The 144,179-nt window shown below is 36.9% G+C and overlaps 3 protein-coding genes and 1 long non-coding RNA gene across 6 annotated transcripts; 2 read left to right on the forward strand and 2 right to left on the reverse strand.

Moving 5' to 3' along the window:
- Positions 1–18,641: 18,641 nt before the first annotated feature.
- LOC140791265 (thioredoxin reductase NTRC-like) lies at positions 18,642–66,402 on the forward strand. 2 transcript variants are annotated; one of them, XM_073141738.1, is made up of 10 exons: positions 18,642–18,984; positions 21,879–22,092; positions 22,185–22,290; positions 26,093–26,358; positions 34,979–35,258; positions 40,438–40,545; positions 40,963–41,049; positions 41,160–41,264; positions 64,484–64,614; positions 65,981–66,402. In XM_073141738.1, exons 1-10 carry the CDS (start codon positions 18,762–18,764, stop codon positions 66,039–66,041), a joined length of 1,581 nt encoding a protein of 526 aa, XP_072997839.1. In that variant the 5' UTR covers positions 18,642–18,761; the 3' UTR covers positions 66,042–66,402. The 2 variants fall into 2 exon arrangements, with proteins under 2 accessions (XP_072997839.1, XP_072997840.1); XM_073141739.1 differs by having other exon boundaries at positions 18,642–18,978.
- A 4,992-nt stretch (positions 66,403–71,394) lies between these two features.
- On the reverse strand, positions 71,395–112,049 carry LOC140790843 (villin-2-like). 2 transcript variants are annotated; one of them, XM_073141133.1, is made up of 23 exons: positions 111,857–112,049; positions 111,106–111,244; positions 110,847–110,946; positions 110,692–110,760; positions 110,378–110,614; positions 110,109–110,286; positions 109,886–110,015; positions 104,901–105,060; positions 104,672–104,828; positions 104,492–104,592; positions 104,218–104,376; positions 99,479–99,547; positions 99,331–99,399; positions 99,039–99,176; positions 88,119–88,247; positions 81,140–81,287; positions 80,994–81,004; positions 80,757–80,897; positions 80,559–80,684; positions 75,347–75,412; positions 72,380–72,623; positions 72,060–72,259; positions 71,395–71,919 (listed from the first exon to the last, which is right to left on the reverse strand). In XM_073141133.1, exons 2-23 carry the CDS (start codon positions 111,159–111,161, stop codon positions 71,806–71,808), a joined length of 2,802 nt encoding a protein of 933 aa, XP_072997234.1. In that variant the 5' UTR covers positions 111,162–111,244; positions 111,857–112,049; the 3' UTR covers positions 71,395–71,805. The 2 variants fall into 2 exon arrangements, with proteins under 2 accessions (XP_072997234.1, XP_072997235.1); XM_073141134.1 differs by having other exon boundaries at positions 111,106–111,250; positions 111,857–111,938.
- Positions 112,050–133,411: 21,362 nt separating this feature from the next.
- LOC140790824 (uncharacterized) lies at positions 133,412–134,086 on the reverse strand. The gene is made up of 2 exons (XR_012109451.1): positions 133,908–134,086; positions 133,412–133,766 (listed from the first exon to the last, which is right to left on the reverse strand). It is a non-coding gene; the product is annotated as an uncharacterized lncRNA (long non-coding RNA).
- LOC140790823 (uncharacterized) lies at positions 133,947–136,915 on the forward strand. Its single transcript, XM_073141107.1, has 5 exons — positions 133,947–134,003; positions 134,080–134,414; positions 134,641–135,552; positions 135,684–135,917; positions 136,023–136,915. Exons 2-5 carry the CDS (start codon positions 134,121–134,123, stop codon positions 136,200–136,202), a joined length of 1,620 nt encoding a protein of 539 aa, XP_072997208.1. The 5' UTR covers positions 133,947–134,003; positions 134,080–134,120; the 3' UTR covers positions 136,203–136,915.
- Positions 136,916–144,179: the final 7,264 nt, after the last annotated feature.

Raw genomic sequence — 144,179 nt, forward strand, 5'->3', positions numbered from 1 at the left:
TAATATTTAATCTTGCAAAATTTCATGTCTCAAAAATAATATTTTATTTTTGATCATATTCTAAAAATAAAGATCTCTTATATTTTATTTATAGAAAATAAAATATATTACCATAAAGATCTGCTCTATTATTTTCTGAAAATAAAATACACTAATAATATTTTTTTACAAATCTGAAATTCCTTTAAATTGAAGTAATCCTAATTTATATCTTATTTTCTACAATAGAAATAGATATTAATTATTTTCAGAAATTCGAAATCCATATAAATTGAAATATTCCTAATTTATTTCTTATTTTCTACAATAAAAATAAATACTTTGAAATCTAAAAAATAATAAACAATAAAATCCCCTTTTTTCCAAGAATGATAAATATGAATTTTCTAAAATACAAAATCTTAACATTTCTAATTCTTTATTGAAAATCCTTAAAACAACGAATTTCTTAACTTCTGTAAAGTTTCTTATCTTATAAAATTAAATAAGATAAGAATAAACATAAAGATATTTATAATTCATCAATTGTATTTTTATATAATAAAAATTTAAGAAAATATGAGTGGGAACATGCTTTGATCGCTCAATCCAAAATAATTTGATTTTCGCATCCTAATTGTAATTTGCACGAATTCCAAAGCGCTCCAAAATTGCCTTCTCTTTCCTTTTCTTCTCTTTGGTATGATAAAATATTTTTCCCTTTATTTTCTATTTTTTTTCTCTATTCTCCCTCAAGAATAATCTTTTTTTTCATTCTTTTTTTTCTCGGTACTATAATAATGCTACAGTACCGCCTAATTTCTCTCCTAAAAAAATCTTTCTAGGGTTTTTTTCTAAGCCCCCATTTTATAATTGAAAAAAATAATAATAAGAGTCCTATTAGAATAAGGATTCTAATATCTTAAAGATATATCTAAAAATTTAATTTGGTTGAATGAGACCTTGCTCCAACATTTCGGCTACCATATTTGAGATAACTTCTTTTTGCACATGTGGATACCGATATGGCCTCATGTTTGCCGGTGCAGCCCCGGGTACAATCTCTATGCGACGGTCTACCACTCTTCTCGGTGGCAACTCCTGTGACTACTTAAACAGTCCAAAAAAGTTATCTAATAAATTAGACAATTCAATGGTAGTACTTGAACTCATTTGAGGCTCATCTCTACTGGTCCTAACTGAAGTAGATAGGCCAAATCATACGCACAAGGCAGCCCCATCATAAGCTGCATCGCAAGAATCGGCGAAGACCGAACACCATCTAACCGCACATCTTTGTTTCCTTATTTAAATTTCATCCACATGCTCCAGAAATCAAATGTGAAGGGTCCCAAACTCTGTAACCACTGAGCACCAAGGATAATGTCCACTCCTCACAACGCCGATGGATACAAGGTCCATAATGATATTGTGTCTTTGCACCCATATACGGACCTGACGACACAAGCACTGCGCCTTAAGCTTCGTGCCATCTCCAATAGCAATGTCAAATCCCGTGGTCGGCTCAACATCCAAACCCAATCTCCTCACTAACCTCTCGTCTGAAAAGTTGCGTGTACTCCCCGAATCGACGAGGATGTGTACACAATGCTTTCTAACGAGTCCGTCTACTTGTAACGTCCTCGGTGCAGAAATACCCGAATATGCATGCATCAATATTTCAGCTTGGATATTTTCCTCCATGCCCTACTCAATGGTCTCCTCATGGACCTCCTTTAGACACTCTCCATCATCAACAACCTCATCATCCTCCTCAAGACCGTCGCTAAGTATCACACTCCCGATCGGTTTAAAACATCGATGACCGGGGGTGAAACGCTCATCACATCGAAAGCAAAGGCCCTTCGCTCTTCGCTCTTCGCTCCTCCACATGGGCAGGTGTGAGAGTTTGAACGGGGGGATCTTGTGCCTCCTCTAACATTGGAAGAAGGTCTCAAAGGTGGTCGTGGTCTAGTATTCATTGCCGTTGTTTTTGAAATCGCAAAATTTTTAGCCGGCGTTCTAGGTGCAAACTGCCCATCTCGGTTGCCCCAATTGATTTTCGCTGCTATCTTTAGAGCCCTATTCTTTTGTTCCATCCTCACGGCCTTCCCAAAGGCCTCCTCAAGAGTAGTAGGACATGGAGCATGAATATCTGCTTATATCTCATCCCGCAGCCCTGAAATAAATTTACTCATCAATGTCCGTTCGGGCCACGGTGGCTCACAAGAACTACTCTTTCAAACTCAGCTTGGTACTCCAATGTGGTTATCCTCTGAACCATCTTGCTTAATGTGGCAGCAAAATCTTCATATGTCGCTGTCCCAAATCAGTGTGTAATCCTCCTACAAAAATCAGCCATCCGGTAAATCCATCACCACGAATAACCGATCTATACCAAGCAATGCACGTTCCTTGGAGGTAAAAGCTTGCCATCTGAACTTTTGCATCTTGCACTGTATCTTAACAATCAAAATATTATTCAACTTGAAACACCCAATCCGTTGGATCACCGCCTTGGAATTTTAGAAAGTCCAAGTGTGCAGTTCTCCCTCGAATAGCATTATCGGGTTCGCGAATGATCCTTGCTTCAGGTCTAAATCTTTATGCAAGTTGATCACCCTCTCTAAATCCTCGAGCACGTCCATCGGTATCTCCAAGGGATCAACCTCATCCTCATAGTGCAAATCCTCCTCATCGACGAAGCGCACCGGTGCCGCATGCCTCTCAGGTTCCACCACCGCCAGTCTTAGGTTTTGCAACGGAGGTGGGGAATGATGTGTGCACATAGGTAAGAGGGGATCATTGACACTCGCATGATGCACCTAGACTTGTGGGGTATCAGTTCGATGAGGTGCCACCGCTGGTCCTTCCTGGAACTGAGCTCAGCCCTATCGAACGTGGGAGGAGATTGCAGATGCTATTTGCGTCTGGTTTAGACCCTCAAGTTATGAACATTTTCAAGCTGCTCCCACCAAGCTAACCCAAAAGACTATAGTGAGAGCATATGTTAAGGTTTGATACCAATTGATAGGCTCTTCTACCACTTGATAAGCTTTGATACCACTTGATAAGATATGGAACCAAAGATAGGCTACGCAATGATTCCTTCAAGATCTGGATGTATTATAGGAATCAGTCCGCATAACCGTGATAAAATATTTATCAAATATTTTCCATTAGTCTGAAAATTACGAAACTAATTGCATTAGATCCGTAACTTATTGATCTACAACTTTTTTTATGCCCTACGCAGATTCAAACTATAGTAGGGACGAAAATATGGAATAACGTGGGTGATTGTGCTGGTGATGGGTAGAGTGGATGTTAGGGTTATGGATGGGTATGGAGATAAGGGTGGATTGTAATAACCCAAGTAGGGATTTAAAAAAAAAGGGTAGTGGCCACATGCCAGCTTGCATGGTGAGGTGCCATATGCCACCGCCACGGCCGCAGCCAACCGGCTGCGACTAGCTGGCCATGGCAGGCCCCGGCACTGCCACCCTTTTTTTCCCTCCACTGCCATTCTCTCTCTCTCTCTTCTCTCTCTCTCCCTCTCTCTCTACCTGTCTCTCTCTCTCTCCCTCTCTCTCTCTCTCGGCCACCCTCTCACTCTACTCTCTCTCTATTTTCTCTCGCACTCCTTTCTCTCCATTGCCGACACCTTCCCTAGAGCCGCCGCCACCGGTGAGACCTCTCACTCCCTCTCTATCTCCTTTCCTCTCTCTCTCTCTCTCTCTCTCTCTCTCTCTCTCTCTCTCTCTCTCTCTCTCTTTCTTGCCCCGAGCTCGGGCTCGTCGGAGCCGAGCCAACGGCGAGAGGTCGGCCGTTGGCTGGCTAGCAGCAGCCGGTGCCCTCGCCGCCGACCCGGGTCCGCACCTCCCTTCTCTTCCTTCTCTTCTTCTCTTCTCTTCTTCTTCTTCCTTTTTCTTCCTTCTTCCTTTCTTCTTCTTCTTCTTCCTCAACTACTTCTCTTCTTATTTTTCTACAACAGTGCTAGGCTCGGCCTAGAACTATAGCAGGCCAGTGCTGGGCCAAGCCCAGCACTAGTACTAGTGATCCATTATTCTTTTTAATTTTATTATTTATTTATTTAGTATTTTCTGTCTTAATTAATACAAATAGATTTAGACATTATTTATTTTAATAATAATACATATTCATCATTATGATTATTGTTAATTAAAATTTATTGATGATTAATTAGGTTATAAACTATTGCACATAAATATAGGTAATACTTATATTTATTTATTTATTTATTTACTTATATGTATATTAGATTAATAGATAGATTTGTAAATTATAATTATTAGATTTATATTCTAATATTCTTATGATATACATTTTAAGTAATTCTACTAATTTATTATATATTGTTATTTTTGTAACAAATAAAATACTAGGCTTATGTATTTATTTATTATTTTATAAAGTAATCTCTAATTAATCAAGATATAATTATAGTTAGGTTTTCATCTATATTTTTATTTTTATTTTTATCTGTAATTAAAAATCTAGCTAGTTATAAAGATAAGTAGAAATTCTAAAACCTTCTAAATCCTCATATATTATGTGAATGGATTTTAATCAGATAAACGGCTAACATCATACTACTTAAATAATTTCAGATTCCGACCCCCCTGTTCAAGACTCCGTGGACTTAGCTATCGAGGCTTGATCATTGTCGTAGCAACGTGAACGAGTGATTGTTTGGTATTTGCAGTGGTGGTGAGTAGTCTTATCCCCTAGATGTCTTTCTCAAATTAGGTTATATTATATATTATGTACATGCATGTTTTGGCCTCCAGCATGATTATATGACTTTATCTATAGATGATTATAGTCGAGCATATTTTATCATGCATCTGATTAGGCTGATCTTGAATATGAGTTTGGTGATGATAAATAGATATGATTAGAGATGATTATACTATTATGACTTTGTGTCGGAGTGATTTCTAGTATGAGTGTGCATGTGATAGACTAGAAGGAGTATGCATGTGTTAGATACATGGTTGGAGTCTATATTGCATTATTTTTCTCTTGATTCCCGTTCCACCTAAATTCTTGTTATACATTGACTTATTATCGTACTGGATATATGCATGTGATCTATCATTTAGAAGAAAATCATGAAATGTGATTGATAGGAAAGTTGATAGAAAGCATGAGGATACCCGAGTGGGCGCGAGAGTTAGGACGCGCTTGTTGGATGATTGATCGCTCGACATAGTTGCGATCCTATTAGCCTTACTTCCGAGGTCGTTAGTATGAGTGCGCAGCAGATATTTAGACACATGTCGTTCACCATGGCATATGTGGCGAGTTATCCTCACAAGATTTCTATCAGCTAGAAGGGTGCCCGGTCTGGATGGATGCTGATACTTTTAGCGGATAGCAGAGTATGGTTATATTTGAGATACTCATTGCGGATGGCAGAGTATGCTCGGAGCCTTTGGGCATGATGTTGAGACCGGGTACCGGGTGTTAATTATGCATAGTAGTCTAGTATGATGATGACATATAGAGCTGACATTGATGATTGAGATGTTGAGAACTGCATATGATTTTATTCTCATCTTAATACCTGATTATCAAGTGGTCAATTTACATCATATATGTTGCATTTGATATGATAGCATGGTCAAAGATGGCATGCATCATGTGTCATATTTGAGAGAGTCATAATGATACTATGACATGGAGTTTTGTTTACTTATTATCGATGATTATATGATTTTATCAATTATAACATGTTATCTACATTTCAATTATATATTATTGAGGTTACATTCATACTCTCATTCATAACATGATGCTCTTTTTGATTTATATTATCCAGCACACACAAATCCTTTGGCTACTCGTCGTCTTCCTACCTGCCTTTGCAAGCCAATCAGCAGCTCTATTGCCTCCCCTATACATACGTGCAAACTTTACATTTGTGAATGACACCAAAATTGAGAGGCAACTATTAATCGTGCCCCTAAGATGCCATGGCACATTGCTCTCGCCTTGGAACATTTTGATCAAAGCTTCGTCATCCGTCTCCACTACGATCTTTTCCCAGTTCCCTTGAGCCTCTATGAGAGCTATCTGAATAGCTTTGGCTTCACAAGATTCAGCTGAGATCTTACTTGTAGGTTCTATACTTGCTAGTATCAGCTCACCCTTCTCATTCCTCATAATAAATCTTGCACCACCATGATAATCACTCTCCACATAGGATCCATCTGTGTTTATTTTGACCCATCCGCTTAGCGGTGGGTTCCACTTCACTATATCTTTTGCATTGCCTAGACAGCAGCCCTCTTTCGGTTGTTGCCTATACTCTGTGCCAATTGTATTGCTCTAATCACGACTACTCTTGGAGTTGTCTTCATAGACCGAAAGATCCTATTGTTGCGTTCCTTCCAGATCCCCCACATCGTAGCTGTAATGACTATCTTGACCTAACTATCACTAATTGGATCTTGCTCCCAAGATTTGCTAATCTAGTCCTAATCCACCTAGTCCCCAATTACACCTTCCAAGTTTGCCAGCTTAGCTAACATGTCCTAAGTTTCCAATGCAAATCGACAATGATAGAACAAATGGGTTGTGGTCTTGATAAGATCAATCGGATTGGATCCATTCGTGGCACATTGGGTTCATCGGGATGAGCCTATTTATTTTAGTTTGATCTCTTACATTTCTTTTTGGCAGCTCCCCTATTAGTTGAGCCAAAAACTCAAGTACTTGCTAAGTACAGACTCAACTTGTTAATTGGCTAATTGAATCTAGTGAAGTCGATTAATTATTTTAGTCGAGTCATGAGATGTATTGTGAACTCGAGTTCGACTCAGGTTAGTCAAGTGGTATTGGTTGATCGAGTCCTTATCTAGGTCGGTATAAGGTTAACTAGGGGTGAAAATGGATCGGATAGTGCTCAACCCATATCTGAATCCATATTTTTAGTTCGGATACGGATATTGGACGGATAGCAAAATTTAAAATCATATCCTAACTAAACGGATACAGATAATTTTCGGATAGAGGATCGGATCTTAAATGGATATTGATTGAATTTAAAATAATTATAATATTTTATTTATATATAATTAACACAAAATTATTAAGAGTTTTACGATAAATAATTTTTTTGTATGTCAAATTTATAAAATTAGAGAAATTAATCTCTATAAATAATATATAATGTATTATTAGTAATAATATTAATATTTACTATTTAAATAAGCAAATTAAAAACTGTAAATCATTTTAAAAAATATGCGGATAAACGGATATCCGATATTCGTATCCGAATCTGAAAAATATATTCGACCCGTATCCGAATCCGTATCCAATTTTTTTTCAAAAATTCTATCCGTATCCGAATCGGGTCGGATAGCGGGTCGGGTCGGAGTTAATCCGACCCGTTTTCACCCCTAGGGTTAACCTCTATAAATATATGGAGGAATCCGTAATTTGAGGATGATCTGATTATTGGAGCTTTATCGCCCCCTATCTCTCTCTCTAGCCGTCGGCTCTCCTTCCTCCTCCCACCTTGCCCACAGCGCCATCACTCTATTAGTTCGATCTCTCCTAGCTTCTAGTCTCCTTCTTCTGTATCCTTTATTTATTCAATCTTTCTACCATCGCCCTAACTTCTACACCATGATGGGTTCTTGTACCAAAAGATAGGTTACGAAACAATTCCTTTAAGATCTGAATTTATTGCAAAAATCAGTCCACGCAACCGTAGAAAAATATTCGTCATATATTCTTGTGTAGTCAGAAAATTACGAAACTAATTGGATTATATTCATAACTTCCTGATCTACAAATTTAGTATTTATACCCTTTGTAGATTCGAACTTCAACAGGGACGAAAACACCGAATAACATGGGTGATGGTGGTGGTGACGGATGGAGTCGATGTTAGGGTTATGGATGGGTATAGAGATGAAGGTGGATGGTGGATGTGATTAAGGGATATAGACAAGGGGAACGAAGTGGTCAAGGTGGATTAGAAGAGGGGGGAATCAACAGACGAGGGAGATTAGAAGTTAGGAGAGACCTTACAACGATAGAGGTGGAAGGATGGTGAAGAGGGAGGAGGGAGACTAGGGTAGAAAGATGATAAAAAAAAATGAGAAAATCAATATTCCAATAGCATAATTAATTTGTCTGCCATCCACATATATTTAGAGGCTAGCCAGCAAATCCTAAAATAATAAGTAACCATAATTCTAGAGGATTCCAGCCAATCGCGTTCGAATGCGCCCGATCGTGTTTGAACGCACAAAAGGTGTTCTCTGTATATGCGAACATGATGTAGGCGTTCAAATGCGCATTACGCGTTCTCTATATTTGCGAACCTAATGCAGGCGTTCGTAAGGGCGTTCAAACGCGACACCTCCTATGTTCGAACGCGACCTACAGAAATTTTATTTTAATAAAAATAAATAACTAATGCAATAAGAAAATATCCTAACTAAATGTATCACACCATCCCTAACATTCTACCACCAGTATCCTTATCGGTGCCACCCCATCACTACTGGCCTACCACCACCATACCTCACATTGGAGTCTGTGCCTCCACCCCACGGATCTCAAATCCCATGCAGACCTAATCTTGTAGGTCTGACCCTCCGACCTTTGTCTACCTTTTCAAAGATATCTTCTATCTCACATCTGATGTATGTGAAACTAGATTAGTTGGAAAGTTCTCTCATAGGGCTATATTGCATCAAAATTTCACGTTGATCTAACGACTAGATCCTTTGGAATATCTTTCGAAAGTTCTATGCAAATTTTGTCCAGAACTAGTGCGCTACAAACAAACCTTTCGAGGGGAGATCGTAACAATTTGGTATCAGAGCTGTTCAAAACTCAGATTGCCTTGAAGCTTCATTAATGGTGAACACAAGGTCTTGACAGACTATGGATGATCAAGTACGCATGGAAGATGCTACGATCGCCGCAAACCAATCTCAACACGGAGGAAGAACGAAAAATATTCTAATCAGCCCAAGCCAAACTAAATCATTCACGATTGGTTTGGACCGACCAGAGGATAGACCAGTCCCCACGGACATGATACTCCTCTATTTGATCAATGAGATGCGGGCCGATCGTGAAGAGAAGCGGGCCGAATAAGAAGCGGTGAGAGCGACGCAAGATCGCATGAGATGTATTGTGAACTCGAGTTCGACTCGGGTTAGTCGAGTGGTATTGGTTGATCGAGTCCTTATCTAGGTCGGTATAGGGTTAGCCTCTATAAATATCTGGAGGAAACTCGAATTTGAGGATGATCTAATTATTGGAGCAATATCGTCTCTATCTCTCTATAGCCGTTGACTCTCCTTCCTCCTCCCTCCTTGCCCACCGCGTCATTACTCCATTGGTTCGGTCTCTCCTAGCTTCTAGTCTCCCTCTTTTGTATCCTCTACTTCTAATCTCTCTACCATCGCCCTAACCTCTACACTATCCCTAACATTCCACCACTAGTATCTCTATCGGTGCCACCCCATCACTGCTGGCCTACCACCACCATACCTCACTTTGGAGTCCGTGCCTCCGCCCACGGATCCCAAATCCCATGTAGACCTGATCTCATAGGTCTGAACCTTCGACCTTTGTCTACCTTTTCAAAGATATCTTCTAATCTACACATTTGATTTATGTGAAACTAGATTTTTTGAAAATTTCTCTCATTGGGTACCTCGTATCAAAAGTTCATGTTGATCTAATAGCTAGATCCTTTCTGTGCGAATTCTATCTAGAACCAGTTGTAAGACGATCAAACCTTCCAAGAGGAGATCGTAACAGGTCTCCTGGTGCAACCCACACAGCTTGCAACTTCCTTTTGGCCCATGACATATCTCGTAAAGGAAGGCCCTTGTAGGCACCCTATTTCACCATCTAGAGAAATGTTTTTGACACGGGGGACAATTTGAAGTCGCCACACTTGCGTCCAACCTCACCTTCGATCTATGGGCCCTTTCAAGTAGGCATAGACCGACTTGGACCTAGCTTCCTCGCTCGAGTCCAAAGTCCACACCCAATGGTCTTCACTCTCACCTCCACCTGTCATCATCATCCCAACCACCTTGCTGCATGAGTCCACTACACATGAGTTTTCATCAAAGTTTTCCATGTTGATAAAGCATGGCCACCTTCCTAACGGTATCTCAGCAAGCCATGCATCGTCCATGAGGGAGGTCTTCTCGTCGTTGCCAATGCTCACCTTGAGCCCCGTTTTCATCACCTTTGCCACCTGATAGACTGCCCTCCAAAGCCACAAATAGCCTAGTTTCGGCCTAGTCGACCAGGGCCAAAGTTGGTCGTACTTGCGCCTTACAATGGCAACCCACGGCGCATGTCGATCTCGGAGTACGTTGAGGACGTGTTTGTCGAAGCGCACTTGGCACTTCTCAAGCATCTAACCCCCAACTCGCCTTCATCCTTCCGCCTGAGAATAGTCTCCTAGCTTACGAGATGGAGTTTGCGCCACTCTACGCTTTTTTTCCCAAATAAAGGACCTGGCGATCCTCGAGATCTCATCAAGAACATAATTCAGCATCCAAGTCGAGCCCATCCAATAATACAAAATGGTCGACAAAGTTGACTGCACCAAGATTATTTTTCCAGCCAAAGAGAGGGTGTTCCTCTTCCATCCAGATAGCTTCCGTTGAACCCGTTCCACCAAGTCTCGATGGCCAAGCACAGGGATGCGTTTTGGCCAGAAATCTTGATTCCAAGATAGGTGAACGACATTTTTGCATTCTTAAGCTGCATTGGGCCATATAACTCGTCCTTAACATCTTCATCCAGCCAAGGAGGGAGAAATAGCTCAGACTTGTCCCTATTCACTTTTTGGTTAGTAAGCCAGGACTATTGTTCTAGTGCACAAGCCATCACCTTTGCATTTCTTCGATCTGCCTTAGTTACTAAGCAAATCATCTACGTAAAGCAGATGCACCACCTTCCCCTCCCCAAAGTTGTACCCGTCTACCAGACCTGCTTCCACCTTTATCGTAAAGGATGGTCGTTAGCAGCAGTGAACACATGATGAACAAATACAGAGATAGTGGATCACCTTGGCGAAGGCTATAGTGCGGAGTGATCTAGGCCCCCGGCGAGTCGTTGATTAAGAGCCCAAAGCTCGAGGATTCGATACAAGCCCATATCCATCTCGCCACTTAGTCAGGAACCGCATAAGCTCCATTGTTCGCTTGACCGCACCCCACAAAAGCTGATCATAGGCCTCCCCATATCCATCTTGGCCAACATTATCGGTGGAGATTTTCGATCATTAACCAACGAGTGAGCAATTTCCTACACTATCAAAGTGTTGTCATGTATTGATCTACCCGAAACGAATGCAGCCTGTTTAGGACCAATCAGCCTGTGTAGTAGCGGCTTCATCCGATCGACGAGGATTTTGGCGATCACCTTGTATGCCACGTTGCACAAGGCTATTGGCTTAAAGTCTTTAACCATCGTCGAGTTTTCCTTCTTTAGGATTAGGATGACATAGGTACGTTCCCACTGCTTCAGTATCCTCCCCTTGGTGAAGAATTCCGCCACTGCCTTGCAAAGATGGTTATCAATCTCCAGGTAGTATCCCATGTATACCTCTACCTGTAGCCCGTTTGGTCTCGGCGCCTTGTCCTCTGGCATGCGAAAGATTACCACTCTAATCTCCTTCAGACTGACCAGTGCAACTAGCCCCTGAGCTTCCCCCTCATTTAGAGAAGGAATGATAGGGAGCGCTCTCCAATCTTTATCTACAGAGCTTACCTCTCTCGACGGCCCCCACAACTCCATGTAATGGGCTTGGAACATAGATTTGATTTCCTCTTGATCCATGGTCTAGACCCATGCTCATTTGCCAAGTAGTTATGCAATTTCTCCGACTTCTAATACTAGTAGTGAGGTGGAAGAAGGATGTATTCTTATCTCCGTCCTGTACCCAACGAAGTCGGGACCTCTGTAGCCATTTCATATTATTCTACCTACTCAGCGCACACTTCAACTTGTATAAGCTTCTGAGGTGACCCACTTTGTCCTAAACCCCGTCACTGCATCCACTCCTTCCATCTCCTCAATGGTGCACTGCACCCTTTTGAGCCTAGTCTCCACATCTTCAATGCAGTCTCGACTCCACGCCTTGAAAGCCTTCTAAGTAGTAAACACCTTATGCATGAAAGTTTGCATGAAACTCCCATGGCCACTCCCTTTCTAGACCTGATCCATGATAGCTTTACTATCTTCATAGTCCATCCATAGATGTTCAAACCGAAAAGGCTTGACCCTTGACGGGCAATAACACCAAAGGACACTGGTAGAGGCGTGTGGTCAGACGCAACTCTATTGAGGTGAGTAATCTTACAACTGCGAAACTGCTCGAACTAGATGGAGTTAGATAGCACACTACCTAGTCGGACCCAGAATTGCGCTACCCCGGGTTGGTTATTACACCAATTGAATGGAACACCTTCATAGCCCAAGTCGCAAAGCCCAACCATCTCAACAAACTCCATGAAGGTCTTATCTTTTGATTAAAACGTTGTCTCCTCCCTTAATTTTTTATCATCCGGTGACGAGATAGCATTGATATCCCCCATCACTACCCACGGTAAATCATTTGTGGCAATGCTAGCCAATTCACTCAATAGCACTTGCTGTTCACAGTGAAGGTTACTAACGTAAACAAACGAAATCATGCACGTGTTTCCTTCTGGCGAGGAGATAACCGCATGCATAGTGAACCTTGAGATTGCCACCACGTCTTCCATAGCAGGACAATGTCGCCATACGTGCCCACAGCCGGGACGCAAAAATGCGACCAAACACGGCCAAGAGCCCTAGTCATATTGTAGCTCTTCTTCCAACTAACATGTGACTCTACTAGGCACACCATTTCCAGCTTGTGCTATCTAATAAGGTCTCTACATCGATCGAGGGCCTCCTTTTTTTAAGGCACCTCGACAGTTCCACACCAAGGTTTTAATCATTAAAACAAAGACAAAAGCTGTAATAACCCAGATAAAAAATATATAAAATAAAATAAATAAAATAATAATAATAATAATATATAAATTAAATATAAAAAAAGAGAAAAGAAAGAAATAAAATAAAATAAAATAAAAAATTAAATTAAAAAAAATTGTTGCATGGCACGAGCTCGTGCCATGCAAATTGTGGGCTCACATTGAGGGCGCCACGTGCGCCCACAACTGCCGGCCCTGCCAACCAGGCCGAGTCAGCTGGCTGCGGCGGCCCCCCGCCACCACAGCTACCGCTCTTCCCCTCCTTTACCGCCTCTCTCTTTCTCCCTCTAAATCTCTCTCTCTCTCTTTCGGTCTCTCTCTCTCTTGAGCTCTCTTCTTCCCTTGCCGACGTCGGCCTATCGCCACCGTCGCTGCCGTCGCCGCCACAACCCCCCCTACCGTCCCTCTCTATAGCCCTCTCTCTAACTCGCTCATTCCCTCTCTCACTCTCTCTCTTACCCTCCTCTCTTTCTCTCTCTCTATCACCTCTCTCTTTCTCTCCTCGCCGACGGCTTCTCGCCGTCGCCGTCATCACCGCCGCACCCCGCACCACCTTCTCTCTCTCTAACTCCCTCGTTCTCTCTCTTACCCTCCTCTCTTTCTCTCTCTCTATCACCTCTCTCTTTCTCTCCTCGCCGACGGCTTCTCGTTGTCGCCGTCGCACCCCTCACCACCTTCTCTTTATTTAGTGCTCTCTCTCTAACTCTCTCGTTCTCTTTCTCTTTCCCCCCCCTCTCTCTCTCTCAATTACCTCTCTCTCTCGAGCTCTCTCCCTTCTCTTATCAACGCCGGCCTACCGCTGTCGCTGTCGCTGTGGTCGTCGCCGCCGCCACCGCCGCAGCCTAGGTGAGCCTCCCTCCCTTCCCTCCTTGTTCTTCTTCTTCTTCTTCTTCTTCTTCTTCTTCTTCTTTTCCTTTACTCCTTTTTCCTCTCTTCGTTTTACCTTCTCTAGCAATAAAACACATATCTAAATTAATTATGTTATTTAGTTAATCTAAATTAGATTTTTAGTTTAGTTTTTCAAGAATAGATATATTTAGTAACGTGGTTATTAGATAAGTGTAATTAGTGTAATTTCAGTTAATTACATAACTATATTTTTAACTTTATATATTTTTATTAGATTACTACATGTCTTTATAATTAGGTATATATATGTACAACTTATTATACATTATTATGCATGTAATATAATAGTAGGCTTACTTAATGTTTATATTAAATAAAGATTATTTTATATGCAATCTTAATTTGCTTAGTAAGGCTAGTAGTGACAAAATAATTATAGTATAATTATATAATATTATATAATATAGGTGCTTGTATTTTAAATTATATTATTGTGCACGTAGCTCTTTTATGTTTTTTTTCATTAAAAGAGATTGACTATTATATACTTAATATATAATTAACAAACTATGGTTTTATAAATAAATCTACAATTAGAATAATAACATACTAATATTATTATAATTAGATCTATCATATAGATCAAATTATTTAATAAAAATAAAATAAGAAATTTTAAACCTAATAAACCATTATATGTTACACAAACGTATCTCAATTGGATAAATAACTAATTTTATATTATCTAAATATTTTTAGATTTCAACCCTCTTATTTGAGACCCTGTGGACATTGCTAGTGATGTGTGACGGTTGATTGATGGATGTGACGGATACATGTGTTGGGTTTTCTAATCGGATGTTAGTAGTCTTATCCCCTAGACGCGTTTCTCTAATTAGGTTATATTATATATTATATACATGTATGTTTTGGCCTCCAGCATGATTATATGACTTTATCTAGAGATGATTACAGTCGAGCATATTTTATCATGCATCTGATTAGGTTGATCTGGGATATGAGCACATTGGTGATATATAGAGATCATAAGAGATTATTACACTATTATAATGTTATGTCTAGTTGATCTATAGCATGAGTATGCATGTAATAGATTAGCATGAGTATACATGTGTTGACTACATGATCAGAGACTATATTGCATTATTTTTCTCTTGATTCCTACTCCACCTAAATTCATGTTATGCATTGACTTGTTGTTGTATTAGATATATACATATGATTTGTCATTTAGAAGGAAAGTATGAAATGTGATTGATATGATAGTTAATAGAAAGCGTGAGGATACCCGAGTGGGCGTGAGGATACCCGAGTGGGCGCGAGGGTTAGGACGCGCTTGGTGGATGATTAATCGCTCGACATAGTCGTGATCCTATTGGCTTTACGTCCGAGGTCATTAGTCTGTGTGCATAGCAGATATTTGAACATATGCCATTCGCTATGGCATATGCGGCGAGTTATCCTCACTAGATTTCTATCAGCTAGAAGGGTGCCCGGTCTGGATGGATGTTGATACCCTTAGCGGATGATAGGGTATGGTTATATTTGAGATACTCCTTGCGGATGACAGAGTATGCTCGGAGCCTTCGGGCATGATGTTGAGACTGGGTACCAGGTGTTGATTGTGCTTAGTGGTCTAGTATGATAATGACATATAGAGATAACATTGATGACTGAGATGTTGAGAAATGCATATTATTTCATTATCATCTGATTGCTTGATTATCGAGTGGTCAATATACATCATATATGATTGCATTTGATATCATAGCATTGTCATGATCGGCATGAGTCATATGTCATATTTGAGAGAAGGTTATGATGATAGTATGACATGGAGATTTGTTTACTCATTGTTGAGGATTATATACTTTTATCAGTTATGACATATTATCTATATTTCATTTCTGTATTATTAAGAACACATTCATTTACTCATTCATAATATGATACTCTTTCTGATTCATATTTCCATCCTTATTAGTTATGACATATTATCCAGTACTTGATTTATTCTCCGAACCTTTTGCTCATGACTCGCTTTATTTCTTTTTTAACCCTCAAAGATATTATGTTACGTGATACCGATTTGAGATATCCTGATGAGATATTTTAGAGCAAAGATGAGATGAGCTATAGATGGAATCGGTATAGATGATAGTTTATATAAAAATTGAGTTGTACCAGTATTTGATATTTGTACTCTTTTATATTAGACGATGATTTGTATAATACCGAATCATGGCGTACTCTTGTATTAGTTGTTTTAGTTGTATCTTGACGGTTTGTTGTGGCTGTGTGGATCCCTGTCAAATTATGTAGTGGTCTAGTGTATATTATTATGGACTTGGATATTCATATGTTAACAGGTTTATTTTGTTAATAGTATGATTTATTTGGTGACGAATTATGTGATTATGGATAGGTTAGCAGGTTTTATTTGATGATGTCATGATTATATGTGCATAGGAAAGTATCTGTGCGTGATAGGCCCCACCTGACCTATCGCATGCGCGCGTGTCGTGTGGGCGCGTGGACGTGCATGTGCCTATGCCGGGCACCCCCCCTTTGACGGTGGGGCTACCCCATATATCAGCACCACCTCCATGTGACCTTCTAGTCCATCCTCCACCATGGTCGTGGATGCACCAAGTGCATCACACAAAGCCAAGGCAGTGTAGCCATGTTGGTCTTGCTATATTTCCTCCACCTCCATAGACTCCTTGCTAGGTGAATATTTTGCTTGAGCAGAGTTACTGTGTGCACGTGACGTGCTCGGCCGGAGGTACTTGTCGATCATGTATTGCCGGACCCGGGTGAAGAGAAGCTAGGCCTTCACTAATCACTTCTTTTGGAAACGCTCTCTCTAATGAGAATGCTTTTATTTTGGGATTCGACTTCTCTTCACTCGGGTTTACCACGTCCATCACCCATATGCATGTTAAAGCCTCCAATTAATGTAGTCCTCGTTCTATGGCATGAAGGTTCGCCTAAAGGGACATCTGTCCCCACTAAAACCTTATGTTGGCCCTTGAGATCCTCCATCTTTCCATCCTTATCGTTTTGCATCGCATCATAGCCTGTAGCATTTAATGCACCACCTCTAGAGTTTGATATTTGGTCACCCCCCATAGTAATCTCTACTACCCATCTATAGTTGTGCCTCCACATTGTCCTTGCCACCTTGCTTCAAAGGAGCTTGCTTGTGTCCAATGCTCTTATGCCCAAAGGTAATCCTTGGCACGATGCCCAAGGATCACCTTGGGCATCGTGCCACATCCCACTTGGCTCTCCGGCACATTCCGTCGCCAATTCTCCTCGGACCGAGTTCCACGAGGTGCATTGGGCTGACTCAGTGCAACTCGCCCATAGCTCCCTTTCTGCAAGTTTGTTGTTTTTTTCGCCCTTCTCCCTCCACCGGCTGGCCTCGCTCTTCTAACCACTTTCTTCCAAATCCCAAACAAGTCCGATCCGAATAGCATTGGTGGTGGGCTCACACTCTTTTGCTCCAAGTTGGTTTGCTCTATTCTTTGTACCTTCCTCTTTTGTGTCCTGTTCATCACAGCTATCGTCCTCCTTAAGCTCTAGACATGAGACCTTCTCATGCCCTAACCTTCTACAGTTAAAGCACATCTTCGGTATGCCCTCGTAAATCACCTTTTGCTCAACATTGTTAGACTTGGGGCCGAGCCAAACCAATTGCTTCAAAGGCTTGCTTAGGTCTATCTTAACGCATACTCGAGCATAACAACTTCGGTTATGGTCAAGCGTAGTCTCATCAACTCTTAGAGGCTTGCCAAAGAACGCCGCCACCGGTATTAAGGCCTTGAGCTCCTAGTATTCCTTTAGTAAGTCTAGAAGTTGTATCCAAACTAGGGTAGTAGTGAAGATAGCTAGTGTTGGTCTAAAATCATTCCGCCATCGAATGAGATTCAATACCTTACCCCCTAGCGTCCATGGCCCGTTTGATATCCTCCTCTTTGACAAATCAAAATGCATAGAAGCCCTCTGCCATGTTTGAGACCTCAAATCCTACGATGCCGTTCCATAGTCTAGCCAGCATGCCCTTCAACTTGTGCAACAGAATGGAAGAGCCAAGAAACCTTCCAAAAGGGTCAATCTCCACTGCTCAAAACATTTGGCCGAGGTAGCCATATCAATTATAACATAGTCCTCCGTCTGCTCTTTGAACTTATTGAGTATCTCCTCTGGAAACTTACTATATTCGCTATGACCAGTTATCTTATCTGCTACCACTGAAGCCCACGACCTTCCACCTTCAACTTTGGGCATGCCCCGCTCTCTCTGGTTCCGCCACTTTAGAGGAAGAGGCCCGTGCTGTTGAACGTCCTCCCCTTCGCCAGGAGCTGGCGGGTTCTTCCCTCCATTGTTTGTCATCGCCTTTCGCCGCACGTGGCCTATTTCTACAAATTAAAAAACTGAAGGGTGCCCTAGAAAAAGCCTATAATATTGGGGCTATTTTCCAAATTTCTTTAGAACATATTTGAATAGTGCATGTTGGACGACTTAGTGTTACTTTTTTTTTTTTTTAATCTTTAGTGTGATTTAGCTAATATTTTCTGATAAGAAAATCAAAGACTCGAAAGAGACAAAAGAGCGGAGATAGAGGCCGATGAGGTGGTCTGCTATATCCTGTTTGGATGGTACCAGCATCGTTCTCCGCCAATAAAAACTTTGACAGACCCCCCCTTCCCCCCCCCCCCCTCTCTCTCTCTCTCTCTCTCTCTCTCTCTCTCTCTCTCTCTCTCTCCACCATTTCCGCGTACACACTCCCTCTTTTCTTATCTCCGCTAACAATATCATCGAACTAGGAGAGGGGGTAAAGGACAGTTCTCTTCATCATCAATGGCTGTAATCCGGATGGGGATGGCGGCCGTCGTCGCCGTGGCGCCGCCCTCCTCCGCCGTCTGCGACCGCCTATCTTTCCTCCTCCGCCACCAGCCTTGTGCCGCCACCGCTTGCCGGCCTCCCTCCTCCTCCTCCTCCGCCCGACGCCGTTCAGTGCTTCAAGTCTCTGCTTCGACGCCGGCCTCCTCTGCCGAGGAAAATCCCGCATCTTCAGGTGCAGGTTTGCCGACTCTCCTACTTCTTGTTGCACCAAAATTGGCGCTTAATCTCTGGTCTCGTGAATGCTGTGTTTTGTATAGGAATTCAAAGAGTAAGAGTAGTTTATTTGACCTTTATGCATAATCATTATTTCGTCAAATTCATGCGATTTAAGTTTCTATCTAACCGTATTCTTAGAAAGTTTAAGCCGTTGGAGAAAAAGTCAAGTATGTTCAAATTGTCATCTTGAGATGGAAGCTCTTATTAAGCCTTAGATCAGTGGAATCTTCAAAATTTGGTGGTAGATAGGTGTGGCTTGGTCTTAAACTCAAGACCTCTTGCCCCGGTTCCATGCTAAACAACAATAGTCTACAAAGGCCTTGTTCTCCATTTCTTATTACGCTATTTCATGACATGATCGATCATTAGTCCGTGATCAGTATCAAATTATTGCCTTGAAGGGAAGACACACAACGTTTATGCTTCCATGACTACTAGTTTGATGACACCAACTTTGGAAGGAATCCTTTTTAACCCTGATTTACAAGCAATATGGTTATTGCCGAATGATTTTCTCTCTGTATTCTTCTGTTTCATCCTAGCTTCCAATTTTGAAGCACACATGTAAGTTGCATGCCACTATAAGGCTACCTGTTTCAATGAAAGCAGCTTCAGATTCAATCCTCCATATCCTCATTAATAAGAGATATAGCTGATAGTTGATTACTGGATATGTTTCTCTGTTCCTCCTATGCTCTGCCTCATCTCCATAAAGCTTTTGGATATTGAATATTCAATAGTTATATGTTTATATTCTCTTTATAAATTATCATTCAGTTGCTGCCCTTCAATGGAGTAGCAAGGATCCACCAGGCATATTTTAATGCTATTGTTGAAGATCTTACATACTTTAAGCTTGAGAGTTTTTGAGTCTCATCCTTACTGGCTAGTAGGATTTTAAATGGTTCTTCGAATTTTTTTTTTTAATTCCTAACAACTAACTCAAGGGATAAGAGGCTAAAAGGATAGTTTCTGTTATGGTGATGAATCTATTATTTGTATATATATGTATGATGTTGTTACCTTAAACTCATTTATGTTAAAATTAAAGAAAGATGTAAGACTGTTTAAAACATTTTTGAGAAAAAAAGAGTGATTCAGTAGACTGATAATGTTTCACCCTCATGACATTTGTTATGACACTTTTAGTAAACTTATTAGGTTCTACAAGATCAGCATGTATAATTAATTCATAAGGATACATGAGAATATCAAAATTTTGAATAAAAGATCATGATAATTTGGTGAAATTTGAACTGAAAGATAGGCTTTTATTTATCCTGATACTAAAATTCTTTTGTATCATGCAATTTCTTACAATATCGTCCTTTATCCTTCCTCAAAAGGACTACCATTTGGATGGCAAAAGTGGAGTAATGTGAAGTACACGATCTTGCACTTGCTATTCCTGTGGTTATTGAGGACATAAGGACAAGTTACATTACTCAGAATCACCAATTTCATTCCCTAATAGGTAGTGACATGGCCAGTCATTAATCCTAATATCCAAGTTGATGATCACAACATATACTTAGAATTCTTCTTAACTTGATATTAACAAGTCCAATATCACAGCCCTTTGTATATAGAGCGGTCAATCCTTTTGTTTTTTTTTTATCTTGAGTTTGATGGTGGACATTGCTAGAGTTATGTATATGCGAGAAAATAGGAACTTCTATCTAATCTAGAGCAGAAGCATCACTTTTGCCAGTACCAGAAACACAACCAAATTCATAAGCAACTTATATAAGTAGGCATATGCATAATTTCAAGCTCAAGAAGCATCTTTGTTGTTGAATGCATTTCTGGCAGTAGTAGTCTTTGGTGTGCAAAATGCATGGAGATTGCCAGATATCTATGGGAAGCATTTCTTTTGGTTACATGCTATGTCTTTTAGTTTTTTATTGTTGTATTTTGATGATAGATGCTCTTTCTTCTTTATTTCCACTATGATTTTATTTTTTGCTAACAATTAGATTATTTTCTTAATTTTGAAAGCAAGGTTCAAAAATTCAAGAATAGGATTGGGATCGGCCTTATGAAAAAATGATACGTATAGGCTAGATCGGCCGTATTGGTCGCCTAGATTGGATCAGACTTTTTAATTATGTAAAATTCTAAATATTGTATAGAAATATAGGAAAACTTATAAAAATTCAGAAAAATTTAGAAAACAAAGAATATAAAGAAAGAAAAACTATGGTGTAGTGAAAACTGAAAAAAAAAAAAATTAGAAAGAGAGCGAGTGGAAAAAAAATCAAACAAAAGAAAGAAAAACCATGATGTAGTGAAGAAGAAGAAGAAAAGAGAAGAAAAAGGAAAAGAGCGGAAGAAATGAAAAAAATTGAGAGAAAAAATAAAGAAATAAAATAAAAAAAATTATATATCGAAGTTTATCGGAGTTCGTTGAAGTTTATCGGAATTCGTTGGAGTTTACTGGAGTTCGTCGGAACTAAATCTCTCCGTAAGAGAAACAATGGCTATATAATAATGAGAGAAAAAGAGAAAAAAGAGAAAAAGAGAGAAAGAGAGAGTGAGAAGAAAGAGCGAAAGAGAGAGAGAGAGAGAGAGAGAGAGTTCGGATTGGGCTTGGATTGGGATCGGGTTTGGTCGATCCTGATCCGGTGAACCACGCTTGAAAGCCTGTTGCTTATGCAATTTTCCTTTCAATCTACCATCAAACGATGCTAACTTAAAACAACATTCCGTTACTGATATGTGATGATTACTTCATCCATGAAGTTATAACTTACAAGAAATTGGTTTTAGCACATTTACATTTTTGTAACTAGTATGCTATCTTAGATATTAAATGCCATTGAGAATTTTGATCAAATTACTAGATCTTTCTTGCAGTTTCTTATAAGGGAGTTGAGAATTTGGTTATCATTGGTTCTGGTCCAGCTGGTTATACCGCAGCCATTTATGCGGCTCGTGCAAATTTAAAGCCCCTCGTTTTTGAAGGTTACCAAGTGGGTGGTGTTCCAGGAGGGCAGTTAATGACAACAACTGAAGTTGAAAACTTTCCTGGTTTTCCAGATGGAATAACTGGTCCTGATTTAATGGACAGGTTTCTTGATTAATCTAACAAGCATTAAATTGATTTATTATTCTATTACTTGCTCGATCTTGTTTCTGACTGTGGTGATTTTTGTTGACTAGAATGCGACAGCAAGCTGACCGCTGGGGTGCAGAGCTTTTCCAAGAAGATGTTGAATTTATTGATGTGAGAAGTAGTCCTTTTACCATCCGCAGCACTGAACGTGAGGTGAACTATTGAGCCATCATATGATGTTATGATCTTCTTCTTGTAAGACTTCCTTTGTATATATAGTTTCCAGACTATCCAGCTATTGAAATAGAATTAAATTGACCTATGATTTTCTTCCTGTTAAGGTTATTCTTGATAATTGATACTAGTATAATGCCAAAGTTCTATGAAGGACAACAAAGAAGAGATGCAGAGATCATGAGAGAACATAAAAAGAACAAAAAAAAGGAAAAGAACAAGAAATGAGAAGAAATTGATAAACCTACATGGTTCAGCCCTCGGACTGTCTTCATTTCTTTATTATCTAAGTAGAACAACATAAGTCATGTAGGGCCTTATAGTAGTGGATACTGTTATAGGCCATTAGCCCTATGTACAAATTAAGGGCAACAAAACTGGTGAGAAAGTGAAAGTGATGCTACAAGTTTAAATTGATCAATGATTGCTCAAACATATTCAATGTTTCCTATACACTGAATGACAACCCTGAAATGTTTGTGTCTGTGCGTGTCCCTGCATGTGCGTGTGTGTGTGCCCAAAATTTCTTGAAGTCCGTATGTACTGTGCCCAAATTATTATACCACAAAATGTTACAAAATTCAGAATACCCAGCTACACCAAAAGTAATACCCCTATCCCAACTTGCAAAGCAGTTCAGCTAATCTACATCTATGCATATTTAAATATTCTTGAAGAGTGTTGACTATATGTGTATATTTGTGATTGCAGCTGTTGTCTTCATTTCTGTCTTGCTGCCCCCAAATGTAAAATTATGAACCAAGGTTATGACTCAATTCAGATCTGCTGCTTGCTTTGTACTACTTATGGAGTCATGGCTAACATTCAATCTAAGAAGCCTAAACTTTGGCGGGTAATCTTCCCTAAGCAAGTACTCACTAGACCGTCTTAGCATGAGGAACAAGAGGAAGTTTCCATATAAAAGAACAGTCCTAATATTTCCTATCCAGAAAAATAGTGTGCATAAGTGAGAGATCTGTATGATGACTGTCCACAGTCTTTCATTATTATAAGAATTCTTAGGAGTAAGGGATGTTTATTTCCTGAATCATTTTGCCCTGTATGTTGCCAAACCATATAAATAGCATCCTCCATTTGTTAATTGGACATCCCTATCTGTTTCCTATTTTTGTTCTTGCTTTCTCTTTTATTCTCTTTCTCTCTTACTAAAATTTAACTTGATTACTCCTTACCAGTACTGATTCAGAGTGATTAAAACTTATAGTTGTTGATTCATATTATTTGTGCATTTCTTTTCATTTTTATATATTTTATAGAGCAATAAATGAGCATACTATCAATTTATGCATTAAATTTAGATTAGTTGATGAGTAATGTTTCTCGGCATTAAAAGAATATATTGGAGACCTTTACCATATCTTTTGGTTCTTGTTTTTCATTCCTATATCATTTTTACTTTATTCTCTATTAAAGTATGCTATCGTCTTTCTTTCTCTAGTCAAAGCATTTAATTAAGACTACAAAAACTATGTTGGGTACATTCTTGCCCAGATTATAATTGGCATCAGTTCTTTTTGTTGTCTATTGGAATTCGAAATTGGACAATCCAAGACAAGAAAATGTTCAAATCATAGATGGTTATGCCAGTCGGCATGCTCCGTGCTGACCGACACTTGCCGTGCCCTGCTGACCGGCATGCAAGCTATGCCAGATTGGCACGACTGTGTGCCGTCCAGCATGGTTGTGTGCTGTCCGGCACGGTCCTGTGCTGGTCATTGTGCTATGTGGAGCCATTTAAATTTTTTTTTCTATTTTCAACAATCATTATCAAATCAATTAATTAATTGATTATTTAGAAGGTTTAGATAAAATTGATGATAATGAGACTAGAGATGATAATGATGAAAGGTGCACCCACAAGATGATATGAGTTCATCATAATTATCATCATGTCAATCACACCCATTAGAGCCATAACACAATTATTATATTCTATATCCACAATCTGCATATGCTTGTGGTGTGTATGTGCCTATGCCGGTGCCATTCATTCCTGTGTATGTTTAATATTCATATCATATCATAGGAGAATTACAAAATTTATATTTGTATATGAAGACTATATAAGACGTTACAATGAGTAATATTATCAGTAAATGAGTTTTGAAGAATATCGGTAGTTTCAATGCAACAATCTCGGATTATTCTTATGCCGACAAATAAAGTATTTGATTCTCCTCGTCATTTTACGTTCAACTAGATATTAATTTTAATTATTAAACTATTACCGATTAATTTTATGTATTCAATTATATTATGGAGTGTTCAATCATTAATATTAGTTTTAATGAATGTATTTAATCATAGTATGTGTTGAATAATATTTATATTTAACTGCTACTTTATCTTTAATAAAGCTTGTCATTTACAAAAATAATCTAAAGATTAAATATTATAATGTAGGTTTTAAACTTTTAATATATATATTTAAACCAAAAATCAAAGGTTGACATCGAAGATCGAAAAACATCTTTAAATATCTTAAAAAGTTTATTAAAAATATTAAAATATTATAAATACGTGTCAGTGGCACGTTGGGGCATGCCAGTGGCACGTTGGGGCGTGCCAGTGGCACACAGTGGTGTGCCATTGGCACGGCCATCGTTGGTTCAAATGCCAATTATTATTATTTTGCAATTTACAATTCTTTCTCTTAGATAAGGCTTCTTATATCATCTTCCATATATTTCTTTTAGCCTCAAAAGGATAACAAGGCATTTCTTTCTTTTGGACATAAAAAGAGAAAGATAAGGCTTCTTATATCATCTTCCATATATCTTTCAGTGTCAAAAAGGATAACAAGGCATTTCTTTCTTTTGGACATATAAAATGAATTTTGATGTTTCTGAAATCAGACTAAAAAGAAGTTCAATGCCAACATTCTCCTCCAAGTTCTGCAGTTAAAGGACTTGTGTCAGGCTATTACTCCAGTTTCTGGAAATCGTCCTTTATCAGTTTCAAATTTTACACATTTCAACTGCAGAATAGGAATGTTGGAAAATAAGAAAGAGTTTCACATTTGTTATATTCTTTCAGAGAATCAATAACAATGGTATTAAATAACCTGCTCTTATGTAACTTCTATGATACCTAGGGTCACAATGCGACTCAAAGTTCAATCCATGCTTTTATGTCATAGACAATCTAAGGGGGTTTTAACTTTTGCAAATAACGTTAAATGAAAAATGAGAATAAAATATCCTATTACATGTCTTCTTTTGGGAATCTAAATTTTGCAAAGAAAGACAACTTTGCAAGACAAACATGAATGTACATGAAAAATTTCACGTTTCTCCTGCACTGTTTTCTCTATATTCTTCATATAGCAAAGTTGGCGAATTATTCTGAATTGTGGAAATGATTATTGAAAGAATTCCTGTTATAACTAAGATTTATACTGTCTTGCTTCTGGCCTAAAGAAGAATGATTCTTCATGACCATTTTGCTTGCATTCTATGGTACAGTCCTGTCTTTTAGATGTAGTTTCGTGTCTCCTTGTGAAAAAAGGCAATAAGAGAGGTGACAAGTTTACCTACTCAAGTTTAACTGTTTATGCATTTGGATTTTCTGAAGATACTGAAGACTGCTTTGTGCTGAGTGATATTTCTTGTCAACAATTTTACCCACTAGTGCTACTAGTGTTTGAGTATTTGACTGCTTGAATGTTATGTTTTTGACAAAATTCTACTTGATGTGAAGATGATACTTCTTTTTGCATAATCTTTGGTTATATCTTGATTTTCTTATTTCGATTCTCTAGGTGAAGTGCCATAGTCTTATCATAGCAACAGGTGCTACTGCTAAGAGGCTTCGATTGCCTCATGAAGATGAATTTTGGAGTAGAGGTATAAGTGCTTGTGCGATATGTGATGGAGCATCACCTTTATTCAAGGGACAAGTTCTTGCAGTTGTTGGAGGAGGTGATACAGCTACAGAGGAAGCATTATATTTGACAAAATATGCTCGTCATGTACATTTACTTGTTCGTAGAGACCAACTACGAGCATCTAAAGCTATGCAAGACCGGTATGCTAATCATTAACTTAATCTAAGATACACTTCTAGGATATTCTCAATGAAGAAATTATGTTTCCTTTTAGGACTCATATAACTATCTTATAAGAGATTTTTGTTTGCAATCATCTATTGGAAGTTTGAACTAACAAAATGACTTTTGTTCTATATTGGGGCTTTATAATTCAGTCAATTATCCAGTGACTTCTACTGATTTCCTTATATGATGTATGCTTACCTTAATTAGAAGAATAAGTACTTATTTTTTGGGTTAATTGTACTTTATTCATCGGTGGTTTGGCTTAATTTTATGAAATCTCTTGTACTTTCAACTTAAACACTGAACCCCACTGTGGTCTGAACTAAAGTGCAATTGTTACATTTTTCATCATATTTGACCAAATTATAGGTCGAATTTGAAAATTCTCATTAGAGGCAAATTTTTATAGAATTTAATAAGCTTTCCAACATATCTAAAATAATATCAATCCGATTTTAAATGATAAAAATAGATATTTGTTTAATATATTTGTTTCGATCGGTATTATTTTAGATGCATTGAAAAACTTATCCAATTCTCTATAATTTTGTCTCCAATGAGGATCATCAAATTCAATATCTAATTTGGTCAAATATGATGGAGAGAGTAACGGTTGCACTTTAATTTAATCCATAGAAGAATTAAGTGTCTAAGTTGAAAATACCTAAGGATTTTATAGAATTAAGCCAAACCATATGGGGTAGAGTGTAATTTTCCCTTTTTCTTTTTTCATTAGGACGAAGTTAGAAACTTAATATTGTTGAATAAGCTTAGTTCTTGATTTGTTTTTTCCTTTTGCTTTGATGTAATTTACTAATCTTTCATATGACTATGAATTAGTTTTCATGTAAAGTTTGCATTATGTTCATAACTTCATATAGTATCTACCTAAGTAGTGTACTAAAACCAATCAGTTTGGATCGGGACAATAGGTATGATATAATATACTACATATAAAGTAATATGACTATGAATTAGTTTAATGTAAAGTATGCATATGTGCTCATAACTTCATACAATATTAGATTAAGAGGGTACCTAAGCACTGGACTATAACCAGTCAGTTTGGTACGGAACAATAGGTATGATATAAATATATGAATTACATTACATGAATATATAAATATATGAATTACATTACATGAATTGCTTTTCATGTAAAGTTTGCTTTTACGATCATGTTCATATTAAACTAATATAAGAGGCTCCCTAATTAGTGGCCTAGTGCATTCAGATTGGCACACGATAATAGGTAGGGCCATAGGCCTGTTTGCATGCAAATTTGTCAGAACACTAGATAGCAGACAAATATTAATCAAATGGCACACAATTATAGGTATGTGTTTGCATGCAAATTTGGCATCAGATAATTGCTTACACATGTTAGTAGTCTTGGTCATGTTATGTCTATATAAACAATGAAAATCCTTATATATGTTACTCAGAAAAGCTCTCTAATATTCCCATTAGATAGGCTGCCAATGTAAAGGACATCTAAGGGAAGATTTTGAGGTGAATGGTTGATTACATTCAGGTTCTAAAAATCGGGATCAATTGCCCAAAAAAATGATACAAATCAGAAGCATCGGCCGTACGTATTAGCCATTCAGTATGGGACTAATTTTTAATTACATTAAAAAAATAAAAAAATGCAAGAAAAATAAAAATAAAATAACTTAGAAAAAATATGATAATAAAATTACTCTATGTGAAGTCAATGGGGTTTCCCGCCTTTCGCAATATTAGAAAGAACCCATCTTTCTTAAATAAAAAAGTCTAAATACTGAAAAAGGAAAATAACTTTCCTCTTTCTCTTTAGAGTTCTACAGCTCTCTAGTCTATTCTACCTCTTTCCACTCTCTTTCCCCTCTCTCTCTCATTCTCTTGAGTCTCTTTTTGACTCTCTTCTCTTATCGCAAACTCTCTTTCTCTCTATAGAAAAAAATTGCCGCAAAATTCTCTCCCTCTCTCTACTCTCTTTGTACCTTTCTATTTAACAACTCCACGCTCTCTCTCTCTTGCAACGGCAAAAAGTTGCCACAAAACAGAGAGGGAGAGAACTCCCTCTCTCTACTCTAGCTACTCCCTCTCTCTCCAACAACCCCCCCTCCCTTGTTATTGCAGCAAAAAAATTGCTTTTTAATAGAAAGGTTTGCTACACTACCAGAGAGGGAGAGAAGGAGAGAGGGAGAGAGGGAGAGAGGGAGCTTGTTGGATAGAGAAAAGAAGGGAGAAAAAACCAAAGAGAAAAATGGCATACTCGATCTTTAGGAAGGTCGATAGAGGCCAAATCTGCGTTGGAGTTTGTAAGATTGATCTGCGTCAGGAGAAGCAACATCTTGCTTGGGGGAGAGAGAGAGAGAGAGAGAGAGAGAGGTAACGGATGAGAAGGGAGGCCTCAGGGATATCTTTAACTTAAAATTCTTTGTTTCAGTCAATTTTGACCAAAATGAGATCGATCCCGATCGAGTATCGGTCGATCTTGTTGATACCCCATCGAAACCAATCAATAAACTAGTATCGAGATGGGATTGGAATCAGCTACTGATGGATTGGAATTGACCAAAACTAGGAACCTTGGTTTAACTTATTGTGTCATTATGACATTATGTAAGAAAGATCGGTAAAGTCTAAACTATCTCCTCTTTGTTACAATTTGCACCTCTCAATAATAGGTTACTCGGTCTATATACACGTATGGGATAATTAGGAAGTACTAGTTAGTTATGGCACTTTTAAAACATATATCCTTTAACAGTTTGTGCAACACTAAATAGATTTTTAGTTATTGCATAGTGATGAAGCACTTATTGGATCTTACATCATCCCGTCTCCAACGTCTTTGTCGAGACCACTCAAAAGAACTAGAATAGTTTTGGACTTCTTGATGCGGACATCAGTAGCATATTACACAAGCATGGTTAGTGGAGTTCCTTCAGGGAATTAATCTTAAGTCAAGTATTTTCATGATACATTTGATATTTATTATGTTTAGGGTTATATTTGATTTTTTTGCGATTGTTTACGGTGTTATTTGCTTATTGTCATTAGTAAGGTCTATATATATGCTAGGTTTTTGCTTAGTCGGGGTTAATGAAGAAATAATTTTTTTTGAGATTTATCTCCAATGTGACTTTTTAGTATAAAACCCTAAGTGAGAATGGAGATAAAGATGGAAGGTAGTGGAACACGGTAGAGAGAGAGAAGATGGGCGGCGATAGTGGTAATAAAAGGAGATTAATTTACTTCTACTCCTAAATTACGATTAATTTACTTATATTCCTAGATTATGATTAATTTACTTCTATTTATAGATTACAATTAGTTTACTTCTACTCTTAGATTACTCTTACTCCTAAGCTAGTCTAAGACTACAACTATAAATTCTCAATGTGTGGATGATTAAATAAAGGAGATCGACCCCTCCTATATATAGAAATTGGGTACGAGTTCTATTAAGATTAATAATAAAAACTTACACACCTTGATCTAGGATTTGCCTTAAAAGCTTTCATGACTTATCTATGACTTGCCTTAAAGATGTACATGACTTAACTAGGACTTGTTTTAAAGGCTTAGTTAAGAGATAAATATGAATAAGAATGATACATCTTGTTAGAGTCTTTTCTTATTACATTAGTTATTTATTTTCATTAAAATAAAATTCTTGTAGGTCGCGTTCGAACGCCCTTGCGAACGCTTGCATCGGGTTCGCAAAAACAGAGAACGCGAAATGCGGTCGGGCGCGTTTGAACGCCTGCATCGCGTTCGCATCGATAGAGAACGTTTTTTGTGTGTTCGAACGCGATCGGCGGGATTCCACTAGAATTATGGTTAATTATTGTTATTAGGACTTGTTGGCTAACCTTTATAAAGGTGTGGATGGTAGCCAAAATCATTATGCTATTGGAATATTGGTTTTTTGCCTCTCTATCTTCTCTCTATCCTAATCTTCCTCTCCCTCTTCACCAACCTACCACCTCTACCGTTGGCAAAGTCTCTTCTAACTTCTAATCTCCCTTGTCTATCGAGTCCTCCCTCTTCTTTGGAATTTTAACCACTTCTTCTACTTCGTCTTTATCCCTTAAACAACATCACCTATCCACCCTCATCTCTATTATCATCCATAACCCTAACCTCCACTCCACCCGTCACCTCCTTCATCTGCATTATATCATATTTTTCGTCCCAGTTGCAATTCGAATCTGTGAAGGGCGTAAATACGAAGAATGTAGATCAGGGAGTTACAGATATATTCCAATTGGTTTCGTAATTTTCTGACTACGGAAAAATATTTGCGCGGACTGTTTCCTGTAATAAATTCAGATCTTGAAGGAATTGTTCCGTGATCTATCAAAAGGTAGCATGCATGACCGCTTGGCCGATACCTACTACTACCACAAGAGTGCAAGGATTCTTGGGGCTGACTGGGTATTATCGCCGCTTCATCGCCAGGTATGGCAAGATCGCTGCTGCTCTCACTTCTTTGTTGAAGAAGGATTCTTTTAGATGGACGGATGAAGCCACTACAACTTTTGAAAAATTGAAAATAGCAATGACAATGACGCCCATTCTAGCTCCACTGAACTTCACCAAAGAGTTCGTTGTGGAATGTGAAGCATCAGGAGTTAGCATATGAGCTGTACTAATGCAAGGAGGACGTCCCATAGTCTTTCTTAGCAAGGCCTTATCACAAAAATTCCAGCAATTATTGATCTACGAGAGGCAGATGTTGGCAATTCTGCATGCGGTGACAAAGTGGAGGCCTTATTTGATCGGTAGGTGATTCATCATCCGAATCGATCAAATGAGCCTTTTATATTTTATGGGACAGCGTATTCACACTCTGGCACAGCAGAGATGGGTCACAAAATTGCTGGAGTATGATTATGAAATTCAATACAAGAAAGGAACGGAAAATAGAGCGGCGGATGCACTATCGCACCAACCCGATACCGTCGAGCTCGTAGCCTATTCTTCTCTTACCTTTCCTTTCCTTGACGAGCTGAGGTATGTATGTACATCTGACCCAGATATTTTGAGATTGTTACAGGAGGTGTTTGATGATCTGGAGCGCCATCCAGAGTGAGAATTGAGGCGATTTGTTACTGGACCGCAGATGCATTCGGGTGTCGGCAAATGATGGATTGCGGTAGAAATTGTTGGAGCACTTTCACCAAACTCCAGAGGCTGATCATAAGGGTGTTTTGAGGACTTATAAGAGGATATCTCAGAGTTAGGATTGAGGTGTGATGTGAGGAGTTTTGTTCGTAGCCAGGATTGAAACCTTCCGGATTACTACAGCCTCTACCAATACTGGACCGTGTTTGAGAAGACATTCTATGGATTTCATAGAAGGTCTTTCGCTGATATGTGGTTATTTTGTTATTTTTGTGGTGGTTGACAGATTGAGCAAGTATGCGCACTTTTCGACATTGTCACATCCATTTTCAGCTAAGTCAGTGGCTGAAATTTTTGTGAGAGATGTTGCTCGGTTACATGGCATGTCACGCACAATTGTCTCGGATCGTGATCGTGTATTTATGAGCAACTTTTGGACGGAGTTTTTCAGATTACAGGGGACTCAATAGAACTTCAGTTCGGCCTATCATCCACAGACAGACGGCCAAATCGAGGTAGTCAGTCGAGGCATTGAGCAGTACTTGAGGTGCTTTATTGGAGAGATGCCGAGATAATGGTTGGAGTTCTTATCATGGGCAGAGTGGTCTTACAATACCGTCTACTATAGTAGTATTGGCATGACTCCATTCGAGGTGGTATATGGGCGCACGGTTCCAACATTACGCGCTTATAATCCAGTGGCATCTGCAGATCAGACGGAGGTGGACTTAGCTTTGATGGATAGAGACGCCACATTGAGGAGGTTGCGTGCCCATCTTAAACTTGCTCAAAACCGCATGAAGTAATTTTATGATCGTAGCCATTTGGAGCAGGAGTTTGACATCGGCAGTTGGGTGTTTGTAAGGGTACAACCGTATCGATAGGTGACCTTGCGTCCGATGTGAAACCAAAAGTTAGCACATCGCTACTTTGGTTCGTTTTGAGTGTTAGAGCGTATCAGTTCAGTTGCATATCATTTGGAGCTGCCGGTGGGGTCGAGAGTGCATCCTGTCTTCCATGTTTCATTGTTGAGGGAGCGCATCGGAGATCATGAGGTCGTTGGATTAGCTCTACCGGAGCCATTGGAGGAGACAGAGATCACAGAGACAGTTCGAGTACTTGTTAGGCGCCGACGACGTCATGATACCATATTAGAAATGGAGATTCTAGTTGAGTGGCTTGGCAAGCCATCCGATGAGGCTACATGTCAGTTTGAGATGAATATCTTGTAGTGTTTCCCCGATTTTACACCTTGAGGGCAAGGTGGGGGAAGCGCGGTGGGCTGATACACATTGTTAGAGTCTTTTCTTATTGCATTAGTTATTTATTTTTATTAAAAGAAAATTTCTGTAGGTCGCGTTCGAACGTGAAAGGGGTCGCGTTCGAACGCCTGCATTAGATTCGCAAAAACAGAGAGCGCGAAATGCGTGTTCGTATGCGGTCGGGCGCGTTCGAATGCCTGCATCGCGTTTGCGTCGACAGAGAACGCTTTTTGTGCGTTCGAACGCGATCAGCGGGATTCTACTAGGATTAGGGATAATTATTGTTATTAGGGCTTGTTGGCTAGCCTCTATATAGGTGTGGATGGTAGCCAAAATCATTATACTATTGGAATATTGGTTTCTTGCCTATCTATCTTCTCTCTACCCTAATCTCCCCCCTCTCTCTTCACCAACCTACCACCTCTATCGTTGGCAAGGTCTCTCCTAACTTCTAATCTCCCTCATCTGTCGAGTCCTCCCTCTTCTTTGGGATCTCAACCACTTCTTCTACTTCGTCTTTATCCCTTAAACAACATCACCCATCCACCCTTATCTCCATTATCATCTATAACCCTAACTTCTACTCCATCCATCACCACCACCTTCATCTGCATTATATCGTATTTTCGTCCCAGTTGCAGTTCGAATCTGCGAAGGGTGTAAATACGAAGAATGTAGATTAGGGAGTTACAGATCGATTCCAATTGGTTTCGTAATTTTTTTACTATAGAAAAATATTTGGTGAATATTTTTCCTCGGTTGCGCGGACTGCTTTCTGCAATAAATTTAGATCTTGAAAGAATTGTTCCGTGATTTATCAAAGGATAAATATGACTAAGAGATGAACATGAATTAGTTAAAAGATAAATAGACTCGATCCTTTGAGCCCAACGTCCCCGTGAGGCGATTCGATCAAACTCGGATTATATCAACTTGAGTGCAAATTGAGGGTGGATAGGTGTACCACTTTATGGGCTTTCGATAGTGCTTTTTTCCCCCTCTTCTTTTCCCGTTTTCTATCATATCTTTAGCGAGAGGGTGTGATGAGTGATTAATTCACTCTTGATGTTCACACCCGCTGCCTCCTGGCTTTAGTCTTGCTTCTTGTTGATCATTGGCTACCTTTTAGTGAATAACTATTGACTCTATCTTGATATGAACCTGACTTTGACCTAAAAGCCTGGCTGTAGTCTTTCTTTTGAATCTGAAAGAAGAAATTTTGCCTGTCTTGGCACTTCGAGAGTATGTCTTTTGTATATGATTATTACCTAGACATTAGCTTCCTAAAGTCCAGACATGATATCACTGTACTCAGTATTTCTCTTAACTCTCATATTTATTATATGCTAAAAGAACATGTTTGATTTGACATAATTCTCTTATTTCACTTTTCACATTTCAAATTTTTGTGCTACAATAACATTTTGACATTATTTTCATACTACACACACACACACACACACTTGCATACACAGTGAGTTACATCATTTTTCCACAGGTGTATCAACTCATTATTCTAGCAAGTAGCAATATTGATAGATCATGCTGGATACACACATGATGATTCCTTGTTAACTTGATCGAAGCTAGTTTAAATCTTAGAATCATTTCATTAAGAATTGCTGTGAGGTTTTGATTAATATTAAAAATTATCTTTGCCTTAAGTTGTCACCATATTTGAATGATAGTTTGATCTTCAGTGTAAGTTTCTACTGGCCAATTACTACAATCTCATATTTAAACTTAGCAACAATATAAAGTGCAACATTTGAAAAAGAATTTTATTTTAGTTTTACCTATAGGTGCTTGTTTACACTTTACAAATCTATACAGTTGATGTTGGCCTTTAAATAGTTCGCTGCCCAGGCATGTCAAGTTGAATTGACATCCTTGCTATGATAAAAAGAAAGAGTTGTTAATTAGGTTTGGGATTACATTTTGAAATTAGAATAATAGAATTCTTGGATTAATTAAAGCCAGGGGAAAGCAGATTAATTCAGTTAGATATTGTTGCTAACGAGAGAATATCTATTGATGCTTGATCTTTCCTAGAGATACATGTTTGTTACATCTAGATTCTAGATGAGCTCGGTTTTGTTCTTATGAGGGCATGCGCAGCTGCTGCTTAGTTGAAACAAGTATTAATGAGGTAAACTTTCAACTCCCTGGATGTTTGTTTAACAGGTTGATTGTGGCGAATGTTTCACAGAGTACTCAACAATCCGAATATTACAGTGCACTTCAATACGGAAGCAGTGGATGTCGTTAGCAATACCAAAGGCCAGATGTCTGGTGTGCTACTAAAAAGATTTGATACAGGGGAGGAATTGGTTTTAGAGGCAAAAGGTCTATTTTATGGTATAGGACATACTCCAAACAGCCAGCTGTTAGAAGGTCAAATTGAACTTGATAGTTCAGGCTACATATTAGTCAAAGACGGCACAGCAAAAACTTCAGTTGAAGGTGTCTTTGCCGCAGGTGATGTACAGGTAATAATCAGCATCTGCCTTCCCCAACTCCCTCCCTTACTTTCTGCCTCATAAGTCTTACAAGCATTTCTCTGTTGACTGCTCTTTTCACTTTGTTTTTTTTTGACCATGTCTTATTCTTTTGGATCAAATAATTTGCAGATAACTATATCTAAATAAATGTGACATGTACTTCTCCATAGATGTGATCATAATCATTGTGCTACTTTTAAAATTTTAATAGTGGTTGTGCTGGAGAGCATGACATTAAGTTATGAAGGTTTGATAATTCTACTTTTTAGAACTGAATTTCTTAGGAAATCTAATTATCCATTGATATCTTAAGCATCTTGTAACTTCATCAATAATTTTCTAAGTAGCTGAGCTATTGCCAGAAATTTTCTTTTCCTGACAGATGTTCAGTTGTCAATAATTTTGAAACAGTAAACTGTTTCACTAGCTTCATTTGTATAGATAATCATTCTTGAATAGACCTTTCCATTATATGATGTTCCTTGACAATAGGATCGGTGTAACAAGTCAAAATTGTAATATGACAATTATTTGGTATTCTTTAACATAGGAAAAAGAAAGAAAATTGTTCTAAACCTCAAATTAATTGGAGCTGGTGATGTCAGAGTTTTGGCTGAAAAGATGCAGAAAATTTGAAGGACAAGAATGGAAAAGTGTATATCTATTGCAAGCATCATTCTCTCCACTTTGTTCTTCTTTTTTGTATAATTTCATGAACTCCTGAATTCTTCAGAAAAGGATTATTGATTAGAAGCATCGATGTGAATATGATGTGGATACATACGGAAAATCTTGACGAAATAAGGATACAATATGTTTAGGATACGTAGCTCATATATGTATACATTTATGTCTCCACATATATACTAGTGAACTTGTATACTTCCAATTTCTTAATTGAATAGCATTTTACTAACTAAGATGTAAGAATTAAGACGAACAAACTAATTCAACCTATAAATCAAACGAAATTGACTATTGTAATATGATTTCTTAATATAGATCATAAAATAAACAGGTGAACTTCACATTTCACAAAAAGAAACCTTCTAGATATGATAAGAAATAAAAGGTAATATTTTCCTTCAATTTGACTTATATTGAACTATCGATAGAAACCTCAGAAATATCCAAGAAATGTTTAAGAAACCTCAGAAATATCCAAGAAGTATTTAAGAGGTATCTGAGAAGTATTCACTTTATTAATTATATTCTTAAAAAGTTGAATACCTTAAGGAAGTATCTGATATGTATCCGGAAGTATCTGATGAATATCATATTTGATACGATATTAAATATGGACATGGCAAGAGTATGGAAGTATCCATTTTTCTTAGATTACTTAGTGATTAATGTATATATATATATATATATATATCTATTACAGGTGGATCATTGGACCAGCTGGATTCTTTGATAGGAGCACGATCTAAGTGGATCGGTAATTGTAGAGCTTTGCACCTACTTGGCCACCAGCAAGGAAAAATTAAGTGGACCTATTCAGGCCTGATTTAGGAGGATTAAGAGAAGATAGACTGTTATGGACCAATTTGGTCTCATTGATACGACTCGAGTAGGTTTTAGAAGCAAGATCTGCGACATCCAAATGCAAAACCAAGCTTGAACCTTTGCAGATCATAACTTTCTTATATGATCTATTTATTTTAGACGATTCATGAGGTACATGACAACCCTAGAATGGCCTGATAACCTTAGTGGGAAAGTCCAAAAAGGAGATTTGAGATCGTTTAGTCCTTCAAATTGCTAAATTGAACTTACTATTTTGGAAAAAAAAAAGACTGAGTTGCTACATCTGTTTCAGATGTACAAGGCTATGAATATGTAGAAGTATATCAAACAGCACGTCATCAGCAACAAATTGCAGCATAAAGTTCAAGTTTGGAAGGAAAAACTACAAAAACAGAATGTTAGTGTCATAAACAAAAAACCCACATCTGAAGTGCATATTACTGTAGCTAATTGACAATTAAGTTTGGAATTGTCTTATTTTTTAGTCTTTGTTTTCATTCTTAGGAGAGGAATCTACTTAGTAAGGGAGTTTATGACTACATAGGCCTCTAGTCTGCTTTATCGAACAAATGAAAAATAGGGACTGTGTATTGGCAGAATTTGTATTCTCTCTGTGCCACCTTGTCCCCTCTGTTCAGATATAGTTAGTACTAAGAGTGTAAGATCCTCTTATTTGTGACATCCCTAGTTTAGAATGCAAACCACAAGCAATGCTAGAAAACAGGCAAAGAACTCTTTGTGCTTGCTTCCCATAGAAAGAAATATAGCGAGTAACAGTGGATCTAGAGAATTATGAAGAATCAACTCTCAAAATAAGATTAGTAGACCTCCAACCTCCCAAACATGCTAGCTCAACTTCTACCTTCAAGTTCGTGTATAGTAGAGAACAGTTGTGTCCTTGAGCGAAGCTATTTGAGTTGGGTAATGATGATGGCACAACAAGTGTCAAAGCGGAAGACAAGTATGTGTCAAAGAAAGTATCAACTTGAGGTTAATCGAAGTCATTGTCCTTCTAAAACAGCAGACGGGAAGCTGTTTCTCATTACAACAAGTAGGACAGCAGTAGCAGATTCAGAATTAGGTGTAGAACCCTTTCTCTTGAAAATTTAAATAGTGCAGAGTATCAAGATGGCTACCATGGATCCCGGCAGCTAGAAAAATCTCATTTCAGAGAATTTGGTATGGAAGCTAAGATTGTAGACAACTCCATGTTCATGTCGAGAGATGAGAAGATTGAGCTTATCTACCCTCATGATTGATTTAGTAGAAGCATAACTCCCTAAGAAGGGAAACCATGTTCTAAGTGGATTAGTGGACTAACTGGAACCAGCAAGAACCTCAATCTATGTGGACCAATAAATGCAAAAGCTGTGTGGATTTGTTTAACAACACCAAGAAGGTATATGTTAAAGGCATGATCTATATTGTTGGCCTATTACCTATCAATTTAAGCTTTTGTGTATCAACCAATTATGTAACATAGTATCCGAGATTGTTCTTTCTAGAGATTATGGGTTTCAACCTCAATAGCTTGCTTTTATTCCTCAATTCTTATTACTGCAATATAGTGGGCTGCACATCCTATTATCTATCATCTCTCTACATGCAGTATTAGGGGCATACATTAGGGGTCATATTAAAGGCATCATGTACATTGTTGGCCCATTATTTAAGGCTTCGTTAGGAATGTGGTTAGCACCACAATGTTGTTAGCCACACCCATATTTAACCTCGTTTTTGGTACCTTAAACAGGTTGAGGGGAATTGGATGTTTGATGTAACATAAAAGGTGGTGGATTTAGGAGATATTTTATGTCAAATAATCAAAATACCCTTTGATGCAGTTGGTAACGTGAGGGGATGACTAGAGATTAAAATAACTCTAAAGAAGAATTACTCAGAAATCCTTACGAAACTATCAAAGGCAGAATTTCTTTTATAGAAATATTAAATGAATAATAACACAAGAGTTCAATCCCTATTTATAGAGATCAAATATAATTCCTAGATAAACTTCAAATCAAATATAATTCCTAGATAAAGTCAAAACAAACCAAAATTAACCAAACTTGTAAAGTTTTAAATCGGCTAAAATTTGTTTTGATAGGATTTTAACCATATCTATTCGGATGTCCCGTCCCTGCTTCTATCCCTTCCACTTGAACGCAACTCGTTTGTAAGTTAAATACTTGGATACAACTACTCTTCAGGGCCGTGATACTTATGAATAACAGCAACATTAAATGTCTTTGAAATCCCCATGTCCTTTCGTAGATCAATTACATATGCATTGTTGTTGATCTTCTTTAGAATCTTATATGGACCATATTTCCTTGGGCTTCCACTTATTGTATGCCCCTATCAAAAACCTTTCCTTGTGAAGAAAAATATCACTATGTCCTCGTCTCGGAACTCCGTGTCTCCGATGCTTATCTACCTTTGTGTTTTACTTTGCGTTTGGTTCCTTCAATTGTCATTTCACTTCCAAAGCATGCTTTGATGCCTTCGAATAGACAATGGAGATAAGCAACTTGAACATTGTTGTAAGTAAACTTGGCCTAAGCTAAGGCATGATCCCATTGCTTTGGTTTTTGATGTACTTTAAAGCTTGGTGGTTACTATATAAACAAACTCCTGTCAAATAATGCTCCTAATGCTTCACAGCATGGATGATTGCATAAAATTCCAATTCATAAGTCGTCCTCCTTTGCCGTGCTTTACTTAACTTCTCGCTGAAATACTCTACTGGTTGTCCTTCTTGGGTTAAAACAACCCCTATGCCAACTATTGAAGCATCAGACTCAACTTCAAATAATTTCTCGAAACTTGGTAATGCTAGTACTGGAGCAGTGAAGGCAAGAGTGAGGTTCCTAGATTTTTGCTGCGACAAATAGAAGATTTCCTGCTTTTTTGACATATATACAGACAGAGAATTTATGTTAATTGTAATTATCAGGCTTTCTTTCACAATATTAAGCAAAAGAAGTATAAGTTTAAGTACAGACAGAGAATGTATATTAGACAGTCAGAGAGAGATCTTATACCATGATATTCTACAAGAGTATAAGTTTCAGAAACGTTAGGTAAATCTGTTTAAGAAATTAGTTTGTTAAAGAATAGATGGTTCAGGATAGTAGGACATGGTGATTTGTTTAGACGATGATTGTTTATGGGCAAGAATCGTGTGACCTGTTAATGCTCCATGATATTACTCTTTAACCTGTGAAGTTCGAAGTGTGAACTCGAAAAGCTTACTTTGAATACAAGTATCATTCTTTGTTAGTTTCTTGGACTTTCTTCGAACATACTTGTCGCTTGCTAGCTTATATATGTGCCACCGTCCTCTTTGTACACCATCCCTACAATCAGTGATCTATAATATTGAATTTGATCTGGAATATGCTAGATTTAGCTTTAGCCCTATCTTATAAACCACGTAGAAAGAGTGATGTCCTAACTCTATATTCCAAATCTCTACTTTTTCTTCTGTTATTGGATCTTGCTATAAATCAGTATTATTGAACACAGTAGACCCATTACATGGTTTTGTTCTGTTTTCGTGCTATTTCATGATGGAATCTCTTGGTTACAAGAGGGCAACAATTTGGATCCTTATGCTTGTGGATTACACTAATAGGACCATGAATGGAGGCAAGCCATAACTGCAGCTGGATCTGGATGCATAGCTGCTTTGTCTGTTGAGAGATATTTAGTTTCCAATGATCTTCTTGTCGAATTCCACCAGGTATATATGTTCAGTTATAACTTTTTAATTGCCATATTGGTTCTACTGGTGATGCCAGTATTGACGAATGTCAAGTTAGTTGTATCATGTTAAGTATTTATTCAATGGCTTGATCTTATTCCGTTGGACAGACTTTTATCTCTAATTGGCATGCCTGTTTTATGATACTAAAATTCTAACTATTTGCAATAGGTTTTACTGGATGCCATTCCTTTCCATTATGATGCTACATGGGCAATTCTGTTTTTGTCGCCAATTAGAAATGATATGGAAGCAAACAAACTTTCAAGTACATCGAGTCTCTAGTACTAGTGCTAGTCTAATATGGCTTAACCTGTTCCTTTGTCATATTGTCATGATATAAAGCATATTCTTTTGCATCTAACACTTTCACCGGATATTTGTTTCAATATATAGCCTATTGCTGAAGAGGTGAAGAAGGAACCCTCAGACAGAGATGTCTCAATGGGCTTTGACATTACTCTGACAAAGCACAAGGGACAGGTATATATTATAAAGTAGTTCTTATTGAGGATATTCTTGGTTTGAAATATTTTTTATATTTTCATGTGTGACCTTTGTTTTGTAGTTCACTTTGAGTTTGTCTTTTGCAGTATGCACTTCGGAAATTGTATCATGAAAGCCCAAGGCTTTTATGTGTTTTATATACTTCACCAACATGTGGTCCATGTAGAACTTTGAAACCAATATTAAGCAAGGTATGTTGTAGAATATCTATAATTGAATGTATAGCACCGTGTTATCTAATATGTGCTACAGTAGCTAGATTCCTTACTTTCGTATATACCTTGTGTTTGGGCTACAACTTTTTCTTCTTTCTTTTTCTCCTTTTAGCATTTGATACCTCCATCTTCTAAATGCATCTCCTCATTAGTAATTACAGTATCTGTATAAGGAACTGAATATTAATGCTCTTACCATTTTCCCCTTGGAATAACATGATCTTTAAATGGTGAGTGACTTGCTGTCCAGGAGTTTGCTTTGGGCAAATTTGAATTTGCTAAATGTGGTTCAGTATATGTGAACATGCATGGCTATAGTTTTCTTCTAAATTTAAAGTGCTTATTGGTTTCTCTCTGTACTAAGCTTTTTTTACATCTAATATTTCATCCTGTAATTCACAAAGTTTTTGTGTTGTAGTATTCAAATACCATTTATAATACTTTGTATCACGACCCAAATTTGGAATCATAATCGGTCATGTACCTGAATAAAGCTTGGGATATATGATGTAAGAACTAGAAAAAAAAAATAAGGGGGTTGAGAGAGGAGGTTGCACGTGCAGAAACCCCCCCCTCTTCCTCTCTTCGGCACGCGACAAGACGCAGGAAGAAATCACGCCTAATTCGGATCAGATTAGATCTGGATTTTTCTTTTAATCTATAAATTTAAACCCTAATCCTCTCTCTATCTGCTTAACCCTCAACCCCTTTCTCTCTCTTCTTCCTCCCTTCTTTCGCTCTTTTCTTTCTCACCATCGGAGTCACGCCGTGGAATCGGCCTGTCGGAGCGCTGCTGGAGCCAACGGACACCACCATGTGACTCCTTGGTAAGCCCTCTCCCACCCATAAATTTTAATTAAAGTTTAATAGGGTAAAACGAAAATACCTAATTTGGGTTCCTCGGCTTCATCGGCAAATCAGGCCGGCCGACGGCTTCGGGTCGCTGCCGCTCCATCTAGAAGCGTCTTGCCGTTGGCCTCGCGCCGTAGGCGTTCATCTTTGGAGCCCTCGTGGTTCCAGTCGCCGTCGGCTATGAAATCGATTGTCGTTCGCGGGTTCTCCATCTCGCGAGGACGGCAGCACCGTGTGGGTGTTGGGAGCTAAGGGCGCGGTCGACGAACCGTCGCCGCGGTGGCCACCCGCGTCTCCCTCTCTCTCTCTCTCTCTCTCTCTCTCTCTCTCTCTCTCTCTCTCTCTTTCTTGCCCCGAGCTCGGGCTCGTCGGAGCCGAGCCAACGGCGAGAGGTCGGCCGTTGGCTAGCCAGCAGCGGCCGATGCCATTAGTTAATTGGATTGGGCCTTGGGCCTTGGGCCTAATCCATTTAAGTATTAGTTGGGTGGGCTGTGGGCCAACTATAGCCCAACCCAACTGATTTGGGCTTATTTTGGCCCAAATTATTAATTTTTGAGTTAAATAGTAGAAAACAAAATTTAATTATTTTTTAATTTTATTATTATTATTTAAAAATGTTATTGTTATTTATTATTAAGGGTGGTGATTCTTAGCACGTGAGCTAGGGATTTGAGATTTAGTTGTCTTGCCTAGACTCAGGTGTGTGGGTTCACTCACATATTTATTTTATTATATTTCGTACCTTTCTCAGACCATGTAAATTTTCTGTGTGCAAATTTATTTATTTCATCCGTACGTGCAAAAGTTACATTTTCTGTGTGCATTTAATCATTATGTACTTTGTGCAAATATTGAATTTAGTGAAAAGAAAAACGAGACTAGTATTGGTACGACTTAGAGAACAGTCCCGGTATAAATTGCTTACGATTTTCCGTAGTGACTTAATTCTATTTGGAAGTCCAGGGGAAAGTCCTAAATCAGATCACTATAGTGATGCTTTTAGGTGACTCTGGCGGGGTTAGAGAATAGTCCTAGGATGAATGAGAAATTCCTAGGTCACTCTAACTTCTCTCAACGGTTAGTGAAAAAAATAGAGTGTGTTGATCACATAGTGATACCATTTGATGATCCTAACCGGATCAGCTATGAAGAAAAGTCCCGAGCGTCATCTCGAGGTGACTTCTAATTAATGTGGATCCACAGGGTTTTGACTCATTGAGACATATGACAGTATAAATATTGAAAAGATGTTAATACGTTGAAACTGTGCAAAGTTACAAGTTGTGACTCTTTATTATTACCATTGTCATTATTTAAAGAGCATGTATAATGCAAATTGTTTTGTATACTGTTGATTTTAGTTTTTTTGAAATTACTTGGTTTTCGAGTGGATTCCACTCACTAAGCTATAGTTGTTGGCTCATGAATTTTTTTTAATTTATTTATCTATCTCAGGTAATAGTCAACGGGGTGACTGAACGAGATGTACCCGGACTCCACATCCACTTAGGATCCACCTATTTACTTTTTCGCTCTTTTGGATTTTATGTTTTAGATTAGAAGATAAATTTTTTTCGTTTAGAGACTCAAAAACAATAACATTGTTTTATATTTATTGCAATTAGTTTTAAATTTAATAAAGCAAATCTTCTTTGTTTATTTATTATCACGACCCGAAATAGGAATCATGACCGGCCATGCATCTCAATATGTTTGAGATACACGAAGCCTTATTAATACTTTCTACGTGTACGATGGCAAAATAAATAAATAAAATGAAGATCTGCTTTATTAAATTTAAAACTAATTGCAATAAACATAAAACAATGTTATTGTTTTTGAGTCTCTAAACGAAATAAATAAATCTTCTAATCTAAAGCATAACATTCAAAAGAGCGGAAAAATAAATAGGTGAATCCTAAGTGGAGGTGGAGTCCGGGTACATTTCGCTCAGTCGCCCCACTGACTATTACTTGAGATAGATAAATAAATACGAAAAAGAGTCCATGAGCCAACAACTATAGCTCAGTGAGTGGAATCCACTCGAAAACCAAGTAATTTAAAAAAAACTAAAATCAACAGTATACAAAACAATTTGCATTATACATGCTCTTTAAATAATGACAATGGTAATAATAAAGAGTCACAACTTGTAACTTTGCACAGTTTCAACGTATTAACATCTTTTCAATATTTATACTGTCATATGTCTTAATGGGTCTAAATCCTATGGATCCACATCAATTAGAAGTCACCTCGAGATGATGCTCGAGACTTTTCTTCAGAGTTGATCCGGTTAGGGTCATCATATGGTATCACTATGTGATCAACACATTTTGTCTTTTCCACTAACCGCAGAGCATGTGTACCCTTCTCTCTCAACCCCTAATTTTTTTTTTCTTCCTGTTCTTACATTTATTCTTGTTATCGTACACTTAGGAAGTATTAGTAAGGTTTCGTGTATCTCAAGTATATTGAGGTGCATGGCCGGTCATGATTCTTATCTCGGGTCATGACAATGTTGGTATCAGAGCCTTAAATTTTGTCATCCTAAATCATCTTTAGAGTTCTGTGGAGGTCCGGTGGCATAAGCTTAAGTTCGTTATGAAATTTTTATTATATTTAATAAAATTATTCTTATCTCATTTATAAATCTTGAAGGGGCAATATTTATATGCGTCGTCGTCGACGAGGCGTTGCGGCCCAGACTTTATCTCCTGACAGGTGTAGGGAGCAAGAGCCGGCTCCTGCTCAAGCACCAGCTCTTGCACTAACTGCTATTCCTGGTTTGGGATCGAAAACTGCTCCTACCCAAGGTTTTTGAAGGCATCTCCACCTGCTTTTAGAGGGACTACTAATCCGATTGAAGCAGAGGCATGGCTGCTGCGAGGCTGCTGCGAATCGAGAAGATATTGTGAGTATTGGATTGTTTAGAGGATCAAAGGGTATCCTTGATGACCTATATGTTTAAGGATCGGGCAGAGCATTGGTGGCAGATGATTGAGCGCCAGTACATTGGACGAGAGAAGAAGCTGACTTGGAGAATTAAGAGGATTTTCTTCGAGAAGTACTATCCTCGGGCCTTAAAAGAAAAAGAAACATGATGAGTTCTTTGAGCTGAGTAGAGAGGCATCTCTGTGGTGGACTTTGACTTTGAGGCGAGGTTCACAGAGCTGTTGCAATTTGTTCCACATATAGCAGCGAGCGAGGAAGAGAAAGTTAGCTTCTTCAAGGGAAAGTTGCGGCTAGCCATCAGAGATAGGATATCACTATTCCAGTGTTAGACACTTCCAGAAATGGTGTCTAAGGCACTCCTCGCCGAGAGAAACATTGAGGAGCTTCACTAAGAACGAGAACAACAGCATCCACAGAAGAAGCAGAGGAGGTACTAGGAGCAAAACAGAGGAGATGGTCAGTCGTCTGGACATCCCTTGAGGGTCGGGAGTGGACCAAACCCTTCTGGGGGAGGTCCTAAACAGAGTCAGCTTAAAAATTGTACGAGGTGTGGATGCTCCTATTCGTCTAGTGTTGGGTGCAATGGAGTACCATGAAGCTGCTACAACTGTGGAAGACCCGGCACTTGGCGAGAGATTATAAAGCACCACGTGGGGGATGGCGTCAAACTTCTCAGCAGGATCAATAGCATCGACTGTCCCAGTCTGGCACAGCGAACTATAGGCCTCCAGCAAGTAACGAAAATCTAGGAGCGAGGCCAAAGAATAACGGAAGAATTTATACTTTGACGTAGGAAGAGGCTGAGCACTCACCATCCGTGGTGCAAGGTACATTATCTATTTCTTCCTTACTAGCTAAAGTCCTTATAGACTCTGGAGCCTCACACTCTTTTGGTTCACCTGATTTTCTTTCCTTACTACCTACTGCACCTGAGATTATGGAATGATATTTAGCAGTGACCACCCATAGGGAGGACCATACTTTTAAATCTTATTTGTAGATCTTGTTTAGTAGAGATAGATGATCAGAAACTTCCTATAGATCTTATTTGTCTAGACATGCATGATTTTGACGTTATACTGGGTATGGATTGGCTATCTGCACATCATACTATAGTAGATTGTAGAATGAAAAGGGTTACAATTTCTATCCCAGAGAAGCTAGAATTTTTCTTCCAGGGTGAGTGAAAGATTCCTACGACCAATATTATCTTAGCACTTCAAGCAAATCGATTAATGAAGAAAGGATGCTCAGGCTTTTTGGCATCGGTAGTGGGCGTGGAGCGTGTAGTGCAGGAGATTCATGAACTTCAAGTGGTAAATGAATTTCCAGATGTTTTTCCTAAAGATCTACCTAGTCTTCCACCTGATAGAGAGATAGACTTCACCATAGACCTGCTCCCTGACACTGAACCAATATCAAAGGCACCCCTACAGGATGGCACCAGCAAAACTTAGAGAGTTGCAGACCCAACTTCAAGAGTTGCTAGATTTGGGTTTTATTCGTCCGAGTGTATCACCTTGGAGAGCACCAGTTTTATTTGTAAAGAAGAAAGATGGTGCGTCTTTGCATTGATTATCGGGAGTTAAGTAAAGTCACTGTGAAGAACAAGTATCCACTACCCCGGATCGATGATCTTTTTGATCAACTGCAAGGCTCTCAGGTCTTCTCAAAAATCGATTTGAGATCTGGTTATCACCAATTGAAGATCAAGAATGAAGATATTGCAAAGATAGCATTTATGACTCGCTATGACCATTATGAGTTCTTAGTGATGTCTTTCGGTCTTACAAATGTGCCTACAGCTTTTATGGACTTAATGAACCGGGTCTTCAAAACCTTCTTGGACCAGTTTGTTGTGATATTCATTGACGATATATTGATCTATTCCAAGAGTAGAGAAAAGCATGAGGAACAATTGAGGACAATACTTCAAACTCTTCGTGAGGAAAAGCTTTATGCAAAGTTTAAGAAGTGCGAGTTTTGGTTGGATGAGGTGGCTTTCTTAGGACATATAATCAGCAAGGATGGAGTCAAGGTGGATCAAAAGACGATCGAGGTTGTTAGCAAATGGCCGAGGCCTACTTCAGTATCTGAAATACATAGTTTCCTTGGATTGGCAGGCTACTATAGAAGGTTTATGGAGGGATTTTCACGGATTGCCTTGCTACTTACCTCACCAAAAGAGGGATGAGATTTGAGTGGTCAAATGATTGTGAAAATAGTTTCGAAGAGCTCAAGCAGAGATTAATTTCAGCTCCTATCCTTTTACTTCCGATAGAGGGCGGCAACTTTGTAATTTACAGTGATGCATCCCGACAGGGTCTCGGTTGTGTTTTGATGTAGCATGGAAATGTGATAGCTTATGCATCTAGACAACTTAAGATTCATGAGAAGAACTATCCTACTCATGACCTTGAGTTGACTGTGGTGGTTTTTGCACTAAAGATTTGGCGTCACTACCTTTATGGAGAATCTTGTGAAATTTTCACTGATCACAAGAGCCTCAAGTATATTTTCACTCAGAAAGAACTTAATTTGAGGCAGCGTAGGTGGCTAGAATTAATCAAGGATTATGATGTTAGTATCAATTACCATCCTGGGAAGGCAAATGTGGTAGCCGATGCTTTGAGCAGGAAATCATCAGAGGGGCACTTATCAGCACTTACTTGTCAGCAATGTATTATTGAAGAATTCAGACGCTTGAAAATTGAAATAACACCAAATCCAGAGAGAGCAGCTATTTGCAGCCGGCTAGTAGTCAAACCTACACTTTTAGATCGTATCTAGACTGCTCAATTAGAGGACGCCAACCTCAAGAAGATCTTGGAAGGATTAGAAAAAAGAGAAGCTCCTGGCTATTCGAGATCGGATGAAAGACTAGTCAAGTACCAGAATTGAGTCTGTGTCCCAGCTAGTGAAGAGTTAAAGAATGAAATTATGTCAGAGGCACATAGTTTAGGATTCAATATCCACCCAGGCAGCACAAAAATGTATAGAGATTTGCGAGAAAATTTCTAGTGGAATGGCATGAAGGACATAGCTAACTTTGTGGCTAGATGTCTTATTTGTCAGCAAATCAAAGTTGAGCACCAAAACTCGCAGGGATGTTACAGCCTTTGCCTTTATTAGAGTGGAAGTGGCAGGACGTGACTATGGGCTTTGTCTCAGGACTTCCCCGCACTAGATCAAATTATGATGCAATTTGGGTGATCGTGGACAACTAAAGTCTGCTCACTTTTTGGCCATTCGTATGACTTACTCCCTAGATTGTCTTGCACAACTTTATATTAGGGAGATTATTAGACTCCATGGCGCACCTTTGTCTATCGTGTCTGATCGAGATCCTCGTTTTGTTTCTAAATTCTGGCGGAGTCTTCATTCAGCTATGGGGACACGATTGAGATTCAATTCAGCTTATCACCCGCAAACTGATGGACAATCCGAACCCTTAAGGATATGTTGCGAGCATGTTCTTTAGAGTGGAAAGGAAATTGGGATGATTATCTTCTACTCATGGAGTTCTCATACAATAATAGCTACCATTTGAGTTTAGGGCTAGCACCTTACGAGGCGTTGTATGGTAGAAAATGCAGATTTCCACTTTGTTGGTTTGAGGTTGGTGAAAGAAAGTTATTAGGACCAGATATAGTACAAGATGCCACACAGAAAATCATTAAAATCAAGGAAAAGCTTCTTACGGCTCAAAGCCGTCAAAAGAGCTACGCTGATAACCGGAGAAGGAACCTTGAGTTTTAAGTGGGCGACATGGTTTTCCTAAAGGTGTCATCTTAGAAAGGATTGATCAGGTTTGGTAAGAAAGGCAAGTTGAGTCCTCGTTTTATTGGGCCTTTTGAGGTGTCAGAGTGCATTGGAGAGGTAGCATACCAAATAGCATTGCCACCTAGGTTATCTAAGGTACATAATGTCTTCCATGTATCTATGTTGAGAAAGTATGTGCCTAGTGCAGACCATGTGATCCACTTCGAGCCTTTGGAGATCCGAGAAAATCTATCTTATGAGGAGCAACCTGTCGAAATTCTAGAGACTCAGCAAAGAACTCTTTGCAATAGGATAATCTCTTTCGTGAAGATTTTATAGCAAAACCACAAGCTGAAAGAGGCAACTTGGGAGTGTGAAGATGAAATGAGGGAAAAGCATCCGGAGCTATTTCCTCAATCTTTATAGCAACTATTACGGTATTACCTTATCCTTTCATTACACTAATTTTAATTTCGAGGACGAGATTTCTTTTTGTTGGGAATAGTTGTAAGAGCCAGAAATCACGCCTAATCCGGATCAGATTAGATCTGGATTTTTCTTTTAATCTATAAATTTAAACCCTAATCCTCTCTCTCTGTGCATAACCCTCAGCCCCCTTCTCTCTCTTCTTCCTCCCCTATTTCTCTCTCTTCTTTCTTACCGTCAGAGTCACGCCGTGGAATCGGCCTGCCAGAGCGTCGCTGGAGCCAACAGAGACCACCACGTGACTCCTTGGTAAACCCTCTCCCACCCATAAATTTTAATTAAAGTTTAATAGGGTAAAACGAAAATACCTAATTTGGGTTTCTCGGCTTCACCGGCGAATCAGGCCGGCCGGCGGCTTCGGGTCGCTGCCGCTCCATCTGGAAGCGTCTTGCTGTTGGCCTCTTGTCTGTTCTCTAAGTCGTACCAATACTAGTTTAATTTTTCTTTTCACTAAAATTTAATATTTGCACAAGGTATGGTGATGCACTGAGTATAATGATTAAATGTACATAGAAAATATAACAATTAAATTTGCACGTATGGATGAAATAAATAAATTTGCACATAGTAAATTACATGGTCTGACAAAAGTACAAAGTATAATAAAAATAAATATGTGAGTGAACCCACTTACCTAAGTCTAGGCAAGATAATTGAATCTCAAATCTCTAGTTCACGTGCTAAAATTCACCACCTTTAATAATAAATAACAATAATATTTTAAAATTAAATAATATTAAAATTTTCTATAATTTAGCTCAAAAATTAATAATTTGGGCCAAAACAAGCCCAATCGGTTGGGCTGGCTGCAGTTAGTCCGCAGCCCACCCAACCAAATACTTAAATGGATTGGGCCAAAATGGAACCGAGTTGGGTCCCTTGGATTCGGATCTAACCCGACCCGAATCTGAAACTTAAAAGGGAGAAGGCTAGACTCGGGTTGCCCGAGTCTGCCTTCTCCAATTCGAAGGTGAACCGAAGGGCAAGAGAGAGAGGGAGAGAGAGAGAGACCGGCGGTCACAGCCGGCGATGGTTTAGCAGCCACCTCAAGTTCCCCGACGTTCTCATGACGTCGCCATCCTCACGAGGTGGAGAAGCCGCATACGGCAATTGACTGCATGGCCGACGGTGACAGGAGCCACGAGGGCTCCAAAGGTGAACGCCCATGGCACGAGGCCAACGGCAAGAGGCTTCCAGTGATGGGGCGATAGCAACCTGAAGCCGCCGGCCGGCGTGACTTGCCGACAAAGCCGAAGTCTCATGAATTAGGTATTTCTATTTTAACCTATTAAACTGAAATTAAAATTGAGGGGTGGGAGAGAGCTTACCAAGGAGTCACGTGGTGGTCTCCAATGGCTCCGGCAGCACTCCGGTAGGCTGATTCCACGGCGTGACTCCGACGGTGAGAAAGAAGAAAACGAAGGAGGGGGAGAAGAAGAAAAGGGAGGATGAGGCTAGGGGTTAAGAAGAGAGAGAATTAGGTTTTAATTTATAGATTAAAAATCCAAATCTAATTTGATTCGGATTCAGTGAGATCTCCGCTGCGCCTCGTCGCGTGCCGGAGAGGGAGAAGGGAGGGGGTTGCACGTGCAGCACATGTGCACCCTCCCCTCTCAATCATTTTTTTTTCGGTTCTCACAACTATTCCCAACGAAAAGAAATTTCGTCCTCGAAATTAAAATTAGTGTAATAAAAGGATAAAGTAATATTGTAATAGTCGCTATGAAGACGAGGAAAAAGCTCCGGGATGCTTCTCCCTTATTTCATCTTCATGCTGCCAAGTTGCTTTTTCCGGCTTGTGGTTTTGCCATAAAATCTTTACGAAAGAGATTACTCTGTTGCGAAGAGTTCTTTGCTGAGTCTCTAGAATTTCCACAGTTGCTCCTCATAAAATAGATCTTTTCGAATCTCCAAAGGCTCGAAGTCGATCACGTAGTCTACACTAGGCACATACTTTCTCAACATGGACACATGGAAGACATTATGTACCTTAGCTAACCTAGGTGGCAGTGCTATTTGGTATGCCACCTCTCCAATGCACTCTTTAACACCTCAAAAGGCCCAATAAAATGAGGACTCAACTTGCCTTTCTTATCAAACCTGATCAATCCTTTCCAAGGTAACACCTTTAGAAAAACCATGTCACCCACTTGAAACTCAAGGTTTCTTCTCTGGTTTATCGCATAACTCTTCTAACGACTTTGAGCTGTAAGAAGCTTTTCCTTGATTTTGACGATTTTCTGTGTGGCATCTTGTACTATATCTGGTCCCAATAACTAACTTTCACCAATCTCCTGCATTTTCTACCATACAACGCCTCGTAAGGTGCTAGCCCTAAACTTGAATGGTAGCTATTATTGTAAGAGAACTCCATGAGTGGAAGATGATCATCCCAATTTCCTTTCCACTCCAATGAATATGCTCGCAACATATCTTCAAGGGTTTGGATAGTCCTCTCGAATTGTCCATCAGTTTGCGAGTGATAAGTTGAACTGAATCTCAATCATGTCCCTAGTGTGGGGAAGTCCCGAGACAAAGTCCATAGTCACGTCCTCCCATTTCCACTCTGATAAAGGCAATGGCTGTAACATTCCTGCAGGTTTTTGGTGCTTAACTTTGATTTGCTGACAAATGAGACATCTGGCCACAAAGTTAGATATGTCCTTCATGCCATTCCACCAGAAATTTTCTCACAAATCTCTATACATTTTTGTGCTGCCTAGGTGGATACTGAATCCTGAACTGTGTGCCTCTGACATAATTTCATTTTTTAACTTTTCACTAGCTGGGACGCAGACTCGGTTCTAATACTTGACTAGTCCTTCGTCCGATCTCGTGTAGCCAGGAGCTTCTCCTTTCTCTAATCCTTCCAAGATCTTCTTGAGGTTGGCATCCTCTAATTGAGCAGTTTGGATGCGATCTAAAAGTGTAGATTTGACCACTAGCCAACTGCAAATAGCTGCTCTCTCTGGATTTGATGTTACTTCAATCTTCAAGCGTCTGAATTCTTTAATAATACACTACTGACAAGTAAGTGCTGATAAGTGCCCCTCTGATGATTTTCTGCTCAAAGTATCGGCTACCACATTTGTCTTCCCAAGATGGTAATTGATACTAACATCATAATCCTTGATTAATTCTAGCCACCGCGCTTGTCTCAAGTTAAGTTCTTTATAAGTGAAGATATACTTGAGGCTCTTGTGATCAGTGAAAATTTTACAAGATTCTCCATAAAGGTAGTGACGCCAAATCTTTAGTGCAAAAACCATCGCAGCCAACTCAAGGTCATGAGTAGGATGGTTCTTCTCATGAATCTTAAGTTGTCTAGATGCATAAGCTATCATATTTCCATGCTGCATCAAAATATAACCAAGACCCTGTCGGGATGTATCACTGTAAATTACAAAGTTGCTGCCCTCTATCGGAAGTGAAAGGATAGGAGCTAAGATCAATCTCTGCTTGAACTCTTGGAAGCTATTTTCACAATCATCTGACCATTCAAATCTCACCCCTCTTTTGGAGAGGTAAGTGGCAAGGCAATTCGTAAAAATCCCTCCACAAACCTTCTATAATAGCCTGCCAATCCAAGAAAACTGTGTATTTCAGATACTAAAGTAGACCTCGACCATTTGCTAACAGCCTCGATCTTCTTTTGATCCAGCTTGACTCCATCCTTGCTGATTATATGTCCTAAGAAAGCTATCTCATCCAACCAAAATTCACATTTCTTAAACTTTGCCTAAAGTTTTTCCTCACAAAAAGTTTGAAGTATTGTCCTCAGATGTTCCTCATGCTTTTCCCTACTCTTGGAATAGATCAATATATCGTCAATGAATATCACAACAAACTGGTCCAAGAAGGTTTTGAAGACCCGGTTCATTAAGTCCATTAAAGCTGCAGGTGCATTTGTGAGGCCGAAAGGCATCACTAAGAACTCATAATAGCCATAGCGAGTCCTAAATGATGTCTTTGCAATGTCTTTATTTTTTATTTTCAATTGGTGATAACCAGATCTCAAATCGATTTTTGAGAAGACCTGAGAGCCTTGGAGCTGATAAAAAATATCATCGATACGGAGTAGTGGATACCTGTTCTTCACAGTGACTTTATTTAACTCCCGATATTAAATGCAAAGACGCATCGATCCATCTTTCTTTACAAATAAAATCGGTGCTCCCTAAGGTGATACACTTAGATGAATAAAACTCAAATCCAGCAACTCTTGAAGTTGGGTCTGCAACTCTCTAAGATTTGCTGGTGCTATCTGTAGGGTGCCTTTGATATTGGTTCAGTGCTAGGGAGCAGGTCTATTGTCAGAATCAGAAAAAAAAAATTTGGAGGGTTGAGAGAGGAGGGTGCACGTGTTCTGCACATGCAGCCCCTCCCCTCTCCCTCTCCGGCACGCGACGAGGCGCAAAAAGGAATTTATCTAATCCGAATCAGATTAGATTTGATCCTCTCTTAATCTATAAATTAAACTCAAAATTTTCTCTCTCCCCTGAATCCCCTCAGCCCCGTCCCCCTCCTCTCTTCCCCTCTTTCGTTTTCTTTTTTTGTTCTCACCGTCGGAGTCGTCGCTGTGGAATCGGATCGCCGGAGCAATCAAAGACCACCATACGACTCGTTGGTAAGCCCTCTTCCACCTATAAATTTTAATTAAAGTTTAATAGGGTAAATAAAAAATACCTAATTTGGGATTTTGGCTTCACCGGCGACTCACGCCGGCCGGCGGCTTCGGGTCGCTATTGCTTGTGCGCCAAAGCCTCGCGTCGTCGACCTCGTGTCACAGGCGCACTCCTCTAAAGTCTTCATGGCTTAAGGTGTTGAGGAGACGACTCCATGGCCGCCGACCATGGAGTCGAGCTGTCGACCGTCATCTACGGTTCCTCTTCCACCTCTCATGGTCTGTCGGGTCGCGAGAGTGTCGGGGAGGTTAGGGTGTGGCCGGTGGTTCATCGTCGGCAGTGACCGCCGGCACCCTCTCTCTCTCTCTCTCTCTCTCCGGCTTGGAGAAGACAGACTCGGGCAACCCGAGTCTGGTCTTCTCCCTTTTAGTTTTTGGATTCGGGTCGGGTTGGATCCGAGTCCAAGGAACCCGACCCGGTTCCATTAGCTAATTAGATTGGGTCGTGGGCCCAATCCATTTAAGTGTTAGTTGGGTGGGCTGCAGGCCAATTGCAGCCCAACCCAACTGATTTGAGCTTATTTTGGCCCAAATTAATAATTTTTAAATTAAATTGTAGAAAAAAAAAAAATATTTTTTTATTAAAAATGTTATTGTTATTTATTATTAAAGATGGTGAGTTTAGCACATGAGCTAGGGATTTAAGATTCAGTTGTCTTACCTAGACTTAGGTGAGTTGATTCACTCACATATTTATTTTATTATATTTCGTACCTTTGTCAGACCATGTAAATTTTCTGCGTGCAAATTATTTATTTCACCCTTATGTGCAAAAATTTAATTGTTATAATTTCTGTGTGCAAATCTATTTATTTCATTCGTACGTGCAAAAATTTAATTATTATAGGTTCTGTGTGCATTTAATCATTATACTCAGTGTATCACCATACTTTGTGCAAATATTAAAGTTAGTGAAAAGAAAAATGAGACTAGTATTGGTACGACTTAGAAAACAGTCCCGGTATAAATCGCTTACAATTTTCCGTGGTGACTCAAGTCTATCTGGAAGTCCAGGGGAAAGTCCTAAATCAGAACACTGCGGTAACTTTCTTAGGTGACTCTAGCTGGGTTAGGGAACAGTCCTAGGATGAATGAAAAATTTTCTAGGTCACTCTAACTTCTTTCAACTGTTAGTGAAAAAGACAGAGTGTGTTGATCACATAGTGATACCATCTGATGATCCTAATCGGATCAACTATGAAGAAAAGTCCTGAGCGTCATCTCGAAGTGACTTCTAGTTGATGTGGATTCACAGGGTTTAGACTCATAGAGACATATGACAGTATAAATATTGAAAAGATGTCAATATGTTGAAACCATGCAAGGTTACAAGTTGTGACTCTCTCTATTATTATCATTGTTATTATTTAAATAGCATGCCTATTGCATATTGTTATGGATATTGTTGCTTTTAGTTTAATTTTATTCAGCATTAATATGATTTAAAATTTATTTGGTTTTCGAGTGGATTCCACTCACTGAGCTATAGTTGTTGGCTCATGGATTTTTTTTTTTTTGTTTTTATTTATCTATCTCAGGTAATAGTCAGCGGGGCGACTGAGCGAGATGTACCTAGACTCTATCTCCACTTAGGATTCACCTATTTACTTTTCCGCTCTTTTAGATTTTATGCTTTAGATTAGAAGATTTATTTATTTCGTTAGAGACTCAAAAACAATAACATTATTTTATATTTATTGCAATTAGTTTTAAATTTAATAAAGCATATTTTTATTTTATTTATTTATTTTGCCATCGTACATGTAGAAAGTATTAATAAGGCTTCGTGTATGTCAAGCGTATTGAGATGCATGGCCGGTCATGATTCCTATTCGGGTCGTGACATCTATGGTGAAGTCTATCTCTTTATCAGGTGAAAGAGCAGGTAGATCTTTAGGAAAAACATCTAGAAATTCATTTACCACTTGAAGTTCATGAATCTCCTGCTCTGCACACTCTATGCTCACTACAGATGCTAAAAAGCTTGGGCATCCGTTCTTCATTAATCGGTTTGCTTGAAATGCTGAGATAATACTGGTCATAGGAATCTTTCGCTCACCCTAGAAAAAAAGTCTGGCTTCTCCGGGATAGAAAATATAACCCTTTTCATTCTATAATCTATTATAGCATGATGTGCGAATAGCCAATCCATACCCAGTATAACGTCAAAATTATGCATATCTAGACAAATAAGATATACGGGGAGTTTCTGATCATCTATCTCTACTAAACAAGATCTGTAAATAAGATTTAAAAGTATGGTCCTCCCTATGGGTGTGGTCACTACTAAATATGATTCCATAGTCTCAAATGCAATAGGTAATATGGATAAAAAATCAGGTGAACCAAATGAGTGTGAGACGCCAGAGTTTATAAGGACTTTAGCTGGTATAGAAGAAATAGATAATGTACCTTGCACCACGGATGGTGAGTGCTCAGCCTCTTCCTACGTCAAAGTATAAATTCTTCATTTATTCTCTGGCCTCGTTCCTTGATTCCCGCTACTTGCTGGAGGTCTATTATTCGCTATTCCAGATTGGGACGATTGATGCTATTGATCCTGCTGAGAGGTTGGATGCCATCCCCCACGAGGTGCTGTGCAGTCTCTCGCCAAGTGGCCGGGTCTTCCCCGGCTGTAGTAGCTTCGTGGTACTCCATTGCACCCAACACTAGACAAATGGGAGCGTCCACACCTCATACAATTTTTGAGCTGACCCTTTTTGAGACCTCCCCCAGAAGGGTTTGGTCCGCTCCCGGCCCTCAAAGGCTGTCCAGACGACTGACCATCTCCTCTGTTTTGCTCCTGATATCTCCTCTGCTTCTTCTGTGGATGCTACTGTTCTTGTTCTTGGCGAAGCTCCCCAATGTTTCTCTCGGTGAAGAGTGTCTTAGACACTATTTCTGGAAGTGTCTGGCACTGGAAAAGTGATATCCTATCTCTGATGGCTGGCCGCAACTTACCCTCGAAGAAGCTAACTTTCTCATCCTCGCTCACTGCTATATGTGGAACTTTCTCATCTGATGGCTTCGGCGACACTTCGGCAGGCTGATTCCACGGTGTGACTCCGATGGTGAGAAAGAAGAAAGCGAAAGAGGGGAGGAAAAAGAGAGAAGGGGGCTGAGGTGGTTAAGCAAAGAGAGAGGATTAGGGTTTAATTTATAGATTAAAAGAAAAAAAAAATCCAAATCTAATCTGATTCGGATTAGGCGAGAGATTTTTTTTTTTCCGCTTTGCCTCGTCGCGTGCCGGAGAGGGAGAAGGGAGGGGAGGGGTTGCACGTGCAGCGCACATGCACCCTCCTCTCTCAATCTTTTCTTTTTTCGGTTCTCACAGAAACTCTCAAGGAGAAAAAGATGTTCAAGTTATACAACCAATATCTTCAAAATAAAATAAGATAACAGATGGTTTTCAAAGGAGGATATTGCGAATAATTACTGATAGCATGCTTGTTATTTCATTATGGGAAACTTCTAAATATCAAATAAATGCAATATTTCTTATTTGGGTCTGTGCCTTATGGATCTAGATAAATTAGAAATCACTTCGAGATAAAGTTTCGGGTGCTTTCTTCTTAGTTGATTCAATTAGGGTTACCATAAGGTATCACTATGTGATAAACGCTCCTCAGCTTTTCTACTAATCGTTGAGAAAAATTAGAGTCAACATAGGAAGTTTTTTTATTTAGCTTGAGACTAGATCAAGTATTTTCCTCTTACTTAATCTCATTGGAGTTATCTAAGAAGGTCCTTACAATGATCTAAAGTAGACTTGAGTCATCACCAGAAAGTTAGGGAGTGATCTATATCGGGACTGTTCTCTAAGTCATACCTATCACAATTTAAATTCCGCTAGGTACTCATAATCAATTTATTTGTTGTTTGCACGACGGTTGAGCCTGAGTCCATCTCCATGTTCCTCGAGACATCAAAGATGACGGGAGGAAATTGTTGGAGATCTTCGTCGCCGGCAACACCGAGTACTTCGAAAAATTCTACGCCACCAATTTACTCACTCAACGTAAGGGAAAGGTCAGTCAAGGCAGGCGGTTGATGATGAGGAGTGCACCCTCCATAGCCAACGGCCATGGAGGGTGCTCGGTTCTTCCAATTAGGCTACAGAAGTCACTAACAAACTTTTCATGAGGAGGGAAGCTCGTCCGAAAGATCAGACGCGACTGATGTTGGACACGACAAGTGTAAAGCTGATGGCAGGAGGCTACATGGCGTAGCCTCCCCCAGATGCCTCGAGAATCTATGAAGGGTTTTTCAAGACATGAGGGCAATGTGACAAAGGTTCTTGCATTGGAGCGATGACAACCTGAAGTTGCCGGCCAGCTTCACCAATGAAACTGCGAGCACAATAATTGAGGTGCTACACTATGTATTACATTAATATTAATTTAAATACATGGGATAGAATCAGACTCATGGGTGAGTTGGGGGATTGTCTTCAATCGCTCCAGCAGCCAAAATCCACAACAAATGCTCTGACAAGTAAAAAAGAAGAAGAAAAGGAAAGGAAGAAAGAGGAGAGGATTGGGGGGTTAGCTAGGGCTTTTATAGAGGGTTTTTTTAGGTTGGTTTGATAAGGAAACTGGCGGTTTCGACCGAAGAATCGTGACCACCTCCCTCGTCGTGTAACAGGTGAGAGGGAGGCATGTGCACTGCACGTGACTTTCATTTTTTTTTTGGTTATTGCACGTTCCATTTCTAGCTGACCAAGTAAATTTGACTGAATTAAGTAAATTTTCAAACTAAGTTTTTTGTAGTTTTCAGTGGAAAATGGTAAAAGGGGTCAAAGAACAGATGTGCATATTTTCACTCTTTGATCCTTTCACATAGTGTAGAGCAAGTTTTCCCTATTTATTTGCTTATGTTGACTTTTAAATTTATGAAAGAATGTCTATTATAGGTTATAATGAAAGAATCCTCTGTAGTTTATGTCACGTCCTGATCCAGGAACATGATGGCCGTGAATCTCTAGGATAAAATCCGGAGAAGACACGGAAGCCCAAATAGTAATCAAATCCTAATATAGATTGACACAGCAAAAACGGTACTCAGTCTTCAGAGTCTCACTAAGCGGCTTCTTAAATTCCTGCAAAATAATAAGTCCTCATGAGCTAGACGCCCAACAAGTAAACCACTCTACTAATAATATGTCTAATGACAAAGATCAACATGTGATACATATAGTAGCAGAAAAAGAATCATAATAATAATATATAAGCCGTCTTGAAAAATAAATAATTTTCTTGTCTCTATATTGAATTTCAAAATCCATAGATACTAAATTAGAATCATAAATTATTCATATTAACTCATTTTAAATAAATCAATATAAAATGAATCAATCTCTGCTAAAAGTGTATTTTCATAGAAATCAAATCATAAATCATTCATATTAATACAATCCGAATAAATCAGCATAAAACGAATCTCCACTAAAGTGTATTATCATGGAAATCAAATTATAAATTACTTATAATATCTCAATTTAAATAAAAATATAAAATAAATTAATCTCTACTGAAAATGTACTATCATGGAAATCAAATCATAAATCATTCATAATATCTCAATTTGAATAAATCAATATAAAAGCAGTCGATCTCTGCCGAAAGTGTACTATCATGGAAGCCCGCCAAAACTGATAAAATGCTATATTGTCTCATTAATGGGTACTCTGACCCGTGGCCACATCGCACTACCTAGTGACCATCGGGATGGTGCTCGGGATTTTTCTAGATAGTCGATCCATCTAGGGTCACAGTAGGTACTCTACAGTGCCCTACTGACTTTTCCACTAGCCGTTAAGTAAGATTAGAGTTACCAGAACAAAAATCCAAGAATCTTTTCCCTAATCCCGCTAGTCACTTGGTAGCACGTTGTAACGTTACATTCCAAGAATCTTTTCCCTGGACTTATCTTCTTAAAAATAAATTGGGTTCCAGATCTCATTTTTATTAGTATTCAACTATACTGATTCATTCTGAATCTCAAGTATCAAATTCCTCAATTACCAAAATTCTCAATTCTTCAAATACAATATATACACGAATAATCCATAAATTCAAATACTACTATTTACTCTAATATATATATAATATAAATCATTCTCAATAAGTCGGAAAACACAAATAAATAATAATCTAATATTTAATCTTGCAAACTTTCATGTTTCAAAAATAATATTTTATTTTTTTAACCATATTCTAAAAATAAAGATCTCTTATATTTTATTTATAGAAAAGAAAATATATTAGCATAAAGATCTCCTCTATTATTTTATGAAAATAAAATATAATAATAAATATTTTTTTTACAAATCCGAAATTCCTTTAAATTGAAGTAATTCCAATTTATGTCTTATTTTCTAGAAAAAAATAATATTAATTATTTTCAGGAATCCGAAATCCATATAAATTGAAATATTCCTAATTTATTTCTTATTTCCTGCAATAAAAATAAATACTTTGAAATCTGAAAAATAATAAACAATAAAATCCCCTTTTTTCTATGAATGATAAATATGAATTTTTTATAAAATATAAAATCTTAATATTTCTAATTCTTTATTGAAAATCCTTAAAATAATGAATTTCTTAACTTCCAGTATAATTTACATCATCATATTGTAAAGTTTCTTATCTTATAAAATCAAACAGGATAAGAATAAATATAAAGATATTTATAATTCATTAATTCTATTTTTATATAATAAAAATTTAAGAAAATATGAGTGGGAACTTGCCTTGATCGCTCAATCCAAAATAATTTGATTTTCGCGTCCTAATAGTAATCTGCATGAATTCCAAAGCGCTCCAACATTGCCTTCTCTTTCCTTTTCTTCTCTTTGGTACGATAGAATCTTTTTCCCCCTATTTTCTATATATTTTTTTTTTTCTCTCTTTTTTTTTCGGTACTGTAGCGCCTAATTTCTCCCCTAAAAAATTCTTCTAGGGTTTTCTTCTAGGGTTTTCTTCTAGGCCCCCCTTTTATAATTGAAAAAAAATATAATAAGAGTCCTATTAGAATATGGATTCTAATATCTTAAAGATATATCTAAAAATTTAATTTAATTTAATAAAAATCCTAAAATATAAAAGATAAAGTAAAATTCCTCATTATCTAAACTATATATATTTCTATTTAATTAATTTATTTATGTTTTAAAATTCTGGATTGTTACAGTTTAGCCTAGAATGAATGCATCGGTTATAGTAGTCTGAGCAACATATTTGTTGTGTGCGTAATATTACCACAGTGACAACAACATAAAGTTTTTAATATGTATTGTATTTAACTTTTAAGAGAATCCTAGTTATTTTAAACATCTAATCTATATGCAACAGTTTAAATTATTAATTTCTTTCCAAGGTGAGACTAATGTTCAATAATGAAATGTGTATACAGCTCCCTTTTTTTCTTGTAGAACAAAAAAATTATTTATATGGAGTGAAACTGTCACGACCTAAAATCGGAATCATGACTGGTCATGTTACCTCAATACACTTGAGATACACAAATCCTTAACTAATATTTTTTTGAAGTCCCAATATGACAAGAATTTAATTATGAACAACTAACTTCAATAAATATTATCCAACAATAAAGAAAAAGACCAATGTCATCACTGATGTGACTAAGTAAATTGAATTAATAAATAGTTTAAAACATACGACCAAAAAGAACTTAAAGGTAAAAATGGTAAATTCTAAGTGGATGTGGGGTCCCAGTGCATCTCGCTTAGTCATTATGGTCACTGTTACCTAAAATACTAGAGGGAAAAATCCCATGAGTCAACAATTATAGCTCTGTGAGTAGAATCTACTTAAAAGTCAAATAAATCTGAAATTTATAACTTTAAAAAAATCTAAATTCAGCAATATAAAATGACAATTTCACTAAGCATGTTCTTAAATAATAATAATAACAGAGAGTCATCTCATAATATGGTCAGTTCTAACATACTAAATTTTTTTCTCAATAATAATAATGTCATTTGTCTCAATCGGCTCTATTACCATGTAGATCCACATCAACTAGAAGTCATTTCGAGATGATGCTCATGTCTTTTTCTCAGTTGATTCAGTTAGGGTCACCAAGAGGTGTCACTATGTGATAAACGCACCATGTCTCTTCCACTAATCGTTGAGAGATATTAGAATCACCTTAGGAAGACTTTCGATCTGACCTAGGACTGTTTCCTAACTCCGCTAAAGTCACATAAAAAAATCAAGCTAGTGATTTAAAATAGGTCTTTTCCCTGGACTTTCAAGTAGACTTGAATTACCATGAAAAGTCGCATCCACTAACCGTTGAGATATTAGAGTCACCTCAAGAAGTCTTTCGATCTAACCTAAGACTGTTTCCTAACTCCGCTAAAGTCACCTAAAAAAGTCTAGCCAGTGATTTAAATAAGTCTTTTACCTGGACTTTCAAGTAGACTTGAATTATCATGAAAAGTCGCAAGCGATCTATATTGGGACGGTTCTCTAAGTCAATATCAATTATCAATTATATTTTTCCGCTAATATTCACGATCCTCAAAAATTGTTATTTTGCATATAGTAAGCAATGCGTCATATATTATGTACACAGAATTATCATATTAAATTTGCGCACAAAAATATGATGTTCAATTTTCATATAGAAAAATACATATTCATGTAACTAAATATGAAATACAAGACGGATAAAAACGTGAGTGAACCAACTCACCTTAATCTGCGTGAAAAGACTGAAAACTCTAGTCCACATGCTAAAAATCACCACTGACGAGTTGCATAGTGGTCTCCAATTGCTCTGGCAAAGCTCCAGCCGTTTGATCCCACATCGTGACTTCGACGGTAAAGAAAGGAAAGAAGAGGGGGTGGGTGAATAAGATAGGATTATGATTTTTATTTATAGGTTAAGTTTTAAGCCTAATCCTAATCCAAATTTGATCCAGAGTGGCTGGAAATCCCGCAATCACTCCTCATGTTGTGCGACGGAGAAGCAGAAGGAAGGGAGGTTATATGTGCAGTGCACGTGCGCCCTCTTCTTTCTCAAATTTCTTTTTTAGTTCTTATAACTATTCCCAACAAAAAGAAATTTTATCCTTGAAATAGCTCTAGATGCTTCTCTCGCATTTCATCGTTATGCTCCCAAGTTGCTTCTTCCGGCTAGTTTTTCCATCCTGTGTCTTTGCTGAGTTTCTAGTATTTCTATAGGTTGCTCCTCATAAGATAGATTTTCTCGGATCTCCAAAGGCTCGAAATCAATCACATGATCAGTACTAGGCACATACTTCCTCAACATAGGCATAAAGAAGACATTATGAACTTTAGCTAATCTAGGTGGTAGTGCTACTCAATATGCCACCTTACCAATCCGCTCTAACACCTCAAATTGTACAATAAAGCGAGGACTCAATTTGCCTTTCTTACCAGACCTGATTGATCCTTTCCAAGGTGACACCTTTAGAATAACTGTCACCCACCTGAAATTCCAGATTTTTTCTCCAATTATCAGCATAACTCTTATGATGACTTTGAACTATTAGAAGTTTTTCCTTGATTATGACAACTTTTTTAGTAGCATCTTATACCTTATCTAGTCCTAATACTTGTCTTTCATTAACCTCATACTAACAAAGTGAAGATCTATATTTTCTACCGTACAGTGCCTTGTAAAGTACTAGTCCTAAACTGGAATAATAACTATTATTGTAAGAGAACTCCATAAGTGGAAGATGATCATCCCAATTTCCTTTTCACTCTAAGGAACAAGCTTGCAACATATCCTCAACGGTTTGGATAGTTCTCTTGGATTGTCCATCGGTCTGCGGGTGATAAGCTGAACTGAATTTTAATTCTGTCCCCGTAGCTAAATGAAGACTCCACCAGAATTTAGAAAAAAATGAGGATCCCGATTAGACACGATAGACAAAAGTGCTCCATAGAGTCAAACAATCTCCCTAATATAAAGTTGTGCAAGATGATCTAGGGAGTGAGTTATACAAATAGCCAAAAAGTGGACAGACTTAGTCAAACTGTCAACAATCACCCAAATTGTATCATGATTTGATTTGGTGCGAGGAAGTCCTGTGACAGTCCATAGTCACATCTTCCCACTTCCATTCTAACAAGGGCAGAGGCTGTAACATTTCTGTGATAGCTGCCTCATTTGTTAGAATACCGATACACCTACTTGTTGTTGTTGATGTGGGATCTTCATGAATTTGAGCATTATAAGTTTTGTCTTATGAATTCCACTTGAATTTGTCTTAGCTGGCCATTTACTATGAAATGAAGCAATGGATTGTCACAAGAATAAAGATTTATGTGTAAATGGAAATTTCTAGGGTACTTCTACTTTCTGTATGTTCGTTATATCTGACAAACATATCTATGTTTATTCTTTACTATGACTTTTCTCTAATTACTGAACTTGGAACTCCCTTCTCTGCCAGGTAATTGATGAATTCGATCATAATGTTCACTTTGTTGAAATTGACATTGAAGAAGATCCTGAAATAGCTGAAGCGGCAGGGATTATGGGAACACCTTGTGTGCAATTCTTTAAGAATAAAGAAATGATCAGGTTTGACATCTATTATCCGTGTTGTAGTGATTATATTTCAGTCCATCAATATGCAGAGTTAGTTGAAGAGAATGAATCGTTCTCTTACTCTAAATAATTCTGTAATTTTTAGTTCACTTATGTGGTTCATAATTTTGTATTGGGTAAAGTGGCCTTTTAAAATAAACTTATTCGCAGAACCTGAAGGATGTTTGATCATGCATTGCTGTGAATTCACCTGCATCGTTACGTTATAGTAATTAATTCCATAACTAATCAGTATTCTAGTTGAACATTCCATCGTAACTTAGAAGGAAATCATTAGAATTCCAAGTGACCCACTTCTATGAAGGCTAATATGATTCTTTTTTTTTTAACAAAAGGCAAAGTGCCCTGTTTCATTGATGGATAATATGATTCATGAAGCAGGGTTGCTCACTATGATTCACACTTCTTTTGAGGAATCTTCTGATTCTGTTTGACGTAAAGTTATGATTGTGATTGTTGTCTTTGTTCTTGGTGACGGAGTTATAAATTGAAGGCGGGCCTTGACTGAACTGTTTGTGATAAACAATGCAGAAATAGAGTATGTAAGAATGGTCTTGCCAACCTATATTGGCAAAGCTATGTAACAGTTATTCTTGGGCAAAGTAGGGTTTATATGGTATGAATTTGGGCTGTAAAGACAAGGAGCCAAATTATAGGTTGTTGAAGTGGAAATTATAAGCTAAACTATTTTTAGTAGAGCGCTGAAACTGAGCAGTACAATAGCACAAGATTGTTTCTAATACGTTAGTGCAATACTGTTTACTTGCTGAACTACATTAGTTCTGTTCATGATATTGCAATAGTTTTGGGAGATTTAAGGAAGTATCTAGTGAAAACTAGAAGGGAAATGAAGGTAATAGGTTTAAATGAAGCATCACATTTTTGTCTCGTATGTCCTTTTGTGCCTCAACTGTAAATAAAGATATACTGCAAAACAAAAAAGCTACGAAGTGCCTAGCAAGTAGTAACAAAAGGATATTTGGTGAGAGCACATATATATAAAGACGTGAAAACTTGATTCAGATATATTGGAATTAGTTTATTTCAGATTGGTGGCTTTAGTTTGTTTAGGACTGAAGTGTGGCAGAATAATAATTACAGAGAAAAATAAGAATAACCCCTTAAAAAGTTTTTCTTTTTCTTTTTCCTGAAGGAAGCCCTTGGGCCATTAAAAAGTAGTCAGTAAGTTATTGTATATATATATAAAGCGTTATCTTTGTTGAGTTCCATGTTGCAAAACTTGGTTGTCTTAATTATATATTTTCCTCTCATAATTTAGCATTTTTTACAACGTGTAGCTATTGTGGACTGCTAATCTTGTCAATATTTGGGCATGCAGGACTGTATCTGGTGTCAAAATGAAGAAGGAATACAGAGAATTTATTGAGGCACATAAATGAGTTGGGCCATCCAATATGCTCTGATAACATTTGCATATCCATATTCAAAATTCTACTTTGCTTCATCAACATGCCATGTGGCAATTTTTTTAGGAAATTTTTTCCAAAAGCAGAATTGTTACATTTGATGTATTCAAGGCGTTGTTAGATATATCAATCACCTTTCATACTCCTGCATTTTATACAGGAATTGTAATGTCAATCAGTAAATAGCAGGAAAGCTTTACCCTGCATTTTTTCCTTTTAAACTCAATAGTCAAAAATCGTATCAATCACTAGGGGTCCTTTGGTTTTATGTATTTAAAGAAACTTCATCTATGCACTCTAAGTTTAATATAAAAATTAGCATTTTTTTTGTCAATCAATATCATAATATAGCCTTTCCAAGTGTCAGTTAGGCTCATATTTGACATCAACTCAAATTAAGTGGGCGTACGAAAGCAGTTTCTCACCGGAAAGATTTTTGCTCATATTGTTTTTACATTTATAGTTGCTGTCAATTTACTGAATAATAGTGAGACACTATTTCTTTTGTCCAAAAATTGAGCAATTTATTTCTGATAATGAATGTGTGGCTTAATTCCTGTCTGGACTTATGTTTCTTTTTTGTTCCATGATTTCAGGAACTGTTTATGTAAATTATTTTCTTGATTTATGCTCAATGATGCTCTTTGTTTTGTTTGAAGGGTGAAAGAATACTTGGTTTGTTTTTTCTTTTTCGTTAAGTGGGAAATTTACATTTAAAATTTCATTACGACCATAAAATGATATCTCATATCTAGTACGTAAGAGCAATTTGCTTAAAAAATCAATATGGTTTCACTCCACGTGTGTAACAATCCAATCCCAAAAAAAAAAATTTATGGGCACTACATGACCGGCCACACTGTGGCCCGCCTCGTGCCCATACAAGCTACTCATGTAGCTTGGTGGGGTGCCACGTGCCTGCGGCCAGTTGGCCGCGGTGGGCCCCGACGGGCCCCGGCGCCACCACTACTTCTCCATCGCCTTCTCTCTCTCTTTCTTTCTTTTTCTCCTTCCTCGGCTCCTTCTCTTTCTGCACAGTATTGGGCTCGGCCCAGCACTGTAGCAGACAGTGCTGGGCTCAGCCCAGCACTGATGGTAGATTTAATTAGTTTATTTATGTTATTTATTTAGGTATTTTTCTTCTTAATTAATGCAAATAGATTATTTAGACATTAAATATTTTAATAATATTATATATCCTTCAATATAATTTTATTAATGATAATTTTTATAATTAATGACTAATTAGGTATAAATATAGGTAATACTTATATTTATTTATTTATTTACATATCTATTAGACTAATAGATAGATTTGTAAATTATAATTATTAGACTTATATTCTAATACCCCCATCATATATATTTTAAGTATTTCTATTAATTTTATGATTATTCTGCAACAAATAAAATACTTAGTCTATTTTCTTATTTATTTATTATTTTATCAAGTAAAGACTGCGTTGTCCCTAATTAATCAAGATTGTATGAATTATAAAATTAATTAAAATTAGAGCTTATCTATACTTATTTAGCCTTTTATTTTATTTATTTTATTTTATAATTATATATTCAGAAATACTCTCATATAAAAAGAAACAGGCCCCTTCTCCTTATGTTATAACTAATATTTTATAATAATAAAGAATTATAATATTTGAATCGTATCTATATTATAGACTTAGTTATATAATAAAAAATAAAGAAAAGTGATTCTAAACCTAATAAACCTTTATATTTTAACTGAATTAATTCTAATTAGATAAACGCCTAACATCATACTACTTAAATATTTCAGATCTCAAACCCCCTTATTTGAGACCCCGTGGACCTTGCTAGCGATGAGTGTCACTCGGTTACCTGACGGACATGAGAGATGCGTGGTTTGTATCTTCTGATCAGACGGTGAGTAGTCTTATCCCTTAGACGTCTTTCTCAAATTAGGTTATATTATATATTTATGTACATGCATGTTTTGGCATCTAGCATGATTATATGATTTTATCTAGAGATGATTACAGTCGAGCATATTTTATCATGCATTCGATTATGCTGATTTGGGATATGAGTACATTGGTGATATATATAGAGATGATTAGAGATGATTCTATTGTTATAATTGTATACCGAGTTGATCTGTAACATGAGTATGCATGTAATAGATTAGCATGAGTATGCATGTGTTGACGATACAATTGGAGACTACATTGTATTATTTTCTCTTGAGTCCTATTCCACCTAAATTCCTGTTATGCATTGACTTGTTATCGTACTGGATATATGCATTTGATCTGACATTTAGAAGGACAGTATGAAATGTGATTGATAGGATAGCTGATAGAAAGCATGAGAATACCCGAGTAGGTGCCAGGGTTAGGGATGCCTGGAGTGATGATTATGGTCGCTGATATGCGATATCTCATAGCCCATGTCCGAGGTCAGTTGAGTCTGTGCGCATAGACAATCGGACGCATGCCGTTCGCCAGGGCATATGTGGCGAGTTATCCTCATGAGGTTTCTATCAACTATGTGGGGTGTCCGATCTGGATGGAGGTTGATGCCCTTAGCGGATTGGCAGGGTATGATTATATTTGAGATATTCCTTGCCGATGGTAGAGTATGCTCGGAGCTTTCAAGCATGATGTTGAGACGGGGTACCGGGTGTTGACTGTGCATAGTGATCTAGTATGATGATATTATACCGAGATGTCGGTGATGATTATGATGTTAAGAAATGCATATGATTTCATTATCATTTGATTACCTGATTATTGAGTAGTCAATATTCATCATATATGATTGCATTTGATATCACAACGTGGTCATGGTCAGCATGCATCATGTGTCATATTTGAGAGAGAGTTATGATGATAGTATGATACAGAGATTTGTTTACTCATGGTCGAGGATTATATACTTGTATCAGTTATGACATGTTATCTACTTTTCACTTATATATTATTGAGGATACATTCATATACTTATTCATAACATGATACTCTTTCTGATTCATATTATTCAGTACATGATTTACTCTCTGTTTGACATCACTGATTCGGGGTAAGATCTATTCAAGCCTTTTGCTCATGACTCTCTTTATTTCTTTTCTAACCCCTCAGATTTGTGGTACGTGATAGCAACCTGAGATATCTTGAGAAGATATTTTAGAGTGATGATGAGATGAGCTATTGATGCGAGACGGTATAGAAGATAGTTTAACCAGACATTGAGTTGTATCGTTGTTTGTTATATTTGTACCTTATTGTATCAGATGATGATTTGTATAGTATATGTCAGATTTTATAGCACTCGTGTATTAGTTGTTTAGTTGTATATTGATGATTTGTTGTGGCCTGTGTGGGCCCTGCTAGATTATGTAGTGGTCTAGTGTATATTATTATGGATTTGGATATTCATATGCTAATAAATTTATTTGGTCGATAGTATGATGTATTTGGTGATGGATTATGTGATCACGGATAGGTTCACATGTTTTATTTGATTATGTCATGATTATACGTGCACAGGAGAGTATCTGTGCGTGACGGGCCCCGCCCGACCTGTCGCATGCGCCGCGCGTGCCGTGTGGGCGTGCACGTGCCGTGCTGGGCAGGGGCGTTACAACATGTTTACCCAACTTTATTTTTCCTTTGCAGGAGAGCCCAATCACTCTTATTTTAGACCAACTTGCTCTTGCCTTTCGATTATTAAAAAAGAAACTTGTTGGCCCAAATGGACAAACTGAGGGTGGTGAATTTGGTTTCCAAACTAAATAATGAAGATAAAATTTAGGGATAGTTTCATTTTCACTCTTGGACTATCACCATTTTTATAATAATCCTCTGAACATTTTCTTAGTATATAATGACTTAAACTATCATAAATACCTCACTTAATCTCTTCCGTTAGGAAGCCATTATGATAAAAATTCAACGGGTCATGTCCCGAAAAAAAAAAATTTAAAGGGTTATTATAGAAATAGGTGATATGTTAGGGTTTGAAAAGAGAATTATCCATAAGAAAAAATATATGATACATTTTATACCTTTATCATTATATCTTAATCTTCATCCGATAGAGCCATTATAAAGGATATGACGACCCCAACCCCGTCCACTTCTTTCTAAAAGGCCCTTGTAATTTAATGAGTTTCCATCAATTTTTAGATGCTCCACAATTAATTGAGTGTAGGTCCTTACGACATACCCTTTAATTATTTCCTTCCAACCATCATTTGTAATTTTCTCCTACATCATGTTGCTAATGAAGAGCTCAATAAAATAAAATCTTGTTCAGTTGTCCAGTTATCCATCCGTTTGCTAGAGGACCCATCGTCAATGTTTTCTTCAACCTTCGACATCTTCTCCCTAATTTTAATATAATTATGAAGAAAAACTGTAACAAAAAATTGTACTATATATAAGAAAGCAATCCAATACATAGTAAGTAATAAGTATGAGCCAGCTATATAGGCATACCACGTCCACAGTAGAAAGAAAAATATCCTCATTGCACTACTAGTAGATCTGCGGTGCATATTATTAGTCCGTACTACTTAGAAAAATGTCATCAATACATACTTGTAAATCTGTAGTGCATAGTATTAGTCCGCACTATATGGAAAATTATTTTCACTGCATACTTCTTAATCCGCAGTGGATAGTCGAAGTCTACATAGAAATATGTCTATGAATATATACATGTGAATCTGCACTGCATAGTATAAATCCACATTGCATATAACTAAAAGATAAAAAATATGGCCTCATACGTGAACAATACAGCTGACAAAAAAACAAACACAATTTAGATTATGGGCTCACATGGAAAACGAAAATTACTTAGTGGTGCTAGAAGGTTGGTTGCGATAGCAGATCTAGTGCTAGTGCTAGCATAGGATGATTTGCTGGAGAAAGCAATAGGCAAGAGGATCAAGCTCCTCTGCTTGGGTCTTCACAGGCTATCCGTTGATAGGAAAGAATGACCTTTGTTACCTCTTCTCGTTTGCTCAAAGAGGTGGGAGAGAAGTGCTGTTACAACAAAACCATGCGCGCAAAGTGAAGGTGCTAAATCCTTTGTCGCAATAGAGGGGTGATGAGAAGAGAACTCAATGTTGAGCTCGTTGAACGATGATTGGTTTTGGAGAGAAGACAGGAGGAATCTAACTTTCGATAAAGTGAACGGTTAATGGGTATTGTCCTATCAAAAGGCAAAATAGTAATTTATATTATTATTAAATTAAACTAATTTGAATGTATGAAATAAGAGAGAAATAAAAATTAGTACATCAGAATAAACCTAGTGAGTGAATTATTAGTCACTATACTAAATAAAAGGCTTATTCTACAATAAATTAATTATTATTCCACAAGTGAACCGGCACAACAATATACAAACCTTGACTTTTTTTGTCTACAACATTGACAGCCAAAAAACAATGACTAAACAATACTTTTGTACCAACCCCAGAATATACATACATGACTGTATCATACAGAGCTGAGCAAACTATTTAGACCCTTCAGCAAAACAAAGTGCTAATGTACAAGAAAGAATGTCTATTATCTTGCATAACCACCCAATCAGGCAAGACGCAATCATCCATGGTAAGTGATAGAACCGGAGGATATGACTGCATCTTTCCAAATGCAACAAAAGGGTAACAACAAAAGAGAATAGCAATGAATACATATATATAATAAACATCACGACAAGGTATCCAATCCTATATGCACCCTTAGAAAAGATCAACTTTCCTTTTCTGCATGTCCTGCTTCCATTTTGGCTGACTATAGAATGCCTCCTTAGTCATTCTAAAAACTATCTGGAAGTCGGCATCTGACAAGTAAGACTACAGAAGAGAAAACAATGCGAAGTTTAGCAAATCTGTATGAATCTTGATTACCAAATACAATAAATTATGTTTTTCAATAATCAAATTTTTTTTGTTCTTGTTTTTGGAGATAAGACAATTTAAGGGATATCACTAACCTCCCTCCGTCTATAATCAATTCCACGGACAGGATGTCTGGACTTGGCTTTCAGCCGTTCATGACTAAATGTTGTTTCCCCTTCATTTTCATCTTCCATTTTTTCCTGAGTTGCATCAGAATCTGCTACAGTGCCTTCAGATGAAAATCTGTCTACTACAGCTTCTTTCTCATCAGAAAGTTCCAATGAATCACCCACTTCTGAAACACAACAAGATATCTCCTTCCACATCAAACATGTACATGGCATTCCAACTACTTAATTTGCTAACAAAGGACAGTAACTTCTGAAAGAGAAGTACTTTTACTAGTCGGCCTTACCTTGTCCTAGAGAAAGTCTGCTGAAATGTGGAACAGAAGTTTCAGATTGTCCCTTTTGCTCCGCAGTTAGAACAGAAGAAAGTGCAGCAACTGCAGCTGCTCTCTGAGATTTTTGGCTTCGATGAGATGGCTTTGGAGCTGCAGGTTTACTTTCAGAGGAAGTATTAAATGCAGATGTTAGGGCTGCCATTGCTGATGCCCTTTGTGTGGGTCCGCCACTTGAGTTCCTAGACCTGTCCTTAGACTGCAATAAATCATAAGAGATTAATAATGATATTGCAAACAGAAATATACCTGCACCCCCTAAGTTTTCAGAACATCTATTACATAATTATGGCATCATTTTGACAGATTATAGACAGCTTTAGATGACTAAAAGTTGTGCAGCAGAATATTCCCCAAAATACCTAGTGGGAATAGAAATTTTCAAATTAATCATAAAAAGGATCACAACCAAACAAAGAGATTTAAGCATGCTTTGTGGAGAAAAGAGTTGAAGTGCATAACGAAATATAAAGCCAGCTATTCCATCAGAACAAAATGTCACAAAATGTGAATTAGCAAATACATATGAGCATGGAGACATGATGCAAATCTAGTATGAATGCAATGTTTTGGAGAACAATCAACCCAAACAATTAACTAAAGTAAAACATAGTAAGCAATAACTGATAAGAAAATTAATTGATTAAAATGATCACTACTAGATGGAAGGAGAGAAAACCACTCAGATAAGGCAGTAGCTTCCTCAACTCTCAAATAGGTACGTTGATAGTAGAAAGGCCTAAAATATGGTGTAAGGAAAAACTTTAGAGTTTAGATTTATCAATAAATGAAATAGTAGTGCGTTTACTTTGAAACCAAGTCCTCTTCTTCACGTCCGGGCACCCAAAGATTCTTTTTCACTATTGGAATCTTCTGGATAGCAGCAGTAACCAACGAAAAATAGAGATTGAAGAAGAAGAGAGGTTTAGAGAGAAAGTAGAAGAGATTAGAGAAGAATTTTAAGATAGAGTAGGAGAAAGGGGGGAAGAGAGAGAGAGAAGAAGAAGAAGATCACAGGGGAGAAAATGAGACATCTCAAATAAATCTTGTTCCAAGATGTCCTTGTTTCTCATGCAATAACTCTTAAATAGGTTAACAACTTTGATTCTAGCTAATTCTAATAGGAACTTATTTCCTAATAAGACTCTAATTGATCATCTTACCTAAATTGACTAACCCAATTTAGGTAATAAATCAATGTGGACATCTCTCACATATAAGCTTACCATAACTATCAATTGAGATTCTAATAGGAATTTATTTCCTAATAGGATCCTAATTGATTAAGTCTTACCTAAATTGACTAACCCAATTTAGGTAATAATTCAATGCGGATATCCCCGCATATAGGCTACCATATCTGTCAATTGACTAATTCAATTGATTATTTGAATTAAAAATCAACAATTAGACCAAATTGGACTCGAGTAATTCTATTTTAGTCAAATTGAAGATGACGCCCACATCAAGACAAGTGTTACCAATGTCAAATGAAGGCATAAGACATGGATAATTGTTTCCACTATATCCAAGTAGTAATCTTACTTACATGCACATAAGAATATCTTTGGAACAAACTAGAGATATAAGTCAGAGCCACCTATCACACCCTAATGAAATTTTGGTCGAAACTAAAATGTCAATAGTGTCCAAGGGCCTGAGCTATGTCATATAGCTAAGCTAGACTCCAAGGATACTAGGGTAAATAGGTAACAATCATACTTATACATTGCTAGCAGTTATGGCAGCTATTTTTGTGGACTTTTGGGGCAACTAAAGCCTCACTTGTGGCCTAACTAGCTAAGGAAGATATTTAGAAGCTGATGTGGACCGATGGGGTTGGGTCTTAATTTGATCACAAAAGGAGAAGGGAATTCTCCCCTTGTATCTATGTTTCTTTTGCCTCTATACGAAGGCTTAAACTCTCTACGTGTAAAGAATCTCATATTTGGGGTAGTTAGTTGCTAGAAATATAATAAAAAAGCTTGATATTGCAGTAGTCTTCTCTAACTTAGAAATCCCTGCTACATCTCCTTTGGTTCTAGCCTCTCCCATGACCAAATTGGGTGAGGCTTACCTCCCTTACGACAGAGGAAGGGTGCCACACAAATCTTCAACAGAGAAAATGGTTAAGTCCTTGACACACCGCTGTGCTGCAGCTATGCATAGAAATGTGTAGCTGCTGTTAATCTTAAACTAACAATGAAAATTTCCACATTATGCAATAAAAACTAGTCCTATGCAGCCCAGAGATGCTAACTTACTGGTTGCAGATTGATGAGGTTCACATACTTAAAAGTAAATTGCTGATAACACCTAGGAAATAATAACACAGATAAAGATCTACTGATGAGAATGAAACCAATAGTGAAGTTTATGCGTGAATTCTATGCGGACATCTTTTTTAAAAGTTACACCCATTAATGAAACCTAATTATTTCATTTTGGTACATACTTCCTGGGCCATAGCCCATAGAGTCCTGTGATGGACAGGTTGCCTCCTTGAAACGAAGGGAGATGGACTCAAATTTAAGATTTCCTGGGCAGCTTCTCAAGTAAAATGGGCAAGACATGTACATCTTCCCCCCCTAGACAATACAACAGTAAGAGACTTGTGCAATGGGATGCCCTATATTATGCCTCGAACTTGCTGGTGCACTTAAAATACCACTAACCTTTTAATTGGTATATTCATAGAAAGCAGTGAATTAAAAGTAGATTAATTGGTATATTGCTACAATAGGTGATAGAACATTTGATATCACTAACCTTTTAAATTTAATAACATAGCAGAAAATATATCAATTTATGCCTTACGTATGTTTGTGAAGAGACTGAAGGCAATTCAAGATGATAAACAGAAGTTCTACTATAATCTAGTTATATTTCCTAAGAAAAGATAAAATTTCAAGGAAAAATTACCTCCAAAGAACGGAAAGCTGTCCCAAAAAGAACCAAAAGCTTCTTCTCAAAAGAATTTCCTTGAACCTGTTTCAAAAAAGATAATCTATATTATAATGATGGGCAGCACATGAGGTGTGTTGAGTTAAGGAAAGAGCATAGTGTTTGCCTTAGCAAGAGATAAGAAAATAAAAGATGAAAAGAGAAAAAAGATATTAAGGAACTAGCTGAAACTCTGCTCTGTTCTTATTTTTCCATTCAAGGCAGAAATGAACTGTTAGTTGTAAAATATCAAAGAAAAGAAAAAACAAAAATGAAGAAAATCTGTATCATCCTATCAGGACTATATGTAATATAAACACTTAAACAGAATGGTTGGTTGTGCATGAGTTTGTGAGGTGAAACTATTGAGGGACCACCCTTCCCTAACCTATAAAAGCATTACACATGTACATTAATACTATTTATAAAACCTTACTTCTCCCTGATATATTAATTTCATCATAACCATCGACAATATGATCCTCTCATCATGAAGCTCCAAATAAACAACCCTTTTGCAAAGGCTCTAATGAGATGGTAAAGAAACACAAGAGAAAGTACACTAGAGAAGCACCTCCTTTTATAAAAGAAGGAAGTATTATATTAGCCATTGTGAAAAACTGCTGATAAATTCAGATATCAAGTACTCCATGCAGAATGTAAATGTGCATGGCACAAGTCAAGTATAGATAAATTTTTATCTTCAAAAACAAAGTAATTCTAATTGACAAGACACTTTTCCGAAAGAAAAAAAAAAGAATCAAACTGAGTACAGAAAGCATGTCCAAGTATGGAATATAGTTGATCAACCTAGGCTTCTACCCAAGTAGCTAGCATAACAGTGTTCAATTTTACTGCAACCAGAACAAAAGTGAGTAAGTTTTCCTTCCAATTGCGAATATAAGTTTCCCGAGATAATCTAATGTGTCAGAGGTAAATACATCCAAAATTAGCATTTTCATTTAAGAAAACATTATTGATACTACATAATTATCTACCATTAAGTGGTCTCACATCTTAATTGAACATTAGCTGTTCATTACACAAATTGTCACAGGAGAAGATGGCTAGCAGAAGTAGCATCGGACTAATATGAAGTAACCTTTCACCTTTATTACCATAGTTCTTTACTCCACTTTGAACTCTTGTATAACCAAGGTTTTATCTGCTATCCTGAATGTTGTGTGTAAGGACAAAAGACATAAAGTTAGGGATGGTAGGGTGGAGAGGTTAAAGGTATGATTTATATGTATGATGCTAAATATCTAAGTGATACATGTATGATGACATTACGCTAGCAACAAGAAACAAGAGCAGAAGAGAGGTCTAAGGTGTAGAAAGGAAAGATGACGATCGATGTTTAAGGAAGAAGAAAGATCTAGTGGATCACCTAACCAAGGGGAATAATCGCAAGGAATGCATCTCACATAGAGTGATGAGGACAAACAAAAAACAAGTCAAGGTGAGACAGATCACCTTTGTTCATGCCAGAAATCTTGCCATATTTGAAAAAAAATGCAGAGACATTCTTTAAATTTTTATTGAAGCATTCCATTCTTTTTACTCTTTCATAATGTCACACCCCCTACTACTACACTATAGTAGAAGGGGATGAGACAGGCTGTGAGATTATGCTCAGTAGAGTGCAAGACCTACAAAACATCTGCCATAATATTCTTTCGCTAGAAAATGAGACAACAACTTTCTTCTCTTTAATCAAAAGAGATGAACTCAATAACCCAAATACCAGACTAATGCAGCTATATCATTTTGGATAGCATATTAATAGTTATCTCATTTTGACAGTGGTATTTCATCAAATCTTACCTTACCAGGGATAGCTTTTAGCCCCATGTGTCTTGTATTTCTATGTCAAAACCTTATATAAAATAAATCCTCTAGGACAAGATTAGAAATCCGAAAATCTGCATAGAACTTTTAATCTAGCAGCCCCTCATTCTTCTTGAATTATTCTTTCTCTATATTTCATTTATGAAACACTACCATAACATTTGGTGTTCTAAATCCACATAGAAAGCTTTAACATAAAAAATCCCAAATTGTGGTTCAAGTTCTCTTTCACTATACTTAATCACTAAAAACAGCATATAGAGAATAATATTTTAAGTAGAATTAGGAGCTGGTTTATTGAACTATTTTGTGCAGATTTTGTTTTATACATTGTTAGAGAAATTATTTTGGATGGTGTTGTCCAAAGCAGGCTATTAAAAGTACTATTGCTAAGAGTGTTATGGGAAGTAGGGCTGTCAAAATAAACGGGCAACTTGAGCTCAGCTCGGGTAGAGATGAGCTAAGCCCGAGACACCCTAGAATCTAAAATAATTTCGAGCCGAGCCTGAGCTAGAGCCGGCTCGCTCAGGCTCAGCTCGTTAGGCTCAATAGAAAAGGATAAATCAAACTGTCAAACCCTAAATCTCAATCTTCCCATCCTAAATTCCCAACTTCCCAACCCAAGTCGACAGCCGCTCATTACTCTCCCGGTCAATTGTCGCTCTCCCTGTCGCTCAAAGCCTCAGCCCGCCTCCTCCTACTCCTCTAAATCTAACCCGACTCCTCCTCCACCTTCTCTAACCCGCCTCCTCCTTCGGCAAGCCAACTCCTCATCCACCTCCTCAAGCCGCCGCCCCGTGTTCGTCTTCCTCGTCAAGCCGCCACCTCATTGTTGTCCTCCTCCTTCGTCAAGCCGCCGCCTCATCCTCCTCCATCGGCTTGGGCTCAATTTGGCTTGGTCTAGCTCGATCCAGCTTGACTTGAATGAGGCTTGATAATAGGCTCATTTTAGGCTCTAGCTTAGCTCGGGCTCGGTCTAGCCCAGCTCGAGTTGAGCTGAGCCAAGCCTGAGCAAAATTATAAGGCTCGAAAGTAATTTCAAGCTGAGCCTGAGCCGGAGCCGGCTCACTTAGGCTTAACTCGTTTACACCCCCTAATGGGAAGTTAACATTGAGGATTATGTTTGTTTCTAATTCAGCTAGAGGTGCTAAAAATAACTTACTTCTAATTTGTATAGTGATAACACTATAACAGAAATTATTCCCTACTTTTGTTCTTCTATTCGGTATAATGGTATATCTAAAACTACATATAGAGAGGGAAGAATCCAATGAGAATCAAGAGCTGTATCTTAAAGGATTCTATGCAAATTTTATTCCTAATCTATGGCTAAAGGAAGAGAAATTGATTTTTGTTTAAAGTCTATAGTAGAATAAATAGAAAGAAAGTTTTGAACAAAAATTGAGGCTTATATGTTGATTGTTTATTATCAGATTTTAGGTGTCCTTATCCATGGTTAGAAGAAGTATTTCCAGATTTGATGTTGTTTAAAGAAAATGAACAGTTTGATGCTTTGGGTTCCATATCTATTATTACAAGACATATTTTCAAATTTGAGTTATCAAATAATTTGAGTTTGTCTAAGTAAGAAGTATATTGTTGTGAGAATAGAGAAAGTAGTATCTTATATAATTATTTAAAATTAGGTGAAGATATTGTGCCCAAATACTTTGAAGTGGGGACATTTATGGACTATAATTAGCAAACCTAATTCAGTAGTCAAGTTGGCAAGTTATCATATAGCTTAAATAAGTAGCTTAAGTTTGGTGTTTCAATTTTCAGGTTAAGAACCAAGGACTCTTCTAAGTAGAAATTGAGTGCAAGAATCATAGCCTCCAAATTTACTATTTAGATGAGTAAAATTGGGCTTTGTTATTAGTGTATTTAAAAATAAAATATGTTTTATACCTTCTGATTGAGACTAGTTTTCCTACTTATGTACCTAAATATTTTTGTGAAGCATCTTTGAGCAATAGGATTTTAATTTTGTATGAGTTCGCTATTTGGTACTTATTTACATTTATTGTTCAAGGCTAATGTTGCCATTTATGTTTTGCACGAGTTGGTTTTATGGATAACCTAATTTGATATGTATTTGCATGAATGCACTATAGAGACTTGTTCTTTTGAGAGATTTATATTTGCTGATTTTATGCTCAAAATGAGCTTGATATTTGAAGGTTTGGACATATTTCAGCTGAAATGGGCTGAATATGGTGGTTTAATCGGGTGGGGCACAACCTGAATCCAAACCCAGTTAATGATAACTTTACAATTCTAACTTTATCTTTTCTCTCTCTCACTCATTTAATGCATCCTCTTGATTCAACAATGACAAGCGACTTCAAGCCATGCCAACTAATTTTCTAGCGATATCGACCTCCAACGAGTAATTCTCCAATGAGATGAGAATTTTTCTTTTTTTTTTCTTTGGTTAGGTTTCTCTTTTTCTTTTTTATCATTTTCTTCCATCTCTCTCTTCCTCTCTCTTCCCTCCCTCGCATCTCCCTTCCTCCTTGCTACAGAAGCAAAGTATGCTACTACAAGAGCGGGAAAGATTGCTATTGCAGCAAGGAGAAAGGGAGAGAGAGTGGAGGAGAGAGGGAAAGGAAAGGGAGAGAAATGAGAGAGGGTAGAAGATATGGGGATAGAACAAAACTTACGTTGTTATTGCAACGGAGGGAGAGGGAAAAGGGGAGAGAGGAATAGGAATAGGAAGGGGAGAGAGAGAGAGAGAGAGAGAGAGAATAAGAGAGATTTTTCCTGTTTTATTTGTCATTTCCTCTGGATTTTTTAGAAATTTTTCTGCATTTTATAACAATAATTTAAATTTTTTATAATTAAAAAATTTTCAGATACTAGAACGGCCGATACCGATACTATTAATATGTATCCTTTTTCTGAGCAGTCAATTATCGACACCGATAATTAGATCTTGCTTGAAACAACACTTATGGTTTTATTTTCATGAAATTAAGAAAAGAGGGGCCCTCTTGTTATTTTCGAGTGTTTTTCATGTGAAGTATCGATTTGTATGATGACAGTGAAACCAACCCTCCGATGTGATTCTAGCAGCCAGGGTGAGTCTACTAGTTATCACTTCTGCTAATTCAAAGGCTCTCCCTGGACTCTATGAGGCAGGAGTACTCTTTATCTTTCTTTAGCTGAACATGAAACCTTTTATCTGCTTGACAAATACTTTGCCGGGAATCTATAAAATGCAACTTCAAAATATATCAAATAAGTTCCACAGAAATGAGAGCAGCTCACTCTCCATTAAAGAATGGAATGCAATAAGCAATTGCAAGATAATCAACAAAGTTGGGTCCTCATTTCTTACCGATGCCTTTGTGCCATCCCAAGAGAAATATGCTGTGAAGAAACATGGCTCATTGCCCTCTGTGACTCTATAAAGTGGTACATCTAGGGATAATCCTTCCAAAGACACAGCAATCTCTATGTATTTCTGTAGAAAATGCTTTTGATTAGGTTACCCATAAAAATGCATCAGGATAAGACAACAAAATCCATAAGATACCTGTCCAACATCAAGTGCCTTCTGTCTCTCCTTAGAGTCCACAGATTGACCAACCCAAACAAAGACCTCAGCATGTGTGTCAAGGATCATCATATCTTCAGTCAACAAATCATCTTGAGTGAAATTGAAAACCTCAGTAACCTAAAAGAAGAGAAAGCAAAAAAAAATAAAATCAGTATTACTGTATAAGAAGTCACATCATATAGTGAAGAAAAAAGTAATGATATGTCAGCAAACCTCTAGCTTTCCTGAGATATTGTCATGCGAACTCAAAGATAATCAGATTTAGTTTTGCAGCCCATATGCATAAGATATTTCGTGTTATCAGTTTCATAAACAAATAAGAATAAACTATGAATTTAGACTGGAGAGTTTGATCCAACCGTTTTTAAATGAAAAGGTGTACAAGTGAGGATCCCTAACAATATCTTGGGTGGTGTTCTTGCTAGTATAACTTTGCTTTCCACCAAGAGCAAACCAGAAGGCAGAGCTCTCCGTGCCCTCCTTGGCATGCTTTAGCACAACACCTGGCTGTGGGATTAAGAAATCAGAAAGAAAGTTGATTGAAGTAAGCCAAGAGCAGAAATGATCTAATAAAACCAAAAGAATCCTGGCAGCAGGAAATTATACTATTACGCCTAATACAGTATACTGTCTAATGAATTGGCTACTTGTATACCTACTCTGTATTGCAAAAGATGAATGGAGCTCTCTTTGTATACAAATTTTCAGCATTTCATTATGTTAACCTGTCAAAATCAGGGTTTGCAGTTTCAGCCAATCCTAATCCAGATCAGTCGAAACAGATTCCACCTTGAAACTAGTCTATGTCCCCAAAGCCCTCTTATATCCTCTGTCCAAACCTCCAAGCAAGCACATTGCTTCCGCATATCCAGGGACTTCGATTAGGCCATTTTCACTCTTCTGTTTTTCCCTTTTTTCATTTTTTCCTTCTTTTCCTTTTTTCCTTCTTAGGTGAGCATTCCTCTCTCTAAACCCCCCCCCCCCACCCTTCTCTTTCTACAACCTCTCGACCTCTCCTATCTCCCTCTAGTGTCTACAACAACTTTCTCTCTCAGCCCCTCTCTCACCCTTTCCTCTCTGCAGCACTCTCACTCTCCCTTTCTCCCTCTCCCTCCCTCTCCCTCTCTGTTCTGCAGTAATCCTATTGCTGCAGTAACAGAAAGGAAGAGAGGGAGGGAGAGGGGGCTACTGCTGCAGCCTAATACTGCAGCAGAAGCAACATCAGAGAGAGGGAGTTCTTAGAGAGAGAGAAGAGGGTAGAGCAAGGGATTGATTAAAGAAACAAGGAGAGAAAGGAAGAAAGCAAAAGAGAGTAGACAGAGTTAGAGTAGAGAAAGAAATTATTTTGGGCTGCTGAAAGTTGAGAGAGATAGAGATGGAGAGTTTAGAGAGAGAGAGCGAGGGGATATTTATTTTGAATTTAAAGTTATTGTCTTTCATTTTCTTAATTATATGTTGAATTTGATCTCTTCTTAGGCTTTGGTTTGTGTTGAAAACTGAAATGGCAATAAAAAATAAGCCCAGGTTATTAACATTGTGCTGCAACATTGCAAGTTGATTGAGCAAGATAAAAGGCATGTAAGATGCAATTAGCATGGAAAGGAAATAAGTGACAGTATTAGCCATACAAAAAAACATTAGGCTGGAAAATAAAGAGATATAGCAGTTTGCACTCAACTGATTATGGAAGTTAGGTAGCAAATGTTAACTCATCTAATAGGCAAAGATAGAGGTAAATAATCTACAAAAATGAAGAGAATAAATAATCCATCAAGAATTGATGCATGACTCTGAAGTAGACAAGGTTGATGATAGTAGTGGAGATAGTGAAGAGGATGGTGAGCAAAGGTAAATGAGGAGCGGGAGAGTTGACGGAGCAAGATGGAGATGGCGTTTGGTGAGTGAAGACTGAAGAATCAGAGAGAGTTGTGGAGTGAGGGATAGAGATTCAGGTAGAGATGAGGGAGTGAAGGATAGGGTTTCGTAGGTGGCAATTGATGGAGTGGGGGCTATGAGATGAGTTAACATCTTATGAGATGGAAGAGGGAGTGAGGGGTTAACGGGTAGGGTAGGGAGTAATAGAGTGAAGGGTATACAATTTTAGTAGTTATATCAATGTTTCGAAAGGCAACCGCAGTTTACAGTCGACAAATTAAAAAAAAGTATATATAATATATAATATATAAAAAATTAACAATAATTCCTCTAGCAGAATAGCAACTATTTCACAAATATTAATCATAATTACAAACAATAATAAGTAGAATTTGAATGATGTGGTTTCATTTTCTTAAATATTAGTATAGTGTGGCGGTAGTTAGAACTTAATATTAATAGTTATATTAGTACAATGTTGTTATATTAATTATATTAGTATAGTGTTAGAACTTAAAATTTATCTGCTTTATTTTTATCATAGATAAATGGCTATTAAAAGTATGAGTTATAATACTAGTAGTGTGGTGATAGATAACAGTGCCCCACTTTAGAAGTATGTAACCAAATTAGAAAAGATGGGAGAAGAGGGAATACGAGGTTTTCGTGCAATTATTGTCAGCAAATATACAAAGGATCTTAGTATAGAGTATTGGGTCATGTGATGAGAATTAATGGATGTGGAATAAAACTAATGCCCTAAAGTAAATAGTCACCATATTGTGGAGATAAAAAGGATTATGGAGCAGGCTAAGTTAAAAATAAAGAACTCTATATGCCAAAGTCAGTATCATTGCCAATGTCAACTCAACATGGAACTTCTAGTATGCCGCTTGCAACTTCTTCTAACATGCTCTATGGATCAAATACGAGAAGCTCTTGAGAAGTCATTTAATATGCCTTCTTGTAATTAATTACACAGCAAAATTGCTAGAATGTTCTATTCTGCTAGATTACCTTTCATCTTGTTAGAAACCCATATTATGTTAAGTTTTAAACTTTTGCAACTAATAGTCAAATAACAAGTTATTTGCCTCCTAAATATAATATGTTAAGAACCATGCTTCTCCAACAAGAAAGGGCAAATATTAAAAAGTTATTGGAACACATTAAGGGCACATAGAAGGAAAAGGGGGTTAGCATTGTGTGTAATGGTTGGAGAGATGCACATAAAAGACCTCTTATTAATTTTTTGACAGTGACTGAGAGTGGTCCCATATTTTTTAGAGCTATAAATTGTGGGGGGTATACAAAGATATATTCTTTATATCTAATTTGATCGGCAAAGTAATTGAAGAGATTGGGGCGTCAAATGTGGTACAAGTCATTACTGATAATGCCTTTTTGTAAGTCAGCTATGATGCTTATAGAGGCTTAGTATTAAGATATTTTTTGGACTCCATGTGTTGTCTATATTCTCAACCTTGCATTAGAGAATATATGTGCCTCAAAAAACACTAAGGGGAATGAGCTTATTTTTGATAAATGCAATTAAATATCTATTGTGGCAGGGGCTGTGATATGCATCAAAAATTTTATCATGTAACACCACACTATGCTATTTGCCATTTTCAATGAATTTATAAATTTGAAGTTGCTTGCTATTGCAGATTCACGTTTTGCCTCAATTATTGTGATCCTGAGGAGATTCAAAATTATCAAGTGTGTGCTACAAATGATGGTTATTAGTGATAAATGAAATTCTTATAGATAGGACGATGTAAGAAAGGCATAATTTATGAAAAAGAAAGACCTTGACGATATATGGTGGGATAAAATTGAATATATATTATCTTTTACTAAGCATATTTATTCAATACTGTGATTTGCTAACACTAACAAACATTGCCTTCATTTAATTTATGAAATGTGGGATGAAATGATTGAAAGAGTGAAAACAGCTATATACAGACATGAGGTAAAAAAAGAAGATGAAGAGTGCTCTTTCTATTCAATTGTGCATAAAATTCTTGTTGATAGATGGGATAGAAGCAATACTCATCTTCATTGTTTAGCACACTCGTTGAATCCAAGGTAAAGTCAATGCTTAAAAGATTTATTACATAGTTATTTGTTCCTTTTGGTATATAGTTTTGTTAAATTAATTTTTGTGCTCTTCTTACTAGGTTTTATACCAATACTTGGATTAATGAGAATCCAAACTGCACTCCTCCATACAAGGATCTAGAAATTTCTCATATGAGAAACAAGTGCTTAAAGAGGTTTTTTCCAAACAAGGAAGAGAAGAGAATTATAACTAACAAGTATACCAATTTCTCAATTACTACAAAGGGTTTTGATAATAACTCTATTAAAGATAGAGATATTCTTAATCCAAAGAAGTGGTGGGTCATTCGTGGTGCTTTCGCACATAACCTTCAAAATTTAGCATTTCAATTACTTGGGCAACCGTATTTATCATCATGTCGTGAGAGGAATTGGAGCACGTATTCATTTATTCACTTAATAAAGAGAAACAAGATCACTCCACAACGAGCAGAAGATCTAATTTTTTTTCCATAATAATCTTCATCTTCTCTCTAGAAGATCGACTAAGTATATGAAAGAGGAGACCAAAATGTAGAATGTTGGAGGAGATTCATTTGATTCATTAAATGGAGTGGGTATTCTTGAAGTTGTTAACCTCTCACTTGATGGACCTAATTTGGAGGCTATTGTAGTCACAGATGAAGGCAATGAAAAGAATTACTTAGATGGAAATGAATAATTAATATCATTGCCAACTACACTAGTGACTTATGACTACTCTCATTTTGATGTTAGGCAAATTGTGAAATGTTGATGGATATACTTTATAAACTTTAGCGCTATGACCTATGAGCCTGAGTTGCTCATATTGAATGCAATGATATCTACCATTCTCATTTTGGTACATTATTTGTTGAATGCCGATGTATTCTTTGTCTAATTGTCTTTTATATCTACTACTCTCATTTTGCTATTAAATGCTTATATAGATAATAGATATATTGAAATATTAAATGCAATGTTATGTATAGGTTGTCATTAGAATATTTTTTTTTTTTTGCACATACACATGTATATATTGTCTTTTTTATTATTGTATCCTATTTTTTGACAATTTATCGTAACTCCATATCCGTATCGTATCCGTATCCGTGTTTCATAGGTTGCAACTATATCTTATAATACTCTAGCTGATAGTCACTAAAACGTTGTCTCTAGTACAAGGTTTTAAAAGACCATAGAAGGTAGATGAGCGAACAAGGAATCATGTGGCACTTAGGCGCTAGGCAGGTGCTTAGACAGGCGCACATAATTCAAAATGGTTAAAATATAAACAATTGTTAGAATAGAAGTTAAAATACAATCTAATCAATATACTAGTGCATTCTTATTAAGAACTGTAATAAGCATTGTCTTTAAAGGCGGTTGCCATGGTAGGGTGGCGAGCCAGCCGCCTCGCCATCCACCTAGTCAACCTACTAATAGCAGGCAAGCCGTCATTCCTCATCCTCCTCCTCTTCACTTCTCTTATTTTTCTCCTTTTCTCTTTTTTCTACCTTGGGAACTTATTTCTCATTTTCTCTTTCTTGCTTTGGGAACCCACCACTTCTCTTTTCAAAACATTGTGGATTACTAATGTACAAAGGAGAAATAGTGAGATAAGTTGTCATGTTCTATATATATAAAGAGAGATAAAAAATATATATACAGATAGTTAATTTGTGATATTTATTATCGTTGAAAAGTCCGAAGGGTTGATATAGGCTAAACAAAAAGTCAACCCTCCCAAAATACAGAGGCACTTAAGCCCCATCAAACTTTAGACAATATAATAAGATGCCTACTCTAGGCTTCAAGCCGAGTGCATCGCCGAATTATTGCTCCGAACTAAATGTCGTTAAGATTTGCTCCAAGTCGTCGCACTGTCAAACTGCTCCTCAAAGCTATCTGCATCGCCAAGTAATCAATTAAGCTGAATTGTTGAGCTAAGTCACCAAACAATTTTCTCCATAATAATTATTTGGAGTTGGAATTAATTTCATAACCTCTTTGATCGTAGGAAAGGATACCTACCAACTCTACAAGAGTTGGTTGGTGTTAATTTGTGATTTTTGGTTGTTATAGTTGTAAATTACTATTAAAAAACTTATATATGCTATATCAATATATAATATGTACATCATATATAATTTATTTTTTATTTTTTATTTTTATTTTTTTATTTTTATATATTAAAAATGCTAGACTATCTTGGCGCCCGTCTTATGCCTAGGCACTAGGCGGTGAGGTAGCCACCCACCACCAGCGGCCGCATTTCAATACACAGGTAGTAAGCTATTAGAATCCACTAATTCATCATGTACAATAATTTTGAATTTCAAAGTCAATTTGCACACTAAAATATGATTTGATATGCTAAGGCCATAACATAGGCGGGACCTAGCCTAGTTATATTTTATCTAAGGCAGGAGCCTAGGCGTTTAGGCCGAAGTTAATTGAAAAAATGGTCTAGTAAATTTGACCCTAAAATGGGGAAAAAAATGGCAAAAAAGAGTTAGCATAACTTTTATGGTTGTATTAGACTTTATAAACTTATGTGAGTTTTCTTATGGTTTATAGAATAGCATCTACTCAGCGTTCTAACAAGAGAACTTCACATAGATAAAACATCTGGGCAAAATCAATTCCTAAAAATTGCTCAAACTCAGCCAATGTAATGAATAGACTAGACCGAACTCATGGAATGCTCCCCAACTGTATAAAGTCGTAAATACATGGCATAATAAATTATAGCAACTAGAAGTAGTAACTGTCATAATGAAAGGAAGTAGCAAGAAAATCTCTAATGCTTTTATGCAATCTTTAAATGGTCAGAAGCGCCACAGTCTAGCAGTATCCTCAATCTCCACTCATAACAATTCTGCTAAATTTTCTTTCACAATGGTTCCTCAGTCCAAGGGTACCACCCTCCCATTATCACTCTAGATGTTCCATAAAAATGTTCAGAAAAGTTTCAGATTTACTGACTCGTCAAAACAGACAGATTAAAAAATAAAAATGCTAGTAGAACTAGTTATATAACCCAAACACCAAGAAAACATTTGGAACGAATGCATTTCTAAAAACTTTCTAGGCCACTGGTGATTTATCAAACATCAATTTCCAAAAGGAGATTCATTTATAGATTTACATCAACAAAATACCACATAATGGTAATCCACTCAATATTGTAAGTACATGAAAGATAATCAAGAGTATATATGCAAACCACATATAAATAAAAGAATTGACATATTGCTAGTTGTTTTGCTGAACGGAAGGAAACCTTAAAAATGGGTTACAATATAATATTTGGTAAAAGGGGTTAGAAAGAGCACACCAACAAGTAACAAGATATAAGTTGGAAGAATATACCTTCAAAAACTCAGCAACTTTTGCAGCCCACTGCTGCTGTTCAAAGGTACTTGAATTACCATGCCATGTAAATAGCGAATTCCCGGATTGCAACACAAAACAATCTGCAGAACTTAAAGATGTTGCCACCTACAAATAAAGAGCAAACTTCATGAGTGGGTAAATATGCATGGAAATGGTACTAACCAATCGATTTTGAGTCAAACATTAGATGGAAATATAAGTCAAGTAAAGTCCATGGAAAAAGAGAGATCATTTTGTGGTTGATGAGATCAATGTTTTTGATAGCATATAGATTTGAGTGGTTGATGAGATCAGTGAAATATATATTTTGTGGGAAAGTTACTGAGGGATAAATTAGTAGATTTAAGAAGCATATTGCTCATATTAGAGGTGATGTTACGCCTTATCCAAAAGCTAGTGATGAGATGATACGATCTCCCCTTGGGATAAGGTTTGATCTATCCCGTTTTCAGATCTGGACAGAATCTGGCATGAAACTTTAGAAATAGATCCCGGAAGATGCAGCTGTCGGATCAACATGAGATTTTGATATGTTGTAGCCCTGAAAAAAAGCTTTCTAACAAATCTAATTTCAGAAAAATCGGACGATGGAATCTCGAGATATCACCCGAGAAATAGACGAACGTCAAGGAGTCCGTCTATGGATCCGTGGATGGAGACACGAGATCCTAGGTGATGATGGATGGTGGTAGACCGACGGTAATAGGGTGGCACCGGTGGTTAAGTGGTGGTGGAAAGATTATGAATGATGGAAAGGGTTAGGGCAAGGTAATAGAGAAATTGGAAGAAGGAGTGGGCCGCCCCTAAGGGACTAAGGTGAGTGGCCAGTCGAGGGAGGCTAGAAGCGGCGACACCGGAGAACGAGAAAACGAGAGAGAAGAAGAAGACTAGAGCAAAACTCAATTCATTCAATAATGATTCCTTGGTTGCCATCCACACTTTTCGAGGCTAACCAAACAATTCAAAAATGGCAATTATTAACCCTAGAAACAGTGAATTTTTGCCGATCGCGTTCGAACGCACCTCAATCGCGTTCGAACGCAACATACAGAAAACCTTTTTTTTCTTCCTGAAAAAATAAGAATAAAATACACCCCTAAAGTGTATCCATGCTCGAGACAACATAGATGAAGCCCGAATCGTATCAATCCATCACACTTCCGCAACCTTGTCCTCAAGATGTGAAATTGAGGAAGTGATCCATGATATCCGACTCGAGCTCCCAAGTAGACTCGTTAGTGGGCTTGCTTAGCCACTCGATCAACACTTCTGTCTCCAACCTAGATCCATGGCGTCTTCTTCTACGGCCCAAGACTCAAACCGGTTCAACTGGGCTATCTTCCTCCATTTGTTCAGGCAAGGCCAAACCCACCACATGGTTAGGCCCGATCTGGGCCTTCAATGTCGACACATGGAAAACCGGATGGAGCTGGGTTCCCTCAGATAGGTCCAACCGGTAAGCTACCGATCCGATTCGTTGTAGCACTCGATATGGCCCGTAGTGCTTGTGACCCAGCTTCTGGTTCAAAATCGGCCTCAATATGGATTGTCGATACGGTTGAGCTCGAACAAACACCAATTGATCAACCTCAAACTCTCGCTCGCGTCGGCTTTTGTCACGAGTCTGCTTCATGCAGTTTTGGGCTGATGCTAGGTGAATCTTGAGCCGTCTCAAGGTTTCATCTCGGTCCACAAGTTCCAACTCAAGCTCGGTCTAATCCACCGCTGCGAGTCTATCATAGGCACGCAAGACAAGGTGAGTGCGTCCATAAACCGCCTCAAAGGGGGTCATGCCGATGCTAGAGTAATGAGCTGTATTGTAAGACTACTCGGCCCATGAAAGAAATTTGACCCAATCCTTTGGTTGGTCCGCCACAAAACAACGCAAGTATTGCTCTAGTCCGCAATTCACTACCTTAGTTTGGCCATCCGTCTCGGGGTGATAAGCTGAACTAAGGTTGAGCTGTATTGTAAGACTACTCGGCCCATCAAAGAAATTTGACCCAATCCTTTGGTTGGTCTGCCACAAAACAACGCAAGTATTGCTCTAGTCCGCAATTCACTACCTTAGTTTGGCCATCCGTCTCGGGGTGATAAGCTGAACTAAAGTTGACTCGAGTCCCTTGCAATCTGAAGAACTCGAATCAAAACTCGCTGATGAAGATGCGATCTTGGTCTGACACAATCGTCCTAGGCATCCCATGCAAGCACGCCACTTCTTGAACAAAAATCTCAGCAACCTTCTTTGCTGAAAACGGGTGTGTCAGTGCTATGAAATGAGCGTATTTGCTCAGCCTCTATCCACTACAACGAACACCACCGATTGGCCTCAAACCTCCGGCAGCCCTTCGATGAAATCCATAGAGAAGTCCTCCCAAATATGCTCTAGTATAGGCAGTAGTTGCAACAGCCCGCTTGGTATAGGCAATAGTTCTAAGCCTTAAACCCTTCACGTCGGCTTGTATGTCTCCCCGCAGCTCGAAGATGAAAGTGCTACGAAGTTGTTGATCCGTCCATGGAGGTTGGCATCGACTACTTATCCTCTTAAATTCTTCTTGGTATGCCCCGACCGTGGTCCTTTGCACCATCTTTGAGAGAAGAGCATCGAAGTCTTCTTACCCCGACGCTCCAAATCACTGCGTGATATCGGTGCAGAAATCGGCCCAACTTTCAATCATCTCATGGGCATTGGCTGCTCGAAACTAATGAAGTGCCGCATTTTCAAAGTGGAAGCTCGCAAGCGTCACCTTATATTCTTCTGTTGTACCTTGGTACGCGAAGAATTGATCCGCCCTATACAACCAATCGATCGGGTCGCCACTTTTGAACTTGGAAAATTTGAGACGCCCTTCAAGGCAGCAGTTTCCTCCGACGAGCCCGACGATTGGAAAGGTTCTTTGGACGTCAGAACAGAGTTCTTCGACGAGTCAACAACCGTGCGAACCATTGTTGAATGGAGGAAGACCACGCATGGCCACTGGATATCCCTCATTAGGAACCCTCATCGGTGGTGAGGGAGATGACCTAGAACCGCGAGTTCCGGCACTTGGGCTTGACCAGGTTTAATTACTAGACATGAGCTGTGTCGGACCTAAAAGCCAAAGGGGTCGTGTGAGTCGTCTCAGGACTTGGGGACTCAATTAAGTCAAATAATGGACCTGATCAGAAACCCTCTACTTGACTTAAGTTGAGTTTGCTTATACTAGGATACATTTGACTTGGATCCTAATCCATGGAGTGGGCAGTACGATTATGCGCACAACCAACAGTCAGTTTGGCTGATTGAACCTAACTCGAGTCACTGAGTGGATCTAATCAGGATCCACAAACTATACCTAACTCGACCTCCCGAGTGCAATCGGATGCACCAGATTTCTATAGCTGAACTGACATTGAGTCAATTGGTTCGACCACCCGAGACCGAGTGGGTTCAATGTAGACGGACCCAAATCCCACCTTGGGCTAATAGGAGTACAAGTTGTATGGAAGCGTGGTGGATTGATATGATCCGGGTTGAGTGGGTTAGTCTAGAAGATGGGCTTTAGGCCAATTGGTCCACTCAAAGGGTATTGAGCTGGGCTCAATACAGTTATCCACTCTATTTGCTTATTTACTTATTGCATTTGCTTTACTTTAGTCCCATATTGGGTAATAGGCTAAGCCCACTTGTATCTCCCTCTTATAAATAGGAGGGTTGATCTTCACTTGAGGATCATGGATGAATTATTATGAAACTTCTGGCTTGAGCCCACTTCTTTCTCTTCTATCAGTCTAGGACTTAACTTATCATGGTTATGTCCCTCTCCCCCATATTTGACTAGTCATTCCCTCTCTACCCTATGAGCTGACTCTCTTCTCCCTCATCTTCTTTGCCTTGCACAGCACTTCGATCTAGCCCACACCATCTCAATCATCTCCTCCACGTCCTAAGGTTTTCCCCACACCCATAGGCCTTCCACCATCCATCGACGACCTCCATCCCGTCAATCCATAGGTTCCACCTTTCACGTCCATCTCGTAACCATCTGACCTTCGGTCAATATTTTCACCATAACTCTTCATCTACTCATCCGATCGACCTGATTTTGATTTCGTTGGATTCCTGACTTCCAGTGGAACAACTTACCAGAATATCAGATCTTTTGGACGATTAGATCGATTAGAATTTATCTCAAAATATCCACCTCTAGATCTATTCTGATCCAACGAAGCAATTGGTAAAACCTTGATATCTAGAAATCCACATATCGCCCCAAATCCCACGACCCCATTCCGGAAAGCTGACTCGGAGATCTATCTTCCATCCAAATTTGATAAGTATCCAACGGTCGGATCATCGGTAAATTAGCCTGGAAGATACGATTATATTTAGATCCAAATTAGACCTCAATCATCATCTATTTCGAATTCTTTCCTATATTTCCTTAAATATCCTTTTATATCTTCCCTATTCCCTTCCACCATATTTCATATACCATTCATAGTCATTCCATCTTCACCATTCATCCTTAATCCTCCATAATCATCCTCCATAATCATCCTCCATCTAACCAATCATCCACCATATCCAAGAACCGACGGTTGGATTCGATATGTTCTACAGACGCCCCGATCCGTGATCGTATCATGAGGCAAAAAAAATTTATCGTAGATCATCTAGAGGAGAATAAAGAGAAAAAAGATGAGAAATCAAAAGAGACAGCAGAATTATGGGCAGAAGTAAACATATTTAGACTGAAGATCTAAAAATTCAGATATTGAAAGCAAAAAACTGAGTAGAAGTCCTATAGAAAATTCACCGATATTGATCCAGAAGTAATAATTAGAGAGTGGAAAAAGATGGTACAAATGAACATAAAAATTCCTTTGCAAAAGAAGAAAAAATAAAGTGAACAACTACTTTGCTCATTGAGTTTACAAACGTAACATCTCTTTTTTAATATCATTAATGACAAAATATTTCATATATTGATGGAAGCAGTTAGTCAATATGGCCCAAGGTATAAGTCAGCATTCAACATTTATGCATGAACCACTTTTAAATAAGCAAGTGGCTAAAACAAATGATGATTTGGATCAGGGTTCCCAGTTTCGGCCGTTTTGGCCGAAACGGGTGGGAACAGGTCGGACCCGACCCGGATACGACCCAGGGGACATCAATAATTGATGTCCCCATCCCCCACCTGCCTCTCTCCCTTTTCTCTCTCTCTCTCTTTCTCTCTTTTCCTCTCTTTCTCTCTTTTCTTTCTTTCTTTCTCTCTTTCTCACGGATCTCTTACTCTCTTTCTCACCGGCGACTGAATAGTGAGTAGATCTCCGTCTCTCCGGTGACCTCAACCTCCGGCGACGTTCTCCGACGACCTCGATCTCCAGCGACCTTCGATAATTTTTTTTTTTCAGTTAATTTTTTTTCCATTGTATAGCAAAATACGGCGGTCAAAAGTCTTTGCCGCAAAGACTTTCCGCCGCAGAGGTGCTCAGTGTTCTTGTGAGTCGCAAAGCAATGCTACTGCAGCGAGAGACTTCTCTACCAGCGGAAGCGAAGAAACTCTTCTGCTGCCGCTTCTCAAAGACACGACGACGAAGCGAAGAACTTCTTCTGCTGCGGCGGCACTGGTGCTGCTTATGCAATTATGCCTCATAAATTTTAAATTATTTTATATTTTATTTTGATTTTTGTTTATGTTTTTTAGCTGCAGTCTTGCAGAGCTAAAATATCAATGGCTCCAAAAGAGAAGTCATATGATACCGATCAATGGCAACATTGTAACACTATTGGGCAAGATAAAAGGCGCATTAAATGCAACTGGTGTAGAAATAAAATGAGTGGTGGTGTCAGCCGTTTGAAAGAATATTTAGCTGGAAGACAAGAAAATGTAGCAACTTGCACTCAAGTGTCTTTGAAAGTTAGAAAGCAGATGTTGGCTTATTTAATTGGCAAAAAGAAGGATAAACAATCTGCACAACAAAGAGAGTCAATGATTCGTGAAGAATTAAAAACTTTGAAAAATATGGCTCTTGGAAATATATTTTGGGATAATATTACAATTGCCACCGCAGTATTTGAGCCTCTTGTCAAAGTATTAAGACTTGTAGACAATGATGACAAGTTTGAGATGGGTTTCTTATATGAGGCAATGGACATAGCTAAAGAATCAATAAAAAAAAAATGTGGGCCAAAGTTATAGGAAGTGGTGGAAGATGATTGATTCTAGAAGGAAACAAATAAGTACATAGAGATATACACGCTGCTGGTAAGCATGCTTTTAAGTTTTAAGTTTTAATTTACTTTTATTTATGAATATTTAAAAATTTGAATGCTTACAATTTTTAAATTTCTACAGGGTATTTTCTTAATCCAAGATTTCAATTCTCTAAAAATGTCAATAATGATAGTGAAGTGAGGTTAGAAAGGTAATCAGCAAGCTTGAGCCCGATATTCATAAACAAATCCTATGCAATAAAGAAGTAAGTTATGATTCAATTAAATAATTTTATTATTATTTGTTTCAAATTTTAACTTTCAATAATCAATATAATCAATAAGCTAATAATATATTTCTGATTTCAGATGGAGAGATATAGATTGAGAGTCAAGGCAATTCAAGATTGTTAAAATTGCTGCAGCTATATCTCATAACACTCCAGCTGAATGGTGGTCTATTTATGGATGGGAGGAGGCACCAAATTTGACGCCAATAGCAAAGAAGATTTTAAGTCAAACTGTCTTCATCACAGTGTGAAAAAATTGGACTACTTTCTCCTTAATCCACACAAAAACACGTAACCGATTGATAATGGAAGATTGGAGAAGTTAGTTTTTTGTCATTATAATATGAGATTGAGGGAGAAAAATTTAAGAAAAAAGGCAGAAAATGAACAACTGATTGATTTAAATCATGTTTTTGATGAAGACCCCTTGACTCCATGGATCAGAGAGATAGAGGACAGGGTATTAGATGACAGAAATAACCTACGGTTAGATGAAATATTGAGAGAGACCACGACGAGGGCAGAGGCTGGTACGAGTCATTTAGCAACGAGAGATAGTATACCTACTAGTACTAGTCATAGTCCTGATGATACATATGGTTATGAGATCATTCCATCTATATTTGTTGAGGAAAGTCAAGGAGGCATAAGGAGTGAAGACAGAGAAACTGAGGATATATATATATATCAGCAACGTCGTCATAAGATGCATTTTGGTTCCTATGATTATGGTACATCGAGTATTTATTGTTTGGAGCCATCACAAAATCCATATGCTAGTTATTATCCTCAGTATCCTCAGTATTCTCAGGCACAAGATCCAAATGCTGGTTATTATCCTCCTCAAACGCAAGTCACACAACAAGATCCATACAATATGACTAGTATGATGAAATCACTTTTTGGAACATCAGGTCCTAGACATCAATATTTACACACTTATGGTGATTATGATGATGAAGATTATAGAAATTTACGAGAACCAGCTCGGTATTCAACAAAGTTTTAAATTTTGAGTAAGTTAATACATTTTTTTAAGTTTTTAGACTTCATATGTGAGTAATTTTTGTTTTCTTAGTTTTTGTCATTTTTTTAAAAGATTTCTGCATTTTTCTGCATTTTTAAATAATATTTAGAATTTTATATAATTAAAAAATAGTCTGATCCGATACTAACGGCTGATATGGCCGATACATATCGTTTTTCTGGACGGCCGATACCGATCCCGATCTCAATACTGGGAAGGTTGTATTAAAAAAAAAATAGCTGCTCAGTTTTGACTAAAGGGTAGATACATCGAAAAGAAAAAAGCATTATGAATTTCTATGTCAGTTGTGAGTTCAGGTTAGTTTTCTACTTACTATTAATCATTGTAAAAACTCACAATAGGTGAATACATCTTTATTATTGTTGTTGATAATATCAAAGAAGTGGGAGAGGAGAATGTTCTCCAAATTGTGATTAATAATGTTGTTGCATGGTCATTAAATGATAAGTATACTCTCATATACTGGACATCTTGTGCCACCCACTGTATAGATTTAATATTGGTGAGAATATCCAAGAAAGCAAGAATTTAAAGTGCAATTGAATGTGGGAAAGAAGTCACGATGTTCATTTATGAACATCATAAGACATTAAGTAAGACACATCAATTCACACAAAAAAAAGAGATTATGAGACTCAGGGTTACAAGATTAGTTACTTTTTTTCTTACATTGCAAAGTCTTTTAGAGAAGAAAAGAAATTAAGGCTTATGTTTACTTTTGATGAATAGTTAACATGCAAAAAATCAAAAACTACTAAACGAAAGAGAGTTTACTCCATGGTCCAGACCCAATCCAACTCTTTCTCTTTTACTCTTTCTTTTCACTCTCTTACTCCTTTTCTTTCTTTTTTTCTCTCCTTACATATAATCATTGTTTCTCTTATGGAGAGACCTAGCTCTGATGAACTCCTGTGAACTTCGACAAACTCCGGTATATAATTTTTTAATAAATTTTTTTATTTCTCTCTTAGCTTTTTTTTCATTTCTTCCACTCATCTCTCCATTTTTCTTCTCTTTTCTTCTTTTTCTTCTTCTTCACTTCATCATGATTTTTCTTTCTTTTGTTTGATTTTCTTCTACTCATGCTCTTTCTAATCTCTTCTTCTTTTCAATTTTTATTGCACCATAGTTTTTCTTTTTTTATTCTCTTATTTTTGGTAAACTTTTTTCTAAATTTTTAGAAGTTTTCTTGCATTTTTTAAATAATATTTAGAATTTTATGTAATTAAAAAGTCTGATCCGATCTAGGTGAGCGAGACGGCCGATACAAATCATTTTTTCAAAAGGCCGATCCCGATTTTTTGAACTTTGGTTTACTCTACTATTTTCAATAATAAATTTTAATAATAAGTGTCATTAACAATTAAAATGTTCACTCCTTTGGTGAAGTGGCTTCGAGTTGTTGATGCTCAAATAAAGCCACCAAAGAGATTTATATATGGTGGGTTCAAAGATGCTAAAAGGGAATTAAGAATATTTTCAGTAATGAAACTTTTTCCAAGCTTTTTCCCAATGCAATTGATCATTATATAAATGAAAAACTTGATACGCATTTCCATGCCACTGCATGTTACTTAAATTCATAATATTTTTATAGAGATTGTGATAAAATGAAGAGTATTTAAAGGTAATAGATGTTGTTCTTAGTTATATTGAAAACTTCTATTCAGATCAATCGATTTAAGTGCACATTACAAATGTAGAGATGACAACCTATAAAGATGCTACTAAAGATTTTGGTAGACTACTAACAAGATTAGCAAAAGAAGTTAATAGTGATGACGTCAACTTAGGTATAATAATTTAACATATGTAGCGAAGCATATGTTTTTGTCTTATGTGTGTTAGTATGTTAGTATGTAGTATAAGTTACTTTCTAATTTTTATGGTTATTAGCTCATTAGTGGAGTGCATATGGAGCTGGCCCCTTACTTGAAAAATATAGCGATTAAGATTCTTAATTTGACATATAGCTCCTCAAAATGTGAAGAAATTGGAGCTCATTTAAATGAGTAATGTATCATTGTATTGATTAAGTTGTCAATTTTAAATTTTGATTGATGATTTAATCGTCATATGACTCATTTTTATTTGGTCTTGATTTCAGATTTATTCAAAGAAGAGAAATAAATTAGAAGTGAGAAGGTTGAATGATCTAATTTATGTATAATTTAATACAAGAATGAAGAATCGAAAGATAGTAAAAGAGAAGGATCTTGTGGCTTCAAAAAAGAGATATAATGCAATTGATTGGATAATGATCCTCAAGAGTAAGAAGTCTTCCCAGTTAAAGGGTGATGGTGATAAAAGCATCAAGTGCGAAAGAATACCTAACATCAAGAGCACTAGAGAATAATTTACGAAAAGTCAATTCCACATGGAATTTCAAGAATGAGTCCTCCCAAAAAAATTGAGTTAATTACATTTTGGTTCTCTCAATATCACTCAGTATTACTTTCACACCCTCAAGAAAAAAAACAGAGTTGAGAATTACACCTGCTGAATTACTGAAACGTATCACTGAGCCCCTCCGTCAGCATTCTGTTAGAAATTCTTTTCCAAATAACCTTGCAAGATTGGAAAATAGATAGACATAAATGTCCTCTCTTTCCCTTTCATATTGTTTTTTTACTTCTCTCATTCCTTCTTCTTTACATCATCTCTTCTCTTACTGGGTAAGAGAATTTGGTAATGAGATGTGAGATATTTGGAGAAGTTACCATTGATGCAACTAATAGAGAAGATAAAGGATGTTGAAGGAGAATGAGGAGATTGACATGAGTATCATAATTCATAGAGTATGAAGAGAAGAATATGGAAGGGAATGAAGAAGGAATGAGGAGTGTATTTTATTTTTGCTTCAATTGACTAAGTCAAACGTCTCTCCATCATTAAATTATTCTTTGGATATGGGTGGAATTGTTACTTTTGTCATTCTGTCGAAGGCATCCAGGGGTGGTAGGATTCTAATAAGTTACGGGGTGTATTCATCCACTTTTTTGTTTAGGGGGTGAAAGTGATACTCAGCAATGGTTGAAGGGCTTAGGATCTAACTAACCTAAAGAATTTTAGTAAAACTTATATCCATTTTTTGCAATTCAGATAGCTAGGCTATCAATTACAATGGCCATTTTTTTCTGCATAAGTTTTGCTAAGCTACCAAAACCAAAAAGTAGCACGTCTCTTATTGTGTAAAACCAAGTAGTTTGTACAGTTGAAATCTACGGACACCTTTTCTGAACCTAGTGCCTTCTTTATTCGTGTTACTTAGTAAAAGTACATATCTGTCATGCAAATTGATAATTAGAGCATTCCATGGTTGAGAAGGCACAGAAATATAATTGATATATGCATACCGGATCAACTTGAACAACTTTATTGTCATGGATCAATGAGCCAGATATTTGAATAAGGGCAATTCCATCAGAAGTATAAGTTTCATCATTCAAATTCTCGTCTGCTATCAACTTCTTGTATCCAGAGCTCATTCCACCCTGCACATTATTGAATGCAATAACAAAGAGAGCAATGTATTCTCAAGTCAATAGTTCAAAGCAATCAAGAAAGGTTCAGTTGTTATATATCATTATATCTACAGTATTTATTACTTCAAGGAGGGAAAAATTCAAAAGAAGCAAAAGAATATACCTTTAAGACAACCATGGGCTGGAAGAGAGCAATAAATTGAGGGGGCTCCTTGCCTTGATAAATGCGTCCCTAAAGAAAAAATTAAGTAAGAAAGATCCTTTTCTTCTTGCATGTCCTTGAAAATCTAAAAAGAAGGAAAAAAAAGTACCTGAACAGGTCTTCCTTTTAAGGAATTCCACATTGCATTAGCTAACCGAGTTGCCATCATTTGATCATCCTGGAAGAAAGCTGTAACATTAGCATTGCCCATGTACTAAGTAATGTAGAACTAGAACTATCTCCAGAGAACTTGCTGATCTTCACTGGCTCATTTTATTAATTAACTAACAGAAACAAATTATACATGAAACAGCTTAGGGCACATACTTCACAAAAACCATCTGTATTACAACGGAAGAGCACAATATGATACCCTGAATGCCTATTGGTATGAAGGTGCGGGCTAGATCTTAGTGAAAAGCCCTAGACAAAGACGATTGGCGCACTCGTGAGCTGGATTGGGTCAGCTAGGGTTTGGGGTGTGTCCCTCGTGTGAGGGGCACACTAGGGACTAGGGGTGGCCGACCTAAAGCAAAGGCAACCCTAGCTAGGGATTTCAGGTGGTTCAAATCAAGGAGGAGGGCAGCTAGATGATGGCTAAGGCCGGTGAACAAGCTAGGACTAGTGGCGACTAAATTTAGGCGTAGTGGCTGTGGCTTGGGGCTGATGGAGAGGCTTCATCCAAATTTGTTTAAGGCATGGAGAGCAAGGGGTGGCTACTAGGAGGCGGTGGTGCTAGTGGCAGTGAGGAGGCCGACGGCGGAGATGGTATGGCTTAGCAAGGAGGAGGTGGTGGCACTGGTAGGTGATGGTGGTTGTGGCTTAGATGTTGTGGTAGTGCACCTTGGGCCGAGGATGGGTCTCAACTAGGGTGGTAGCTAGTACAAGAGGGTGACGATGATGATAGAGAGGCATAGTAGCGACTCGGCTAAGATAGAGATAGTGGTGACTTGCGGATGCGGACAATTAGCTGGCAACAACGGTGGCGCGATAGTCGTGCGGGAGGTAGGGATAACTAGGGCAAAAAGAGACAATAAGGGAAAGACCAAAGACGAAGTGAGAGAGGAAAAAAATAGATCAAAATCAATCCATGCATAAGTTAACTAGGCTCCCCTCCACAAATTTATAGAGGCTACTTCGATTAAGCCGAATAGACTAGTTGACTCAGTTCGAACCCAACCAATGTAAATAAGATATAGGCTCGAGCTGAACCTTACATAGACCCAAACAATTATAATAAACTAAATAGCTAATCTGAATGAAATAAGACTCGACTCAACTCAACCAAATCACTAACTCGAGCTAACGCTAGGCTCGATTCCAGACGCGGCTCGGATCGTAATGTTTTACCCAAATTATTTCAAGTGATGTTTCATGGAAAGTAAAGAGTTTATTATTTATTTATTTTGTTGTGTCCTATCTTTTGCAAAATTTGCTATATCAATGTATCATGTCATGCCCATGTCCGTGCTTCTTAGGTAGCACTATGTGGTCCCATTAGACATCAGACAAGTCTAAAGTTTGAACCATGTTAATCTATTCTCATGTACGCTAACTCTATGTTGGGTATTAATATATTATCATTCTATATTCCATCTTTTCTAATAACACCACTTATTTACCATAAGATTCCCATCTTGGTCACATCCAAACCTTCAAATTTTAATTCATTTCGACGAGCCATTTTTATAATCCTATTCTAATTATGTGCACAAAATCCTTGTCAATTTCTACTTCCTCTTGAAGTAGAAATCCAAGGTAACAAAGATACTTCTTTTCAGCTATAAAAAGATTCCTTCTCTATTTTTAACTCAAAATCAGTGTATTGAAAGACGGTCACGAGTTGCAGGCAATCACCCAACAGCCTAGCATCTAGGCAGAAGGCACGCGCCAAGTCAATCCAGCATTTTTAATATCTAAAAATTAAAAAGAACTATATATGATATATAATATATACTAGTATAGTATAGAATTATGTATAAAGATTTTAATAGTCCACGACACCAAAATTATTAAGACATAAGTATTAATATGTTTTAGAAAAAAAATAAAAAAGTTAAAAATTACATAATGGGAGATCAATCTTTGTTGGTGTGATGAGAATTAAATAAACCTCCTTCACTTCTATTCAAGGTTCAAAAAATCAGAATTAGTCTTCCGAAAAAACAACACGTATCGACCTATTGACCGTATCGATCACCTGGATCGAATCGGACTTTTTTTAATTACGTAAATTCTAAATATTATTTAAAAATGTGAAAAGATTTCTAAAAACTTAAAAAATAACAAAAAATAAGAAAACAAAGAATGAAAAACTATGGTGCAGTGAAAACTAAAAAGAAGAGATTAGAGAGAGAGCTAGTGGAAGAAAACCAAACAAAAGAAAGAAAAACTATGGTGTAATGAAGAAGAAGAAGAAAATAGAAGAAAAGGAGATGGAGATTGGAAGAAATAAAAAGAGAGAAATAAAGAAACAAAATTAAAAAATTACATACTAGAGTTCGCTGGAGTTAGATCTACATCGTCGTAGCTCGTTAGAGCTAGATCTCTCCGTATGAAAAACAATAATTATATGGTAAGAAGAGAAATAGAAAGAAAGAGTGAAAAAGAGAAAGAAAGAGAGTTCGAATAAAGCCTAGATTAGATCGGGTTTGGCCAATCTCAATCCAGATCAGCCGATCCTACGAACCATGCTTCTATTAACATTTCACAAGTCCAATATGTAGATTTTTGGAGATGAGTGGTGGTGTCCAGCTAGCATGTGAGACTTTTAGAGATAAGTGATGGTCCAACACATGTCCATCACTAACTCCGTCGTTTCCAACTCCTCACTTCCATTATAACAACAGTAAGAGAAGGAAATGAGAAAAAATAAAGGGAATATCCGCTCCACGCCATCGCACGAGCCCAACCTCCACGCCATTGCACGAACAAACCTTCACGCCACTGAAGCTGCACAAGCCCAACCCCTCCATGACGCACTAGCCCAACCTCCATGATAGCGCACCAGCCCAACCTCCATGACGGTCGCACGAGCTCAGCCTCGACGATGCCGCACAAGCTTGAGATATTTGCTTGCCACCCACTGTTGGAGAGGAAAGAGCTCAAGAGAGAGGGGTCAAGAGAGGTCGCTGGTTGCAGCCTTCGATGCCCCCCTGTTGTGGAAGTGATTTCTTTTTTAGGGTTTTGCTATCGAGCGAGCGAGAGAGACAGATAGAGAGAGCAAAGGGCAGAAAGCAAAGAACAAAGCAAGAGAAAGCAACTAAGTAGGTTAGTTATTAAACTCGATACACTTAAAAAATCCGACCCGCATCAACATATGACAGGCCAAAGTGTCGAGCCACCTTATTGAGCTGCCTAGCCCACCTAGCACTTCTTAGCGACTAGGCAGGGCCCACAAAGGCGGTCGACTACCTTTCACCAGCACCAATCCACTTATCGGGGCCACCGGTGCCTCGCCACGGCGACCGCCAAAACCGCCATTAAAAAAATTGCTAAAAATTACATTCCATATATTAGTCTTAGACTCACTTCTTTAAACCTTTAAGATAATTAGATCCTATTTTCTTCTCGATATGTCTACATCCATACTCAACCCTATCACACCATGGAACCTCATCTAAATCTCTTTGGGAAATTCATCTATAACTAGTGCAAACATGTAAAGACATAACGTTAAACCCTAGAGCAACCCACGTTTATAGCAAAGTCACTCACCCCACTAATTACCTTCATAATTGTAGTATATACCTCATACATGTCCTTAATAACATGAATATATTTAAGATATCTTTATTCTCTAGAACCCACCACATTTATTCTAGAACTTGTCATAGGATTTTCCAAAATGAATAAATATCACGTGCAAATCCTTCTTTTCCCTAGAGATAGCTTATATAGTAAAATAACCTTGCATAAAACAAAATTGTTTTTCAGATAAACTCATTTCGCTTGATCATTGTTCAACTATTCTCTCTCCCACTATCTCTCTAAAATTTCATAGTGTAACTCAAAAAATTTGGTTCTCTTTATACTATAAGTTTATGCTAGTTTAAATTTTCTTTATTTTAATATATTGGTACTAAAATGCCCTTTATCCACTCTTTTAATATGACTTTATTCTTTATAATGCTAAATAGATTCACCAATCAAATTAAACCATATCTGCTAAGCACATCCATACTTCAATTGGGATACTAGCTAAACCTAACAGCTTTGTCCAAGTCTTATCTTCTTTAAATTTTCATAAAGGAAGACTAAAACAAAATGCCAAATTATGTGTTAGTTCATTTTTCTTAATCTTTTAACAAGCCGTGTAGCTTTATGAAAAAAAATAGCAAGAATTTCCAAATTTATTGCAGAAAGAATGAGAATTGTTAAGAACCTGACAGTATTGTAGTATATACCTCATACGTGTCATAAATGGGTCAACCCATCTAACCCGATTATTAAACATGTATTGTTCGTGTTTATCACTTCAACCAAATTAACTCGTTTATGATCCGACCCACTAACCTATTTATAACCCAAATTGTAAACCTATTTATGGCATGATATCTCGTTTATGTCGCGACTAACTCATTTATAACCCGACTAACCCGATTAATACATTTCTAACCTGACTAACCCATTTATAACCCAAAAAAATGCATTTGCAATCTGACTAAACCCGTTTATAACTCGAATAATTTATAATTTAATAATTTTTGTTACTCGATAACCTGTTTATGACTTGTGTAACCCGTTAAATAAAAGGATAATATTCATGCTTGTAATATCATAACCGACCCGATTGCCACTCCTAAGTATATCCTCATATATATCATACGAGCTACTAAGTATATTTACCTGAATACTATCTCTGCCCATCCAACAGTTTAAGAGATACTCTTCTTTTTTGTCACCGGAATGATATGTGTAAAGAACAATATAAGAGTCTCCGCTATAAAATTTACCAATCTCCTCCTTTGGAAGCGAAGTCTTAGCACTGCCATTGATGCGCCAAACCTGAAGAATATTGATGATTTAACATTTGAAGAGAAATTTTGTGGAAGTACGATAAGAATATATATTAAGATAGAGAGGAAATGTTCTAAAGCCTAAAAGGAGCACAAGAGAAGACCTCAAGCTTTCCATTTCTTTCGAGCAAAGGAGGAATTTCCTCATTTAAAGGAGAGCCTTTTGATGTTCCCTTTACATCAACACCCTGCTGCTTTAACAGAGCTAGAATACCAGCCAACATAAAAGTTGTCATGTTCAAGAGAAACAAATTTGTCAACTTCATGGATGAAGAATCAATTACCTGCTACTTTTCCCCTGCCATCTTCTCCACCAGAGGCCCCAGTTCCAGCTCCAACAGGCCATGATTCAAAATGGGATTTGAATGAATGTGTCTCATAACCTTGAATGATTTGCGTTGTTCGTGTTGCCTTTGATCTATTTTGATTAATGATGAATTCCTACAAAGAGAATGTAAGGGAAGTCTCTACATAGATAGACATCATCTGTAAAATAAACAGCTTAGAGTTTACCTCAGCAGCTTTACTAGCAGCTTTTCTCTCTTCTACTTGTGTTACACGGCCAACCCAAACAAATAGCTCCGCACCATTATCAAGTAAATAGCATTTATTGCTCTCAAGCATTGCTTTTGAAAGCGTGTTTTCTTCGAAGTTCAGTTGACCATCATTAATACTGCAATGAAAAGCATCATCTGCTTGTATCATAGTAAAAGAATGCTGGCATACTAAGATATTGAGGATTAACCAAAAGAATTTTCTAGAGCATCCACCAAGTACATATTCTATTAGGAAAAGAAGATCAAAATTATCATCCTTCTCGTCTTGTTACCTTAATAACTTACATAGCACTTAACTAGATAGGGAATCTAAATAGAGATTCTGGTAAATGAAACTGAGGTTAACATTTATTTTGGGGAAGCTAAGTGTCATCTTGCCCAAGGTTCCAAAACTCAACATCAAGATCGGAATCAGCTGTTGAAAAAACGATACGTATCGACCGTATCGACTGTATCGATCGTATCGGCCAACTGTATTGGATCAGACTATTTTTAATTTCGTAAAATTCTAAATATTATTTCAAATGCAGAAAATTTTCTGAAAATTTATTAAAAAATCAGAAAATGAAGAAATGAAAATGAGTCACATATAAACTTTAAAAACTTTAAAAAAAAACTCACTCAAAACTATAATGAATTTCGACTTGATAGACATTTACTCTTAAATTATTATTGTAAAACAACACACAGAGAGATCTCTCTTCATTGTTGTTCTATAATAGTAAGAAAAGAGAATTTAAAAAATGGGTAAGAAAGAAAGAAAAAAATAAAAATAAAAATTCATCTGAGTTCACCAAAGTGGACTAGCCAGAGGAGCTTACTAGAACGGCCACCAAATGAAATTAGTGAAGCGTGAGAGTGAGAAATAGAGAGTGAAAACTGAAAATTTGAAAAGAAACTAGTTGATGACATCAATTATTAATATCTCCTAGGTTAGATACATTTTAGATTCGACCTGAATCTTAAAACAAATAAATTTCAGTTGATATTGTTGTTTTCAGCCGATACGGCCGAAATCGACCGATACTAGCCGAAACTGATCTGATCGGATCGGCCGATTTTGGGATCCATGATCTTGCCTATAATCATGTTTTTTATAGGATTAGTTGAACTACTCTATTATCTCTTCTAATATGTATTAATTATGCATATTTAAGATGATCATTTGTCAGCTGTTGGCTATCAAGCGACATTAATTGGCTTATTCTGCAAGTGCACTGAGCTTATGACGTATACGTTCTTCAACAAAGTCAAGAAAAGATTGGCATGATAGATACTAGATATATCATTTGTAGATATAACATTCCTATAGCAACAGTTAACAAAACTTGCCACCTTTGATTGTGGATTCATCTCAATGCATCACACAAAAAAAAGGAATTTTCTTATTTTACACCCTACATTACATGCTTATTGCCATTTATACCATACTTTATTATTCAGTTCAAACCCCTTCATTTTCAATTAAATTTCCAAACACCTTAAGTCCCCGTTCACTTCAGGAATAACAAAAATCCTTATAACCGAATGAGGATAATTCCCTTGCCAACCCCTGAACTATCACCTTTTTTCCACAATAACCCCCTAAACTTTTCAGAGAGTCGTGTAAAAATGAGTGATAGTTTAGGAGGTAAAAAGAAATTATTCCTTCCAAAATACCACCTCTTATTCTAGAATAACAGCTAAACATCAAAATATTCATATTTTAAAATATAAATACTATTTATCAAAATTACATCTTATACAACGCACTAACCTAATTACTAATTTAACCTTAATTTGACTACAACTTCTAGTAAATATCTTATTATATTTATCACTCATCTCTTATTTCTTTTAAAAAATTTATCACAATTCATTACTCCTCTCCTCTCTCAAACATCTTATCATAATTTGTCACTTCCCTCTACCCTCTTCTCTCTTATCATATTTTTTTATTTTACACTAAGTAAATAAAATTCAACGTAAACAACATAAATATCAATAATTTAATATTTCATTTAAATAAGCAAATTTTAAAAAGTATTATTATAATTAAATATTATTTTAATTGTATGTAATTAAATATAAATATTATAAAATTCTTAATAATATAGTATTTAATTGATATAATATTTTTTGTAAATTATCTTATTATTAAAATAATTTTTATATGTACTAATAAAATCACAAATGTAATATTAATAAACTGATATTTTATTGAATTAAATATTTACTCAGATAAAATAATGCATTTACTATTTAAACTATGTATTAACCTAAAAATCTTTCTTTCTAAAAAAATAAAGTAAGAAATTTGAAAAAAAAAATTAATATAATATTATTTATAATCTCATGTTTTAAGATTAAATAAAATATATATTTTCCATGTAGAACAAATTTTATTCATTTCGACTATAAAATATATAATATTTGGAAATTATTTGTATGGTATGAAAAATACCATAGCATTGCATAAGTGGATCCTACCTGTATTGCATACCTATCGGCCTAGCTGTGCATACCAAACTAACTGCAAAACATATGTAAGTATAACATTGCATAAGTACTACCCTAGATGTGTATTGCATACCTATCGGTTTAGCTACGCATACCGAGCTAACTGCACTGCATATGTAAATATAGCATTAGATAAATAGCTCGGTATTGCATATGTAAATATAGCATTGGATAAGTACAGCCTTGTATGTGTATTACATACCTATCAGCCTACATGTGCATACCGAGCTAACTATATTGCATACGTAAATATAGCATTGCATAAGTACCACCTTACATGTGTATTACATACCTATCGGCCTAACTGTGCATACCAAGCTAACTACATTGCATATATAAATATAGCATTATATAAGTACAGCCCTATATGTGTATGCATGCATTGCATACGTAGAATATTTTATTTTATTTACCATCTATTCTATCAATCTCCTTTAAATCAAATTGAATGGTAATTCAATCATTTTTCCTTTTTTACCTTCACTTCATGTCACATTAAAAATAATTATTACACTCTTACTTCAGAATATAAGTAAACATAGGAATAATTATTCCTATAATAAATCCCTTATTTTGGTAATAATAATTCCTATTTCACCTCTATTCCTAATGTAAATAAGGCCTAAATGGCCTTTGCATTTGTTATTAGATTTCAAATTACACCCCAGCAAGGTATTTTCTATGATTTGATGAAATGCAGAGGGCGACTTAAACAAAATGAAAAAGAGAGGATAAATCACAATAAACACATACAGCAAGGTGCAAAAAGAAAAGAAATCCCAGGAAAATAAAACTCAGATATGATAAGATAAAGAGAGCCCCATCATGTACTGGGAAAAACTAGGGGATTCACGTATTCATCCTAAGACACAAACAACAAAACAAAAAGCTTGCAGGTAGTGCCTAATAGAGTTAGAATAGCCGAATAGGAAATAAATTTTGTGACACTTCAAAAAATTCAAATTCAATCATTTAACATTTCCCCATATAATCCTTGTAACATATCCTCATTAATTGATGCAGAATCTATGATGGAACATAGCCATCTTATGCCCACATTGTGTTCAACCACCTTATTTAATTACATTACTAACTAGCAACTACTAATGGTTTATATGCTTTGAAGGATTGTCATGCCAGTCAGCATAGTGCTGGTCAACCAACATGTGGTATAGGGGCATGCCAAAGACAGTTCACCTACAAGAGGTATCAATTTAATTGAGCAAAATTAAGGGAAAATTAGGGGAAAACATAAAAGTTAAACATTTAAGTAGACCTATTACTTATAGTTGATCTTTGACCCAATTGCAATAACTGTTTGAAAGTCCAATGATAGATACACAATTAGGATTTCCCCAAATTTACAACCTTAATTTTTGAAAGTGCTGAAAGTAAAAAAGTCATCAAACTGGGACCTAATTGGCATAGAATCCAAATAGGCCTTACTTCATTTGAGCATTTGAATTGTTTTCAACCATAAATTGCAAATTCTTGGTCGAAACTACACTTCTTAATAAAAAAATTAAGGTCTCCCAAACTTTTCGAACAATTAAAAAAAATCTGAAAAAAAATATATTGGAGAAAAACATCAAATAAATTGATCTATGATGTAAGTAGATTTGTCCTCTAGGAGTTAATCTACTCTGAATTTCAATGATTTGTTTCATAGTTTGACTAAACATTTTTTAACTTTTATATTCATGGCATTTTTGTGTCTCGACAGTCACTCATATACCCGTTTTACAAAAAGTTGGAAGTGTTAGACCATTATCTAGGGCTACATGACATTCATTTAATCATTAAAACATATATTAAGCTTGAAAAAATATTTGAATATCTAATATAGGGTGTGCAAGGCCATGCTAGTCTGCCATCGGGACACTAGAGCTTGTCAAGACAGTATCAACATATCATGTGCCACTGGGACGGCAATCCTTACTCATATCTTCCCACAATAAAAGTGAGTAGGTGAAATCAAATGTAAGAAGAGTGTTGTAGAGCAACTGATCAATTGGATGCTACAAAAACAAGTATCACTAATTACTTCATTATGTCCTGACTTATTTACCTTCACTTAAACACTAGAGGACAAAGACAAGTTTTTCATCCATTAGAACTACAATGGTGACAATGAGGCATAAGATTTTGTCGATAAGGGAGAATGAAAAGGGCAGAGGATAAAGGATGTTTGTAGATGCACATAGAACTCCACTCATCCTTTGAAGAACTTGAGATAGGATTGCAAGGAAAACATAACTAGAAAGATGCCTGAATAGAGTAAAGATACACAATTTTACGCTCAGAAAATAAATGTATTTGGAGATATATAATTACAATATCCAACTAGACGCAACCATTACTTAGATGAAGTTGACAGCACCATATTTCGGTTTAACTGTTAAAACCATATTTACACAACCATGTAGAAAGAAAACAGAATACCTATATAGCTTTGGAGGTGTCATTTCAAGAACATCATCTTCCCCAACCGCCTTTTTGCCAATTGGAGCAAAGCCTCCAAGAAGAATCCAGAATTCGCCTGAATCTGATTCTGTTGCGAGTTTTCCATCCTCTGACATTATCGATGCAAATTATGTAAATAAAAAATAGATTAATTGTAACCAGAAGAGAAGAAAATAAATGTTAAAGAAGTTGCTTCTCTCACCAATAATTGCAACATCACATTTTCCTTCATGATATTTATCCTTCAAATATTGTATTACTTCTAATGCTTTAGCTCTTTCCTGGATATTAGAGTTGGCACCATTGAATTGATATATTTTATTTTCTGTGTCCAAGATAAACACATCATCATGATTCAGTGATGAGCGAGAAAATGGAACCTGTGACAGATAACATCTGGATCACCATTCTAAGCATAACATTTTGGTGGAAAGTTTAGTCATATGGGGACCAGGAGAAATGTTCTAGAACCTGCTTCACTCTAACAACTCGCTTCCCCCTACAAATATATAATCGTGTTACAAACTTTTCCTCTTCCGGCTTCTTGAATCCAGAGGCAAAGCCTCCCTCCAAAGGAATAATGCATGGCTTGAAGTATGAAAGAAACTTGTCAGATTCGTGACCTTGAACTTCTCTGTGCTGAACTGCACGGCCTCCAAGGACAGCGTCCAGTTCAACTGTCTTGATTGCTGCAGTTCCAGCTTCATCCTGTGATGGATAATGAGAAAAATCATGAGGTAGTCGCACATAATATTTGTGGGTATACAGAGGCTACAATGGCATACTTGACTTGTATCTTTCCCAATCCAGAAGTGAATATCATAAAGATAGGCACCACCTTTACCAGAAGTTGTCTGCAAAAGGAGATAGATAATATAACAAACAAGGTTGACAGCAAAAGAACATTATTACATTATAAACAAAAAATTAATTGAACTACCTGTAAAACTATATATGAATCTCCTGAGTAGAATTTACCATGATCTGATTTTGCCAAAGGAACTGGCTGAAAGTCTTCAATCCGCCATATTTCTGTCCCTCTACATGATGTTAAGAGGCATACAACATAAAGAAAACAATAAAGGTACTTTCCCAGCACAAAGAAACTATAAAAAAAAAAACACTTCATATATCAAAGAAAGTTCAGTCAGATAAGAAAGATTATCAAAATTATTCCAGGATGATTCTAAAAAGGATACACTCTTTGGCCAGCTCCTTGAAATGCAGGATCCACATTTTTTCCGGAACTTGACATAGTGTAGCTACCTTACAAACAAATTCTTGCAATAGTGTTGCAAAACTGTAAACCCCTTTATCAAGGTACGAAGACAAGCACACCTGAAACTAGAAAAGATACCATATGCTAAAAAGTTCTGACAACTTTAACTACTTATCCACTACCTCCAAATAGATGAAAGTAATCTAAAAGTATGGTCTTAAATTATACTCCGTACAGAGCAGAAAGCTTAACGTGGAGGGTCAGAGAACTCTGACAGTTTGCACAGAATGCAACGGTTAGTAAACAAAAAAGGACGTCAACTATGACAACATAATGAATGATAAATCAAAAGCAACGAAAGCACCCAATAACATAATGATTATACATTAGCCGGTATTGACGAACATAACCGAGATCAGAAACAACGATAAAGAAGTTTGAAACATTGAAAAACTACATGACAAAATAAGAGAAAAATAGAAATGAGATTAGCACAACAAGACTAGAAGATATACAAATAGTGATTCTCCTTTATAGAAAACATTGACAAGTTCAAAATTCAATTCAGGACTAAAATAAAAGGCAGCAATTGAGGGTATCACATACAGAACTGCATATAAGATATGAAACACACTAAAAAAACCTCCAGGAAGTTCAGTAATGATACATATACGAAAAAAAAAATGATTTGGCAAATGTTCAAGAGAGAAGAAGGAAGGAGAGAGAGTAACCTTTCCAGCCGTCACCAACCTCCAGCGAATGCCGTCTGCGGTCTTGGCCGTCGCCTCCGCGTATGCTTATTCGATCGACTGGGATTTAGGTTTACGGCTTCCGAATGGGGATCGTATGGGGGAGAAGAGCGGACGGGCCAGTTAACGGGTTATTGGATTCGATAGGATAATAATTCTTATAAAAAAAGAAACCGTACCTTATGAACCCCAAACACAATTTAAGAGACGCAGGAAAACTACGTTTGTTAATCTGTTAAATTTAGGTTTACGATGGATATACTATGCTTATATAATTTGGTGAGAGTTAAGTTTCCTTAATTAGCTAAATTTAACTCGGTGCATTTTCGAAAAAATATTCATAAGATATTTATCTAATGTCCAAATATTATGAAACTAGTTGGATAAGCTCGGACTCTATTTACTGCTGAGAAGGTTAAGGAAGACTGATTTAACTAAACTATGTTTATCTCGAATTCATATTTATATCTAATATGAGCCCTTAAAGCAAATCCTAGAGCGAGTCAGTTTATGGTTTTAGCCTATATATATATGTGGAGAGCCGCCACTATTTTAATCAATGAATTAAGAAAGTATTATTTGTTAAGCCCTTGTCGCTCATATCTCCTCACTCTCCTTCTTCACCAACCGATGCCACATCTTCCATTAGCACGGTATCATCTAGTCCCTAATCTCCCTCGTTTACGGCACCACCCTTGTCCCTAAAGGTCGGGTTTCTCTCCCTCATCTTCTCTTCCTCTCGGTTATCCTCCAATTTGCAATACTACACATAATATCATGATCTTCGAGCACTATTTGCTCAATATCTTAAAATCAATGTTATGAACCGAGCATCCGCACTCGATCAAAATCGGATGCAAGAAAACAATCATCGCAATCGGAGGAAAAATAATCACCAAATATTCTACTGTAGACTTACAAACCCAGGGGTAGTCAATCTGTAACTTTCTGATCTACATTTTTGGTATTTATGCCCTTTGTAGATTCTAACTGCAATTGGAACGAAAATACGCAAAAGTGGGGGGTGAACGTGAAGGTGAAGGTGACAGGTGACAGATTATGGTGATGATGGGGTGAGGGATGATAATAGTGATAGGATGAATGGATCGTAGAGTTGAGGGGATACGGATGAGAGGGGAGAAGTGGTCGAGATCCCAAGGAGGAGGAAGGACTCAATGGACGAGGGGGATTAGAGGATCACCAGCGTCGAGATGGCGCATGGCTAGGGCTTGAACGAAGAGGAAGAAAGATTACGGTAGAAAGGAAAGGAAGAGATAGAAATCAATATTCATTCATAGTCCTCCTTTTGATTGCCATCCACATCTTAAGAGACTAACCCAACAAGCTATAATAATAAATAATAACCTTTAAAACAACGAATTATCACCGATCGCGTTCGAGCGGGGTCGAATGTGTTTGAATAAGGAATTCAAGTTCTCTACTAATGCCAATATATGCAAGCATTCGCACATGGGCATTCAAATGAGATTGAGTGTGTTCGAACGCACAAATTGCGTTCTCTATCGATGCGAACACCTGCAGGCATTCGCAAGGGGCGTTCGAACGCGAGAGGCTCGCGTTCGAACGCAAAATACATAATCCATATTTTTTTTTTGAAGGAAACAACTAAAACAAAATTAAGAATAGACTCTCGTACTATCCATGCTCGAGACGACGCAGTGAGGTTCGAATCACATCAATCTAACCAGCCAAATACTAAGATATTAGATTTATTGGAAAGGTCTCTTCAAGAGCGACAACATATCCAATATTTAGGAGATCCTACTAGTAAGTTTTATCCTCGAATCTGTCCAAAAATAATTATGAATTGTACCAGGCCAATTCGTATCAATTGGTATAAGAACTATTGGTAATTTCATGTATTTGACATGAATTTTTTTATTAACTTTGAGCTAAGTTTTAAGTGGAGCCCACACATTATTAATGATAGTTTAATTGTGAAATTAATTTAGCTCAAAGAGTACTTTATTGTCATATATTCACTTAGTCAAATTCATGAAGAGAAGTGAATAAAAATTGGCTCTAAAGTGGGTATCATGGCAATGAAAAATAAAGAAAAGTGAGTTTAGTACCATATTGGATATTTGAGAAATATTAGTATGATATATAAGTAACAAAATTCTTATGGGCTTTGGGCCCCAAAAGGGGTACCTATTTTGTGGGTAAAGGTTACTATGCAATTTAACTCACACGTGCACGCCACCCGGCTCGGCTCGGTTCGCACACACGGGTCAAGTCCAATTTTAACAAGGCATTCGAAAGTTGATTCCTTTTGAGTGCAAAGTGGTGTCCAAAACTAGACTCGACTATTCAGAATTTTATATTCTATAATCTGTAAGTTTATTTAACTTATTTATTTTGATCAGATTTTTGTGACTATTTGGAAGCAGATTGTTACCAGCAACAATCTTAAGACCAATTCTTCAATTAGTGTTCTTTTCTTCTGATCGGATTTCTATTTTTCTTTCATTCTTTTAAATGTCTGAAATAATAAAGAGTACTATTTCTCCTATCACTGCTCCTCCAGTACCTATAGTTCATGAAGAAAAGCCTAAAAAGTTCTGTGGTGCAAAATTTAAAAGATGGCAACAGAGAATGCTCTTTTATCTGACCACTTTGAATTTGGCTAAATTCTTACATGAAGATGTGCTTGAACTCCGAAAGGAGGAAACTGATAGGCAAGTAGTTGCTACAGTGGATGCGTGGAAGCATGCTGACTTCTTTTGCCGAAACTATATTCTCAATGGACTGAACAACTCGTTGTATAACGCGTATAGTTCAGTAAAAACGTCTAAGAAATTATGAGAATCTTTAGACAAGAAGTACAAGACAGAAGATGCCGGTGCAAAAAAATTTGTAGTCAGTAAATTTCATGAGTACAAGATGGTTGACACTAAACCAGTGATTAACCATGTGCAAGATCTTCAACTGATAATTCATGAGATTCATACTGAAGGGATGGTGATTAATGAATCATTCCAAGTGGTGGCTATTATAGAAAAACTGTCATCGTCTTGGAGGGATTTCAAAAATTACCTAAAACACAAGCACAAGGAAATGACATTTGAAGAACTTATTGTCAGATTGAGAATTGAAGACGACAATCGTACTGTTGAAAAAAAATTGGAAGCCAGTATGTATCAAAGGCAAATATTGTGGAGTCCACAAAGGACAAGAGAAAGAAGCATACCGGCGAAGGCTCTAAAAGTGGCAATGCAAAGAAGTTCAAGGGCAAATGTTACGTCTGTGACAAATAAGGGCATCGTGCTCAGGACTGTCGTTTGCGAAAAAGAATGAGAACTCAAAGAAGGAGAACTCTGAAAGAAGAAGCCACAAGCCAATGTAACTGAAGTGAAAAATCTTCGTTCTAATGTCGATGACATGCACCTCTCCGCTATTGTCTCGGAAGTAAACTGATTGGTAGTAATCCTAAAGAATGGTGGGTAGACACTGGAGCTAATCGACACATTTGTGCCAATAGATGGATGTTTTCATCTTATCAAACTGTAACATATGAAAAACTTTACATGGGCAATTCAGCAACTTCCAAGGCGAAAGGAATAGGGAAGGTTGTGTTAAAATTGACTTCAGGAAAAGAACTTACTCTCAATGATGTAATGCATGTGCCCGACATTCGAAAGAATCTGGTTTCGAGATTATTATTGAATAAGAAAGGTTTTAAGTTGGTGTTTGAGTCTGATAAGTATGTACTTATCAAAAATGACATGTATGTTGGAAGGGGCTACTTGTCAAATAGCCTCTTTAAGATGAATATAATGACTGTAACTCTAAGAATAAATAAAGAGGAATCTTCTTCTTATTTGCTTGAGTCCTATAAAATTTGGCATGGTAGATTAGGACATGTTAATTATGGTACATTGCGTAGATTAATTAATATTAACATGTTGCTTAATTTTTAAATTGGTTTAAATAAAAAATATGAAATATGTGTTAAAGTCAAATTGGCTAAGACTTCGTTTCATTCCATTGAACGAAGGATAGAACCTCTAGAACTTATACATACCGATGTATGTGATTTGAAATTTGTTCAAACTAGAGGTGAAAAAAATTATTTTATTACTTTTATTGACGATTGCATAAGATACTGTTATGTGTATTTACTAAGAAGCAAAAATGAGGCATTAGAAATGTTTATACATTTCAAAATTGAGGTTGAGAACCAACTTAGCAGAAAGATTAAAATGCTAAGAAGTGATAGAGATGGTGAATATGAGTTACCATTTGCACAAATATGTGTAGAAAATAGAATTATTCATCAAACAACGACTCCTTACGCTCCACAGCAAAATAGTATTGCTGAACGTAAGAATAGAACTCTGAAAGAGATAATGAATGTCATGTTAATAAGTTCTGATTTACCCCAGAATTTGTGGGGGGGAGCTTTGCTTTCTGCAAATCACATTCTCAAGATAAAACACCTTATGAGTTATGGAAAGGTTGAGAACCTAGCAAAGGTTCCAATTCCAGTTCATAAAAGAACAAAAATTGGACCTAAAACTATTGATTGTATATTCATTAGTTATGCTCATAACAGTAGTGCATATCGATTCCTAGTTCACAAATCAGATAATTTTGAGATACATGAGAATACAATTATTGAGTCTAGGAATGCATCATTATTTGATAATATATTTCCATATAAATCTACATCAGAAGTAAGTTCTCTCAAAAGAACTTATAAATATAAGCCAGTCCAACCTACGAAACGACAAGTCCTTTCTTTGGTTTTTATTTGTCTTCTTTTTTGGATCTTTATGATATGGGTCTTGCTCATTTAACCTTATTAGTCAGCCGTGCTTATTGTTGTTTTTTTTTAATCGAGGAAATGCTTTTAAGGGTCCAATTTTTAGTTCTTAATAGCATTTCTAGCTGATATTGAGATGTTCTTGTAATATTTTTTCTGTATATTTTGATTTAATTTGTGTGACAAGCTGTTTGAATTCCCCTGTCTCTTCACATGCAAAACTGTTGAAGTTCTCTAACCAAAGAAGAAACTTCATTTCATGTGATTGATCATTTTTGCATTTATAATACTTACTTACCACCGACTACCTACATAGTCTTTTTCCCCTTCGATTGAGTGTGCGTGTATATAAATTTAGATGTTTCTATAGGGTGAAATGGCAAGCTATCAATAGATGATGTTAAAGCTCTTGTTCCTTTATCCTGAAGAAGCTAACATTTTCTTGTAGTGGGAAAGTTGGTGCCTCTTCCTATTGTTTGATTAGATTTACTATCATGGGTTCTTACAGTTTGTGCTAATTCTCTTGGTTAATCTTAAATATATTGCCTTGCTTTCTTTTCAGCTGGGGATTTGATTTTACTAAGGTTTGTCTCATTGATCCATGGGACTAATTCGTGTGCTATCGATGATAGCGAACATATCTTAATAGTTTTTGAAAGATAATTGAACTTCACAGGGCTTTGAAATTGAATAATCACCTTTTCACCATGGGTGGCTGTGTTTCAAAATCAAGCATTCATCAGAGACCACGGAAGCACTCCCACAGATCAAAAAGACACTGTCGAAAGATTTCTAAGAGTCCATGCAAGAAGGAAATGATAATGAACCTAAATAAAGTAAGAGGGCAAGGACTTCTACGTCTTTTGGTCTTGATTTTCTAACATATTTGTTAGAAAAAGAATCTCAGAGTTATAAAAAAGCAATATATACTCCTGAAGCTCCTTTATGGAAAGAAGCCATTGATAGTGAAGTTGAATCAATTTTGCAAAATTATACCTGGGAATTGGTGGATCTTCCACCAGGGTGTAAACCTTTGGGTTACAAATAGATATTCAAAAGTAAGATAAAAACAGATGGTTTAATTGACAAATACAAGGCAAGACTTGTAGTCAAAGAATATAGACAGACAGAGGGAATAGATTACTTTGATACATATTCACTTGTAACAAGAATAACGTCTATCTGATTAATAATTGCTATTGCGGCATTATATTATCTAGAAATACATTAGATGGATGTGAAAACTGTATTTTTGAATGGTGAATTAAATGAAGAAATCTATATGGAACAACTCAAAGGGTTTGTGGCTCCAAGAAAAGAGAGAAATGTGTGCAAATTAATTAAGTCTCTTTATGGGCTTAAACAAGCACCTAAACAATGGCATGGAAATTTTGACTTAGTTATGATGTCAAATGGTTTTCACATTAATGAATATGATAAATGCGTTTATATGAAATTCACTTCAAATAATTATATCATTGTATGTCTATATGTGGATGACATGATAATAACCGGTAGCAATATTAATGTCATTAAAGCTACTAAGAACATGTTGGCTAACAAGTTCGATATGAAAGATATGGGAGTTGCAGATGTGATTCTTGGTATAAAGATCATTAAGACAACTGAAAGGTATGTTATATCTCAATCACATTATATTGAGAAATTGCTTGATAAATTTGATAAAAATAATAACAATATAGCTAGAACACCTGTAGATGTGAATCTTCATCTCACAAAGAATACAGATGAATATATATCTCAGTTAGAATATTTTTGAATAATAGGCAGTTTGATGTACGTCATGAATTGTACTCGTTCGAATTTTATGTACTCCGTGAGTAAACTAAGTATATATACAAGTAATCCAGGTACTCAGATATTTGAGATACACCACTAACTATGGATTGCACTATTCAATATATCCAACAGTACTTGAAGGGTACAGTGATGCAAACTGGATTTCTGATACAAAAGATACCAAATCCACGAGCGGATATGTCTTTACACTTGAAGGTGCATCTATTTCATGGAAATCTTCTAAACAAACACGTATAGCTAGATCTACTATGGAATCTAAATTCATATTATTAGATAAGGCTGGAGAAGAAGCAGAATGGCTTCAAAATTTCTTAGAAGATATTCCTATGTAGCCAAAACCTGTGTCCGCAATTTGCATACATTGCGATAGTCAATCGACTATAGAAAAGGCACAGAGTTAGATATATAACGGTAAGTCACGACATATACATCGTAGGCATAATACAGTGTGACAATTGATCTCAAATGGTATAATATCCATTGATTATGTGAAATCAAAGGATAACATCTAACATCATATTACTTAAATATTCTCAGACCCCGAATGTAACACCCACAACCCTAAACACGTGCATGGCACGAGCCCACACGGCACGTGCATGGCACCTGACCATTTGTTTATTTACTAACAATTAAATAAACATGTATCAACATCATAAATTATTCACAACATCTAAACTAAAAATAAAATAAGTTTAAATATCAACAACACACGGATAATCTTACTTGGGCCCCACACAGGCCACAACACATTATCAAGAGCTTTTCACCATAGCATACACACAACGGTGATATATACATCATTATACAAGTAGAAAGTCACCTGCTAAAATATAAGACAAGGATAAAGACACACTTGGAGAATGTCTACTAGTATATTAAATAAGGTAACTCATCTAGCGCAAAACACTAACCACACATTACTCTTCACCCACTAGCATGGTCTCTAAGGGAGTATCCTGCTCCACTCACTCACCTAGGTTTTTGGAAAGGAGAAAACAAAGAGAGTCATAAGCTAAAGGCTCAGAGAGACCTTACTCCGAATCAATGATGCCAAACAAAGAGTAAATCATGTACTGGATAATATAAATCAGAAAGCAGTATGATGCCATGTATGAACATGTATATATGTATCCTCAATGACATATATATGAATGAAAACAATTGTCATGAATGAGCATATTATATCTTTAATTAAAAATATATCACATGATAAAATTACCATATAACATCACCGAATATAACAACATATCATGTATAACAATTATGATCCAATAATAATAGTCACATTAATGATGATGCATGATGCATGTCAACTACTAGATAATCATATATGTCAGAGCCAGATATAATCCACATATCTCACACTATTACAATCATCCGTCTCAACTCTGAATATCATCCGCCATTTGGACTACGATACTTGGTCCCAAACTCGATACACATCATGTCATAAGCTCAGAGTATACCCTGTCATATGCTAAGAGTATCTCTATAGATAAATCATACCCTCCCATACGCTAAGAGTATCTCTGTAGATAAATTATACCCTGTCATACGCTAAGGGTATATCAATGATAGTTGTACCCTGTCATACGCTAAGAGTACAACTATCAGCCATCATCATACTCTGCCATACGCTAAGAGTATGTCCAGTACCAGTCCGGACCAGATACCGTTCCAGTCATCATATCATATCACATCACATCACATCACATACACATGTACTTTTATGATTTCCTATATATGATAAATCATATGCATATATCCAGTACTATAACATATCATGCAACTCAGGAATTTAGGTGGTAAAAGAGCTAAGAGAAAAATGATGCAATGCCGACTCTAACCATATATCTAACACATGTATAATTTTGCTAGTCTATCACATGCATTATCCTGACATAAAACCATAACAGTATCATCATCTCTATATATCACCAATGTACTCATATCTCAGATCAGCCTAATCAAATGCATGATAAAATATGATTGACTGAAATCATCTTTATATAAAGTCATATAATCATGCTGGAGGCCAAAATATGCGTGTACATAATGTATAATATATCCTAATTTGAGAAAGGCGTCTAAGGGATATGACTACTCACCACCACTGCAAATACCAAACAACCACTCGCTCACGTTGCTACGACAATGATCAAGCCTCGATAGCTAAGTCCATAAGATCTTGAACAGGGGGGTCGGGATCTTGATACGATTCAGACTTCACCGACGTCGTCTCGAGCATGGATTCACTTTAGTAGTATTTTTATTTAATGTTTTAGTGTTTAATTTCTATTAAAATAAGTTTTCTGTAAGTCGCGTTCGAACGCGGGTGGAGTGAGTTCGAACGCGGTCGGCGAAAATTGTGTTTTAGGGTTAATGTGAGTTGTTGGTTAGCCTATAAAAGGATGTGTATGGCAACCAAAATGAGGGATTGATTATTGAGATTGAGTTTTGCCTTGCCTCTTTCGTCTTCTTCGCTCCCGTTCTCTCAATCCCCGGCGACGCCGCTTCTAACCTCCCTCGTCCGGCTAATCACCCTAGTCCCTTAGGGGTGGCCCTCTTCTCCCCCTTCGTCCAATCTATCCAACACTTGCCCTAATCCTTCCATCAACCACAACCCTTCCACCATCACTTTTCACCGGTGCCACCCCATTAACGCCGGTCCTCCACCATCCACCATTACCTAGGATCTCGTGCCTCCATCCACGGATCCAAAACAGAGCATCTTGACGTTCGTCCACTAAACGAACGATATCTCGAGATCCCCAACTCCGATTCGCCTAAAATGTGATATTTTGGAAAGCTTTTTTCTAGGGCGACAACATATCAAAATTTCACGTCGATCCGACGGCGGAATATTTCGGGATCTTATTTCAAAGTTCCGTGCAAGATCTAGTCCAGATCTGAGAATTAGAAAAGATCGATCTTTAGCCCTAAAGGAGAGATCGTATCAAGCTGGTATCAGAGCTCCATAGCCAGAGGTGTGATCATATCAATCTGATATCAGAGCTCCATAGCCAGAGGCGTGATCGTATCAAGCTGGTATCAGAGCCTTAGCCCCAAAGAGAAGATCGTATCAGATCTGAAATTATTTATAACAAATAATGTCAGTCTTTCTATTCATTAAAATTAACCCAGCAAAAAGATAGTTTCTTGTTGTAATTATGTACTCTTCATTTCTATATTTATTGTATTATTTATTAATTATAATTATATTATTTAATAGTGTATTTAAAATATAATTTATCTGTCTATTATTCTCCTTGATAATTAAAAAAATAAGAATTAAGTTACTGTAAATAATTACGTAAGAATATACGTACATAACCGTAATAATTACTATTACCTACCTAGGATTAAAATAATAATTTATATTATAAGTATTTTGCTAAATATGATATAATTAGAATTATATACTAACTATGATATAATTATATTTAATTTGTATAAACTAAATACATTAAATTAACTAAGCTAAACTAATTGTGCATATATATATATATATTTTTTTTATTTATATAACTATATATAGTGCTGGGCCAAGCTGAGGGCCAAACGCTGCAAGGGCGCTGGGCCGAACCCAGCACCACTTGCAGGGTGCAATCAGAGGAGAGAAGGGAAAGAGGAGGAGGAGAGGAAGAAGAAGAAGAAGAAGAAGAGGAAGAAGAAGAAGAAGAGGAAGAAGAAGAAGAAGAAGAAGAGGTAGAAGAAGAAGAAAGAAGAAGAAAGAAGAAGGAAGAAGAAGAGGGTTGGGCCATGGGGGAGGGGGGAGGGGTGCGGCCGCTGGTGGCCACTCAGCGGCCGGCCTCTCGCCGACAGCTTAATCCTCCGGCGGCCCCGAGAGGAAGCCGACAAAGAGAGAGAGAGAGAGAGAGAGAGAGAGTTTGAGTGTTTGAGAGAGAAAGAGAGAAAGGTGAGAAAAAAGAGAGAGAGGAAGAAAAGGGAGAGAGGCGGTGGGGAGGGAGGCGGCGGCAGCGGCGGGTGCCCACCGCGCCAACTGGCAAGGTTAGCCGGGCCAGCGCATGGCGCCAATCCTAGCTGCTACTACATGACATGAGTTGTCGTGCCATGTAGTGAAGTAAATTTTTTTTTTTGTTGTTACATCGAACCCCCTTATGTGAGACCCCGTGGACCTTGACGATTAGTAGATGTTTGACTGATAGATGTGAGAGATACGTGATTTGCATCTTCTGATTAGTGTGAGTAGTTTTATCCCCTAGACACACAAATTAGGATATATTATATATATTATGTACATGCATATTTTTGGCCTCCAGCATGATTATATGACTTTATATAGAGATGATTTCAGTCAAGCATATTTTATCATGCATTTTGATTAGGTTGATCTGGGATATGAGTACATTGGTGATATATAGATATGATTGGAGATGATTATACTATTATTGTTTTATATCGGGATGATCTCTATCATGAATGTGCATGTGATAGACTGGCAGGAGTACGTATGTGTTAAATATATGGTTGGAGTTTGCATTACATCATTTTTCTCTTGGCTTATTTACCACCTAAATTCCTGAGTTGCATAATTTGTTGCAGTACTGGATATATGCATATGATCTATCATGTATAGATAATCATAAAAATACATGTATGTGATGTGATGACTGGAACGGTATTTGGTACGGACTAGTACTGGACATACTCTTAGTATATGACAGAGTATGGTGATGGCGAATGGTTATACTCTTAGCGTATGACAGGGTACAACTATCATTGATATACCATTAGCGTATGACAGAGTATGATTACTTTCTACTGATATATAATAAGTAAATCAAACATATAAAAAAGATAAATTGAATTGCAAAACTCACAAACTCTTTTAAATCTGTATCATAACATCCTATATTAACCACTAATGATTTCAATATTTTGGAACTCCTAGAGTGATGTGTTTAATGCAAAGACAAACCAGTAGTTATTATTTGAATTTACTAGAAAAAAACACCTACAAATTATGTTCAAATTTTATATCAAATAATAATATACATGTAAAGTAACAAAAATAATAGATGGTAATCTTACCATTTCTTTACGAAGGTAACTTTCACCGGACTTGATTATTTGCACTTCTTTTCTTTTCGTGTATCTCACTTTTCGTGTCTTTAAACAAAATATTGTTATTGAATTTCTTCTCTTTACTTCTCTCATAATTTAGGATCTTAATATAACAATTGATAATCTAATAACATTAAATCTTGATTAATACAAAATTATATAAAATACAAACATACTCATTAGTGAATTGATCACGTACTCATTTGATATCCACTTTTTTTTTTATATCATCTTCATTGGCAGGCCTAATAAGACATTCAATCTCTGATGTGATCAATTGGATATTTTACATTACGGCAACTTCTTTTTTGAATAGGCATGCATCTTTATATATTCACATGCTAGTAAGGAAGACATCTTACTAATTATTTCCGTTTCTTTTATTTTTTTTCCTTTTTATCATTGTTACAAAAATAATAGCTGAACTAGACTCGAATTCAACATTAAGGTTTTTATGTAAACACCTTAATTCATTTGGCCCTTTTTGATTATGACTATTGCACTCAACTCTCATGTAAGGTGATCTATATTATCGACTAGGCTCTTGATTTCTTCCAAATTTGTTTTCTTTTTACACTTTTTGCAACTATTAATCTAAACTCTGACTTTTAACTTTTCAGGGCATGATGTTATGTTCGCGTAATGAATCTAACTTTGATGAAGTTAGAGGACATCTCTTAATAGTTTCTAATATGTAATTAGTATCATCCAAGTCTTCTTGACAAATATGATAACTATCATTGACACTCTGTATGCTGAGAAGAAGAGCAATGATGACCATCATTGTTGACATCCAACAACTGACGTATTTCCTATTTACAATAGAATTATATAAAAGTTTAATCTACAATACATAAATTATAATGAAAAGAGAAGTAATATACTTACCACTATATTATCTTCTATTTTGCACACTCTTTCAGATGATTTTTTGTTGGAGTGTTAAATAATATTTTCAAGGATTGATAAGCAATCTGCAATGTTATGTAAATTTTTCTAGATTAAAGAAGTAAAAAATATGAGCATACAATTTGCTAGCATAGTAAACTACAATTACTATTTAACAACCTGGAGGACCAAAATTTTAAGATGTTGGAAATTCTCTATTGTTGAGAACATTGATACACTTAGTTATGATCTTTTCTTATTTTATTAGGAGTTTATTTTTAATAAAATAAAATTTCTGTAGGTCGCGTTTAAATGTAGGAGGGATCGCGTTCGAACGTAGGAGGGATCGCGTTCGAACGTAGGAGGGATCGCGTTCGAACACCCTTGCGAATGCCTGTATCAGGTTCACAAATACAAAGAACACATTGTGTGTTCGAACGCGGCCGAGCGAGTTCGAGCGCCCGCGTTCGAATGCCTGCATCACGTTCGCACATACAGAGAATGTCTTTTGGTGCATTCGAACACGATCGACGGGAATCCTTTAGAATTAGGGTTTCATATTATTTTAGGACTTGTTGGCTAGCCTCTATAAATATGTGGATGACGGCCAACATAATGCAATTGGATTATTGATTTCTTGCCTCCTATTTTCTCTCTAGACTTCTCCCTCCTTCCTCTTCACCATCCTTCCACCTCTACCGTTGGCAAAGTTTCTCCTAACTTCTAATCTCCCTCGACTATCGAGTCACCCATCTTTTTTGGGATCTCGACCACTTCATTCCTTTCGTTTATATCTCTTAATCACATCCACCATCCATCTTCATCTCCATACCCATCCATACCCTAACATCCACTCCACTCGTTACTACCACCATCACCCATGTTATTCTGTATTTTATTCCCTGCTACAGTTTGAATCTACAAAGGGAGTAAATACAAAAGTTGTAAATCAGGAAATTAAAAATCTAACCCAATTAGTTTCGTAATTTTCAGACTAAATAAGAATATCTGACAAATATTTTTCCACAGTTGCACAGACTGATTTTTGTAATACATTCAGATCTTGAAGGAATAGTTGCGTAGCTTATCTTTGGTTCCAAACCTTATCAAAGTGGTATCAGAGCTTAACAATTGGTATCAGAGCTTAACAAATTAGTATCAGAGCTTAACAATTGGTATCAGAGCCTAACAAAGTGATATCATAGCCTATCAATTTAGTATCAAAGCTTATCAAGTGATATCAGAGCCTATCAAACATCTCTTCTCGGATACTACTAGTTGGACTGACCATAGCTTTATTTATTATATCGTGACTTTCATGGTGATCCCATTTTTTTGCTTATTATACATAATAAATAAAAATAATATAATAATAGCTACTTAAAAGTTGATATTGACTAAAACTAAATAACATAACAAAACAATCAACTACTAAAGAGTAATTCTTACATATTTGACAAAATATTATGTCATTTTACTATAATTGATATACTAATTATCAAATAAACTCTTCAATAAACTTATGTTCCACTATGGATTTCATCAATTTACCATTTCCTCTAATAAATCTAGGTCTCTCCCCTTCCCCTTCGAGTACTAACTTATGACTTTGCTTTTTTACCTAGAGAAGAATGCATTGAGTGTAGGGTGTGAGATATAATTAATATATGGTTTCTATAATTTGGTATTGTTAATGTTTGTTTCATGACAATTGTCATCTGTCAGGGTCATTCTAGGAATAGAACATTCTTTTAATGTTACAAGACTAGTTAATTGAGACAGCAGTTCTTTTAGTTCGAAACTCTCGTATGTGAACCATCTGACATTGTTATTAATACATGAAGAAAATAAATATACACTATTACTTTATTTTCTTAGTGCATTAATTATTCTTAATAATATAACTAATAATGATAAATAATACATCTTCGCAATTTGTATCATCGCTATAACCAGTAATCCCTTCGAGCTACGAATCTTTTAACTAGCAGTAGATCCGGTAACCAAGCCACAATATTTAAACAATTAATTATTCCTAAAATATTTTGTAGATAAAATATAAATACCACATTTCCTTTACCACGACCATATTTAGCATCAAATTGATTTTTCTTGAGAATATTGATTTTTATCCCAATAAGCCATTAATGGATATGTTTGGCATAATCAAAATCAATCACGGTAGCCTGAATTTGCTCTAAGTACCAATACTAAGGTAACTTTAGAAAGTTTAGTAATTAATTATATTATTTATTATAATATATAATATGCAACTAAAGTATAAAAACATTATATAACAATTACCTGAAGTAGAGTCAAATTTCTTTGGAAATACTTTGTTTTTTAAAATTTATAAAGTGTAAGACTTGTAAGCAGACACTCAAAAATAAAATCCGCCCCATTGCAACATCTTCCAGAAGGTTTAGATAGCATGCTCCAATATCATCTTTGGCATTAGGAGCCAAGACTATACTGATCATTAACAACATAAATCGTCCATCAACCGCTTCTGTATCATGTATAGATTTATTGAATTATTAATAGTAAGTCTTTGTTCGTAGTTGAGTCTTCATATAGATCAAACAAAATTTTTTTTCAGTTTTTCCAACATTATCTATTTTATGCCTAACTCCGAGTAAACTCATTTTATAGTGAACATCTAGTATAGAAATAGGAATATATATATTCTCAATTTTGAATGTTCGCGTACTTGAATCATATGCATTAATTAGCCATTGACCTAAAGCACGACACATACTAATTGGTTACATATAAAAAATGCAACCAAACTTTAATTGTCTAAATGCATTTTTTGTGTATCATTCAGTCTAGAAACAACTAGTTCCAACCGTTTAATAGAACATATAATTTCAATTTGTTTGTTCATATCCAATTTATAATAAAATATCATATAAATTGAGAAATTAATATTTAAGGGAATAATAATAGAAATTATTTAATATTTTAGTTCAATAATAATAATATGTAGGAAATACTTTTATAACTGAATTCTTTTGACATACCTCTTGTTGGTGGCTTCTTTTTCGCTGGCCCAAAGCACTATGGAATCAAAAGATTGTAAGAAATTGTTTATGAAAGTCTAAATAAAACAAAAAGTAAATAAGAGAATATACCTCTTATATATTATTATAAGATAAGAAAATAATAGATTTATTATTATTTATTTAATGAGAGAATATACCTCTTTAGATTAGTGATTTCTATGTTTAGATGAACTGGGGCATTGATCCATGGAAAAGACAACACTCGGCCAATTTATTGAGTTTAACTCATTATCACTTTCAACTCATGATAGAGAAAATGAGAAAGAGAGAGAGAGATGGTAAGAGATAGTGATAGAACTATTAGAATTTTTGAAAATCCTACAAAGTAGGTGGGTTTGACTTCTTCGTCCATCTATAATAAAATTAGATAAATTTGTATATAATATTGTACTTTAAAAAAATTGTGATTTACATTCTATATTTTTATCCGTTAGTTAAACTTAACTAAACTTCTATGTTAAATTAACTATAGTAAAAAAATTATAAAAATACCCTCAACTAAGTCATACTAAGAGAATTTTAGTCATTTTAGAAAAAAGGACATTTTATTCATTTTAGAAATAAAATATCTCTACTTAAAGGAATATTCTAATAGTGTTAGTTTAACTCGAACTAAGATTGTTTTATGCACATATTCACTAAATCATAGAGCTTGATTTATAAATAGTAAAAATAAAGAGGGTAAATCATAATTTCACTAAAAAATTAGGTGTTATATGCAAATATCTCTAAATATTATGACTAACACTCTGCATTCTATCTTACAAAGAAAGTCCTCTATTTTTTACTTATAAAGAGAGCCATTCATTTGCTATAAAAAAAATACTAAGCCATAAGCAGAACTCGTGCAAGTTGGTCCAAGAACGTCGTTAAATGTGCGCCAATAGTAGGATGCAATTTGATATTATTTTGGAAAATAGAGAGCTCTATTTATAATAATAAAGAAGGTTTTATTTATAAGTTAAAATATAGGTTGTTATTTAAAAAAATTTCTAAATTAAATAATCAATCAAATGAGCAAATTCCATTTACCATTAATTTATAGCCTTAAAAAAGTCATAATAATATTTGTGAAATTTTCTAATATATATTTTTTTATCATTCAAGAGCATAAAAATGAGACATGGGCTAGACAAAGGAGCCAACCCTCCTTAGATACAAAGGCATTAATGCCCCCATCAAGCTTTAGTTAATATATTAAGCCGTCTAGTTTAGACTTTAAAACATATGTGTCGCTAAACCATTACTCTGAGCTAAACGCCGCTGAAATATTTGCTATAAAACATCGCGCTATCGAACTGCTTTTCCAAGCTAACTGTACCACCAAGCCATCAATCGAGTCAAATCATTGAGCTAAGTCACCACCAACCACCAAATAATTTTTTTCATAATTTGGAGTTGGAGTTGATCCCCATGACCACTTTGGAGGATTAGGTTTCAATTCAATTGATGCCATGTAGATTAATCTAGCATTATTACTCATTACATTAATATTGCACATCCAACACCTCATATCATAATATGGGTGGTGAAAAGATTTGGTGTGGACTTATCGGTCCACATAAGTGCACACGAAAGGATAAATGCCAATGTATTAATTACATATACAATTAGAGTAGATATGATAAGTCTCGTTTGATGCTCACAATCAATGCTCGCATTCGATGATCTTACATCACAATTAAACCAAATTAATACAAAGTCTTTATCAATTTATTTTACTCAAACATACATTCTCAATAAGACACACATAGTAATTATAAGGTTTTACAAATATTAACAAATATGAATTCATTTATATCTTCTTGACTATGAGAATGATATAAGCCATGATTGATATTAATAAGCTATTCATTCTTGTTTCTACTTAATGGGCACAACTTTAATGTCTCAAAATAAATTACTTAATCATCTTTTTCAACCTAACAAACCTGCCTAGCTCAAAATCTAAATTTGTCAAGGAAAATAGAAACTCATATATAATTTAGAAACTATTTTTTTAATTTAATCAAAAAAAATTTTAAACAAGTTTGGATTTTAATATAATTAGGATTGTTAAAATAATTGAGCTGGCTAAGCTTGACTTGAGTTTAGCTCGTTAATGCTCAATCAAGCTTGACTCAAAAGTGAGTCGATTCAAGCTTACGATGTAGGATACGCTCGAATTAATTTTGATCCGAGCTTGATCATGAGCTAAGCAACGACTGGAGTGGGAGAGTCAGAGTCGAAAAGAGGATTCCTCACTTCTTTCTCTCATTCAAAACCGTGCATGAGACTTTCATCTCGCACGGCTCCTAAGTGATAAAAGAAAGAAGAACTCATCTTCTTTCTTTTTTGATTACCTTCCTCGCGTATGTATAAGACCGAATCCATTCGATTTCTAAAAAGGATTACTAATCCTTAACTTTTCGAGAATCCTTCATCAGTGGTTGTGAATGACTGACTTAATTCAATCGCTCAATAAAACTCAAAATAATAATATATTATTTAATATTATGTAATATATAATATATATGATTAATATAAACCTTGAGATCAAGAACTAAATGGCACATAATATACTATATTAGTTCTTATATCTTTACCATTGAATCACTTTTTATTTTAAGTTTCAACCTTGATTTAAGCATGAATCAAACATGATTCAATTCAAGCTTAATTAGACTTGATATAGGCTAACCTTAAAATTGCTCTTTAAGGCTTGAGCTCTCCAAATATGCATGAATTAAAATTATTTCAGTTCAAGCTTAATTCTCTAATCAATCAGACTTGAAATTAATTTCAATTCAAGCTTGATCAAACTTACATGGCTAAATATGATGCGGGTGCATATCATAAACTAGTTGACCTACCTAACCCAATTATTAAAAGAGTTGTGTTTGCTATCTCAACCTATTTAATCCATTTTACGTGTTAATCTTACCAATTTACTTATGACTCATATGACAGGAAAAAGATGATTGTGACTTGAATAACCTGCTTATCATCTGAATAATCAATTTCTAACCCATTTATAATAATAATAAACTTGTTTATACATTGAATAACTTTTAGAAGCCCAACTAACTTATGGAATTTGATTACTCATTTATGACACATGTAATTGTTTACTGAACAAATTTTGTTCGTGCTTAATATTTTAAGTTGCTCAATAAATAGGCCATGTTCAAGTTAGCTTAAACTTTGACCCAACCCAACATAACCTAGTAACATTTTTTCATCTATTTGTGGTTTACAGTATGTAGTTTTAATATTTACAAATTGTAACCTATTACATCTTCTATGTTTTATCAAACAAATATAACGGTAGGGTGTTTTCTTCAAATATTTAAAAAAAATGTAGGATTCAAATTATAAATGTTAAAATATGTAACGTGTAAACTAGAAATAGATCAAGGCGTTAAATGAAAACGTCCCTTCATTTTACCTTAAATATCTAATAAGTTTCCTTATGACTAGATTTATTTTAATATTTATAGATTGGGGCCTATATTTTATCAAATATTTGTATTAAATATCATATGTATTTTACCAAACAGTCTATTCTGCAAATATTATTTTTTAAAATAATGGCTAAAATTGTTAAACTCAGAAATAGATGATAACATAGGGTGTTAAATAAAAATTTATCTTTATTTTACATATCTTAGGAGTTTTATTTTGATTTAAGTTTATTGGGGAGTGTAAACAAGCCGAGCTTGAGCGAGCTGGGCCCAGCTCGGCTCGACTCGAGAGGTGGAAAATCTTAGCTCGACTCGAACTGAAAAAGCACAGCTTAGCTTGACTCGTCTCCAGCTCAATGAAGCTTGCGCTCGATTTGTCTCCACAGCTCGGAAGCAATCCACACCACATGATGCAACTCAACCCACAAGGCCATCGCCCAGCCTAAAGTTGAGCTTTACCCAATCCGCTTACCCTCATCGGTTTGCTCAGCCACACTCTTCTGTCTAGAGATGGAATAATTCAACGATCGAATCAAGCTCAACATCGGCGACAAGCTCTTCGAAACCACTACCACTAGACCCTCGCTGATGCGAACTCCTTCCCACTACTGACGAAATGAAATCCTTTTGAGAAGCTTCTCACCTCAACTAGCTTTTGACTACACAATGATGGTGAGAAATCCAACCTAGCTTTGCACGCCCCTTGCCACCTACCCGACATCGACGGAAGCGAAGCTCAGAGCTACAGTTGTTATCTCCTCTCTCTCTCTTCTCTCCAAAGGTAGTCTCGCATATCTAAGTATAGAGTTATAACCCCTCACATTGGAGTGTAGGGTTATAACCCCGTATACCCACGCAGTGCGTATTACCCCGCATACCTAAGTGTGGGGTTATAACCCTACATACCCATATAATGTGGTGAAATTCTTGAAATATTGTTTCCCGCCAGCTCAAGAGTATTTTCATCATTTTGTTTAAAATGTTACCAATTCTTAATATTTTTATAGTAACTTTATGTCACATCAAATATAATTATTACTTCTTACACTAGTATTAAAAATTAAAATAATTACGTTTATTCCACCCTTCTTCGACACCTGAACACAGCCTTAGACATGTTACTAAAAAAATTGACAATAGGACGTTATTTTGTAGATATTTGGTAAAAAGGTAGGGCTCTAATTGTATAACCTAAAAATTTAGGATGTAAACTAAAAGAAATAAAAGTGGGGGTGTTAAATGAAAATTTTTCTGTAATGACAGATACCATATGATCGATACTTTAGATTAAATTTATTTAGTTTAATTTAATCTCAACCATTAGATTAGGGGTGGGAAATTAGCAATTATATTTAAATCATTTGTCATTAAATTTATGGGGTTTGAACCTCACATGCAATTATATTTAAATCCTGTCATCTGAGGAAGGTTTTTGTGCTTTGTAAAAATGTATCTGAGTTTTTGACGTGTTTTCTCCTTGGACTTAGGTTTTGTGTTTTCTTCTTTCTTCTTAGACTCAATTTTTTCTCACTATCGGAATTTCACCCTCGCTCGATGGTTCCACAAAGTTAAAAAAAATATTAAATTAAAATAAATGACTTTTCTTATAAAATCATTTTACCCCTCTACTTTATTTGATTCTATAACCACCATTTGCTTATAAATAATGTTAAATTATTCAAAATACTCCTATTATTTTTGTTATACGATAATATATTATCGGAAGAGGATATTTGTTTAAACAAACAACACTTCCACTCTTCTTAAATAATCTTAATGAATTTGGAAAGTGGTGCCCCTCTTCCTCATACCGGACAAATAAGGTGTAAGAGCTTGCATTTACCCTCCATTGGCCCTCCATTGTATATTTTTAGAAGCTAAGTTCTGGAGCATATACATTGTATCAAAGAAATATAGTTGTGAGAGGCCATACGGAAGTTGGAAAAAACACCATTCTTCAATTCTTGACAAGATATGTGTCAATTCGTTTCTTAGATTATATGTGATGATGGAGGCATTTTAATCCTTAAAGTTTTGAAAGAGTGGAAATACATTCTATTAGTCATTTTGGATAGTTTAGATGTTGGCACCGCTATTTTAAATGAAAAAACTTAAGTTTCACATCAGTTATAAATAGATTTACGAATTTAATTCTGAGATAAAAAATATTACATATTAGTACCTCACAGAAATATTAATGTTTTTGGTTAATTCTTAGTTTTGTTCGATGTGGCATTTTCTAGCCGTATTATCTTTATCTCCCTATCTGTAGAAATGAAACCTTTCCGAAAGAAATAAAATATGCAGTTATAAAATTCGTAAGATGCTAGGATTAACTATGCCAGTCTATTATTAAATTCTGTTATACCTTTAGGCCTATTAGATGCTAGAAATATTTTAGCAAAATAGTTGGTATGTATTGAGTTAGCTGTAACGAATTAGATGATGGAAGGAAAATGATACCTTTAGGCCTATTAGAACATGACACAAGCTTATATAATCAATCCTTTGGTTGTTGTCCAGGAAAATGGGCCTAAATATCCTAAATCAATTCGGACGATCCAATTCCGGAATAGTTTAAGCTCAAGCTGACGCGGCGGCGATCCGACTCACGCATCACAGATGCCGGTGATCTTGCCCATCACCATCCAATTTTGTACTTAATAGCCAGAGTGCTCAAAGTTTTTAACCTCACCGGCTGGCATCAGATCCCACCAATAATGTGATCTTTCGAAACACCCAATCCCCTACCAATAGGATAACGCGCTGTAGCTGCCTTTCCCCCTTCTTAAGATTTCCTGCGCATGAAAAATGTGAAGATAAATAAAACAATAATAATTCAATAATTCCTTCACATCTCTCCGACAACGCTGACGAGGAGAGAGAAAGAATTGAACATTAAAGAACGTAGAAAAATCCACCGCAACGGTAACAATCACCTCTTCTTTCGTTGCGCTTGTGGGTTGGCCGATTGATGCTAGAATCATAGATAATTTCTCCAGTTGCCGGTGAGACAGAGGAAGAAAGAAACAATTGTACTTTTCTATGAAAGATTTCTTTTTTATTGGTCCATGTATATATAACTTTCTTTGCTGTCTTTGTTCCGTTCAGGAAATCGTAAAGGGGAGCAGAATTTGTTGAGCGAAATCGCGATGGAAGGGAAAGGAGGAGGTGAGAAAGAGAGGGTCACAGAAGAAAGCCAAGAGAAGAGCATGGAAGGAGAATTAAAAGTAGCTGATGAGAAAATCATGGAAAGAGACCCAAAAGGAGGAGATGAGAAGAAGGAGGTAGTGGTGATGATGGATTCAGCTCAAAGGGAGACGACGGTTTCGAGGCTCCAAACACAGCATCCGGTCACCCCCATCCAAGTCGTCTCCCATGGCGCCTCCTCCGTCCCGGTCACAGCCGCCGCCGCCTCTTACCAACCCACTTCAACCCCATCTCAAGTAATTAATTTATTAAACAAGCTCCCATTTACTAACTACTCCATTTCTTTACGCTATCGCTCTTCAATTATTAAACTACTTCACATAATTATTGGAGTCCATGTTAATAAGTTGGTGAAGAGGGGAAAAACAATAATATTATTTATAATTATTGTCTTTTAATTAAAGTACTGTTTAAATGTTTTTTTATTTTTATTTTTATGATGATGGGCAATTGGCAAAGTAGGTTGCGCTGGCGTCGCTGAATTCGAGGGCCTACACCAACAGAATCTCTCTGCTCCTCTTCCTCCTCCACCTCACCATCACCGCCGCTGCCATTTGCCTGTTCGTGTACAAAGCCATCGCAGGCATCATCGACCCGAACACCTCCAAGGCGCGGCGAGAGAGGCGACTCCTCCACTTCTGGCTGCCGCCCATCGGGGGCTCTGCAGTCCTGAGCATCCTCCTCGCCTTTGCGTGGCAAAAGGCGGTGCGCAGATGGCCGTTCGTAATGGTCAACTTCATCCTCTGGGCGTGCTTCGTCCTTACGATGGCCGCGGGGATCCTCTTGCTCTGCTTCTCGATCCCGGCCACCGTCGGCATGGGCGTAGCCCTTATCTTCTTCTCCATCGGCACGAGTCTCTACGCGTGCTGGGTTAACCGCCGCACCGCCTTCACGGCTAAGGTCTTCTCCCGGGCGTTGCTCCCCGTGTCCAAGTTTGAGGACGTCAATGGGCCGGCCTACTTGATGGTGGGGTTGGGGTTCGTCTGGATCTCCTTATGGTGCTTCGCGGTGATCGGGGCGCTCAATTTCTACTACCCGCCTCTCACCGTCATCGCGTTGGTGCTGAGCTTGATGTGGACTGCAGAGGTGATGCGGAACGTGGCAAATCTAACGGTGAGCAGGGTGATCGCTTTATACTACCTTCGTGGGATGCAGTCCACTACCCAATTCAGCTTTCAGCGCGCCATTTCCCTTAATCTGGGGAGCGCTTGCCTTGGATCTCTCTTCGTGCCCACCATCGAAGCGCTTCGGATACTCGCCCGTGGACTCAACTTGCTGGAAGGGGAGGACGAGTTCATGTTCTCCTGCGCCCACTGCTGCCTCCACGTCATGGAATCCGTCTTTCGCTACGGCAACAGCTGGGCCTTCGTGCATGTAATTAAGCTAGCTACCAAATCCATCGTCAATCCTTATGCTTCTTAATATATCTTCTTGATCCTAGCTTTTAAAAATCCATCTAGTTTCTACAATCAAAGATACTTGGATTTATTTTGATTTGGTCGCAGATTGCAGCCTACGGAAGGGGGTTCGTGGCGGCGTCGCAGAGCACGTGGGGATTGTTCGAGCGGCAGAAGATGGAGGAGCTGGTGGACTCGGACATCACCAGCTCGATATGCTTCTTGACCGGCGTCTCAAGCGGGGCATTGTGCGTAATCTTTGCGGCGTCCTGGACGTTCGCCACTTACAAGCATTACACGGCCACTGTCTCGCTTCTCGCCTTCTTCGTGGGTTATCTCATGGTTAGACCGACTACTCTTAAATTGTTCATTAATTGATCTCCCTCTCTTTCTCTCTCTGTTTCCCAGGTGGAAATTACTAAAATCTCTTTGTTAAAATTTGGACAGACGAGGATTGGGATGGCGTTGCCGCAGGCCTGCGTTGCGTGCTACTACGTGTGCTACGCAGAGAACCCCAATTCGAGGCTCTTCGACTTGACCATACCGGACCGTCTCGACCTGATCCGGTCCGGCCGGGACGTGATGGTCTCTACGCCTCGTTTCCCACACCGTATCGCGACAACATGATTGGCCAGCTCCTTTCCGAATTCTGACGCCTTAGTTATTGACTCTTATCTGGGTACGAGATGCGTTCACCCGCGGTTATCGTAGAAAATGGTTTTCTTGGATTATTTGACCCGGCAGGTACTTGAAGATGAGAAGACCATATAAAGAATGGCAGTAAATTTCAGAACAAGTCTCACGCCAGCGATGAACTCTTGGCGAGAGTCCTTTCGTCGTGATCTGGAGACAGGTATCACGTGTCCACTGGTCCTAGCAAATGGCTGACTAAGTACTTGTTAAAATTCTCTTGCCAAGTGGACAGCACGTGAATTAAATAGCAGGACTGTTGGTCAAGTGGAGAGGTAAACGGTGGTGGCTGCACCGGTAAGAAAGGCAGTGGTCATGGGGAAGATGGTAACGTTATTTATTGGGTAAGTGGCCAGCCAACACATGGAAGAAGCGATGATGGGAGAGAAGAAAAGGCGCCCACGCACCACGGCTACAAGACAAGTTTGCTTGTCCTCTTCATTCTTTTACTTCCTTTCAGGTCTTGTTCGTTTTTTTGTGATCAATTTAATTCGCTGGACGTGCAGTGCAGTCCTTATGTAGAATATTAGGCCAAAGAAAGTTTGACGCATCTCGCATTTACTGTACGTGATCTCTTGTATTCCGTGACGTCTCTTATAAGTAATAATCATTGAACTACAAGAAATATCGGTATACTAAGTTTTACTTAATATAGTCTATGTTTTATACTATATGCGTCGCCGAATAATTATTTTGAACTAAATGCTGCTATCTAAGTCATCGCGTTGCCAAATTGTTCCTTCAAGCTAATCGTACCACCGAGCTATCAACCGAGCGGAGCCATAAGCTAAGCCATCAAGTCATTAAATAATTTTCTGCACAATAATTATTTTGGGTTGGAGTCGATTTCATAACCTCGTTAGTCGTAGGAAAAAAAACCTACCAAGTAAAATAAATAATATTTCCTTGTAAGTTATCTTGTCCAATTTGATTCCATTCATGATTATGATGACTTCCAATAAGTTGAGATAAATTCCCCTAGTTGAGAGGAATATAAAAATTCAAAATTGGTTATCTATTAATTATCTTTTAATCAAGATTAAAGAGAACAACCTAATACAATCAATGTCCTTATCTCTTCCTCTATTACTCTTGCCACTGTCTCATTGTCTATCACCAAGACCTTAGATTTGAAAGAGTGAACATGAACATGTATATATAAGGAACAAGATCAAATCTTCATGCTTGGCAGTAAGGCTTGTAACAAAAAGTGAAGATCCAATCTTCTTCTCCAAAGAGGAATGACAGAACGAAGAACATAAAAAAAATGGTTGAGCTCAATGGCAAGAGAGGTATTAAGTTAGTGATACAAGTGTTCATCTGTCATGGAAATAATTCCAAGTGATAGAGTGGGTCTAAAGTGTATAATGGATTGTAACTGTCATAGGCCATAGCGGCTAACAATAGCCAGCGGGTTGGAGGAGGATATTTTTTTGTAAGGTGACACCAGGAGGAAACTTCTTGGGTCAGAGCGAGATTAAATGGTGATTGTTGAGCGGTGAATTCCTCTAGCGAACCTGAAGCAATAAAAATAAGATAAATTATAATTTACTTGATGAAAATCAAATTATTTGTAAGACGAGATAGAAGAACTAACTTGTGAGAGCCGGGGGGGGGGGGGCAGTCGTGAGTAATTGTAGCCAATCAACCACGTATCATTGTAACGCCCTCGCCCGGCTTCTGTGAATATATAATCATGACATCGTCAAATAAAACTTGCTAACCTATCCATGATCACATAATCTATCACCAAATAAATTATACTATTAACCAAATAAACATGGTAACATATGAATATCCAAGTCTATAATAATATATACTAGACCATTACATAATCTGGCAGGACCCATATAGGCCACAACAAACCATCAATATACAACTAAAACAATTAATACAAGAGTACGCTATGATTCGACCTGTATTATACAAATCATCATCTAATACAAAAGAGTACAAATATCAAATACTGGTACAACTCAATTTTTATATAAACTATCATTTATACCGTCTCGCATCTATAGCTCACCTCATCTTTGCTCTAAAATATCTAATCAGAATATCTCAAGTCGGTGTCACGTACTATAATATCTGTGGGGGTTAAAAAAATAAAGAGAGTTATGAGCAAAAGGCTCAATGAATAGACCTTACCCTGAATCAGTAATGCCAAATAGAGAGTAAATTATGTACTGGATAATATGAATCAGAAAGCAGCATGATGCCATGTATGAGCATGTATATATATATCCTCAATGATATATATTTATGAATAAAATCAATTCTCATGAATGAGCATATTATATCCTCAACCAAACAGCGTAGTGCACATGCACATGGGTGGCCAATCGTGAGTAATTGTAGCCAATCAACCGTGTGCCATTGTAATGCCCTCGTCCAGCATAGGCACGTGCACGCCCACGCGCCCATACGGCACGCGCGGCGCACACAACATGTCAGGCAGGGCCCGTCACGCACATATACTCTTCTATGCACATATAATCATGACATCATCAAATAAAACCTGCTAACCTATCAATGATCACATAATCCATCACCAAATAAATCATACTATTAACCAAATAAATCTGTTAACATATGAATATCTAAGTCCATAATAATATATACTAGACCATTACATGATCTGGCAGGACCCACACAGGCCACAACAAACCATCAATATACAACTAAAATAACTAATACAAGAATATCTGTAAGGGTTAAAAAAAAATAAAGAGAGTCATGAGCAAAAAGCTCAGTGAATAGACTTTACCCCAAATTAGTGATGCCAAACAGAGAGTAAATTATATATTGAATAATATGAATCAGAAAGCAGCATGATGCCATATATGAGCATTTATATATGTATCCTCAATGACATATATATGAATAAAATAAATTCTCATGAATGAGCATATTATATCCTTAATTAAAAATATATCACATAATGAAATTACCATATAACCTCACCGAATATAACAACATATCATATATAACAATTATGATCCAATGATACTAGTAATATCAATGATGATACATGCCAACCACTAGATAATTGTATATGCCAGAGTCAAATATAATCCATATATCTCTCACTATCACAATTATCCGTCTCAACTCTGAATATCATCCACCATGCTGGACTACGGTACCCAGCCCCAAACTTGATACACATCATATCACAAGCTTAGAGCATACCCTGTCATACGCTAGTATCTCTCTAGATAAATCATACCCTGCCATACGCTAATGGTATCTCTGTAGATAAATCATATCCTACCATAAGTTAAGGGTATCTTAGAAGAAAGTAATCATACCCTGCCATACGCTAATGGTATATCAATGATAGTTGTACCCTATCATATGCTAAGAGTACAACCATCAGCCATCACCATACTCTGTCATACGCTAAGAGTATGTCCAGTACCAGTCCGGACCAGATATCGTTCTAGCCATCACATCATATACACATGTACTTTTATAATTTTCTATACATGATAGATCATATGTATACACTTTTGCACTTTTCGACATATTCATCAGAACTTGACAGAAATTTTTCCTGTATATTTTTTTCTCGCACTGAACCCATATAGGTTCAATGATGGCTTTCACACTTGAGTAGGTAGCTCTTTTCTTGTAGTACATATCAAACAATGTGAAAACTGATATTCACATATATCACCTTGTTTTTTTGAAAAATTTTCAAGCAATGTACTAAGTCAAACTGAACTCTAAACAAGATGGCTTTCACACTAACTTATTGTATCCTTTTTCATTGATCTTTTATGAACACATTACTGGTGACTAAGTATGAGGTCAAAATATGCAAATCAAGGTCAATAGTAAACTATCTAAGAAAATATTTCATGATGTCATGCTCACTCAAGAATATACACACATTATGAGGGCATTAAATTTAATTTAATTATTATGGAAGTCGAGAGAGTGAATAAATCATAAATGATATAATATACTACAAGATGACAAAATTGACTATAATAACTCATAATCAAGAAAAAGTCATATTTATATGTCAAGAATATATTTTTGAATCTAGAAGTGCATCATTTTTTTAAAAAATAAACTCTCAACAAATCTAAAACTGAAACATATAAAAAAAATAGAGTAAAAGAAAACCTAACAAAAAAAGAAAAGAAATAAAAACACGCAAACCAAAACACAAATCCCGAAAGAAAAAATCAGTCCAAAGCACAAATTCCTAAAGAAGTACGAAGATACTTAAATATCTGTATATCCAAAGGTTTTGTAAACAAATCTCCTAACTGTTTTTTCGTCTCAACATGTTCCAGTGCTATTATTTTATCTTCAATTAACTCACGTATAAAATGATGTCGGATATCAATGTGTTTTGTACGCGAGTGTTGAACATGATTTTTTGATATATTAATAGCACTCATGTTGTCACAATAAAACACCATAGTATCTTATTCAATGCCATAATCCTTGACCATCTATTTCATCCACAATAATTGAGAATAATAATTCTTCGCTGCAATGTACTCGGCCTTCACAGTAGATAAAGATATCAAGTTTTTTTTTCTTACTGTGCTAAGCAATCAGATTGCTCCTAACATAAAAACATCCACCTGAGGTACTTTTTTTGTCATCACATTAACCTGCCCAATTAGAATCTGTGTATCCTGATATGATAGCACCCGAGTTATAAGTAAATTAGATACCTAAATCAATTGTGCCACTGACATATTTTATGATACGTTTCACAGCAAATAAATGTGTCTCCATAGGTTTAGACTGAAACTTAGTACACACACTGACGCTAAATGCAATGTTTGGTCTACTAGTAGTTAAGTACAAAAGACTACCAATCATGCTCCTACATAGTCTCTGATCAATACTTTTTCCTGAAATGTCCTTACCCAGTTTGGTAGTTGTACTCATAGGAGTTCTAGCATGTTTTGCATTTTCTAAACCGAATTTAGTCATAAGATCCTTAGCATACTTGGTTTGAGCGATAAAAATCCCTCTCTCTAATTGAGTAATTTGAAGTCCCAAAAAGAACTTCAACTCACACATCATGCTCATCTCAAAATGACTATGTATGAGATCTGCAAACCACTTAGCTAAAGATTGACTCGTTGCCCCGAAGACAATATCATCAACATTTATTTGTGCCACAACTAAACTCTTGTTCTCACGACTAATGAACAATGTCTTGTCCACTCCTCCTCGAGTGAACCCCGTATCCACTAAGAAAGTGGTCAACTTCTCAGATCAATCTCTTGGAGCTTATTTTAGCCTGTAGAGGGTCTTTTTCAATTTTAACACATGAGAAGGAAATTTATGATCTTCGAAACCCTTAGCTTGTTCCACATAAACATCTTCATTTAGGATACCATTTAAAAAGGCACTTTTAACATCCATTTAAAATAATTTAAAATTTAAATGACAAGCAATAGCAAGCAGTATACGAATAGACTCTAATGTAGCAACAGGAGCAAATGTCTCATCAAAATCTATACCCTCAATCTAAGTATATCCATGTGCTACTAGTCTAGCTTTCTTTCAAACTATATTGCCATGTTCATCACTTTTATTTTTATATATCCATTTTGTTCCAATAACGTTCACGTTCTTAGGTCTAGGAACTAAATACCAAACATCATTCCTAGAAAATTGCTCTAGTTCCTCATGCATAGCATTGACCTAAGAGTCATTTAACAATGCTTCCTTCACATTTTAGGTTCAAAAGAAGATGTATAACAAGAAGATGATACCTCGTTTTGGATTTGTCGTATTGTCTTAATTGGTTCATTCACGTCTCCGATCACTTGTGATAGTGGATGATTTAGTTTCACTCGAGCAGATGGTTCTGGTATGCTGCAATCATCTTTGTTCATTTCAACCTTGTCCTCATCCTATTTCTCAATTTCTAGATCAAACTCATTTCCAATGTCTTGGTCATGTGTACCTGTAGGAAGAAAAATAGAAGAAGCTTTAGTTTTGTTAGCAGTGGATTGATCTATAATAACATTAGCGATTCCATAACAAGTAGAAGTGTCAAGATTGAATAATCTGTAGGCTCTGCTATTATTAGAATACCCTAAAAAGATGCCCTCATTACTCCTAGCGTGGGGGAGGGGGGGTGTGCCACGCTCCCCCTCGCGTCGCCGCAGCCATCGCCAACCCCCCCCCCCCCAACCGCCTCTCTCTCTATCTTTTTATTCTCCTCTCTCTCTCTCGTTCGGTCTCTCTCTCTCTCTCTCACTCTCTCTCCTTCTTCCCTTAGACTCTTTCTCTCTCTCTCTCTCCTTCTTAGACTCTCTCTCCCATTGTCCACTCGCCGTCGCTGTCGTCATGCTACCGCAGGCCCGGGTCCGCACCTCCCTCCCCTCCTCCCTTCTTCTTCTTCTTCTTCTTCTTCTTCTTCTTCTTCTTCTTCTTCTTCTTCTTCTTCTTCTTCTTCTTCTTCTTCTTCTTCTCCTTCCTCGGCTTCTGCTCCTTTTTTCTGCACAGTGCTGCACAGGGGGGAGGGGGTGTGCCACGCTCCCCCTCGCGTCGCCGCAGCCATCGCCAATCCCCCCCCACCGCCTCTCTCTCTATCTTTTTATTCTCCTCTCTCCCTCTCGTTCGGTCTCTCTCTCTCCTTCTTAGACTCTCTCTCCCACTGTCGACTGGCCGCCGCTGTCATCATGCTACCGCAGGTGAGCCTCCTCCTTCTTCCTCTTCCTTCTTCTCTCTTTCTCTATCACCATCTTTCTATCTTTCTTTCTCTTTTTCTTGCTTTGGGCTCGGGCTTGTCGGAGCCGAGCCGCCAATGAGAGGCCGGTAGCTGGCTGGCCACCAGCTGCCGATGCCCTCCCTGCCGGCCCAGGTCCGCACCTCCTTCCGCTCCTCCCTTCTTCTTCTTCTTCTTCTTCTTCTTCTTCTTCTTCTTCTTTCTTCTTTTTCTTCTCCTTCCTCGACTTCTGCTCCTTTTTTCTGCACAGTGTTGGGTCGAGGCAGTTTTTTTTCTTCTAATTAATTAATTAATTAATTAATTAATTATTTATTTATTTATTTTATTGATGTTTTTTCCTTCTTAATTAATGCAAATAGATTATTTAGACATTAATTATTTTAGTAATAATATATATTCTTCAATATGATTAGTATTAATTGTATAATGATGATTAATTAGGTATAAATATAAGTAATACTCATATTTATTTATTTATATGTCTATTAGATTAATATATAGATTTGTAAATTATAATTATCAAATTTATATACTAATATTTTTATGAGATACATTTTAAATAATTCTAATAATTTATTATACATTATTATTTTGTAACAAATAAAATAATCGGCTTCTGTATTTATTATTTTATAAAGTCATGACTACATAGTCCCTAATTAATCAAGATATAATTTAATTATAATTAGGTTTTTATCTATATTTATATTTTTATTTATAATGAAAAATCTAGCTAGTTATAAAAATAAGTAGAAATTCTAAAATCTAATAAATCATCATATTTTACTCGAACGAATTATAATGGGATAAACAACTAACTTTATGTTACTTGAACATTTTCAGATCCTGAACCCCTTATTTGAGACCCTGTTGATTTTGCTAGCGATGAGTGTCACTCGGTTGATTGGCGAATATAAGGGATACGTGGTTTGCATCTTCTGATCAGGGTGAGTAGTCTTATCCCCTAGACGCCTTTCTCAAATTAGGTTATATTATATATTATGTACATGCATGTTTTGGCCTCCAACATGATTATATGAATTTATCTAGACATGATTACAGTCGAGGATATTTTTTTCATGCATTTGATTATGCTGATCTGGGATATGAGTACATTGGTGATATATAGAGAGATGATTGGAGATGATTCTACTATTATGATTGTATACCGAGTTGATCTGTAGCATGAGTATGCATGT

This window comes from Typha latifolia, chromosome 6, assembly GCF_019914945.1.
Source record: "Typha latifolia isolate L0001 chromosome 6, TyphaL0001v2, whole genome shotgun sequence".
NCBI lineage: Eukaryota > Viridiplantae > Streptophyta > Magnoliopsida > Poales > Typhaceae > Typha > Typha latifolia.

Coding starts and splice junctions, on each gene's coding strand:
- LOC140790843 (XM_073141133.1), bottom strand. CDS start 111,161: ATGTCAAGTTCCGGAAAAAATGTGGATCCTGCATTTCAAGGAGCTGGC. Junction 110,016..110,108: donor ATGTGATGTTGCAATTATTG/GTGAGAGAAGCA, acceptor CGATAATGTCAG/AGGATGGAAAACTCGCAACA. Junction 104,829..104,900: donor CTGCTAGTAAAGCTGCTGAG/GTAAACTCTAAG, acceptor TTCTCTTTGTAG/GAATTCATCATTAATCAAAA.
- LOC140791265 (XM_073141738.1), top strand. CDS start 18,762: ATGGCTGTAATCCGGATGGGGATGGCGGCCGTCGTCGCCGTGGCGCCG. Junction 22,291..26,092: donor TCCGCAGCACTGAACGTGAG/GTGAACTATTGA, acceptor TCGATTCTCTAG/GTGAAGTGCCATAGTCTTAT. Junction 64,615..65,980: donor AAGAATAAAGAAATGATCAG/GTTTGACATCTA, acceptor TTGGGCATGCAG/GACTGTATCTGGTGTCAAAA.
- LOC140790823 (XM_073141107.1), top strand. CDS start 134,121: ATGGAAGGGAAAGGAGGAGGTGAGAAAGAGAGGGTCACAGAAGAAAGC. Junction 134,415..134,640: donor CCACTTCAACCCCATCTCAA/GTAATTAATTTA, acceptor TTGGCAAAGTAG/GTTGCGCTGGCGTCGCTGAA. Junction 135,918..136,022: donor TCTTCGTGGGTTATCTCATG/GTTAGACCGACT, acceptor AAATTTGGACAG/ACGAGGATTGGGATGGCGTT.